The sequence below is a fragment of the Cervus elaphus genome, chromosome 15, assembly GCF_910594005.1.
Source record: "Cervus elaphus chromosome 15, mCerEla1.1, whole genome shotgun sequence".
NCBI lineage: Eukaryota > Metazoa > Chordata > Mammalia > Artiodactyla > Cervidae > Cervus > Cervus elaphus.
Window position 1 is genome coordinate 34,471,025 of NC_057829.1, and position 104,920 is coordinate 34,575,944.

General features: G+C 52.0%; 2 protein-coding genes across 2 annotated transcripts; one reads left to right on the plus strand and one right to left on the minus strand.

Moving 5' to 3' along the window:
• The first annotated feature begins 18,590 nt into the window (after positions 1 to 18,590).
• On the plus strand, positions 18,591 to 25,645 carry PPIF (peptidylprolyl isomerase F). Its single transcript, XM_043926579.1, has 6 exons — positions 18,591 to 18,909; positions 20,159 to 20,189; positions 20,621 to 20,709; positions 22,446 to 22,542; positions 23,076 to 23,151; positions 24,745 to 25,645. The coding sequence occupies exons 1-6, from the start codon at positions 18,715 to 18,717 to the stop codon at positions 24,878 to 24,880; spliced, it is 624 nt and encodes a 207-aa protein (XP_043782514.1). The 5' UTR covers positions 18,591 to 18,714; the 3' UTR covers positions 24,881 to 25,645.
• A 12,490-nt stretch (positions 25,646 to 38,135) lies between these two features.
• Positions 38,136 to 102,031, minus strand: ZCCHC24 (zinc finger CCHC-type containing 24). Its single transcript, XM_043925289.1, has 4 exons — positions 101,592 to 102,031; positions 89,144 to 89,344; positions 50,198 to 50,362; positions 38,136 to 42,274 (listed from the first exon to the last, which is right to left on the minus strand). The coding sequence occupies exons 1-4, from the start codon at positions 101,835 to 101,837 to the stop codon at positions 42,161 to 42,163; spliced, it is 726 nt and encodes a 241-aa protein (XP_043781224.1). The 5' UTR covers positions 101,838 to 102,031; the 3' UTR covers positions 38,136 to 42,160.
• Positions 102,032 to 104,920: the final 2,889 nt, after the last annotated feature.

Sequence of the window (104,920 nt, forward strand, 5' to 3'; positions counted from 1 at the left end):
TTATTCTCTGCAGCTGGGGACCAGACAGAGTGAGATGAGGCAAGGACTTCATCGTTAGAGCAGCAGAACCTCAGAAAGGCCATCTAGGCCATTCTCCTACACCAAAGTCAGGTCCCTGATAGGGAAGAAGTGAGACCCCTCAAGACACGAAATGAGGATGGTGCTCCAATGCTTCCCCCTTGGCAGTTATTTATTGCTACCTGGAGGGTGCTCTATAACCAGCTGGCGACAAGGAAGATTCCTAAGCACGGTTCACAGATGAGGCCACTTGATATGTGGGTGCAAATCCCATGTGGGCAGAGCCTGCACTGTAGACCCTCTTAAAGGGCCGAGAGATTACAGTGAGAGAGCATTCTTCTAATGAGCAGAGGTTCAGGCAGTGCTCCTGGTCGTCTATTCTGCATGGAGAGAGGTCACTAAGGAAAAGATGTACAAGTGCTCATAGGCAGGGGCAAATGGCTTAGCTCACTGGCCTGGAGACTGGACCTCACGGCTACCTTTGATAATTGCTGCTTCTGCTTTGAAACTCGCTTGTCTTGGATTGCATGATAATCCCCTCTTCTGGGTCTTCAGTGCTCCTGATGTGTCCTGGCCATGCACTGGAAAGAGTAATCATGGACTGGGAAGAGCAAGAATGGCCTATCTGAGATGGGAGAACTGGTAAAGAGGTGTGTGGTTAGACCTATGAGACTGGGGGACATGTGAGGATCCACAGAGCACATTTTATCAGATGCCAGGGAGTGTCCAGTACAGAAGAGCCACCAAAAAACCAAGGAGGTAGGGTGACTCAGCCAGCTGATCAGCCAGAATCTGTCCCCATCCCTTGATCTCCATCTAGTGTTTTGCATAATATGGGCTTGCAGCAAGTGTCATGGAGAACAGAGTGTCAGGGAGATAGAGATCAAGTTATGTATGAGCCCAACAGCAGAGGCTCCTTGTCATCAGGGCTGATCTAGCTACTGCCACTGCTGAAAATCCAACCTGTCAGCCATGAAGACCAAAGCTGAGCCCCTGATGCAATAACATTCCACAAGGAGATCAACGAGCCACTTGGTGCAAGTTTACTACATAGGACCCCTTCTATCAGGGAGAGGGGTTGACTTGACTCAAACTGATACATCTTCTGGATAAGGGGTTGCCTCTCTTTCCTGTAGAGCCTGAGGCCAGCACCCTTATCTGAGGACTCGTGCTTAGTCGCTAAGCCGTGTCCGACTCTTTGTGACCACATGGACTGTAGCCTGCCAGGCTCCTCTGTCCATTGGATTCTCCAGGCAAGAATACTGGAGTGGGTTGCCATTCCCTTCTCTAGGGGATCTTCCCAATCCAGGGATCGAATCCAGGTCTCCTGCATTGCAGGCAGATTCTTTAATGTCTGAACCACCAGGAAAGCCCTATCTGAGAGCCTACAGAGTGTCTAATTCACTGATGTGGGTTCTCATACAAGATCATTGCAGACTAGAGGTCTGAGTTACAGAAAAGATGGTGTGGCCATGGCTCCATGATCCTAGGTTCTACACCACACAGAGGCTGCGAACCTGAGAGATGGTAGAATGACCTCATCAAGATGCAGCTGAGGTATCAGACTGGAGATGACACCCTGTGAGGGTGGATGCTATCCTTTGGTTACATCCCAAACCAATGATGACTCTGGTCTGTCAATAGGCAGACAAGATCAGCTTAATGTGAGAAGCAGGTGGGTCTGAGCAGTGCAAGGACTATAGGAAACACTGCTGTTTTCTGCCCACATCCCTCTGCAGGGCCAAAGCCCAAAGCTACCATGAGTGTGGGCTCTCAGCCACAGCTCCCTTTTCTCTAGAGAATGGCCCAGAGGGGTCAAGAACTGTTTTATCTGGGAACTTATAGCCCATAGGGGCAGCCCGCAAGCAATGGCTGGTACAGAGTCTAAAACGCTGGCCCTCTGCCTTAAGGAAGATGTCATGTAGTATAGTTTATGCTCCAAAGCCCTTGCTCTGTGACAGGCCAACACCAGCCTCTCCCTGCTCCACCCTCCCAGTCTTACAGGTTGTTCTGAATAGCACTCCCTCAATAAATCAGTATCACACGTATCTCGATCTCAGGCTCTGCTTCTGGAGAACTCCACCTAACGCAGCATGTCTCAGTTCTCTGGATGTTGCTCTTGTGCCCTTTGGCCTGGTCTGCAATTTTCCATCCCTCTCATGATCTTAACAAGCAGGTTTTCATGACTTGACTTCCTAAATCTCTCTCTCTGTGTCTAAAAATTTTGGCTGCACTGTCTTTGTTGCTGAGTGTGGGCTTTCTCTAGGTGCAGCGAGAAGGGGCTGCTCTCTAGTTGCCATGAAGGACTTCTCATTTCGGTAGTTTCTCTTGTTGCGGAGCATGGGCTCTAGGACACTCGAGCTTCAGTAGTTGTGGCACACAGGTAATCACAGTGCACAAGTAATCGTGGCATGTGGCATCCCTGTTCCCTGACCAGGGCTCGAACCCATGTCCTCTGCACTGGCAGGCAGATTCCCAACCACTGGACCACCAGGGAATCCCCCTAAATAGCTCTTTAATCTGATGTCTTCTTTGCATCCTTGATGCTTTACCATAATTCAAGACATATATAAGTACCTATATCATAGTCTCAATTTTGCCTCTTGTCCCACAAAACATAAAGAATATATTATCTGTCCCTTTAGGAAAAAGTTTGCGGACTTCTGGTTTACGCTGTAGGGCTCGGGCACCTGGATACATTGATTTATAAACTCAGAAGACATAGAGGGAGAAAGATTTCCTCCAAAGGATGTCAGAGCGTTGTTAAGAAGGGGAAAACTGTGGGAGGCCTGACATGACAAAGGGGTGTGTGTGTATGTCTGCCTTCAAATGGAGATGTCTCCCCATCAGATCTGTGATCTAGGAGGAAACCCAGGAATTAAAGTGGAAGTGATTTGGCCTGGATGCCCTTCATTGTCATTGTCAAGTTAACGGAAGACTTGTTGCCATGCAGTTCAGGAGGAAGGAGTGGGAACTCTAAATATTTAAGAGCATTAAGGTTACTGTCAGGAAAAAGGTCAAGTTATATAAAATGGAGAAACATGGATATTTCTTATAGATCTGGGGGTCTTCAGCCACCTTGAAGAAGTCCATCTCTCTGAAGCCACAGTCTGGAAAGACCACAGGGAGGGACCACACAGAAAGTGAGGGATGCCCCTGGAGCCCCGGCTGTCTCCAGTCCTGCCTGCCTGTTTCAGCCTGAGCACCAGACATAAGAGTGAGGAAGGCTTCAAGATAACCCCAGCCTAGCCAGTATCTGGCTGCAGAACACCCCAAGGGAGGACTGTCAGCACTGGCTGGGTCCAGTCAGCTCCCGGGTCCGTGAGCCAAATCGGCGATTGTTATTGATTGAAGCTGCTGCTTCAGGCTAGTTTGTCATGCAACCATAGGTCACCAAACCATCAGCGTGAAGCAAATTCACATGTGCCATGCAGGATGCGCTGGAATGGTAGTTATATTAGAAGAGCCCAAGCTCAAGGCATGGAGGGATGGAGAGAAACCCTCGTCATCCTCCCCTTGTATCACTCCCAGAGCCAGTCCTCACAGGACCGCTGGGCTCCATCACATCATGAGGACTAGGGCCTAGGTGTTGTCATGGCTTTGAAGAGAAAGGGGAAGAGAGAGAGAGAAAGGATATGGAGAAAGAGGCAGAGGGTGTATGTGGGCAGCTTTTCAGAGGCCTGGGGGGTTACCCCTCTGGTACATGAGGACACCACTAATGCCAGGAAGGACACAGAGCCTGATCGCTACCCTCAACATCCTGAGACTTTGAAACGATCACTCGCCCCCCCCTTTAGCACCTTCACAGCTGCTCCACCCTAGGGGAAAGGTGAGGGGCTGCAGCTAGGGGCCAAGGGTGCAGAGGAGGCAGCTTCACCCTCATTGTGGCCTCTGAGCTGCCCCCTAGTGGTGTGCGGCGGAGAAACAGGAGTATGTCCTGTGAGCCTCTTTCCTCCGGTGCCAGAGGCCACTGGACAGAGACCTCCAGTCCCACAGCTTGCTGCCCAAAGAGGGAAGAGTCCCAGGAAGCACTGGATGATGGATGCAATGGGAGCTCACTCTCCTCGTGGTGCAGCAGGAGAAAGAGGATCAGGGACACGACCCCAGGCAGGTGATCCCCCAGCCCTGGGGGCCCTGACCCCAGCAAGCAAGGAGAAATGAGCTAAAAAGACCCAAGGGTGAGGATTCCGGGGAGGCCTCAGATACCCTGAACTGCCTGCTGAAGACCCAGCTCCGCCCTGCTGCTGCCAGAGCAGACCTGAATGAACAAGTGCAAGGAGGAATCACATGTCTCCGAGGCCTTGGAAGCAATGTCATCATGAAAAGGACACCTGAGTATTAACCAGTCATTGAGGAGGTGTGCTCGAAGCCCTGCTCCTGTGGCTGCTCTTGTAAACTGTACTCCCTGGGAAGAGGATGCCCAGAGGACAACTGTGCGCTCAGGTGTTTGTGACTCACCTGAGCCAGGCCGAGGGCAAAGAAGGAGGCTCAGCAGACACACGGCTGCCTTAGGGTAGTCCTGCCACGTGCTGCTCCAGCCTGAGACATGCCCACCACACCAGCCTTGGGGGCAATGGTCCTGGCTGGGCCTGGAATCACTTCCTGGTTTGGGGCACATCCATCCTCAGCCTTCAGAGCTGGCCAGGACACAAGGAATCTGACCAGGGCAGAGAGAGAGAGAGAGACAACCCGGCTTCCTGTCAGTCCCACAGCTGTGTGACCTCAAACATGCACACATTCTCCTCTCAGGGCCTCAGTGACCCATCTGGGCAGTGGGCATCCTACCTTCTCATCTCATCACAACTCCTGCCTTGCTTGAGAAGGGTAGTGACCAGGTAGATGGGAGCAGGGCTAAGCAAGGACTCTATAAGATGTGGAGGGTGGCAGCCATGGAGGAAGCAGTGGCCTTGCTCTGATGCCCAGGAGAGCCAGTCCTGTGTCTTGACCCCACAGAGTCCTCAATTTTGTGGGGGTGGCCGTCCTACCATCAACTTGTGAAAGTCCAGAGGGGTTGGTGTCAAAATAGAAAGCAGCAGAGGCTGGCAGGGCAGGGGCTAGGGTATGAGGCTTCACATTTACTAAGTGATACTGTCCATGAGACAGTCACGCAATCTGTGAGGGATGTTGTCTGCTTTGTTTGCTGGTGTATCCACAGTGCCTAGACTACAGCCTGGTATACAGTGGGAGCCTAATAATTACTTGATGAATAAATGAATGAATGAACAAACAAATGAGCAATCAGAAGAAAGGTGAGAGAAGTCTATCAGGTGAGCTGGACCATAAGGAATGAGTCAGAATGAGGTGGAACAAGAATTAGGAAGAAGCCAAATATGTCCACAGGCTCAGAGGCATGACGGGAGACAGGGCATCTGGAAATGGCAGAATTTCCACTGCACCTGGGGAAGAGCAAGAGGATGTGGGTGAATCTGGGTCTGAGAATCTGGGTCTTTACCTTGAGGACACTGGGGCGCTGCAGGGGGTAGCTAGCTAATTAAATGTGGTGGGTTTTGTAAACAGCTTTATGGAGATACAATTCACAGACCACACAATTCACCCTTTAAAGTGTGCAGTGCAATGGCTTTTAGTGTATCCACAGAGTTGTGAATCACCATAATCGATTTTAGAACATTTTCATTACCCCCAAAAGATAACCCATGCCCATTAGTTATCATCCCTCAGCCCTCCCATCTCCTCAACCCTAGGTAAGCTTTAATTCACTTTCTGTCTCCATAGATCTGCCAGTTCTGGACATTTCATATAACTGGAATACAATCTGTGGTCATTTGTGACTGGCTTCTTTCAGTTAATATAATGTTTTCAAGATTCACTTGTGTTGCAGCATGTATTGCTGCTTGATTGTTGTTGTTGTTGACAAATAACATTCCATTGTATGGATTTATCACTTTTTTATCCATTTGTTAGTTGATGTATATTCAGGTTGTTAAGATGTGGCTTTTAAAAAGATCTTCTGATGGCTAAAATTAACAAGACTAACCACCTCAAATGCTGGAATGGTTATGACTTGACCAGAACACTCATATATTACTGGTGGGAGCTTGTAATGATAAAACCACTTTGGAAAAACAATTTCTCACAAAGATATATATATATATATATGTATGTATGTGTATATATATATATGTATGTGTATATATATATATGTATGTGTATATATATATATGTATGTGTATATATATATATATGTATGTGTATATATATATATATATATATATATATATACACATACACTCTGTATATCCCAACAATTCAACTTGTAGGCTAAGCTATTTCCAGGTTTTTTTTTTTTCACTATTATGAAGAATTCTACAAGTTTTTATATGGAAAAAACTGGAAACAGCCTAGCTGTTCATCAACAGGAGAATGGATAAGCAAATTTAGTTATGTTCAAATATGGAAACTTCTCCAACTAGTCCAAAAGATGGACGAGGGTAGGGACTCCACTGGTGGTCCAGTGGTCAAGAATCTGCCTTCCAATGCAGGGGATGCAAGTTCAGTCCCTGGTCAGGGCACTGAGATACCCCAAGACACAGGGCAACTAAGCCACATGCAGTGCAATGAAGGATCCACACACCACAACGAAGACCCCACATGCTGCAGCTAAGACCCGATGCAGTCAAATAAATAAATGAATAAGATGGATGAGGGTAAAGCGTTAAGTTGTATAAAAGAAGCCAGACGTAAAGGAATATGTTGGGTATAATTACTACGAAATTCCATTGTATATGAAACTCAAGAACTTGCAAAACTCATCAGAACACAGATTGTTTTGGGTGCGGGGTGGCTGATTGAAAGGAGTACAAGGGACTGTCCCAGGATGATGGAAACGTTATATACCTTGGTTGGGGTGTTGGTTGCATAAAGATAAACATTTGTCAAAACTCTTCAAACTCTACTCATCAGATCTGTACATCTTATTGAAGGTAAATTACACGCGAATAAAGTTGGAGGTGGGGTGGGAAGCACCTCCTGGAAGCACTGAGGAAGTCTGACCGAGGGGCTTAGCCTGGAGCACAGGGAGAGGCATCCTCCTGTCTCTAAGCTGGGCAGGTGGGCACGGGGGATGCTAAGCAGGTGGAGATGGCACTCCTGATTGACAGGAGGCGGGCAGTGGGGAGCAGGAGGCGAGTGTGACTCATGGGTCCCTTTCTCTGCACCTCTGGTGCTTTAGTCATCAGCCTGTTCCCACTTCATCCCTTGGACTTCCAGCTGTCACCTGTGTCACCATCTTGTGATGCTCCATGATTTGCGGGAGAAGAAGCCCAGATAACTCGGGCCCTGTGAAATCAGCAGAGTGGGGCCCTGAGGCTTTCCAGAAGTGCTTGTTATGCTGTAGGGAGGAGACTACAGGCTGCATGGGCCACCTTGACTCATGGGTGGTTGGGGGCACCTAGGGAACCATTAGAACTTCCAGTAAAAGCCACCTGGGTGGGGTAGCCCAACCTCCCCGTGTAACCAAGGAGAGAACCAAGGTCTGGGAAGGCAGAGGAGGAGCTCAAGGCCTGCTTTTTTCCCACTTCCTCCCACGCGACTCTGACCTCAGCTGGGTGAGCAGTTGCTGGTACAGTGGCCAACACAGACCCTTCCCTCCCAGAGAAGTGGATGGGAGGCTGGTGAGGGGTCACCCTTCCCCTCAGAACATGGCACAGAAGGGCAGGGAAGCATAAAAGCTCAGCCAGCCCCCTCTGTAGGCCTCAGCAGATGAAGCCTGGGGTGGAGCTGGCAGGAAAGTCCCTGTCATCTGTCAGTCTGTCATCATATACCCCACCCTTGAACTCCCCTTAAGCGTATTCTCTCCCTGTCATCAGCCTCAGCAAGGACTCAATCACTTGTCAAAAAGTTCCTCTGAGATGCTTTACACTGAGTCCCAAGAACTGAGCATCTCAGAAGGGCCATAATGGGGTTCCCTCTTGGTTTCTTCCTTTCCCCACGTCCACTGAATTATTGGTGCACTGAGTTATTCCTGAACAAAGGAAACTTGGATATATTTTTTAAACTTGGATACATGTTTTATTGAGATATAGAAAGTGTGTTAGTTGTTCAGTCATGTCCAACTCTTTGCAACCCCATGAACTGTAGCCTGCCAGACTCCTCTGTCCATGGAATTCTCCAGGAAAGAATACTGGGTATCTTCCCAACCCGAGGACTGAAGCCAGATCTCCTGCATTGCAGGCAGGTTCTTTACCATCTGAGTTACCAGGGAAGCCCATTATTGAGGTATACCATAATAATATAATGACTGCATATGTTATCAGTTCGATGAATTGCACACATATAGCCACCACCCAGATCAAGATACAGAACATTTCCAGAATTCCAGAAGGCTCCTTGTACCACCTTCCCACTCACCTGACCCCAAAAGCAACTGCTGATTTCTCTGACTTTAGACGAGTTTAATCTTCTCTTGTGCTTCCTAAAGATAGAATCATCCAGTAGACACTCTGGCTTTTTTTTTCTCTTTTTTGCTCAATATGTCTGTGAGATTCACCCATGAAGCAGTATGTATCAGTGGTTGGCTCTTTTTTATTGCTGGGTGGTACTCCATTGTTATGGATGTACCACAATGTGGGTATCTATTTCACTGTTAATGGGCGTTGGGGTTGTTCCGAGTTTGGGGCTCTTATGAATGTTCAAATAAAGTATTTGTACAGATGGACATTCTCATTTCTCTTGAATATATGCCTAGAAGTGGAATTTCTCTTGAGCCATAGGTTAGCATATTTTTAACTTTAGTAGATAACTGTCAAACAGTTTCCTGAAATGATTGTACCCATTTATATTCCCACTAACAATGCATGAAAGTTCCAGCTACGCCACATCCCCACCATTTTAATTCTAGCCATCCAAATGGTTATATAATGCTATCTCACTAGGGCTTTAAAACATTTCAGTTCAGTTCAGTTTAGTTGCTCAGTCGTGTCTGACTCTCTGCAACCCGGTGGACTGCATGCAGCATGCCAGGTTTCCCTGTCCATCACCAACTCCCAGAGCTTGCTCAAACTCATGTCCATTGAGTCAGTGATGCCATCCAACCATCTCATCCTCTGTTGTCCCCTTCTCCTCCTGCCTTCAATCATTCCCAGCATCAGGATCTTTTCAAATGAGCCAGTTCTTCACATCAGGTGGCCAGAGTATTGGAGTTTCAGCTTCAGCATCAGTCCTTCCAATGAATATTCAGGACTGATTTCCTTTATGATGGACTGGTTAAAACATTTGCTTTCCCTTAATGACTTATGATAATAACTTATGATAAGCTTTTCATATGCTTATGGGTTATGTGGAAACGCTTTTTTTGTGTGAAATACCTATTCAAGTCTTTTGACCACTGTTTATTGGCCTGTTTGCCTTTTTGCATTGATTTATAGGAGTTCCTAATGTTACTGGATATGAACTTCTGTGAGATGTATGCATTGTGAATATCTTCTCCCAGTTCATGGCTTCACTTCTTTACCTCTTTTTGAATTCCGTTTTTTGTTTTTTTCTTCCAGTTTTATTGAGGTGTAAGAGACATAGAGCACTGTGTAAGTTCAAGTGTATGGCATAATGATGTGACTTACCTACATCATGAGATGATGACCATAGTAAGTTTAGTGAATGTCCATCATCTCGTATAGATATGGCTTCACTTCTTTATTGCATTTTCTTAATGATGTCTTTTGTTGAACAGAAGTTACTAATATTAGTGAAGTCTAAGCTATCTATCTTCTCTCTTATGTTTAGTGCTTTTTACATCCTCTAAGAAATCACTGAGAAGCCCAGGCTTTGTGCTGGCAAGGGTCACGCAACTTCCATTCTGGCCTCCTCCCAGGGCAGGATTCAGACAGTTATTACTCACCCAACCCTGTCTGTGAAGTCAACTGTTTATAAGTTTGTCCACCCACCTATCCATCCACCCACCCACTCACTCCCCTATCCATCCATCTATCCACCCATTGATCTTGCCCATATTTATTGCCATCACCATGAGCTGAGTGATTACACATAGTTACAGGATGGGATGGTGAGGGAGTTAGAGATGAACAGGACCCCCAAGGAGCTTATGATCTGGTAGGAAAAATACAACCTACATGAAGTCCTTGACAGGTTTCTATTTATCCTCCTACTGTCCTCAAATCTGTAGCTTTCATTCATTCCTCTCTGAAACTCCCATTTATTTGTCTTTGTTCTGTGACTTCTTCTAATATCTAACCTCTTCTAATATCTGTACATAGTCCTGTTCCTACAAATATGAGCTACAAATAGCAAAGGTGATTCTCACCTCTCACATTTTAGGTACTTGGCCTTTATCGATAAGGCCTGAGATGGTCAACAGCCCTGGCCCACCGTGGGCTTAAATCCTGCTTGTGACCAGCTTGTACTCAGAGACGTGTCCCCCTGTTGGGGGGTGGGGGTGGTCAGAAGGAGACACCTTCACCAGGGCTGACTAGCCAGCATGAATATTTGAAGGCTGGCCCTGTGGGACCAGCAGGTGGCCCAACCTGGCAGCAGAGAGGTAGGCAGTGGACAAGCGGGAGTTCAACCATCTGATGGAACTGACCAAGAAGGAAACGGGGACTGGGACTGGGGGTACAATCTGACATGTAGAAGGGTGGTCTCCTTCCTGGCTGAAAGGAGTGGATTCCAGCTCTCTGCTGCTGGTCTCAAGTTGCGCTGGGGCCTTGGGCCAGTAGTGAGGAGGGTGGAGAAACTGCACCCCTCCTGGGGGGCCTTCATCTAACCTCTAGCTACTAACGTGGCAACTATATCTCATCTCCCCCGGCCAAACATCTGACTGCCCCCCCTCCCCGACCTCTTTCTGGGGAAGTGGCTCAAAACCAACAAAAACAAAGAAGAGCCTGTTGGCCTTGGCCCCAACCAGCCCGGCCTTGGTCACTCCTCTGTGATCTGACCGCCCAGAACCCTTGCAGGCCTGGCTGCCATCCTGACTGCATAGCACCTGCCCTCCCAATGACACTGGCCCTTTGTCGAAGGAGATGGCTTGTGGGGACAGCCCTGGGGAGAGGAACAGCTGAGCAGACCAGGCTGGCGCCACGCGGGACAGGGGGGCCTCAACAAACAAGGCATCCTAGAGAGTGGCCTGTGGGGCTAGGGAAGGACCGGGCAGTAAGTAACAGTCCAGCCACAGTGCCTGATGAAACTGAAACAGGAATTGAGGATGGGAGGGTGAGCAACCGCCGAGCCTTGGCCACAGGACCCTCCCCAGACACACACCTCTCTCCCCCTCCCCACCTCTCTGCTGAGCCCAACCCTCATGGTGACTCTGCCAGGTCTGGCTCAGGGGTGACTGGACCAGCCTCTCTGATCCCTCAATAGGCAGAGAGAGCCCAAGGGTGGCCCTTCTGTTCATTGTTTGCTCAGAGCTTAGGGGTGACAGATACCCCCTGACAGACAGCCCCTTGTGGGCTCTATGGCTGGGATGATTGACAGGTAGATCCGGGCTGAAAAGAAAGTCATTTCCACCCTCTCTTTGTGCCAGGCACAGTGCCAAGGGCTTGACCTGCAGCATCTCATCAGACCTCACAACAACCTTCAGAGGGTCAGACTCAGCTTGTAATAAGGCTACATCCCCATAAACACATCTTAAATTGAAAATCATAAGTCAAAAATGCATTTAATACACATAACCCACCAAGCATCATAGCTTAACCTAGCCTACCTTAAACATAAGCAGATCACTTACATTGGACTACAGTTGAGGAAAATCATCTAACAGTAAACCTGTTTTATAATAAAGTGTTGAATTGCTCTTGTACTTTTTTTTTTTTTGACCATGCCACATGACTTGTGGGATCTTAGTTCCCCAACCAGGGATTGAACCTAGGCCAGGGACAGCCCTGTGATATTGACATGCAGTCTTAGGAACACAGCCTAAGAGTCAATCAATTTTCCAAGCTCATCTAATATCTGAAATCTTTGTTATATAAGTTGAGGCCTCTTCCAGTCTGACTGGTATCTGCTGACCTTTTATACTAAAATTCAGGGACAATGGAGAGTAATTCTGGGATTAGGCCAAGTCAGGTCAAATACAGGCTTAGCCACTTAATGCAAGGAAGACCCTGTAATGTCGGACAGCTTATATAACCTCTGTTAGTTTTGGAGACCTCCAAAGAGGAGCCCTTTATAACTGTTTTATAAAGATCAGTTAACACTAGTACCTGTTCTTAAGGGCCGTGGAGGATTAAGAAGTAATATAGGGCATTCTTTGGCAGTCCAGTCGTTAGGACTCCATGCTCACCCTGTCAAAGGCCCAGGTTCAATCCCTGGTCAAGGAACTAAGATCCCACAAGCCACGTGGTGCAGCCAAAATAGGAAGAAAGAATGTAAATTCTTAGCATGTGCAATTATACTGAGCATGCAGTAAATGATAACTATTCTTACTGTTATCAAGCATCTAAGACTATAGTGCTTATTTTAACTGGAAGGAAAAACAACACTTGCCATCAGTGGTGGGCAATCTTGATTATGTAGAGGGTAGGAAATATTGATTTGGAGGGAATTTATTCAACTGGAAGAGGAAGAGATATAAATGTTAGTAAGTAGAGACTGAAGGTGAAGCCAATAGATTCAATAATCATATGGGTCAACAGGAGAAACAAACAAACCAAAAGAGGGAATGGGGATGCAGAACTTCAGGCTCTTTGCCTCCTGGCAGCCACAGGGCAGAGCCCAGAGCTCAGATGAGGTCGGCCCAAGCAGCCCCTTAGTCTTGGCAGAGGCTCAAGTCCCACTTTCAGGAAATGTGACAATGAGGCCCTGTCCTTAGGATAACGATACCAACCAGGGCTGGTCAACACTGGTGGGAGTGGGTGTGCACGATGGCTGACCTGAGCTTGCTTGGGAAGCAGGAAGCTCTTGAGTCTTACTGAGGGCTCCTTTTCCTGTTGATTCTGTGTGAATAACTGTATATTGTGTGTTTATACATCGCTCACCTGTGCAAGTGGATGCCATCTCCAGCAGGGCTGAAAACCAACAGTAGATTCTCTAGGGCAAGAAGATCCAGCCAGAGGGGGACAATGCAAGCTTTGGAGTCAGCCAGACCTGGGCAAATCCTGCTCAGTCACCTGGTATCTGTGTGGCCTTGGGTAAGTGGCTGGGAGCTGTCCTCACCATGTGCGGACAGGAGCCTCTCCCCTGCGGAGCTATCACAAGGATAGATGGGATTGCAGATCAAAACCACCAAGCACGGTGTCAGGTTAGCCAGAAGAAAGGCTGCATGGAAGGGATGACATCTGGTATGATCCACCTAAGAGGTGCCACTTGGAACCCACCAGCTCCTGAAGGAAGACGCATAGCCAAGGGGAATGGGGAAGAATTCCAGTCTCCGCTTGACACTGGAGGGACCTTGGAGAAATCGTTTACCCTCTCTGGACACCCATTCCTTCATCTGTAAACAGAATTAATCCCCTGGTTAGCAGGTTCCTCCTGAGGATGGGGTGATGTCTAGAAAGTGCTTAGTGCAAAGCCCAGCACCCAGTTATTAAGAAGTACTGTCCTTTCCCTGAGGCCACTGGAACGCCATGGCTAACCCCTAGCTCAGGCCCTCTAGCCAAGTGCTTCCTCCCACCTTCCCCTCTCTCTCAGGCTCCACGTATTCTCCTTCAGAGGAAGGAGACAATAGCAGCCCAGCCCACATCGTCACCAAGCCCCATCAGGCCATCTTTCAGGGCCAGCTGTCGCCAGCCGGGCCCTGAGGTCTGAGGTCTCTGCCAAGAGTGGCTGAAGACATAAGCCTGCTGAGATGGCAGGTCAGCGTGGAGGTATGTGTGGAGCGACAGGATAGGAGCTGGGTTTTAAAGGGCCCTGGCTACGGGTACTATCTATCTATTAGTTATCTGTGCTGCATGATACGTGAACCAACACTGAGGGGCTTAAAGCAACAAGCATCTATTGTCTCAGTGTTCCTGTGGGTCAGATGTCCCGGCATGGTTTAGCTGGGTCTCCTGGCTCAAGGTCTCTCAGGAGGTGGTAGTCAAGGTGCCAGCTGGGCGGCAGTCACCCCAAGGATTCACTTCCAAGCTGGCTCCATGGCTGCTGGCTGCCTGCAGAAGACGCATGTCCAAGTCTCTCCTGTAGTGGCTAGCCAGTTTGGCTTCCTCATCACTGGGGCCTCCACAGGCTGCCTGAGTGTTTAACAGGGCAGCTGCTGAGGAGAGATGGAGAGAGTGAGCCCAAGGTGGAAAGCACAGTCTCCTTGTCACCTAATCTTGGAAGAGGCACCCCATCACTTTTGCCGCCTTCTCTTCACTAGGAGGAAGTTGTGATGTCCAGCCCACATCCAAGATGGGGGCAACGCCAGGCTGTGACTACTGGGGCATCACCGGGGACCATCTTAGAGACCGCCTGACTCACTGGAGGTGGGATCAGGGAAAGATGCCATCATAACTTTGTATTTGTTTATTTACTTGGCCGCACTGGTCTTACCTGCAGCATGTGAGATCTCGTTCCCTGACCAGGGATTGAACCCAGGCCTCCTGTGTTGGAAGCATGGAGTCTTAGCCACATAACTTTTATAGAGTGAAAAGAGCCCAAACTCAGTGACCCTGCCTCAAGGGCTGGCTCCTCGGTGTAGCCTTAGGCTGTCTGCCACTTTGCTACTTACAGCTCCGGTTTCCTCCTCTACCAGATGAGATAACATTCCAGCCCCGTTGACCTCACAAGTTGTGTTGTGGATCAAAAGACACACGGTCCTTTGAATATATTTAAGAAAGCCTCCAAATATTACACACCAGTTGGTGTGACGATGGCATTATTATATTATTAAAGGGAGTCTTGGGTCAGCAGTGGTAAAAATCTACCCATAAAAAAATCCATCTATCAGGGACTTCCGTGGTGGTCCAGTGGCTAAGACTCCACACTCCCAATGTAGGGGCCCGGGTTTGATCCCTGGTTGAAGAACTAGATCCCACATACTCCAACTAAGGCCCAGCAAAACCAAATAAAAATAATAAATATATATGTTTTTAAACTCCACCCATAAGAAAATCCACTCACAGGAGTGCACCTTAGGGTACATGTACATAGGGCACAATATCATTCATTTGAAGTCATCCTTCCCATCTTGACTGAGTCCTCAGCTGGCCTAGGCTAGGCAGCGTGCATTCATTCATTCATTCATTCATTCATTCATTCATTCACAGAGGCCCTCATGTTCAAGGCCCTTCACCAGCTCCCTAATATGAACAATTCTGTGACGCAGACATTAGTAACCCCACAGACCCCCTAGAAGAAACAGGAGCTATTCTGAATCTTGAGGGCAAAGCTCAGACCCCGCATTTAGTAGGAGCCCTGAAAACGTGTCTGCTGAGTGAATCTTGCTGAAAGAGCCCAGCTAAGTGTAAAGAGAGGGGTTTGACCACAGTCCCAGTACTTCGAGGCTGTGTGACCAGAGGCAAGTTCCTGTCCCTCTCTGAACTTCAGGTCTCTTACCTACACAGTAGAGGTCAGAGTTTGCAAACAACTGGGTTAGAGGTCCCAGCTAAGGTGTAAATATGTTGTTTAGGGCTTAATCAGGGTTTAATTTTATTTTAAAATGAGTTGCCAATATTTAAGAGTTGGGATATTTCCACAAAACCCAAAGTTTTCAGTTTTTATTGAAAAATGAGATCTGACTACACTGGACCCATTGTATACATACAACAATTGACCGGCTGGGGCAGGAACTGCCCTTTAACTGTGCTGTTTGGACACTGTGCCTCCTCCACTTTCTCCCTGTAGCCTTGCCCAGCATGCTTCACCCTGAGGTGTCACTGCCTGGCCCCAACAGGTATCTGAGCTTGCAACCCCAGATGTCAGCATGATCTGACTGTTCTTTAGCTCTGTGAGGCCTAAAGATGGCTTTACAGGATCCCTGAGTGATGAAAACCATTAACACCCTGGATAAAAAGCCACTTGGGCTGAGCAGAGAGAAACTGCTGTTTCTGAGGATGACACAGAGTCTATAAATAGCCTTAGAGCCAGGTGAGTGGTGACACCTGCCCCATCTCACCTGGGTGGGGACTGGGCATGTTTCAGTCCATGGCTCAGTCCAGGGACATTCCCTGCTCCTGATGCCAACTGAGGTCAGCACAGGAAGAAATGATTTCACAGCTGAGCCTGTGGAGCAGGTGGAATTTTCTCTGGCTCAGGCAAGAGGCAGTGATGACATTTGATTTTCCAAAAAAGATAGAAGGTGTAACACAGTGGGGATGAAGTATTGCACCATCCATGGTTTCCCAGTACTATTCAACAATGTGAGACCTCAGCCTGGCCTTCAGGATTCTCTGTGACCGTCATGCCTCATCCCCTGCCAGGCTTTCAACTCATGGTTAATACTGGAGCCTTTCCTGACCTCTCCCAGTTCTGGGCTGGCCTTGGCTCACTCCCCCTCTGGAATCTCCTCTCTGCATCTTTTTGTCTCTGTCCCTCAAATGCAGTTGTCTCCAGACTGACCCCCCCAGACAGAAACCATCTTCCTTGTCCCCTGAGCTCCACAGCCCCCTGGCTAACTCCTTAGTTTCTCTCTTGCTGTGTCATCTGTCCAAGGCTGGTCTCTCTTGCCCTCCCCACTCTGTCCCAACTACCAGCTCCTTGATAATCACGACAAATGAAAACGCTGATTTTGGAGTCAGACTCCTTCCAGCTCTATACTTGGGTAACTCCCCACCTAACAGTTAGGGCCTTGCTTCCCTGTCTGTGCAACGGAACTGCTTCTCAGGCTGCACTGAGGGCCAGGCAAGGGCTTTGGAAAGTAAAGCAGTTACACAAATGAAGGCAGCTCTTCCCTGGTGCTGGTCTCTCATACTCCATTGCGACAGAGTCCCTCCAGGAGCCGGCCTGAGAGACAATAGGGCACTGAGAACACACTTGGTTAGCTGAGAGTTACATGAGCCCAGGGCCTGGAACTGACATGTAAGGTGATTCTTCTCTTCTTCTTTCGAATCTGCAGTATGCACTGATAAAGGGAAGGATGTGGGAGATGTGCTGAGGGCCCACATAGGGCAGGGAGCAAGCCAGCTTCCTAAGCAAGCCTGTTCTACTTCAAAGTACAATCACAAAAAAGGAGAAGCTATTCCTCAGGACAGAGTGAGGCCCTGTCCTGGACTGGGACCTGGGGAGCATCAGGGCTCCAGGATGCAGCTGGAGTATCACTGAGTGACCAGGCTCCTCCTGGGCCAGAAATAGAGAAGAGGACTGTGGACTTCCAGAAAAGGGCCAAGCCAGCATTCCCATGCAGCTAGGACCCTCTGCTCTGCCCTCATGAATTGCCTCAGGTCAGCATTTTGCTGCCTGACCTCTTCCCAGGAGTCAATTCATGGCCTGGAGCAGGTCAGCCTAGAGTTTAAGCTCATCTGACTTCAAGGCCCAAATCCCACCCTCTTCTCTGGCCACTCAGACCCCTGAGCCCCTGCAGCTGAGGCCCACCACAGTCTGAGCAAAGACCATCTATGCTCTGTCCCTCACTGATGCTCATGGCACAGCATTTAATAGCTGACTGAAACCCGTACTCTTGTTCCTTTTATTCTTGGAACAGACCTGGAAAACAAGCAGGGGAGAGATTAGAATCACACCTAGTCTGCAGAGCGGTCTGGGAGGGCTGGCACTGGCTGGCGGGGGGCGTCAGGGTTCGCCTCCTCTCTCCAAGCCTCAGTCATACATCTGGAGAATTGCAGGTGTTGGCTCAGATGCTCTCTCAAGCCCCCTGCCAGATGCTCTCTCAAGCCACCATTCATTTCCTGTGGGCCTCCCATGCCCGTAGGCTGCTGTGAAGCCCACCTCAGCATGTGGTGTAGATTCCCCCTCACTGTGGTTCCTCGCTCTCAGTTCCCCTTCTCGTCCTGTCTTGCCTTCTTGCTTTTGCTTGGACTGGCCCCTGTGCTATGGTACCTGCAGGTGCAGTTTTGGGGTGAGTGGGGGCAGGAGGGGAGCTAGCAGCCATCTGTCCTGCTTGCTGGCATTCAGGACTATCAGTCTGTGGGGTAAGGGAGGGGGAGTCAGACCCAGTCCTGGTGGAGGGCTGGGGGTCTGGTGAGAGCATGACAGGCCCAGGCTGAGTATGGAAGAGGGACTGGTTTCTAGAAGCATCTGGAGACAAGCCCAGGCTTGGACAAGGAGGCCTGTATTCACAATGGGAGGTGTCTGCCTGTCTCCTCCTGTCACCTCTCATTCTAATCCCGCCTCTCGTCTCCAGCTTTCTTTGACTAACTCTCAGTTGCCACAGTCTCTCTTGGTCTGTCTGTCCATTTGCAGGGCCTGTGGGGCAAGGGACAGTGTATGCAAAAGCCTCCAAGGCAGACTTCTGCTATATTCAAAGAAAAACACATGGAGGCTCCTATTTTGGAGTTAACCACGTTTTAGCATTTACCCCTTCTTTTCATCTATTGGGACCCTCGCAAAATAGAACCAGCCTTCCTTGGCGAAGTTGCATCTGTCCCTCAGATCTCCAGCCATGGTTGGGGTGTGTTCAGAAGACTTCACGCCCCACCGCCCCACCAGCCGGGGTGCGCTGCCAGCTGGGACCAGCAGGGGGAGCCCGCGAACAGGTTGGAGGAGGCGGGATGGAGGCGGGGCCGCGAGGCCTACTGGGCCAATAAAGGCTGCGGTGCGCGGCAGCTGCTGACTCTGCCCACTGGGCACTAGCGACCCTCCCTTCCGTCCTCTCCGTTCGCCGGTAGATCTCTAGCTCGGACCCGCGCGCCCAAGATGCTGGCGCTCCGCTGCGGCCCCCGCCTGCTCGGCCTGCTCTCGGGCCCGCGCTCAGCGCACCTGCGCCTCCCCGCGGTCCGCGCTTGCAGCAGCAGCAGCGGCTCCCGCGGCCCGTCCTCTTCCTCCGGGAACCCGCTAGTGTACCTGGACGTGGGCGCTGACGGGCAGCCGCTCGGCCGCGTGGTGCTGGAGGTGAGACCACCGGACCGGACCGCGCTGGACTGGGCCTGGGGGACGGTCCCGGAAGAGCCTTGGACCCCAGGCCGGCGCTGTGCCTGGCTCGCTGGGTGACCTTGCTTCCTGCCCCCCGGGCTCTGGGCCTCAGTTTCCCCATCTCTTAAGAAGGGGCATCGGATTGGTCTCTCCAGCCCTCCCCTTCGGATCTTTGGACTAGTGGGAGCGGGAGGGAAGGCGCGTGTGGAGGAGAAAGCTCAAGGTCAGATCGTAGGCTAGGAGGGTCCGACCCGCTGGCCGGCCGCGGAGGGGCTCCGAGACTTCACCGGGTGGGCGCCTAGGCCCGAGCTTCGAGGTGGGTGTCAGGGGGCTCGGGGGTCGGGGCGGCGGGCCGGCGGGGAGCTCACGTGGTGGCCCTTGCAGAAGGCGGAGCCGGCCCCAGCCCCGCCCCCCGCTATCGGGCAGTCAGGACAGCTAGGTGGTTTGGGGCCGCCTCCTCTCCCAGCAGTTCGGGCCAGCCTGGCCGCAGGTTCCAGCCACCAGACAGACCTGGCATAGACCTTTTGGGGTCAGGGCACTGTGCTCAGAGCTCTTCGTCCCAACTCTAACCCCAGCCACTCTCCCAAGGAGACACTCGGTGCCTGCCCCAGCTCTTTGGGCCTTTTTGAAAAACAAAGCAAGAAACCTACATAGTCCAGAAAGTAACAGAGGGGAAGCTTGGGTGTAGCCTTCAAGTCCATTTTGAACAAAGGGGTCTCAGTTAAACCTCGTTTCCTCTTTTGGAAAACGGAGAGCACCGGTTTATTTTATAAGTTCCGCACCAGGGTGGCTCTTGCAACTGGGAGGCAAGAGGCAGGCTTGGATGGGGCTCCAGCCTTCTCTTTCCCCCACCCTCCTGCCTCTCTCTGAGCCTCAGTTTCCCACCTGCCCACTGGGGAGCTTGGACTGGCTCCCCCCAGAGGCCACCCTCTCCAGGTCCTGGGTCTCTGATGCTTTGGGCCCAGCTGAAGCAGCTCTGCCAGTTCTGCCCCCAGAAGAAGGCCAGGGTGGTGTTGTCATCTCTTCTGACAGATTGAGAAATCGAGGCTGCCCCTCCCAACCTGCAGTTCAGGAAGCAGCTGGCAGAAATGATTGCTTAGGTGGCCTCCCACGGAGGATTGTGAATGACGGGAATGGTGCTTTCCCTGGCTCCTGGGCCGTGTAGGGGGTTGGGTCCTTCCTTCACCTGCCTCTGGACTGAACCTGTCTTCCCTCTCCTTTCCCGCAGCTGAAGGCCGATGTCGTCCCAAAGACAGCAGGTGAGACGGGGACCGGGGCCTTCTGAGTCTGGGCCACATGGAAGAGAGAGGCGCCTGGTGAGGTGGGAGGGGTGTTGAGAGGAGTCAGGGCAGGAGACCTATGGCCAGATGGGAGTACACCACTACATGTGGCTCAGCTGCTGGGGACCTTGGTGCAGCCTCTGACCCTCTCTGAGCCTCCTGGTGGAGGGTGGACTTACTTGGACTCCCTGCCCCACTGACCCAGTGCTACTCCTGCCACAGTGCTCAGATGCTGAGGTCAGGGCATAGGATGACTTGTCCCAGGTCACACAGTCAGCAGAGACCCCGGGGCAGGGGTCTTTCCATGTCCTGGGGGGTGGGTGGGTAGAGAGGGCGCTGGCTGGAACCAGCTGTGGCCCCTGCACTGAGGCCTGGCCCTGCTGACCTGCTTTTTTCCTTCACCCCACCAGAGAACTTCAGAGCCCTGTGCACCGGGGAGAAGGGCTTTGGATACAAAGGGTCTACCTTCCACAGAGTGATTCCATCCTTCATGTGCCAGGTATGGTGGGTCTCTTGCTGCCTCGACTTCTTCTTCTTCTGTAAGTGGCATAGTGATGGGGCCACCTTGGAGAATGTCACGGGGATTAGCCAGTGTGGTCGTGCCTGGAAAGTACTGGATAGAGGGCAACCACAGTCATTTGCTCAGCCTGTCCTCTCCTTCTGAGAGTCTGGAGCTTGTCCTGGTGGCCATATTGCCTTCCCTGTCCCAGGAGCTAAGCAACAGGACAAGCGGCAGGACAGCCCTGCCTGGCAGGGCCAGGAGAGTGGAGCAGCGGAGGGAGAATGGCATTGGGGTGTGGATATGCTGGAGGCTTTGGAGTAACAGCGTATTCAGTCTCTGCGCACAGCCCCCAGTGTGTCCCACCGAGCACTCGGCATAAGAGATAAGGAGGAAGGGGAGGAGGAGGGAGGCCAGGCACAGACAAGAACACACAGGTCCGGACTTGGAGCCTCTCTCCAGCGTAGGGCATCTTTCTCGGTTAAATGCGTTTGCTCTTTAGTCATGTGTTCGGCCTCTTTTCAGAAGCATTAGCTTTGCTATGTTAGAAGTTTTGTGGGTAGGTGTGGCAGGCAAGAATTTCTGCCGGTGCCAGGGCCTGAGCCATGCTAAGGGTTGTCCTGTGTTAGGTCAGACCCTGCTAAGACAGGGGCTCATGTCTGAGGCCAGCAGGCCTAGAGGCAGGAGCATGGCTGTCATGACCTCTTTGAAGTCCTCTCCAGCCTGGATTTCTGCCCCCAAGCTCCCCCTATCCTGACCTGGTGGCTGTCATCACATTATGGTGAGTGGCATGGGTTGGGGCTGGGCCTGCTGACGTGTTGAACGTGAGGAATGCAGCGATTGGCGGGGGTTGTTGCTGTGGGACAGGCCTGGCCACAGCCCATGGCTCTCAGCTGCAGAGGCCCCCAGCTCTGCCTGAGGCTGTAGACTGAGCAGGAGCCGAAGCGGATGTCCGAGCCGGGCTAGGGTCTTCCTCTCACCACAGCAGGCAAGGGCAGGGACTGCAAAGCTGGCGGGCTCTTGGAAGCATGGGATGGTGGCACCGGGAGGCCCATTACCTCTCTGGGGACACCTTATTGGCATTTGTGGATGCTTCAGCAGGGCTGGTCAGGTCACCCCTCTCACCTGAGGAGGTCATCTCAGGAAAACAGCAATATGATGGTGGCTGGGGGCTGGGGCTGGCAGACCCTGGGCTCTTCTGTCTGCGGCTCCTTGTGGAAGCCTTGGGCAAACCGTGAGGAAGACCGCCAGCCCTGGGTGGACTTTGTCCTAGGCTGGGTGAAGGGGAGATGCTGGGACAGGAAAGGGGGCTCAGCGGAGGGACCTGGCTCTGCCAGCTGCTGCCGCTCCCCACAGACCACACTGGGGAGCAGGGACTCCTGGCTTCTTCCTTGTTTACCCTCCAAGAGTTGTGGGTAGAAAATTCTAGGTCACTTAAGAAGCAGCTCGAAATGGCCAAGAATTTTTAAGGATCATTTAAAATCTCACTCAGACAAAAATGAATCATTCGGGAACCAGGGTAGTTATTGGGGCAAAAAGTATTAAACCTTTATTTTGTTATTGTTTATGCTCCTTAGCATTATATTAGCCCTGCTATCATTGGGTGTTTTCTGACCCCTTTGCCTGAGGGCTCCCAGGGTGGGCCCTGGGTGGGCTGGGGGCTATGTCCCAGCATGGGAGCAGCACCCCTCTGCCAGCTCTGGTGGCGACACTCAGCCAGCGCTCCGTGTTCACAGGCCGGTGACTTCACCAACCACAACGGCACGGGGGGAAAGTCCATCTATGGAAGCCGCTTTCCTGATGAGAACTTCAAACTGAAGCATGAGGGGCCGGGTGAGTAAGGTTGCCAGTCCCTACCTGGGCAGTGTACCCTGAGCTGTGAGCCTGCCGCTGCCACCCCAGCAGGCCTGGAGACTGCAGCCTAATGGCTCCATATCTAGGGACGCACCTTCCTTCCTTAAGTGTGATGGGTGAGCTTGTTGGATTGTCCCAGAGGCTTTTTCATCCTGAGCTCTCAGTTTCAAAAACAAACCTTTCTTTGACAACCTGCGGGAGAGAGCCGTTAAGCAAAGCCCTAGCATTGTGTTACCTTTAGGACCCAAGGTGCGATGTGGGAAAAGCTAGAGTTCAGAGCTGGAGGTTCTGCCCCTGCTCTACCACTGAGAGCTTCCAGGAGGCCCTTCCCTCTTGTGTTGTCAAGGCAGACAGGCCCTGGGTGACTGTGCTCTGGGCTTGGCTCTCCTCTTCTAAACCCCAAGTATCTTCAGCCTCAAGCATCCTTCCTGTGGCTTACGTCATCCATTCTTGAACAACTCCCAGGTGAGATGCCTCCTGGGGCAGCCTGGTCATCCTGCTTGTTTTTGCAGGTGTCCTGTCCATGGCCAACGCGGGCCCCAACACCAACGGCTCCCAGTTCTTCATTTGTACCACAAAGACAGACTGGTGAGTGGCTGGCTGCTGGTCCAGGCCCTCTGGGAAGCAGGGCTGACCTTGAGCTGGAAAGGGAGGGTAGTTTGAGGCCAAATTCTCTGCTCTGGGGCAGTTGCCCTCAGCCGGCTGAGTGTGTAAGAGGAGAAAGTCCCCGAAAGGATTGAGGAAGAATTTGGGTTATTTTGCAACTCTGTCTTTTATCAGGCTTCCCATTGTTGCTGGAATTTCTCAGTGTTCTGAGCATGCACATGTACACACACACACGTACACACAGGAAAGAATTCTTTTACCAAATACATTGGGGAAGTGCTGCAGAACTTACCAGGCCTCAGGATGGCCTGTGGCAGAAGCCTGCTCACTTGATTTAACCTGCCATTTCCCAGCTTGTTTGATCTTGGGCTGCACCTTGGAAAGTGCTGCAGTAGAAAGCATTTGGATATCACACTGGATTTCTCATCAGGCATTAGTACCAGCCTGTGGCAGCCACCAGCCCCCCTGGAACCCTCTTTTCCATTGCCCTTGTATTTTAGGGATGTCTTCCTGGGTCAATTTTCCCACTATCTAATCAGTTTTCTCTGCCCAGAGTCCCCTGTGTCCTCACCCTGAGGCATCTCAGCAGGGTGAGGGGACAACAGCTGGCCTGGAGCTAAGACTTAATAAAGCCCATTTCCAAGGACTTTAGGGAGACCCAGGTGGTGGTGGATACTAGTGGTCTGTAGCCTCTGAGTCAGAAGGGACACAGATGTCGGAGTGGGCAGGTTGTTGCTGGCCCTGCCTGCCCTCCGTCTGTGAAACCCCTGGTGGATCCCAAAATGTAACCAGTCTTGGTTGGTGGCCCTGAACTGAGCTGCCTTTTAGATTCTTGGGACTCTCTCAGACTGAGAGAGCTGTTTGGGACTCTCTCATACTGAGAGAGCTGTTTGGGACTCTCTCAGACTGAGAGAGCTGTTTGGGACTTGTGTAGGTTCATCTTGGCTCTCACCTCAGAGTTCCTGACTGTTAAGACGCTTCCATAAGGGCCTTCCCTGGTGCTCCAGTGGTTGAGTCCACCTTCTGATGCAGGGGGTACAGGTTTGATCCCTAGTCAGGGAGCGCATATCCAACATGCCTCGTATCAAAAAAAAAAAAAAAACCCAAAAACCCAAAATGTAAATAAACCCCAGAAACAATATTGTAACAAATTCAATAAAGACTTAAAAAATGGCCCACATCAAAAAAAAAAAAAAAACAACTTAAAAAAAAATGATTCCATTTACACAGACTTATTTCTTCAGAGTAGTTCAATATCCCATCATCTCCCTGTGCAGGATGAGAATAATTCACTCTTTGTAGGTGAGGTTCCCAGGATTCAGGTTGAGTGGCCCGGGCTGAGGTCACACAGCAGGTGAGGCAGAACACAGCCTGGGAGGGAGCCATCCTCTGGTGTGTGCTGGGGGACTCAGCAAGGCTCCACACGGGACCTGTGAGAGGTTGGGCCTGCTTTTCGGTCTGAGTTCCTTTCAGAACTGCTGTTTTCGGTAAACAGTTCCATGACCGCTGGACCGTAACCCCGGGTGACATTGCAGCACTCTCGTTTCTGCTTACCTGGCTCACCTCTCCTCCCAGGCTGGATGGCAGACATGTTGTGTTTGGCCATGTGAAAGAGGGCATGGACGTCGTGAAGAAAATAGAATCTTTTGGCTCCAAGAGTGGGAAGACATCCAAGAAGATCGTCATCACAGACTGCGGCCAGTTGAGCTGACCCTGTATGCTTCCAGGAGGCCTCTCAGGAATGTCAGACCCCACAGGACCCACCGGGCAGCTTCCCCAGCGCCCTCCCTTCCCCAGCACCCCGTTTCTGGACTCCCATTGTAGACACAGGGTCACCGCTCCTCGTAGGCATCGCCTGTGACCGCCTGGCTCAAGTTCACCCGTGCCTCGGGCACACATGATGGGTTAGCTTTGAAGGCGGTTTCTGCCTCTTCTTTGGCCACAGGGGAAAACCAGTTGCTATAAAGGGCTGTCATATCTGTTTAATATTGTCTTTCTGATCGGAATAGTTTCACAAGACTCCCTGGAGCTGAAGCTGTGACACTAACTACTCCAGGCTGTGGTGTGACCTGAGTTGGTGGCACAGGCCACAGACCTACAGAGCTCGGCCTTTGGAGCACATCCAGGCCTTTGTGATGGTCCCACAGCCGAGGCCTTTAATCCCAGCCACTGTGAATCCCGTTGGTTTGCTGCTCTTGTATTGGAGAGAGCCCGTGGGGGTGGAAGCAGCTGAACCGGGGGACAGACCCACTGCAAGCTGTGCCTTGTCAATGTGAATTCCCAAGTTGAAAATAGAAATAACTTCTAAGTGCTATGTGCTCTGGAAGGAAGTCAAAGTGTATTTTCCTGGTGGGCTTTGATTTGTTTTTTCTGTGTGTTTAATAAACTAATCTATTGACTATGTACACAATATACTTTTGGAAAATTTCTTTATGTTCACCTTAAATGTGAAAATAAATCCTATTTTCTATAAAAACCTGGTGTCCTTGCCTTGAGCGAGCACTGTCTATAACACAAGTGTTTGGAGCCAGCGTTTATTGTTAACTGCTGTTACTCTGTGTTCTGAGGAGGGCCTTTACATGGACTTGCAGTCCACCAGCTACCTCTGAGGGTATTCTTGTCATGCTGTTCAAGAGAAGAGGAAACAGGCTCAGACAAACTCTCTCAGCATCCACAGCCCACCCGAGAGCCCTGACGTGCCTCTGGGTGACTGAGCCTCAGTTTTGCTCAGCAGAGTAATGGGATAACAGTGCCCAGCTCACAGGGTTGTGAAGGTTGGACGTGATCTGTGTCAAGTACACAACACGGGCCTTGGCATGTGGTCTGGAGGGACAAGGGTAGCATTTCTGGTGTGTCTGGGTCTTAGAAAAGAAGGAGCTGTGATTATGTCGGACTAGATACGGACTTTACTTCCCTCTGTGCCATTTAAATTTGGAGTTAAATTACAGGTATTCCTAAATTCACAGGGAGGGCAGATTGAGGGGTGGGAGGAGAGTAAGAACTTCCTTAAACAGCCAGGGGAAGACAGTCTGAATAATAGAAGAATCACAAAATGATTAGCATTGCCTCACCTTGGAGTTCCCCAAGTGTGATGGTGTGTGGTCCCAGATCCTTGTAGTCATTCTCAGCTCACCATGGCTGGACTTTCTATAGTGGCTCAGTGGCTAATCTGCCTGGCAATGCAGGAGACTTGGGTTCAATTCCTGGGCCGGGAAGATCCTCTGGAGAAGAAAACGGGCAACCTATTCCAGTATTCTTGCCAGGATAATCGCATGGACAGAGGAGCCTGGTGGGCTACAGTGCATGGGGTCACAAAAGAGCTGGACATGACTTAGCAATTAAAAGCAAAAAATAAGTAGAGGATTTGGGTCATTAGAGTCATGGAGAGTTTCTGTGAAGTCAGTTCAGCTATATGCGTTGGGAACTCAGCTCATCTAGTAGTTCTCAAACAGCTCTCAAAGAGCCTTGAAGCGTCCTCCAACATGAGCGTGGGTCCCTGAACTCCTTTCAGTTGTTCAGTTGCTAATTCGTGTCCAACTCTGCAACCCCATGGACTGCAGCACACCCTGTCCTTCACTATCTCCTGGGGTTTACTCAAACTCATGTCCATTGAGTTGATGATACCATCCAACCATTTCATCCTCTGTCACCCTCTTCTCCTCCTGCCCTCAATCTTTTCCAGCATCGGGGTCTTTTCCAATGAGTGGGCTCTTCACATCAGGTGGTCTTTCAATCATAGATACCCTCTTATGTTTTCTAAAAGGGGTTTCATTTGAAGAGTGGGATGTTGAGCCAAGTATCAATAACAGGTATTGCTCAGTCCATCCAGCGTTTTATAGATGGGTAAACTGAGGCTGCCGGAGAGGTCATGGTTGCCAAGGTGACTTCCTGAGTCAACTGGCAGGGCAGGGGCTAGAATCCTGGACCTGACAGACCAGATGGCTTTCCATGGGAGGCGTTTCCACAGACCCCCTTTGTCTTCAGATCACACACATTCAGAGCTCTTTGAATTTCTTAGGTCAAAGCCATGATTTCAGTCCCTGTGGTTTCCTCTTGACCTCTGGGGATTCTGGGAGGCAGTGGTGCTGTTGACAAGTGTGAGGGCCAGCCCCTTGAGGTGTGACCGCTGGACCCCTCGTGACTTCTGAGGGGTCGCAGGGTCACAGAGCCTGTGGGGCATGTGTTCAGTTCACAGAGCATTTCCTTTTTGACAAGGAGGAAGCATATGTGTATGTGCATGTGTGTGTGCGTGTCCCTCCCATGCAGAGGAGTATGTGTGTGTGTGTCCCTCCCATGCGGAGGAGTCTAGTGTCGGGTAGGGGACGAAAGTATTCAGAAATTTCCTAAAAACAGAATTTCCCAAAGATGGGAAGAGTTTCCTAGAACTCTTGCACAAGATCCCGAATGGTCTTACTATACAAAGCAGAGCCTACGCAACAGACAAATTAAGATACTGACTTGTTGCTGGCACACAGCGCCTAGTGCCTGAAGGAAACAGTGAGCCATACACACGCTCTCACAGATGGAATCGTATGTGGACGTCATGTAAACACGTGTTTAAATATCTGAAATAGCAGTTTTCTGAGACAACACAGGAGAGCTTTTCAAACTGACTTCACTGAACCTTTAAACCCTGACATTTTTGCACCGTGTTTTACATCCCTGGATATATTCCACTGCCTCCTGGCTTATAGTCTATGGGAACTTGAATAGAATTAGTGTTCTGCTGTTGTGTGAAAATTGTATAAATCTTAATTATGTTGAGTTGGTTCATAGTGCTTTTCAGGTCTACTATATCCTTATATTTTTCTATTTATTGTATTAATTTTTGAGAGTTTGATATTGAAACTCCAACTAAAAAAATCTTAATTTATCGACTTAAAAATATTGTAATATATAGTGGAACCATATGTAACTTTGCATTCTCCAGGCATCCTGTAAATATGTTATAATGCTTTCATAATTTAAAAACTAAAAAAATTATAAAAGCTAAAAAATGATTTCATTGAGATATAGTTTACCTGCAATAAAATTCATACATTTTAAATGTACAGATCAATGACTTGACAAATTCATACACTGAGTAACTGCCACCAAATTAAATTAAAGAACCTATCTTCATAAGGAGATGGAGAGCTTCCATCTCTCCAGAAAGCTACCTCTGTGCCTGATCCCAGGAACCCAGTGATTCTGTCTCTGTGGATACATTTTACCTGTTTTAGAACTTGGCAGAAATGGAATCCTACAAGATTTACTTTTTGTGTCTAACTTCTTTTGTGTAGCATGTATGAGGATGTGGGAGAATTTAACACATGGCTGGGCTTTATAGAATGTTGCTCCATGAAAAGGAATGTCAGTCAGTGCTTCTAAGGTCTGGTAAGGTCTAAAGCAATGCTTCTCCTAGGAATCATGCAGTGCTGAGAAAGCATGCAGATTCCCAGGCCATGGCTGAGACCTGTGGAATACCACTTTCTGAGGGTGGAATCTAAGAATCTGGATTTTCAGATAATAATTCAACTAAAGATTGAGAATTCGTAGGCGAGAAGGGGACAAGACTGAAAAGGGAGACCACCAGACCACTAGAGTCATGGTTGACTTGCGAAACATTATTCACTGTGTGCTCCGGGAATCTGGAGTAAGACCCTCCACCTGTAAAAGATGCTTCACTTGAGTTTGCAGGTGGAAACTCTTGGGTGACGTGTAGGGCAGCCTATTCAGCCAAGCTTTGTGGGGACTGGTGGCTTGGGTGGGCCCAGACAGGAGAAAATTTCTCAGTGAACAGCTCCTGGAGGCCACGAGTCAGATCTGTGTCTGAGGTCCACTGGAATAGGGTGAATAGAGAAAATCTTGGTTCCATGCTGAGTGTTCTGATGGCTCCATTTATCTGCGAATATACTGGAAAAACACTGAATTATATACTTCAGGTGGATGAATTGTATGACACATGAACAATATCACAATAAATCTGCTTAAAAATATGTGATATAAAGTCTCAGAATTCTTTGGGTGTACAAGCTGCTTCTCTGAAGTCCTGTCGCTCTGGAAAATGCTGAGATTTGAGCTGGTGATGGAAGTGGTTTGGTAGGTCTTGGGTATTACCTTTCAAAGCACCCGTCCACGGTGAAGTCCGTTCTTCCCAGACACAGAAGGGCAGGCTACTTGCACAGGTGAGGGGGGAATGGAGTGACTGAAGGGTTCAAGTTGTTAGTTTCATTTGGACCCAAACAGATGTTCTACCCATCACGAACTTCAGGATCCAATTCTTTTCCACTGACGCCCTTCACCTCAAAGCCTTAGCGAGACTGTGAATTCAAACGATACTGTAATTCAGCTGCTTACACAATTACATTTTTGTTTGATTTTAAGTGATGTCAGTCCATTTCTATAAGAAATGAAAGATGTTTTCGAGTTGTCACGGAAGCTTTCTGGTTCTCAGACCTGCACATAAGCCGAGAATTAAAGGGCGTGTTTGTCATTTTCTTTTGGTGAACAATCAAGCCTGCTCAAAATAGTTCACCGCGCAGTGTAGTCCTTACGGTCATGCTCCTGCCGTGACCATCACGTGTGCAGCCACCTGGCTTCCCGAGGCACGTGCTTCTCGTCACTTAACCGCAGGTCACAGCACCGCGGAGTCACGGCATGCCATGCATCACCATCATCCCACTTCCTCTTGTTCAGCCATGCCTTCAGGCCCAAGGGCACGGCTAAACAAATCTCTGAACACCGTTTGTGGGGTTATCGCCTGGGATCACTGCCAGTGTCAATTCTTCATCAGTCAGGGTCCAGACAGGATATAGAAACAACACAGTAAAGTTTAATATAAAAAATTGTTAACCACACGTGGGTTTACCTAACAAAGTGTCTCGCTAGCGCCCTCTACTGATTGTGTGTGTTGCTCAGGGTGTTCTCCTCTTTCCCACCCCAGGGACTGTAGCCTGCCAGGCTCCTCAGGCCCATGGGATTCTCCAGGCAAGAATACTGGAATGGGTTGCCATTTCCTCCTCCAGCGTGTCTTCCTGACCCAGGATAGAACCCGGGTCTCCTGCATTGCAGGCAGATCTTTAATGTCTGAGCCACCAGGGGAACCCCTCTACTGATAAAGGTTAATAAAATTTCAGGTGGCGAGAAACAATGGTTACAGTATCACAAACAGGGTAATGAAAGGAAGATTTAGAGCTAAAAGACAAGGAACTTGTAAGTGGTGGCATTGCTCTCTTATCCAATCTGACAAACTCTGCCTTTCAATTAAAAGTTTAGGCCACTTATATTCAACTTAATTATCAATATAGTTAGGTTTAAATTGATCTCCTTTCTATTTATTTTATCTTTGTCCCATCTGGTTTTTGTTCCCTTCTTACCTTCTTTTGGATTGAGTTTTTCCTCCCAAATGATTTCATTCTACCTCCACTATTGATGGATTAGACTTAATTCTTCATTTTGTATTTTCAGTGGTTTCTCTAGGATTTACAATATGGAGCTTAATTTATCACAGATTACCTATAAATAATATTGTACTACTTTACATATGGGTAAGAATTGCTAGCCTTAATGGCAACTTCATTTTAACATTTTGAGGAACATCAGACTGTTTTCCAGAGTGGCTAGAAAATTTTACATTCTCACAAGCAATGCATAAGCATTTTGATTTCTTCATGGCCTCACTAGCACTTTTCATTATTCATCTTTCTGAGTCTTGTCGTCAAAGTAGTATTTCATTTAGGTTTTGATTTGCGTACCCCCAGTGACTCACCACCCTTATGGCAGAAAGTGTAGAGGAACTAAAAAGCCTCTTGATGAAAGTGAAAGAGGAGAGTGAAAAAGTTGACTTAAAGCTTAACATTCAGAAAACTAAGATCATGGCATCTGGTCCCATCACTTCATGGGAAATAGATGGGGAGACAGTGGAAGCAGTGTCAGACTTTATTTTTTTGGGCTCCAAAATCACTGCAGATGGTGATTGCAGCTGTGAAATTAAAAGACGCTTACTCCTTGGAAGGAAAGTGAAGACCAACCTAGATAGCATATTAAAAAGCAGAGACATTACTTTGCCAACAAAGGTCCATCTAGTCAAGGCTATGGTTTTTCCAGTGGTCATGTATGGATGTGAGAGTTGGATTGTGAAGAAAGTTGAGCGCCGAAGAATTGATGCTTTTGAACTGTGGTGTTGGAGCAGACTCTTGAGAGTCCCTTGGACTGCAAGGAGATCCAACCAGTCCATCCTAAAGGAGATCAGTCCTGGGTGTTCATTGGATGCTGAGACTGAAATTCTAATACTTTGGCCACCTCACACGAAGAGCTGACTCATTGGAAAAGACCCTGATGCTGGGAGGGATTGGGGGCAGGAGGCGAAGGGGACGACAGAGGATGAGATGGCTGGATGGCATCACCGACTTGATGGACATGAGTTTGAGTAAACTCCGGGAGTTGGTGATGGACAGGGAGGCCTGGTGTGCTGCGATTCATGGGGTCGCAAAGAGTTGGACACGACTGAGCGACTGAACTGAACTGGAATGAATGACTAATGATGTTGAGCATCTTCTCATGTGTTTATGGACCCTTTGGACATCTTCTTTGCAGAAATGTCTATTCAGATATTTGTTGATTTTAAGTTGGATTATTTGTCTTTTTATCATTGAGTTGTAAGAGCTGTTTGTTTATTTTAGATAAAAGTCCTGACCCCAGATCTTCCTACTGTACCAAACAGAAAGATAATTAAGAAAAAAAAATTTACTTTTAAAAACAAGAATGCCCATGCTGTTCAATAGGGAATTGATAAATACATTACCTAACAAAAGAGTGCAATCAGCTGTTAGTCGAACGAAACAGACTTCTGTGCTAGCAGGAAGAGGTGATGGTGAGAACAAGGCAGGTTATGGAACAGCATGTCAAGTATAACCCGGTGTGTATGTGTACATTACAGTTACAAATATTTTTACAATCAAAAAGTCTAGGGAAGGTTAGGGCCAAACTCTACAGTGGTATCTCTGGAGGAAATTGGGCTGCTAAGAATTTTCACATCTTTATATTTTTGTGTTCTTTCCATTTCACATTGTGTATGCATTATTTTTATAATCAAGAAGGAAAACTCAGATATTACCACTTGACAGTTTTACTCAAGCAAAGTTGCATGAGGCTTGGATAGTACTGTGCTGGAGTGGTCAGGACTCATCTCGGGTTTGAGAGCAAAAAGATAAATCCCGTTTTGTCCCCTGTGCAGGCTTGCAGCCTGCAAAACTCGCAGTTCTCAGACTTAACCACCAGGGGGCATCAGGGGACCAGCCGATTCCTGCAAGAGGAAAGGGCAAATTTTGAGCTGCCAGGTTTATTGGGGGAGAGAGATCTAGGCCAAACTGTTTGAAGCAGTCTCCACTGTGGGGTCGGGATGGGTCAGGTTTCCAGAGAGAGGAAGACCAGTTATGTGCTAGGCAAAGGTCACTTGCTGCAGCGCAAGAGGGAAACTCAGGTAGAAGCGCAGTCAGAGCTGAACTAACAGGGTGTGGGTGTCTGGGGAGGGTGCGGGGAGGGTGTATAGTCCAAGGACCAGACAGACTCACGTCCTGTCCTGGGGCAAAGCCTCATCTGCCGCCTGGTTGGGATAAAATTTTCAGAAGGCCTGGCTCAAGGTGATGAGAGGTATAATAAGGAGGCAAAAGGCAGAGAGGGAATCACAAGGGGCGGGGGGAGGATGGCATTTCAAGGGCAGCACAGGCCCAGGGGACTGTCACCCCCTCCATGACTGGTGCAGTAGCTAAAAATGCTTAAGCACGTCCCAGGTGTTTAATCATGACAATGACCCTCAGCTGGGGACAGGCAGTATCATTTCCATTTTACAAGAGAGGAACCTGGGATTTGGGGTGGGGGAGGCAACTCGCTCAGCTCAGGAAGATAGCTGATGAATAGTGAAGCTGCAGTTCTGCGTCTAGTCCGTCTGACCCCAGAGTCCTTGCCAGGATGAAATGAGGGGGTGCTGAAATGGAGGACACAGCAGGTGCCACAATCCCGGACATACAAGGCAGGATTTGGATCCCAAATTGCCCCACAGGCTGCAGTAGCTGGGTGCAAAGGGGCGGTGGGGGCTGGGCCCTGACCTCTGGGGGTGACCAGAGGAGGAGCAGGGGTGTTGAGCAGGTGGGAGAGGAGGATGCTACTCAGCTCCCAGCATGGAGGGCTTGGCATGGACTTTCACTTCCAGGACGGAGAGGGAGGATGTGGGAGGGGAATGGGCATGAATACAGGGCTCCAGCGGGGGGAGGGCTGAGGAAGGGGGGCAGGGGAGCGCCAGAATGGGTGAGTGTCTGAGGAGAGAAGGCACAGGTGCTGGCCTGGCTCTCCTGGAGGTAGTGGAGGTAGCAGCAGGGCTCCCCTTGCAACTGGGAAAGAGGCCCTCAGGGAGGTTTTCAAGAGGGTGGGAAGGGAGTAGAGACCTCCTGGGGGTTTGTGTTCTGTGTTGAGTGGCTTGGCTTGAGCTCTGGCTTCTCCCCGGGCCTGCAGTAACCACCACAGCAGCTGCACTAGCTGGTTATTGGCTCCAGGCTACCACAGGAAGGCTGTCGGACTCGGCGGGGCAGGTGTGAGGGGCCCAGAGACCTGGGGGCTGAGGCAGGCCGGCCCCATGCCTGGCTGACTTGGGCAGTGGCACGGCTGCCAGAGGCAGGGACTAAGCCCTGGACCTGACATACCCCTGGGGCTGAGAGTTGGGAAGAGGGTCTGGGAAGGGACGCAGGCCGAGGCTCTGCTGTCATCAGCCATATGATCTTGGACAAGTCCGTCAACCTCTCTGGACCTTGGCTTCCTCTTCTGTGAACTGGGGCTCATCCTAGCACCCAGCTCACAGAGTCGTGAAAAAGACCAAGACTGACGATGCATGTGTAGATCATGCAGCCCAGCAGCTGGCACGTGGATGCTGAGCAGACCTCACTCATTCACTCCACACTTACCCTGTGGTGAGACAGGCCACACCAGCTCTGAAGGTGCACAGACTCTGGGGGAGGGGGGTGGTGCTGAATGAGGGCAGGGACAGGTCTGGAGGCCCTGCCCCCACTATGCCCGCCCACCTCCTTGGTCCAGCTGCTTTGAGCTCATCTCCGGCCCAGGAATGGAACTCAAAGTAGAGTGTAGGACAGTAGATCCCCAGGGTCCCGGATCCCCACTTCAGACATGGTCACCATTTTGTCAGTCTCACTTCAGCAACTCCCCCCACCCCTCCGTCTATATTCTGGATTATTTGAGAACAAAGCCAAAGCCTGGGCACTGTCTCGCTTCACCTTCAACCCACGTGTCTAACAGATGAGGTCACTTTTCACACAGCCCTCATCACAGGCCACTTTTCACATGACCCACTTTTCACAGGGCCCTCATCACACCTGACAAGATGTGAATTCGCTCCACTGTTTGCAATACGAGGACAGGCTATGATCACTGTGTTGGACGTGTGTTTGGGGCTTGACTTCTCTCACCCACTGGATGGTTCCAGGGACCCCTGGCTCATGGCAGGGAGGTACGGCCTGTGGGGAAGGTGGCAGAGTTACATGAAGTCCATGGCCCTCTGGCCGGGAGTTTTCCCCTCTCTAAAAGTGACCCTTGGCTAACAGGAGTTGGAGAGGGGCTCCCTACCCCCTCAGTACTCCCAATGGGCTGCAGCCGTGCATGTTTGTGGTGTGTGTGTGTAAATGTGTCTGAGAGTGTGTGAGTGCGCATGTGTCAGTGTGTGGATATGTGTTAGTGCAAGCAAGTGCAAAGAGGTATGTGAATGTGTGTGAATGTGTGTGTGAGAGAGATGGAGAACCACAAGCCCAAGCCTCTAACCATTCTGCAGAAATGTGGAGAGGTGTGAGGAGGGGCCTTTGTGCCCGAGCACAGGCTGTTCCTGGCTTCAGCCAGAGATCCAGGAACAACCAAACGCCTGCCTCTGGCTGCGGGAGCCCTTCCCCAGGCGTCACCGCCTCTATCTCAGCTCCTCTTGCCTGGTCTCCCCTCCCAACACCATGGGGGAGGCCAGCCAGGGAGCAGCTGGGGTGGCCTTTGGATGCCCAACCTTAGATTGTGGGGAGCTGGGGTCTGGCAGGCAGGGCCTGACTCCCCACCCAGATCATCACGGGGCCCAGCCCTGGCTTAGGGCACTGGACCTGGCCCTAAGGAGACAGCCCTAGTTGTTTGCTGAAGGCCTGAGAGGGCTGGTGGAAATGCACTTGGAGCCTCTGGCTGGAATCAGAAAAAGCACACACCATGGAGATGGAAGGACCTGTCTGCCAGTCTGAGGCATCAGGGCCTTCCCTCGGCCTCAGTTTCCCCACCTGCTATATTGTTCTCTGCCCTGGCTCCTGCCTTGACTGTTAAGAGCACATATGCGCCCAGAGGGACAGGAGAGACGTGTGCCTGTGGCCAGGACCCAGGGCAGAAGCCCCATGGCAGCGGGAGCCAGTGAGAAGAGATGCATTCGGCACAGAGCGCCCTCTGCAGCCTGCAGTGGGTCCCGCATGCCCCAGCTCATAGATAAGGACACAGGGGCTCCACGCATGTGTTTCTGGGCCCCACGAGGGTCCCCAGAGCCCCCAAGGCCTTTGGTGCTGAGGTGGTGGGGGCTGGTGGTTGAGCACATATTCTCCCCCACCAACTCCACCCTGGAGAACTGGCTGGTTTCCCTTCCCTGTGTCTGGTGCGAAAGCTTCTTACACCAAGGCCTTCACGGGCTGGAGCTGCCCGTTCCCCAAACCACCTCTGCCCTGGAGCCCTCCTCGCCCCACCCCTGCAGCTGTGGGCACAGCACGCTGCTTGGGGCTGAGCCCCAGCTCTGCCTCTGAAACACTGCACCAGGAGGTGAGATCTCAGGGTTCAAATCCTGCTCTATCCCCCAAGTGACCTCAAGTGAGCCCTTCTCTCTGGAGGCCTCAACTAGGGGTGTGAGGGTGGCAGAGGACGCCAAGGGAAGAGAGGCAGGGGTGGGTCAGAGCTGGGCCCTCCCATCTGGGTCCACTGACGCCCCTTTCTGCTGTGGACTCCGCTCTCTCCACTCTTGGCCGCCAGCTGCTTCTGGACGTGGACATTAAGTCTAACCGGAAATCCTTCCTGTCCAGGGGAATTACTGGTTTCCACGGCTCCAGGAGATGTCGAAACGCAGGCTGTGCTTGCCTTGGACTTGTTTCCTTTCCACAGAAAACAAAGCAAAACAAGCACACAGGCACGTGCACACGGACACATAAGGGCAGAAAATCGAACGTTAACCTTGACTCCTCAGGGGCTGCTCAGCGAGTGAACAAGAGAACCAGGTTCCTGGGTTGGAGGCCTGGTGTCCCCGTGGATGCCCTGTGTGACCTTTGGCCTGAGCCACAGACAGTGGGAGCAAGCGATCCACAGTGCTGGCCCCCCACCCACCACCCAGCTGCCAAGCTGTGTGCAGGGCCTTGCGTTCACTGGGCTGACTTATCCACACAACATCCCCATGGAAGCCACGGCTCAGAGAGGCCAGGGGAACTGCTCAGGGTCACCCAGCTGTGGGAGACAGGACTGATCTGGAAGCCAGCACGACAGGGCACAGGGCCACTGAGATGGACGGGTCTGAGTCCTCAGACCTGTACCGGGAACGCAGCCCTCCCTGGGCTAGGAGGAGATGCCCTCTTTTGGGGGGTTATTCTCTTCCCCGCCCACTCTGCTGGGCTGGGTCCCCTCTCCGCTCACTGCTTGGCTGCAATGACACCCACTTGCCCTGCCCGTCATTTCACAAAGCCTGAAGCCAGGCACCAGAGGTGAATTCTTTCTTTGCGCCAATAAAGGGAAAGGGCTTGATAGATTTCAGGATTCACTGTGCACCCCAAAGAAGGCAAGGGCTCCCGCTTCTGGAGTCAGGGACCTCTGTTCCTGCCTGTTCCCCACACTTCCCCATCCGTGTTCCCTGATCCCAAGGACTTACATCTTGTTTTCTCTGCTCCATCTCAGAGGCTGCAGTCTGGAGGCATGGACTGGCCCACAGACATGTCGTTTGGCTATTTAATAAACTAGTTGCCAAAATTTAAAAATTAGAAAATTGCACCTAAAAACCTGGACTTCTAGTCTCCCCCACCACCCACTTCCCACCACACCTCAGGCGGTATATTCTTAGCAGCAAGTGGATTTGGAGCTGAGGATGCAATGGCCAGCAGGGAGGTGGAGCCCCTTGCCCATGGTCTCCTCATTTCCATCCCCATCAGCCCCACGGGACCATAAGGCCCATTTCCAAGCCTGGTGCTGCTCAAGAGTGCATGTGGGACTGATCAAGGACTCTAAGAACCTCAGGGAACCCAAGTCAGTGTCTCAGCATCTCTGGGGTGGGACCAAGCCTCCCGTAGGTGATTCTGGTGAGCAGTCGGGTTGAGAACCAAAAACGCGCAGCCTGAGTGGAGGGGCTCTGTATGCAGATGGTTCCTTAAGGTTCACTCGGCTGTGGCTCCAGGCTCTGTGAGCCGTGGCCCTCGGCGAGAGCCCCACATCGAGACAGCCCAGCCTGGTCCTTGCTCAGAAGAAGGGCCCTCTGTCTCCTCTCCCGGGGACTTTCCAGGAGGTCCCGGACACTTGACTCTGCTCACTGTGGGATACTCAGCATCTGAGGCCCAAATCCCGGGCTTGGAGAGAAGGCCAAGTGGGAGCTGCAGCGGAGGCCTGGGGCTGCCGTCTCTGAGGAAGATTCACTCCTATATATGGTCACCGGGAGCCCCATTGCAGAGCGAGCCGTGACCTAATGTGCCGACAATCTCGCCCAGTCTGGGGCCCTGCCGGGGAAGGGCCCTCGCCCTGGAGAATGTCTGCTTGGGGACAGAGGGGCTGGGAGGAGGCAAATGCATGGGGTAGAGACAAGGTGAGAAAAGACATCCCAGACACCCAGAGACTAGAGGGGCGGCCCCAAGGCCCCCCACCCCTTGTGGCCTCCTGCGTCTGTGAAAACGTCCAGCTCCCCACTGATGCTCTGTGTAGACAAGGAAACCCAGGAGCCTCTCTTGCTTTTAAAAGTTCTTTTAATACAGCATGAAAAGGCTATATCTCTATAGGCAGGCCGTATACAGATTCTCCAGGAATAAGGCACACGACGGAATGCCATCCCAAGGGCGGCCCTCAGGAGAGGTTGGGAGGCTTCTCCACGCACCCTCCGAGCTGGCCCACGGGTTCTGTTTGTCTTTTTAGCTGGACACACACATATTAACAGATACAGACACCGACAGGGTCACCACACAGGAGTGGAGGAGGTTGAACGGTGAAGTTGACAACAGAGAGCGGTGAGCTCCCATAAGACGGGACGCCTCCCAGACGTCAGGGTTAGTTGTCACTCTGGGCTACGATGTAGTGATGCTGGATTTAATATTTGTTCCAAGAAGATTCAAGTCCGTTAGATGCTGGAGGGCAGGCGTCAAGGCTCTGGGTGACAAATCCAAGTTCAAAGAGCATAGGGCCCTGAGGCACGGCTCAGATGGCAAAACTCCGAAGAGGGAGGCCAGAGAAATCCTCCTCCTGCTTCCTCTCCCTTCCCTGGGCCCTGCTGAGTGGGAGCCCTGGACCAGGCCAAGGAGGCCATCTTTGGAGCTGGCCGACTTATGGAGGGGCTACATAGTCACATGTCGCCTCCTCCTAACCTGGCTCACTTCCGCCCCCCCCAAGATTAATAACCGTAATAACAAGATAATAATAAGAAGGTGCAAGAGAATGGATTCTAATGCTGTGCTATCCTCAGCTGAAGAGGCTCAAAGGGTTCACCATTCCCTTTTTCACTAAGTATCTAATAATAGCTTCCCTTACAAAAGGTAATACTTTCCCAAATACACATATGTATAAATACAGGACAGGAACACATGAATAAGTCTAAGCACTTGAATAATATGCTGGCTACCTAATACTGATATTTTCATCCAAGGAAAACAACAGAGAATAACAATAATATGGCTTAAAGAATTGCAAAGATTTTTTTTCCTCATCAGAATTATGTACCAACTTCATATAATATTCTATGTAGACAATATTTCCTTCTTAATGTAATTCAGTTGCAGACTTTTTACAGACCAAAGCATAGTAAAAAAAAAAACAAAAAAAAAACAAACAAACAAACCAAAAAAAAAAGAAAACCAAAAGAGGAAAAAGAGAAAAGTTCTCACCATAAATATTTTCTTGCAGCTCAACCAGAAGGTTTGCAAAAAATACTTCCAGAAATCTTCCTTTGATATTCTATTGCCCTCCTGAAAGTTCTGAAGTTTTGAAAATGCCTCTCTTTTTGTTTAATCTCAAAAATCAAGCAATCATATTTTTCTTTTTCTTTTTTTTTCTTAAAAAAAGCCCTCAAATATATACAGACAAAAATCACTGTGAAGTTTTCGGGAGAAGGTAACAAATTCAGTGTTGTGAGAAAAATTGGAAACCATGCAGAAATTTTAACATCCATGAATTTTCGTTTCAAAATACACACATAGTATTTTTTTCTTTAAAAAAAAAAAAAACAAAAGGAATTCTGTGTCAAGTATAACTCAAAATAAATACAAATTCACAAGTAGAACTATCGAATACTTCATATGGGGTAAACACGGTTCTCTCCCAACTGGATCGCTAGACCTACTAACTGCAAGCGATTGTCCCTTTTGAATGTACTACAACCACACACTTTCTTGTCTCCTGGGCACCCAGGCCCTCTGAGCACTTAATTCTCACAGCACCAGCCTGGACAGCAGTGGTTCTTGCTGAGGCCAGAGAGCTCCCAAATGCAGCCAAACAGTACAGGAGTGGGTGGGGCAGAAGGGCAGCCTCAGGGGGGAGGCCCAGCCCCGCTGGCCGGCTCTGTACAGATGGTGGGGTGCAGTGGCTGCTAGCTGAACAAGCCCACTGCACAGGTCAGTTTGGGGTGATAGCCTTTCCCCTCTTGACCTGTGGGAGGCCCTGGCCTCCAGGGGTCTGGAGCCTGGGTTCTTTCTAGGGTTTGAGCTTCCCCCACAACTGCAGCCCAGGCATTCTGAGACCAAGGTCCCCCCATGGAGCCAGGTCCCTGGAGGCGTTGAGCCTGGTCCACACAGCAGAGACCAGCGCAATGTCCACCACAACAAATGTTCTCGTTAGCAGGGCACTAGTATGACTGACAGTAACAGCTTCCCCTCTGGGAAGGAGAGCCCTGGGCCAGGGTGAGTCTGGCTCACCTTGACACCACGAAGCAGGCAGGGAGCAGCCGGGAGGGACTCCTCAGGGGTGGGCGGTGAGCATGTTCACAGCCAGGGACCCGCACCTCTGTCCCTGCGGCCGGAAGGAGGCGGCTATGGGACTCAGGCTGGAGCAAATACACTCTTCTTAAGTGCTCAGAGGGCATGGCCTCCCCCACAAACCTACCCTGCAGCCCTCTGGCTGCAAACACACACTCCATCTCTTCTTCTCACTCCCTGGACCCCTGATAAACACTTCGCTGTAACTCCTCAGTTGCACAAAGCATTTTCATTTGAAAACAAAAGGCGACCGGACACAGGTTGGGTGTCCTTGAGCCGTGGTAAACACTGAATTTCAGGCCCATTTCATGGTCTGACTTTTTCCCCCCTCACAGAGGCATAATGTTGGGGCAAAAATCAAGTGACTCAGCTCTGACAAGCCGGCTCCCCCCAGGAGAAAGGAAGGGTGACATAACAGTAAAAATAGGGCTTCTCACTGGGGAGAGAACCAAGAGGAAGGTGATCCCTCCCGCTAGCTGGGACAGCGTGGCCCTGGCCAGTGTGAGCGCCAAGAAGCCTCCCCGTCCCCTGGGGAGGTAGGAATCATCAACCCGGCTTTGCAAATGAGAGGTTCTGGAGCTTGTACTGGGGTTGCCTATGTAAGTGGGGGGCACTTCTTCATGTTTGTAGGTAGGGGACAACAGGCAGAGCTGGGGCTTCAGGGGCAAACAGGGAAGGACAGAGGTCCTTCCACAGGACTTATTAAGTGACTGACGACTCCGTGGCGTATAGGATAGTGGGCGTACAGGACCTGGAAACCCTCTCCAAATAAAGCTCTCTGCTCTAGGAGATGGTGTGCAGCCAGGACGAACCCCGGGACATCAGAACACCTCTCTGCTGTCATTCTCTCACGGATGAGTGGGGAAACGGGGAGATGAGAACCCTTCCCAAGACTCCGTAGGGCATCACTGGCGGGGTCAGCATTAGAACCTGGGACTTGGATCTTCCAGGCCTGTGTACTTCCTGCCAGAGTGGCTTCACTGCTGGGTTCTACAGCCTCCATCTGAGGGTTGCCCCCCAGCAAGGGTGGGAGGGGAAGAGGGACGGAAGGGGATGGGACCAACAAAATCTAAGCAATAGGGGAAGTATGTGGCAGGGGTGGGGGGGTGGGGGAGTGGAGGCGTGGCCTGACATGCACCAGGTCACATCTTGGAACACTCTCCAACTTGTCCCTGACCCCTGGGTTTGTGGGGGGTGGGGTGCAGCACTCAGGTGCCAAGCCAGTGACGTTAGAGGCGGTCAGAGGGCTCAAAGTGGCAGGGGGCAGAAGTGCCCACTCCCCAGCAGCTGCTAGAACTGGTGTCAGCTCACCATGCGTGCTGACTTGGAAAACTGGGGCTTTGCAAGAGTGGCTTTTCACACAGGGCAAACTGGAAGGTTCTGGGTGGGAGAAGGCGGCCTGGCTGGTCTCGGGGAGACAGTCCCCTGCAGGCTCTGGGATTCACAGTAAATTTAGTGCACTCATGGCCAATACAAGGCTGCTTACCCCAAAGGGAGTCTCAGAGGAGAGCCTGCGGGGGACACTAAGGACTCTGTGGGTCCTGTGTGCTGACCTCTGCTCGCCCCGACCCCTTCACACAGACCCACCCACTGTAGGGAGTCTCAGAGACTCAGCCTTCTGGGGGCGCTCAGCAACATCAGTAACACTGTCAACATACATGAGCCAGGAACCTAAGAGCCCACCCCCCTAGACCTGTCAGCCTGCGAGGACACCCCCGCACACACAGGGGACACACAGGGGGTGGCGTCTTCTCTGGCGGGCGGGAGGGTGGCGGGGCAAGGCCGGCGGCAGGTCATTGCACACGCCGGCAGTAGTAGCCCAGCACCTTGCACTTCTCGCACAGATGCTGGGGGTGCTCCTTGCTCTGGTCGGACACATCCAGGCCATCGGGTTTCTCCAGGGGTCTCTGCAGAGAGGAAGGAGGAAGCGAGCCCAAGGGTGGGGAGGAAGGGGGTGGAGAGAAAGAAACACCAAAGAAGGGGGGGGTGAGACAGATGTGGGGAGAGGACAGGCAGACAGGAGGAAGGTGACAGATACGCAGGGAGGGCGCAGAGAGAGAGGACGTGAACCTGTAGTCAGAGGTTGTTGCCCAAAGCACCCAGGACCCTTCCTGCCTCTTGCCTGCTGTAGGTAACACACGTGTCTTGTGAACCGAAGGGCTCAGGCTGAGGCCTTGAGCTGGGAGCAGGGCTGTGGGAGGGCATCTTGTACCCAGAGCCCCAGGTCTAGACACCACTTTGCCCACCACCTCCCAACACCCCACCCCCAGCCAGCACTCTCTGAGCCGCCACCACCTGAAGCTCACAAAAGGTGCACAGACGTGATTAAGCTGAAGAAACGGAGGCCCAGCTCAAGGGAGACCCAAGCTATATCCCCTGCTTCCCAGCACACACTGCTTCTTCCCAGGCCACTTGTCACCCCCACACCTGCTCCTGTGGCCTCAAGACTCAAGGGGAGTTTAGGGCATTCTCTGGTGGTCCAGGGGTTAGGACTCGACACTTTCCCTGTGGGGGCTCAGGGTCAATGTCTGGTCGGGGAATTAAGATCCTGCAAACCATGTGGTGTGGTAAAAAAAAAAGGAAAAAGACTCAAGAGTTCAGCCATGAAAAGGAATGAATCTGAGTCAGCTGAAGTGAGGTGGATGAACCTAAAGCCTGTTATACAGAGTGAAGTAAGTCAGAAAGAGAAAAACAAGTATCACATATTAACACATATATATGGAATCTAGGAAAACGCACCTATTTGCAGGGCAGGAATAGAGATGCAGATATAGAGAACGGACTTGTGAACACAGCAGGGCAGGATGAACTGAGAGTAGCACTGACATATATACACGCCCGTGTGTAAAATAGATAGCTAGCGAGAAGCTGCTGTCTAGCACATGAAGCTCAGCTCAGTGCTCTGTGATGACCTAGAGGAGTGGGACAGGAGGGGGGCTCAAGAGGGAGGGGATAGTTGTAAACACATAGCTGAGCCATGCTGTTGCACATTGTAAAGCAACTGCTGCTGCTGCTGCTAAGTCGCTCAGTCGTGTCCGACTCTGTGCGACCCCACGGACTGCAGCCCACCAGGCTCCTCCGTCCATGGGATTTTCCAGGCAAGAGTACTGGAGTGGGGTGCCATTGCCTTCTCCGTGTAAAGCAACTATCCTCCAATTAAAAGTAAATTTAAAAATAGAGTTTAACCTGGGTGGGGTCATGGCATTTCAGGCTTGAGGCAAGCAAGCCCTTAGCTCTGTGAGGTCAGCAGCCAGTGTTCTGATTCATCCCGCACCCCAGGGCCTGGCACAGTGCCTGCCTTGTTTATGGAAGACTGAGGTCCAGAGAAAGGAGGTGACTTGTCAGACCTCTGATGCTGATCACTCACAGTGTGACCCCATAGAACCTCAGTTTCCACATCTGTTAAGTGGACCATTTTTACAGCCTGTTTACAGGGAGGAGTCAGGCATCTAGATGTTTGTAAATTGAGGGGTGTTCAGCATGTACAAGCACATTTCTGTTACACAGGGGGCTTCCCTGCTCCCTCTGGTATTCTCAAAAGCTAGCTTGTTTCTCTGGAAAACATATGGAGGCTATTAAGCAGACGTTTTCTTGGCTGGCAGCAGTAGCCCCAGCCCAGAACCCCTACCTGTAGCAAGGTCCCCTGTGCAGGACTTGGAGGGGACTCAAAGGGAGCTGGTCAGAGCCAGATGGCAGCCACATGCCAAGGAGAGGAGCAGGAACTGCAGGCTGGTGTGGGCCCAGGGAGCCTTGGTGCCCGTGACCAGGACCCGGGATGGTCCTGGAGGGAAGCTGAGTGTGAGAGCTGCCCCCGGGCAGGCTGCAGACTGCTCAAAAGGAGTACACCAACTTGTCTGCGTAATTATGCAGTGCCTGGCCTGCAGCTGACACTGCAGCAGGTGGGGAGCGGACAGGTCAGAGGGCCCTGGGGGGTGACGGACTGTGGGTGGGCAGGATTCTGATGTAGGGTCATAAAGAGTCATCTCCGTGCTTCCAGGCCTACAGCCACATTGGGAAGACATAGAAACAGGGCAGGACCCTTGGCCTCACCTCAAGAAGCTTTTAGATGACCAGCTTTCCTGTCCAGGGGAGAGGAGAAAAAGTTTGCCTTCATGTCAGAATTGGGCTCACGCTACCTATGAGCTGTGTGACCTCTCACAAGTCACTTAACCTCTCTTGCCTCAACTTTTCCCCTCTATTTCTGCTGTTTAATCTCTAAGTCCTGTCTGATTCTTTTGTGACCCCATGGACTGTAGCCCACCAGGCTCTTCTGTCCACGGGATTTCCCAGGCAAGAATACTGGAGTGGGTCGCCATTTCCTTCTCCAGGGGATCGTCCTGACCCAGGGACTGAACCCACATCTCCTGCATTGGCAGACGGGTTCTTTACCACTGAGCCACCAGGAAGTCCCCTATCTCATCTATACAATAGGCTAATAAGGGTACCTACTTGATGGGATTGTTGTGAAGAGTAAATATATTAATACATGCAAGGTTACTAGAACAGTGCCTAGTACCTAAAGAGCAAACTGTCTATTAGTATTAATATCATGCACCATTGCTGTTGCTATGTAGAAGGGGCAGGCTGGGAACAGGGAACCAGCTGAACCCCTGGGGAAACGCACTTGCAACATCCTGGCCATTCCCGCTCCTTGGCTGTGACCTGTCAGTGCCCCTTCCCTCCATGGGTCCTGGCTCAGCCCTGCCCTGGCGCTGGGTGGAGGAGGTGGGGAAGCTGTCAAGGCGACTGCCCTCTGCAGAGCGAAAACAGTCAGCAGCTGGGACTGATCACCCCAGGGCCACCCCCACCCCCCGCAGGGAGGCAAAGCCCATTCTTGATTTCTTCTCCTGGAGGGCAGGGCCGGCAGGGGGAAGCCACAGCTGGAGTCTGACGGGAAACAGATGTAGTGGGGAACAGGGAGAGGGGAAGTGGAGAGTTCTCAAGAGATGGATGCCGACAGGTCAGAGCGCAGGGAGCGGGAGAAATAAAGCAGCCCCTCTCCACTGCAGGGGGCGGGGGGAGTCTGGGGGGACAGATGCGCCGAGCCCCTCCTCTCAGCTCTTCAAAGGCTCCTGACTGCTGTGGGGCCTGGCAGGGCCATCACCCCCTCTGTCCTGCCCCCAGCTTGCCACTTCCCTGAGGGAGAAGAGCCCTGTGACAGGAGATTGAGGGGTAAAGCAGGGGCAGATCGGGGTCCCAGGCCCCCTTGACTGGCTGAGTGACCTCGTTTAAGTCCCTTCTTCTCTCTGGGTCTCAGTCTCCCTGTTTCACACAGTAGGGGCTCAACTAACAAGCACAGAATGACTGGGAGAGGGAAGAGCAGAGCCACACGCGCTCAGAAGATTCTTCTGCATTTGGTCCAGAGACTCCGGGTCTGGAGGCGATGATCAGGGAGGTGATGCTTGCACTGAGCTTTCAGGATGGAGACAATGAAGCACATGAGGCTGCTGCCAGCCTGGGGGATGGCGGTACAGCTCTGGCCTCTTGGAAGGGGTGCTAAGGCGATACAGGGGCAGGGTCAAGGAGGCTGGAGCCACTGCAGGGAGTTGGGCCCCAGTGGACTTGGGTGCATGGACCGGACCCCTCTGCTTTGATCACGGGCCATGAGAGTCATCAGGACTGAGCCTCCCAGACGGCCAGCACAGACTCAAGCACCATACATCTGAGTTCTGGCAGGAACTGGCCTGTTCCCAACTCCTGCCCCAGCCAGCCAGCCTGACCTGCACTTGCTGCTCCCCCACCCCTCCCCTCCATCTGTCTCCTGCAGTGTTCTCTTTAGCCCCACCCTTCATGAGTTTCAGCTTCTCTACTGAGCTTGGGTAAGTCACTTATGCCCTTTGCCTCAGTTTCCTCCTCTGTAAGAAGGGGAGACAACAGAGCTGACCTCCTGGGATGGCTGAGAGGATAAAGGGTATAAAACACGCAGAGGAGTGCCTGGCCACTGCTCACTGAGGTCAAGATCTTCCCGAGTCTCCAGTGGCTGAGTCAGGCTGAGTCACCTGCAGCCTGGCCTCCTCCCTCCTGTGCTGGGAGCCCAGTGGTGTGCTCCAGCCCACCCAGTTCTAGAAGGGCAGTGCTAGGACACAGAGGCCTGCCTGGCCTCGGGACCAGGCTCCAAAGACAGGTGCAAACTCAATTCCAAGGCCCCACGTCTATGTGGGGACCTTGGAAAGGCCATATGACTCCTCAAGGTTGCAGGTTCACTCCCAGTGAAGCGGGATGAACAGGCACCTGGTCTGCGGGCAGAGCACACATGATGGGTGTACAGGCGCTCAGCAAATGGCTCAGAGCATGGCCACACCCGTGACTCAGGCCAGGAATTCTCTGAATGCCAGTAGGTAGCCCTGCCTGATGGAATCCCATCCCTTGGGTTGGAGAGGAAGCTCCTGGAAGGCCTGGCAGCACCCTGACCTTGGTCTTCCTTTAGAACCTACACAGACCAGTCAAGCAGTCCTCAGTGGAGTGTGTCCAGAGAGGGAAAAAAGGAATCCTTCTGATAGCACTGGCCATGGCCCAGGGCCCTGGGCACATGTGCTGATGGTCGGACATTAAGGGAGGTGCGTTTGGACTGGGGTCCCAGACCTGCTCAGGAATTGCCAGGAAGACCTCAGGAGCCTGGATGCTGAGGATTCTTTACCCTGCTCACCTTCAGCCCCATCCTTGATGTGCTCCACACACATGTGCATGCCACACGTCCTGCGCCCCAGCCACCGGGTCACCAAGCCTGTGTTGGCGCTCCAGGGCCTCGGTGTCTCCCTCGGTGTCATCAGGCTGTGGACCAGGCCCCTGCGCTAAGGAGCCCCTCATCTGCTGGGCTGTGTGGCCAGCTTCCTATCTATTTCCTGGGAGCCACAGGGTGGGTGCTGGCAACCATGGACACCCTGGGGGACAGAGCCAGCACACAGAGACCACAGAGGCCTGCCCAAGAGTCATAAAATCACAGAATAGTTCAGCCACGAGAGCTCGCCTGGACAACTCCCAGACCTCCTAGTAGGACAAAGACCAAATTCTGGGTCACAGTCTCTGAGCCAGCCCTTCCCTCCGAGCTCTGCTTCCCTCCTCGACTCCTCCGGGCTCTGCTCGGTCCTGTCCTCTCCACTTTGCACATACTCTTCCCTCACCAGAAGGGCACCCCGCTCTCTGCCACTCCCACCCCAGTCCAGTCCCCTTGGTCTGCCAACCCTCCACGGCCCCTTGAGAGCTCAAGCCTGACACCACTGCCTCAGGGGATTCTTCCCCACCCTCCGGCTTCCCTTTCCCTATGCCCTCCTCCACCGCCTGCTCCTGCCATCCTCAGGGAAGACTCGCCCTACCCCCAGCTCCTCAGTACCCGGACTCCCTCACCAACCCTAACCTTCTCTCCCACCAGCCCTTGGCCACACCCTGGACTTGGTCTTCAGAAACCCGCTCTCGTGGCAGCTCTCAGCTCCTCCCCTGAACCTAGTCTTGGCCCCACCTCTCCATCAGGGCTCCTCTGGCTTTGTTTCCTGACCAACTAGCTGATACCCCTGGACCAGGCATTTCGAACATCACACTTTTCCAAATATGCCCCAAACTCGGCCTTCTTCCCTCTGAAACACTCTCCTGGCACACCTCGGCCCTGAGCCCCTGCACTGTCTCTGGCCTGCGCCTGCATGTAGTGAACACTGCTGGGCAAGGTGCAGAACTGAGCTGACGGCTTTGGTGACACTTAAATTCTCGAAGCTCCCCTGGGCTTGGACGCTGCTGGCCAGTCTGGTTATGTTTCCCTGGTAGAACTGCTTCCTCCCTCATCCTTCAGCAAGCCCACCATACCCCTCCTCACCCTGGCTTTTAGCTGAAAACTTCGCATACCATTTCACTGAGAAGACAGAAGTCTTGGAAGTGAAGGCCCCCTTCTTTGCTCCATGTCCCTCCCCAGTCATCCCCCACCTCCCTCCCTCTTGGGCTGACCATAAGGCATGCCTCTTGTCCTGGTATCACCAGCCTTTTACTTTCTTCTGGGCCATCTTCATTTACCCATAACATGCTCCAGGCTCTCTCACCTTATAACATCCATCTCAATGGCCTGTCTCTACTCCAGCTAGGGTCCCATTTCTCTGCTTTTGTCCACAATCAATGCCCTTTGAAAAAGTGGACAGTGAAGGTATTTCCTCTGCAGCCTGGCCCAGGGAACCTCAGCCAGCAGGGCTACCACCCTGGCCAACAGATCCCCTTGTGAATTCATATCTTCACGCCACTTATGCCTGACCTGCAGGGCATTGGCTTCAGTGGTTCTCAGACCTGGGTTGCCGCTCAAAAAATCTTCCAGGTAAAAGTGATTCCACACTCAAAGCTTCGGGACCATCTCCTTGTTACCAAACCACAGGGGCCCTTCTCCGTGGTCATGCCAGCTCAGCAGCAGCCAGCACCTGAGCCCTGGAAGGGCACTCCCTCCCATCTCGGGGACTCCCTGCTTTGTGGTCTTCCTCACTGGATGCTTCTCCTTCATCTGACCTCTGAATGCTGGGACTCCGCAACACATGGTCTGGGGAATCCCTTCTCTACCTTGTCCACATTCTGCAGGAAGTCTCATCATTCCCTAAATACCTTTAGGCCAATGGTACCCAATTATGGGTAAACCACCTTGAGTTCTTACATGAACTTCAGAAAAACAAACCCAACTGCCTTCTTGACATCTTGACCTGGATTTTCAGGAACATCTCAAATGTAACATGTAACAGAGGTCTCTTGCCTTTATCTAGAACACCTATGTCCCACTCCAAACTGCCCCCAGCCCAGACTGCCCACCATGGTCATGACCAACTCTATCCACTCAGGAGCTCAAGCCAGAGTGCGACGGTTCTCCTGGATTCCTGGCCCCACCTCACCATCCACATCCAGTCCCGTGATGCTCTGTGTCAGACCCAGGTACAGACCCACAGACTTCCTATGGCTTGCCTGGCACTATTGCCATGGCTTTCCTACAGGTCTCCTCACGTCTCCCAGACCTTCTAGACCAATCTCTACACATAACCGGAGTAAGCACCTGTAAATGAAGCTGTTTCTTGGCGTTCCCCTGTGGGGCCCCCCAAATTCCTCTGGGGACTGTCCCATTAGCCCTCCTATTCCTCCCACTCCACCCTCTGCTCCTTCACTGAGCTCTGAGCCTTGAGTATCCCAAGTCCAACAGCCTCAGGGCATTTGCACCTGCTCTGCCCTCTTCCCGGGATGGCTATCCACCCTCTTGTGACAGGTTTGGCTTTCTTCCCTCCTTTAGGTCCCAGAGTAAATGCCGCCTCCTCTCTGCAGCCTGCAGTGAGTGGGGCCTCCCTGGGATGATCCCGGTCACCCCCCCGCCCTCAGCAGGGCAGGCAGGCCCTTGGCCACCAGCCCTGTTGCACAGTCCCAGGCACCCAGCAGCTGCTTTGCGTACAGGCGCCAACTGGGCAAATGAACCAATGAAGTGCGCTTCTCTACAGCATTCTGCTGCCCCCTCAAACCTCTCTGTGTCACAGTCACACCCCCAGGTCATTACTTTCAAAATTCACTGCGGTCTGTGGTCTCAAGGTCTTGGTACAGTTGCCCCTTTATCCTCCTTCCCTGACTGGGAAAATAGGACCAACCTCTCTCCAGCCCCCCCACCAGTTTCCGATGAGACAAGCAAAGGACAGGGCTCACTTGGATAGATGTGGTCTCATCCCCATCGTATGAAGGAGCAAGCTGGGGCTCAGTAAGGGAAAAGGTAACCCTCCCCTATCTGTTCCAGATGAAGGCCCTTGAGTACACCCCACTGCTCCCCTGCCCCTCCTCCTGCTCCGAACACGCCCCTGCTCCCCACTACCCCCGGCTCCCTGCACCCCGCCCCTCACCTGCTTGTGCGGGTACACGTTAATGTGGCACTTGATGCACTCCTGCCCCATGTTGGCCCAGGAGTTGCCGCTCATCCATTTTCTCTTGCACTTGGGACACTTGTACTCGCCGAAGCAGCGCTTTTTGCCCTGGTACGGGGTCAGACCCTCGCCTTTGGGGCGTGCCTAGAGGACAGGAAGCAAACACAAGGGATTGGGGTCCACCAGGCCACAATAATGCCCCCCCAGGTCCCCACGGCCTCTCCCTTCAGCCTCCATGCCCTGCGTCCCCAGGTGCGGACACGGGGACACCTTTTGCCCCAGGTCCAGAGGACACCAGTCACCCCAGTGCACACGTGGGGATCCCAAGGCTGGGAGGCTCACATGGGAAGGAAGGACGGAGCTGGTGGGGGGTTTTTAGAGTGAGGGAAGAAAGTACTTGCTGGTGGCGAGGAATTACACCTTTAACACCGCTGTCATGAAGGGGCGGCTGGCAGTCACATGACCTACCGACACGTGGCCCAGAGTGGTGTGGTTTAAATGGTTACTGAAGGGGCAACGTAGGCAAAACACAACCTCGAAAGCAGTGAAAGTGTGTCTCCCCTCAGCCCTGCTCCCAGCCACCTGCTCCCTTACTCGGCAGCTATGTTAATTTCGTTCAGACCACCCCAAAGATGGGCTCTCCATTTTCAAATGCATACAGCACATACATATGTATGCACATTCTTTCTTTTCCCTCACTCATACAGAGACAGATTATACACTTGGTTCTGCATCTTCCCTTTCTCACTTAATAATAATCCGACATATATATATATATATAAAATATTTCCCCCAGATCAATCAGTACAAACAGAGCTACTGTATTGTGTTGTCAACTCTGGGCAAGTTTTATAGTGCTTTCTTATCACTGCTACAACTGTCTAGATTGTTTCTACTCTTCTATTACAAGCAGTGCTGCAATGAATAACTTTGCATATATAAATGTGTGTGTGGAGATGGTAAAGAATCTGCCTGTAACGCAGGAGACCCAGGTTCAATCCCTGGGCTGGGAAAATCCCCTGGAGAAAGGAATGGCAACCCACTCCATTATTCCTGCCTGGAGAATTCAATTCCATGGACAGACCATGGGGTCACAAAGAGTTGGACACAACTGAGCAACTAACATTTCCATGAGTGTATATATAATTTTGCACATATGAGAGTACATTTGCCCAATAAGTTCATAAAAGTGAAATTGCTGGGTATATGGGTATGTGCACTTTTCATTTTTAAAGATGACAGTTACCATTAGCTTCCTCTCCCCACCCCCAGCTGCAGTTTTATCAACTTAACATTCCAACTCTTCATCAATAGCTTTCATCATTGCTAATCTAGGAGGTAGACTTCTCAGAGTAGCTTTGACTTATATGATATGTACTACAAAAAAGAGAGAATTTTTGCATTTAAGAATCATTTGTGTTTCCTTTGTGATTTCTTTTTCTGCTGGGGTTTGATATTTTTCTTGTTAGTTTGCAACCATACTTTATATATTAAAGAAACTAGCTCTCTCCTACATGGTTTTTTTTTTTAAAGCATTTTTACTGAGATACTATTTATATAGCTAATATTTCACCCATTTAATGTGTACAGTTCAGTGGGTTTAGGTATATTCACTGAGTTCTACAACCATCACTACAGTCTAATTTTAGAACATTATTTGTTACTCCCCCACAGAAACTCTGCATTCATTGACTCATCGTCCAGCCCCCACTTCCTCATCCCACCTAGGCCCAGAAAACCACTGATTTAACTTTCTCTCTATGGGGTTCCATTCTTGACATCTCAGGTAAGTAGATCATACAATAATCGCCCTCTGTCTGGCTTCTCTCACTCGCTGTGACGTTCATCCACATTACAGCATGTATCAGGACTTCATTCCTTTTTGGTGCCAAATAATAACCCATTAGGGCTTCTCAGGTGGCTCAGTTGTAAAGAGTCTGCCTGCCAAGCAAGAGACACAGGTTCAACACAGGGAACGCAGGTTCGATCCCTGGCTGGGGAACTGGGATCTCATGTGCCGCAGGCAGCTGGGCCTGCAGGCTGCAATGGCTGGGCCCACCCTCTGGAGCCAGCACAGCACAGCTAGAGAGCTTGTGTATGGCAGCTAGAAGGATCCACACGATGCAACGAGGATCCTGCGTGCCGCAGCTGAGACCGACGCTGCCAAACAAACAAAAGAAAGAAATATTTAAAAAAAAGAAGTACTGTGCTATGAGACAGTCTGCTTCCATAGTAATGTTTCCCTGGGTATTTGTTTGTGTCCAAAGTAGTGCAAAAAGGTCAAGAACACAGACTCTGGATCCAAACCCTGGTTGTAATCCTGGGCAAGTTACTTCACAAGATTAGTGATAGGAACTACCAGAAAAGTCTGTTCCGAGGATTAAGTGAAGCAGAACACTTAGAACAATGTCTGGCAAATAAAACAGGAGTATTCGTTACTATTATTTGCTAATGTAGAACAATAGCGGTATATAAAGTAATAACTTCTTCCTCCAGTAATCATGTCTTTTTTGCCCAGGCACCATTACCACCATTTGGTGACAGCCTACTAGAATTACAGACAAAATCCTAAAAAGGGCCATACATGCTGAATGTGTAAATCTAAACTTAGAAGGTGACAGCAACACTGCCCGGGTCTTCTGGGCCCACTGCCTTATGTCTTTTGGATCCTTACTGGCCTTCCTGGCAGCCGTGATATCCTGGGGAGAAGACTCCATCTGAGCTCCAAGGCAGGGCCTCAGCACTGATCAGGTTCAGGGGAGAGACCAGTTATGCCAGAAGGAGCGCTCCGCGTGCGGTCAAGGCCTAGGGTCCAGTCTGTGCGGTAGAAAGGACACATTATGACTCTGAAGACGCTTTGAGTTGTGCTGGTCTCAAGACAGGGACAGTGCAGTGAGCCCTCTAACCGCTTCTGGGGGTACCTTTTCTACCTGGTTCCTGGTGCCCGCAACTTCCACAGTCTCCCTTCTCCAATAATCCTGAAATCAGGGACTAGATGAACTCAGTCTTGCGGTCCTTGCTCTTAAAGTGAAACTTTCTCAGTCGTGTCTGACTCTTTGCGACCTCATGGACTATACAGTCCATGGAATTCTCCAGGCCAGATAACTGGAGTGGATATCTCTTCCCTTCTCCAGCAGATCTTCCCGACCCAGGAATCAAACCGGGGTCTCCTGCATTGCAGGTGGATTCTTCACCAACTGAGATATCAGGGAAGCCCAGAAGTGAAAGTGAAAGTCGCTCAGTTGTGTCCAATTTTTTGCAAACCCATGGACTGTAGCCTGCTCTGTTCATGGAATTCTCCAGGCAGGAATACTGGAGTGGGTAACCGTTCCCTCCTCCAGGGGATCTTCCCAACCCAGGAATTGAACCCAGGTCTCCCACATTGCAGGCGGATTCCTACCACCCGAGTCACAAGGGAAGCCCTTGAAAGACACCTACATTTCACAGGAGAACAGGGATAGGAATGGGGTGCCGCACCAGTGGTAGGATTCCAGACTCCTTGGTTGAAGTGGGAAATGTGGGGGCCATCACCAGCCAGACCCACCCTGGGATGTGGTTCTGCAGGCCTCTTGGTTCAGAGATTGATGGGACCTGGCACCTGACCTCATACAGCTGGGGCCAAGGGCAGGGGTCAAGATGTCAGAGGTGGGAGTCGAGGTATCCCGGGGCACTCAGCAGCGCAGAGGGTGAGGATCGAGGCAGGACTGACAATGCAGTCCCCCCAAAGTCTCTGCTTCAGAAATGAACAAGAAGGAAAGCTACACAAATAAAGAAGATACTGCATGTGCACCAAAGGAAGAAGCAGAAAGATGAGAGAAGAGCAAGGGGTGAGTCGGGAAGTATTGCCACACTGTGTAATTAGAAAACCAGCCATTCCAGAGCCTTCCATCAGGGACCGTGAGCGGCCAGGCAGGCCCCAGGGACAGGGGCTTCTGCCGGACCAGCACACCATTCCCACATGACTGTCCCCAGGCCAGGCACCAGGAGGGCCAGCTCTGACTCCCCACCATACAGGATGTGGCTCAGATCTCAGATTTCAGGACCAGATGCTAGCAATGGCATATTCTGTCGCTACCTGTGACTGTCTGGGGGACCTTCAGCAAATCATACAACCTCTCTGTGCCTTGGTTTCCGCAGGCAGAAACCTGGGATGATGATAATGGGCCAGCTTCCCCAGGGCTATTGGGGGAATTTGATGCATTCATACTGATGAAGGACTTAGCTCAGCAGATGAACATTGCAAGTGTTCAGTAACCATTAGTGATTTCAGTAGCATTTGCTTCTGGACCTTGTACAGGGAGAAGGAGCAGGTATATTCCAGGTGATGTGGAGACAGGGGCTGAGACTACTGAGCATAAACTGTAAGAGGGAAGTCCTAAAGATGAGAGGGAAGCCTAGGGAGAGGCTGGGCTCACCATCCCCGAGTTGTGGTTGAGCAGGGAGGGGGCAAGCAAAAGATGAACAGCATTAGGTGTCTTCACCTACTGGAATCCTCAGAGAGCGTGCCAAGAAAAGTACACAAAGGCTGTGAAAGCTCTGTGGATGCTGTGGAGAGGACAAAGAGAAGAAGGAAGAGAACGGGTTTTTACACAGCACCACGTGTGTGCTAGGCTTTGTGCTCACGGCTCCATGGCCTGTTAGGCTCCCATTTAACTCTTCCCATAATTCTATGGGGTAGGGAATATCATCGACCCTCTTAACAGATGGTGAAACTGAGCCATGTGGAAGGACTTGCCAAAGAGTTTCCAGAGTACAAGGGCAGGAGGTCAGGCTCAGCAGGCTTTTCCACAAGCCTACAGTTAACTTGCACTTTCTGTCTGTCATTCCCAAGTGCAATCATACAACCTCTCTGAGGTTGGGAAGGAGAATTTGTGCCAGGAAGCAGAGGCCTGCGCTCAGGAGGAGAAATCTCCCAGGCCTCCAGCTCAGCCTAGTCCAGTGGCTTTGCCCTCCTGTGGGTCAGAGGGGGAGAGATGACCTGTACGGCAGGGGCAGGGAGGCAGGGGATGGAGGGGAAGGCAGGCCAGCAGGCAGCTCTGGGCAGAAAGCAGCCGCTTCCCGGAAGGGCTCAGTCCTGTTGTGGCTGTGCTTACAGATGAGGGCAGGGCCAAAGGGAGTAGGAGTTTTGGATGGGACAAAGGCTTCTCTACCCCCAACACTTCCCCCCGCCTCTCCTCCCAGAAAGGTATGGCCTCTGCTCATAAACGTCAGTGTGAGCAGTGACTGCTGACAGCCTCGCAGGGGCTGCCACCCACCCCGGCTGGGAAGGAGGCCAAGACTGACTGGGCTCTCCTGACCTGGGCCCCTGCCACGTTCCGCTCTGGGAGATCACATGTGCCAGGAGCCCAGGCAAAGCTCAGTGGGGCTCAGGAGCCAGCCCTCTTAGCACAGACAGGCCCCCCTTAAGGACCAAAGAAGCCAAGGGACTTGCTCAAGGACACATAGCAAATCAGGGACTGAGCTGAGACGAGAGATCAGATCGTCTGACCTCCAGATCAGGCTAGAATCAACATGGAGGGCAGCCTGGGAAATGAGAGATGGTGGAAGTGGAGGTGGGAAGGAGAATTTGTGCCAGGGAGCAGCCAGGGCAAAGCTGGGCAGGGGGTAGGGGTGGGGAGTCATCCAGGCATGCCAGAAGCCTGGGGAGAGATGCAGATGATGCTGGCACTACCTGGGCACTTCTTGGGGATGGCTCAGTGTTTTCCTTCCAATAGCCCATGAGATTTCCTGTGTGGCTGAACAATAGGTAGTGAGCTCCCCGTCATTGGGGGGTATGCAAGCAGTGACTGTGTGAACAACTATCAGGGACACTGCCAAGGAGACTTTTGCTCTGGTCAGACAGCGGGACCGGGTCGCTCTGAGGACACTTCAACTCTGAAGTCCTCCCAACTCTTGCTGCTGGCAAAGGCCAACCAGACAGGTGTGGAAAGGGAACACACTCAGACACTGATGGGGGGTGGAGGCTGAACAGGCACATGTCCTACTGCATTTCCATACTGCAACTTGGCAGTAAGGTTTCAAACTTGAAAAGATGCCCATTCCTTCCCCCCAGCAAATCTATATCTGGGTGACCATTCTAAGGAAATAAAAGATCAGAGGTGCTGACCACAGAGGAAGTTCAAAGATGACCATCACATCACTGTTTATGACAGTGACAAGTTGGAAAAAGAAATGCCCTGGTTCCCTAAATGATGTTACACCCATTGGACAAATGACAACAAAACCATTAAAACATTTATGAGGATTTCTTAAAAAGGGTTTGGGAAAACATTTTATAAGAAAGCAGGATAAACAATCAAATATAGATTGCTCCCAGAGTAAAACTTTAAAAAGAAAAAAATGTGTGCAAGAAGAGAGCAGGAAGGAAATCAGTCAGAAATGTTCAGAGGTTGCCTCTATGAGACAGGATGCTCTGTTCTGATTAATTGTCTCAAACGAGTAGGTAGGTATAATTTTGATAGAGAAAATGATGACCCTGAATTGCAGGCCCCTCCTACCCACAAGGGGGCGCCCTGCACTTTCCCAATGTGGTGAACTGGAGATGGCAGCTCTGTCCATACTTGTCCTCTTGGGCCTGGGTGTGGGGCAACAGTCAACCTCTGGCTGCTGGGTCTGTTGGAACACGTGTGTTCACAGAGCTGCCCTGCCCTCAGCCATGGTATGGGCTTCCCACCCCCTCGATCCCATGTGCTCCCTCAATTCTGTGAACAGCTAGAAGCGTCCACACCTGTCATGTAACATGAGTCTGGCTGGTTACTCTGCCCATCAATTTCCCTGCCCCTGCTTCCTGAAGTCCCACCAGGAGTGAGTCAGGCTTCAGCGTGAAGCTTGTTTTCCTCTTGGCCTCTTTTAGACTGAGTTTTTTGCAGGGAGATGACATCATCACCTTTGGTAGCTCGAAGGAGAGCATCTCACGGAACCTGGCTCGGGAGGAGGCAGTGAGCTGGGGTGATGAGGACCTGAGGCTGTGCCCTGCACATGAAGACTCCACGCTGGCTTCTGTCCCACACAGCCTGTGCTCTCAGGATCACGGTTTCGGCTACAGACCCCAGCTGCAAGGTCTCAGCCCAGCCCTGGTCACACCACCTCTGCCTGCCCAACAGAGCATCCTGTGCCCTGGTGAGCTTTGGGACAGACTAATAGCTGTACTCACTCTTAGGAGTGAGTCTTAGGTGTCTCTTAGGAGCCAGGCACTCTTTGTACAATCACCTGTGAGTCAAGTATGCTTAGTCCCAGGTTTTGAATGAGAGCACAGGCACGAGGAGGTGAAGTAACTCACCCAAAGCTATACTGCCAGCAGGTGGTGGAGGCTGGACTTGAACCCAGATGGCTGGCTGACTCAAGCCCACTCTCTCAATTGCCCTGCACTGTGCCAGGATGGCACAAAGGTGAAGAACTCACACAGCCAGGACAGTAAGAAACAGGAAAAGGTTGCTACTGTCATGGGCCCTGGCACGCTGGGTGGCCCCTGCGGGCATCCCTTCTCCTCTCTGGGCCTCAGTTTTCCCATCTCTAGAATAAGAATTGATGCTTTCCAACTGTGGTACTGGAGAAGACTCTTGAGAGTCCCTTGGTTGGCCTGGAAATCAAACCAGTCAATCCTAAAGGAAATCAATCCTGAACATTCATTGGAAGGACTGACGCTGAAGTTGAAGCTCCAATACTTTGGCCATCAAATGTGAAGAGCCAACTCATTCGAAAAGACACTAATGCTGGGAAAGATTGAGGGCAGGAGAAGGGGGCGACAGAGGATGAGATGATTGGATGGCATTGTCAACTCAATGGACATGAGCTTGAGCAAACCCTGAGAGGTAGTGAGGGACAGGGAGGCCTGGTGTGCTGCAATCCACTGGGCAGGCTCACTTTCCTTCTTGAGACCCACAGGACAGCCCCACGCATGCTGGCCCTCTCAGCCAGGGAGCACTAGGCTGGCCCCACAGTGCATCCAGCTGAGAGGGAATGGCCGAGTCGGGAGGAGCAGGGGAAGAAATAAGGATCAGATGGGCTCCTTGCTGGCTCTCTGTCCTGTCTGTATGCTCTCTGCGGCCAGGCGGCTGCGGTGGTGCTGGCCCAGAGTCGAGAGGAAAAGAGCCCTGGGTCTGATATGCCCTTTCCATAGATGAAGACACAGAGGTGGAAGGGCCCAGGACTCTTGGTGCAGTCTTGCTGACTCTTCCTGGAAAGCCCAAGAGGGTTCTGGGAACCCTCTCTAAGGGCTGGGGGCCTTCCCTGGAGGAGGCAGCACCCCTTTCCTGGAACCTCTTCTCTTGAGCCCCTCTTCCTTAGGCCCATGGGGGCACCCCTGCCCTGGGCACTCTCCCCAAGCCTGGACACATGGGGAGGAAGCAGGGGCTATGATCAGAGGCCTGGGCTCAGCCCTGGCTCTCACAGGCCCAACTTGGAACTTCAGTTTCTTCATCTGCCAAGTGAAGGGGCTGACGTAGAGGAGCTGGGACGCCAAGATTTCATGAGCACCCACCATGTGCCAGCCACTTGCCAACTTGTCACTCCACAGCTCTTCCATTTTATGAGAGAGCAAATGGAGGCCCAGAGAGGCCAAGCAACCTGTGCAGGGCCCCACAGCCGTGAGGCCAAGACTTAAACCTGATCTGCTACACCTCCTACCTCATGCATAGCTGCTCCTGAAACGGTTGTGAGAAAACGAGAGAACAAGCCTCCTCCTAGGACCACGACCCCACCTCTGAGTGCCAAGCCTTGGCTTCCACTGCAATTATTCATTCAACTAACATTTACTGAGTACCTGCTCTGCACCAGGCGCTGTGGAACATTCCAGGAATATGGAAATAAACAGGACAGATGAGGAATGCTTGCACAGTCTGGGGCCTTCCAAAGGAGTCGACCCTGTGTGATCCTTTCACCAAGCGTGGCCTACACCAGTCACAGACACCCTTGGACAAGCACTTCCAGGCTCTGGCTCAAGTCAGACTCACACCCGCAGAAACACTCTCGGACCCGTGTCCTCGGGCAGAGGCGACTCTTCATCCAGTCCTCCCAGCTGACAGGCAACGGGGCCAATGCAGGACATCTGAAATGATCTCTAATCGATGCAACAGCCCTATAAGTCTGAGCCCTACTGACAGATGAGGAAACTGAGGCTGCAGATGGGAGCGGCAGTGCCCAGAGTCACAGAAAGAGGAAGCAGTGGGGCCAGGATCTGAGCTTAAGCCTGTGCAGTGCCGGTACCCACGCTTCTCTTTCCCCTGTGTTCTGTGACACCGCTTAAGTGACCCTCCCAAACCCCCCACGCTCACGTGTCCACACACACGGCCCAGTGAGGCTGGCAGGAGGGCTTCCTCAGCCTCTGCAGCCTGGTCGAGGCAGCTGCGGGCTCTGCGGAGGCCCCAGAGGAAGCAGGAGATCAGAGGGACAGGTGGGCTGGGCCCTGCGGCGGCAGGGAGGGAGGAAGGACACTGCAAGAGGCCCCCCTGGGTTTCCTCCGGAGCCTCAAGGGCCCCCTTGTCTGAGCACTGGCATCCTGGCCGCCTCCCCTAGGCCCCCTCCCCTTTTCTGGGTTCCTGCCGCAGCCCAGCAGGAGCCCAGAAGGCCCAGCCTCCTCGCCACCCCTCCCACCCCGTTCCCAGCCCAAAGCCGCCGCAAAAATGCCATCCCGATTCCACAACACTGGGGTTTGTCAAAGTGCAAGGGAACAATGCCGCTTTCACAGTGCCAGGAAAAGGTCTCAGGAAAACCCTGGGGAGGGGGCACCGAGGGGAGCGAGGAGACAGGGACAGGGCTGAGATGGAGCAGAGAAGACAAGGGGGCGGCTGAGAGCAGAGGCCAGAGGCAGAGCGCAGTCAGCAGTGGGGTGGGGAGGGGGTGTGGGCTGGGAGCCAGGAGATGGAGAAGACAGGGCGGCGGGTGAGGAGTGACAGGCAAGGGGAGAGAGAAAGGGGGGAAACGAACCGAAAGGGAGGGAGAAAACAGATACAGGATGGGCGCCCCGACGGAGGCCAAGAAGACCCTCCAGGACCCAGAGCGGTGCAGAGGCCCCTGACACCCCCGCCCCCACGCCTCTGGGCACTGCACCCCGAAGAGCTACCCTCCCTGCCACAGGAACCCCTCTCTCCAAATCCCACCCCAAGGCCAGGCAATTGGACTTGCTCTCAGGCAAAACTTTTTGGAAACCAGAGACTTTGTAATCACATGAACAGCCACTCCCTAAGCTATCTGTTTCCTGCTTCTGGCTTTCCTCCATTAGCAAAACCACACGGATCAGAGCCCAGGGGCGGGAGGGGAAGGGCGGCCAGTCCAGAGGGGTGGAAAACATCCGAATCAGAGCGATTGCAAAAGGCCTGGGTTTTCCTCCCCTCCTGTGACTGCAGAGACAGCCATTGCTCGTCCTGCCGCCGCCGCCGCCGGTGGGTGGATGCGATGGACAGAAGGTCTGCAACCACTGTGTGGTTGGCCGAGAGCTGGATGCAGCTCTGAAAACCATTTGTTCTCCTGAGCGGGTTCCCAGAGCCTCTTGCATCCCTGTTTGGGTGGTCCGTTTGCCCGGCAAACCCTTTCTTTGGACTGTGCCCCTCCCCTGCGGTAGCCACAACCTGGGTCCAGCCAGGCAGAGTCGCCCTCAGGTGCTTTAATGGCCATGTCGGGCTTGGGAGCCCCCAGGACCTGCAGGATGGAGGCAAAACACTCAAGACTTTCAGACTCTTCCCCATCTGGCCCAGCCGACCTCACCTTTGTCACTGCTGCTCCCTCCGACCAAACTTCTATTCCAACAACAACAACAAGATCATTTCCTGCAAATAATTTGGCCCCCTCTGCCCTCACACCTTTGCTCTTGCTATTCCCTGCCCCCCCAAACTTTCTCCACCTGGCGGATGCTCCTGTACTCAAGGCCAAACTCCAAGGCCACTCCGTCTGGCCTCCCCCCTCCCAGACAGGGTTAACTGCCCTCCTTGGGGTGTTCACGCCACTCGAGTCCCAGGCCCGGGCCCTAGCACAGAGCCCTTCTACTGCCTCCCTCAGAGAAGTCCTGGCTCCCCAAACTCCCAGGGGACTTTGTGGTCTGCACCACTCGCTTGGCTGCGGGTCATGTCCCGCCCTGACCCGGCCTCTGGCATGCCAGGGATGATCTGGCATGCCAGAGATTTCATCCTGAATTTAAAGAACTTTTTGAAAACTGCCGTTTCTTCCGTCTAGTTTCCCAGTAGTCTCTGAGTGCGCTGGGACCACGAGGGGCTCTTAAAGCACCTGGGTGGGGCTCAGGCCACATCAACAGCTGGAGGGGACAGTGGTGTGGGCAGTGCTGGTGATGGGTGAGCTGTGTGGGTCCAGGTGGGGGTCCTGCAGGCAGAAGCCTCCTCCCAGGACGCCCCTCCTGGGCTGTGCTGAGCTCTCTGGAGGGCCACCTCAGGACACCAGAACCATCTCTACAGATTGTCTGGCCCTGGTCTGCATCTGAGGCCATCCCTGGTGAGGTCTGGCCACATGCGACCTGGCTAGATGTGGCTGTAACTAGCTCAGCTCCACCTGGCTGGAGGGAGGCTCTGCACCAGTGCTGGGGCAGGAAGGTATGTGGGTAAGAGGTGATGGCCTCAACCTACAGTGATGCTTTGGGTGTGAGGGTCACAGCCCTGGGAGGGGAGGACAGGGGAACTCAGCTCAAAATAGCAATGGGGGAAGGGTGTGGAGGGTGGCCAAGCGCCAGAAAAGAAATCTGATCTGCCCTGGCCAATGAAACGCTGACGTCAGCAGTTCGGGGCCACTCTGGCAGGAGCCAGGACTGGGGCTCCCAGGCGGCCTGGTGAGAAGTTGCAGGCCTGACTTCCAGCCTCGACTCTGTGCTAACATCAATCGCTCCTCTCTCTGGGTCTCCGCCTCCTGACCTGATCACGAGGGGTAGAAAGAGAAGAGAGCTGTCTACCTCTGAGAACTTTCGTCAGGGGAGTGTTAAGCTTGAGATGCTTAGGAGATGGCGACAGCCATGGGAGGAACTGCGTGCCGGCACGGGCCATGCGCTTGGCTTGTAGGTGGCTTCGTTATGACCTTGTTTCCAGATGAGGAAACAGAGGCCCAGAGAGGTTAAGTCACCTGTCCAAGGTCACCAAGCAAGTAAGTGGCAGGCCTTCAACCCCAGCCTTTCTGGCAGTCATCCAATTCCCTCATGGCCGAGTGAGGGCCACGTGGCTGCAGACTGGTTTCAGGGTCACCTGTGACAACTGTCACTGGGCAGAGCAGGGGTTAAAGAGGTTCCTGGAAGCCAGCCCAGACATCTGCCAGTCTTTACTGTGGTTCCACGGTGATGGCTGGTATTAAAATCAGAGAACGGGTCGTGGAGGGGAGGGCGCGTGTACACGTAAATGCACGTGTGCTTGTGTGCATACAGGCCTACGTGTAGCTCTCATGCTCACTGCAGGGCAGCAGACCACGGCACGAATCTTCCCGTTGTGGGGCCTGGCAGAGGAAGAGCTGCCCTTATGTGACTTTTCTAGGTGGTCACAGGGAGGAAGCAAGTTATTTGCCACCCCCACAGTCCAGGCTGCAGCTGACATTGCTTTTTCACCCAGGGGCAGGAAAAGTTTGCAAAACTGTCCCTCCCCCACTGTCTCCAAGAGCAAGGGTGCTCAGTGCAGTGGGCTCTGTAGCAGCCAGGATGATGGAGCCATACTGTCTGGCCTCAGATGGTCCATCCTCCTCCCTGGGCCCAGCTGTAAAACCCTTACAGCTCCGCCATGTGCACTGTTACCTCCACCAGCCATTCCGTCCTCACTATAACCTTTACAGATGAGAAGTCCAAGGCACAGACAAGTTGGGAGATTTGCCTGGGATCACACAGCCAGGAAGCAGCAGAGCTGGGATCCAAACTCAGGTCTGGCTGACTCCCACGGCAGCACACAGCTATGGTCTCCAGCACCGACCTTCTGGGGCGGCCCCACATGACATAAGCCTGATCCTTATAAGAAGGCAACAGTTACTTGCCTTCTCTGTGCCTCTGTATCCTGAGCTGTAGAATGGGCATGAGGGAGCGGGGAGGTATGGAAAAGACAATATCTGATCCATGCTCCTACTCTACTCTACTCAATATCCATGCTCCTACTCTAATAGACTGTTATCAGAATCATCTAAAACAGCGGTTCCCAAAGTGGGTCCCTGGACCCGCAGCATCAGCATCACCTGGGAACTGGTAGAGATGCTGAGATGGGAGGGGAGGGATATGTACCCATTAGAGGAGGAGGCTGGCTGGTGGTGCTCATTCTCACATCATCTCTGCACACCAGTCCCACTAACTGGCATACCTTGTCTCCCAATAAAATCCCATGGGGAGTTGCACTTCCCCCTGGAAGCCTTCCTTGACTACTCCTCTTGCAGGCACCACTCTGGTCTCAACCCCTTCTGCAGCTCATCTCATGCCCTCTGTGCCCAGATCCAGGCAGCACCAGAGCCCACTGCACTCCTATGAAGGCACATGCCCCTTCACCAGGGTTCTGAACTTGCTCCTTTAAAGTGCCGATGGGGGTGTGAGCCAGGTGTGGAACCTGCCCTCGCGGAGCATCTGTCCCAGAAGAGCTCAGGTGTGTGGGAGCTGGGCTGACCCGGCTGTGTGTTATCTGTCGTTTAATGAGCACAGTAACTCCACCATGCACAGTGTAGGAATAGCCATCCACTTTCCTCACCAGGAAACCAAGGCTCATTTCCAAAACCACAGAGCTGCGAAGTCTGTGTGCCATCTTTCTGACTCCCGATGCCTCAGCTCTTATTTCTGGAGCACAGGTTGCTATTCACCTCAAGCTGCGTCAGAGCCACCTGGCTGGCCACACTGGCCACTGCCCATTCCTAGAGCTTTGGAATCCACAGGTCTGGGCTGCGCCTGAGAATCCGCATCTCTACCAGTTCCCAGGTGATGCTGACGCTGTGGGTCCAGGCACCCACTTTGGGAACCGCTGTTTTAGATGATTCTGATAACGGTCTGTTAGAGTAGGAGCATGGATCAGATACTCTCTTTTCCATACCTCCCCGTTCCCTCATGCCCATTCTACAGCCCAGAATACAGAGGCACAGAGAAGGCAAGTAACTAGCCCAAGCCATACAGGAAGTTAGGCTCAGAGCTGGGAATGGAGCCCAGGGCTCCTCACCCCAGCAGTTGGTCTGGATGTAGGACAGTGAGGCTGCTAGACAAAACAGTACAACAGCCTCGGGTGAGGAGAAGAGCCATCTCTTTAAAAGTGGGACTGGTGGTGGAGGTGGTGGCGGGGTGCTGGGGGAGGGCTGGCCTGCTCTCCTGGCCCAGCCCCAAACCTGTGACTCCTCGGCATCTGGAAACCATCACGAGGAACAATGGAGGGAGCAGGGGGCCTGGCTGCTCGGGGGCTCCGGCCCCCGACTGTTCAGGAAAGCAAAGGAACTGGGGCCCTGCAGCCATCTCCCGCCCCCACCTCCATCACCGCTGTTTGTTTTGGCATCGGCACACACAGCTCCCAAGGGGCCCAGCTGTCACGAAAAGTCAGCCCCTGAACTATAGACATGGGGGCTGGTGGCCAGGTTGGGTGCCCAGAAGCCGGGCCAGAAGTCAGGAGACTCCGCCCACTCAGGTCCTGCTCAGTGAGCAACACTCCTGTATTACTGCAGCTCTGGGGGGTGGGGGGGAAGCCTCAGTTTCCCCACAGGAGGTTCAGGTACCACCTGGGCTGGCTGCTTACCATGTACTGGCATAGATCTGACCAGCCTGGTGCCTGGGCCCACTGTTGCCCCCAGGGGCCCGCTTGTCCTCTGCAGGCCAGCGGGAGCCAAGCAGCCAGCCATGGAGTGGGAAAGGGGTGCGGACTGGGCACATTCACCCCGCCTGCCGCCAGCTCTTCCGCTCACGCCCTCAGCAACACACTGCACTGAGTGCCTGCTGTCCACGAGGCACCGCAGCGGAGTGGTTAAGAAGACAGGTGTAACCCCAGACCCCTGAACTTACAGCCAGGCAGGAAGGAAAAAAACAAGTATCTCATTCAAATAATTACTGTGATGAGAGCTATGAAGGAATGGCATGTACGACAGAGGCGACTACCACAGAGGGAAGTAACCACTGTGGGGTCTGTCCCAGCCTCTGGGGTTTTGCAACTTAAACTCAAGGTGGGTGTTTCTTTTCTAAACTTTTATACAGTTTTAGAGGTTATTTTCCATTTACAGTTATTACAAAATATGGGCTATATTCCCTGTGTCGTACAATACATCCTTGAGCCTATCTTACGTCCAATAGTTTACAGCTTCCACCCCCGCCCTGTATTGCCCCCCAACCCCACCACTGGTAAGAATTAGTTTCTTCTCTGTGTCTGTGAGTCTGCTCTGTTGTTTTATTCACTAGTTCATTGTATTTTTTAGATTCCACTTACATTTAGATAACACAAGTGATATTATACAGTACTTGTCTTTCTGTTCAACTTCGTTCACTTAGTATAATACTGTCTAAGTCCATCCATGTCACTACAAAGGGCAAATTTTCATTCTTCTGAAATGGTTGAGTGGTATTCCATTGTGTGTGGGTGTGTGTGTGGCATATATATATGTGTGTGTGTGTGTGTATACATATATATTCCATATTTTCTTTATTTATTCATCTGCTGACGGGCATTTAGGGTGCTTTCATACCTTGGTAATTGTAAATAATTTGCTATGAACATTGCGATGCATATATCTTTTGGAATTAGTGTTTTGTTTTTGTTTTTTTCAGATATACATCCAAGAGTGGGACTGCTGGGTCATATGGTAGCTCTATTTTTAGTTTTTTGAGAAACCTCCATACTGTTTTCCACAGTGGCTGAACCAGTTGATATTCTAAGATGGGTGTTTCTTAACACAGCCCACCCCTACCCCAGCCCCAACATGCTGCCACCAACATGCTCTCTGCCCTGGGACAAGGCCCTTCCTTGTCTGGGCCTCAGTTTCCCCCTCTGTCAATGAGAGCATGACAGGAAAAGCAAATACCTCATCTTGTGTGTCCAATTACTTGCTATCAGTGTACTCTGTTAAGAAAGATTCTGCAGCAGCATCCTAGCTTGACAGGCAAAAATAGTGTAACTTTGGTGACTTCTGCCTTGCCATGGCCATGGGTTGGGGGTGACAGGCACACGTGACTTGTGTTGGCATTCTAGGCCTAGGTGATCCCTAAAAATCCTTCCAGTGCAAATGTCCCACAAGAAGACAGCACACGGCTGAAGAAGGACAGGGGTTGAGTCTGGTATGGCACGAGCCTTCGCTTGCCATAATGCAGAAGCCATTGCTTCTTCCCACCTCTGGGCCTATAACAGATGCTAGTCTTGCCCTGCGTACGCCTATGGCTGTGTTGTCTTGTGACTCGGGCTGCAGACACACTTCAGAACTATGACTCCTCTTCCAGGAAGCCTTCCTGGTCGGCCTTCCTGGCAGACACTGTGCCACCCGCACCCTCAGCACTAAGGATGCTCCACATAGTCTGTGTGCCTGCTGTCTCCTCCCCAGCCCTCTCCCCAGGGACAGAGACCATGTAGATTCCTCTCTGATCCCCAGGCCCAGCATGGTTCTGGCACAGAGCAGGGAGCCTCTGGGGAGGAGGTGAAAGACAAAGTGACCATTTTGGACATGACCGTCATCCTGAAATAAGTAGCCAGAGGAGCAAGTCAGGAGGGCTGGGGAGGCGTGGGGAGGGGGTAGCAACGGGCTGGTGACTTCCTGCAGAAGCATGCCGGCGACGTTCCTGGTCCTCAGTGTGGCTATTGTCCCCACTGGTCCAGAGAGCAGGCTCAATGGGGCCTCTGTCCCTCCTCGGGCAGGCCGGCCGGCTCGGGGGCGTCCCACCCGGGCAGCTGGGAGGCAAGGGCCGACGCTTCCTGTCCCCGCCGCAAGTGTTCCGAGGGGCAGGGAGAGGGGAGGGGGACCCTCCAGACAAGCACCCATCTATGTCCCCCAGGGGAGGGCTGCCCAGCTGGGGGAGGAGGCGGGAGAAGCACTGGGACATGCTCAGCCCGGTGCTGCTGCCTCTGTCCTCCCGACCAGCTCTCCCTCTGAGCTGGAGCTGTCGGCAGAGCCACTCTGGCCCTCTTGCTCTGCCTCGAACAGGCCAAGCAGGTCCTCGCCTCATCTCTTACCATTCCCTCGGCCGGGAGGGCCCCTCTCCTGCATCTCCCCACCATTCGTTCCCTGCTTTATCTGTCTCTATTCAGGCTGCCGCTGCCGCAGAGAGGCTGTCCCAGACACGCCTGTCTGAACATGACCTAACGCCACAGCACATCCGTTTGCACCTAGATCTTTACCGTAGGTCATTCTGCACAGGGTGAGCTGTATTCTTTCCCTGTCTTACCTCCTCATTATGGCAGGTGAGAATTCTACCACCTTTTCTTCCTTTTCCTTTTCAAAAACCTTTTTGGCCATGCCACATGGCATGCAGGATCTTAGTTCCCGGACCAGGGCTCAAACCCACACGCCTTGCACTGGAAGTATAGAGTCCTAATCAGTGAACTGCCAGGGAAGTTCCTCCTGTTCACTATGGACTGGCCCCAGTGCCTGGGGCCGTGCTTGGCACGTAATAGGTGCTCCATAAAAACATGCTGAATGAACAGATAAAAGTAACGCACTTGAACATCAGTGTGCACACCAAGAGATGTGCTCTGCGGGAACAGAGTCCTATGTATTGGGAGTATATGACAGGGTGGCTGGGGCAGAGGCTGTGGAAAGTAAAGGCAGAGCCAGGTGAAGATAAAGTAGAGAAGGATCCATGCGCACCAGGTAGCATGTGCAAAGGGCTGGGATGGCAGGAAGCACGGAGGGCTTAGGGCTTGGAGGCCAGTCCACACCAGGCCCTGGGACAATGCTCCAGAGCCAGATTTTAGGTGGGGGTCACGCGAAGCTAGGGAAAAATTTAAAGTCAGGGGTGGGCAAGGAGAGTCTGGCATTTCAGGAAGTCTGGCTGGGTTTAGAGAATGAATTGAATTGGGGTCTGGGCAAAACATGAGCGGACACCTCGGGGGCTGTGGCCATATGGCTGGTGAGAGGCGATGTTGGTGTGGTCTGAGAGGAGTGGCAGAGAGGAGAAAGGTGAAGGGACTCCAGAGACGGACAGGAAGTACAGTCAGGATCTGGGGTAGCCCTGGGGAAGGGCAAACCAGGGATCAAGGCTCAACCATCCTGCCTGGCTGTGGGGGTCGGGCCAGGCCCCCTCCGTTGACTGGTGACAACGCTAACTCTGGCTGGGGCTGGACAGGGCGGGGGGGATGACGGCAGTGCCTTGCGACTGACAGTGACAGATGGAAGAAGGACTGGCCGTCACAGGGCAGCCGGTGGCAGTGGTGGCTGGGACAGCCTTGTGATAATTATCTGCTGGGCTCCTGCCCAGGGGCCTGCCCTCAAGAGTCAGGAGCTGCCCATAAACCTGTCACCTGAGCCTGTGCAAGCTGTCCTTGGGGGGAGGGTGTGCCCCAGAGCTGATGTGGAGAGGGAGTCAGATACCCTAGTGTGATGCTGCAGTTATACACACACACACACACACACACTCTCTCTCTCTCTCTCTCCTGCAGGTGAGCAAAAAGCTCTCATTCCAAGAAGGGCCACGCTAGAAACAGCCAGGCCATGAGCACCACAGGCACTTGGTCCCAAGGCTTGTCTACAGTTCTGAGTTGCCTGCGAGGCCCCGGAGCAATTCTTCAGAGCCCAGAAGGAAGAGTTGATGGAAGAGGTGCTGAGTCTTAAAAGGGGAGAAAACTCAGGAGGAAGGGGAAGAAGGTGGATTCAGAGGGATAGATGCCCCGGGCCCTCCATGGTCCAGCCACGCAGTGTGCACAGCAGGGGATTTAGCAGGGTATCTGGGGCAGGGAGGGGACTTCCAGCATCACACAGCCCGTAACGGGCAGGGCAGGGCTCAGACCTCCCCGATCCAAATCCAGTGCTGGGGGAAAGCCTGAGGCTAAGGCGGAGTATGAGGAGTAGGGGGCACTTCCAGAAGCTCTTCCAGCACCTCCTCAGCCCTGGGACCTGGCCATGCTCCCTGAGAGGGTCTCTCAGCCCCAGAAAAGCACCTGACACCAGCCACATACCCACAAGGACAAATCTCCTCCCCAGGGGTGGCAGCAGGGCAGCACTCAGTACAGGGACCCAAGGCAAGCTCCCCAGAAGCCCAATGTCCTGGTCCCTGAAGCCCACCCACACATGCTCCTTACGGGTCCCAGACCATCTCTCCCGTCCCTGCCTCACTCCCAGCATCCCCAAAGATCAGAATCACGGGAGTGGAAGGAACAGCGTGGGAAAGACTGGCATGTGGAAGCCGTGGAGAAAAGCCTCCTTATTCTGCCCACAAAAGGGTGCTCAGCTTGGGGCCTGAACTGGGCCTGGACGGGCATGTGTCTGCAGGCATGCAGGTGCACACGAGGTGCCCAAAGGAACGACACACAGGTGCTTCTCTGGGGGACACGCCTGGGGGGCTGCCAGCTCCATTTTAAGTCCACTGACAGGGAAGCATGTGGTCAAGATGGCAGTAGAGGCTCCTGACACCAGCCTGGGGCCCAGGGGAGGCAGTTCACAGCACCTCCTGTCGACCTAGCAGCTCCCGGGGGCTCGGCAGCAGCAGAGCCTCTGTGGGCTCATGTGAACCGGGTACTGCAGAGGGGAATGCGTGCAGCACGCACACTTGGAGCTCCGGGTATTTGTGCCATGCACGTGACTGCACAGAACCCTCCCTCTGGACCCATCCCCACAAGCTACTGTGGACTGTGGGGAGGCCCAGGGCTGGGCAGCATAGGCAGCTCAAAAGTTTCTCAAAACCATCAACAGAAATGCATGGAAAACTGGGAGAATTATCCTGAAGGAAGAAAAACTGCAACCACTCATCTCTCCTGGAAGACGTCTTTCTGGTCCCTGGCCACCGTCTATCCCACGACCCCACGTCTTCTCAGCCAGCTGAGCTCAAAGTCAAAGAGCCCTGGCTGTGCAGCTCTGAGACCTGGGTTTGAATCTATGCTCTGTCATTCCTGGCAGCAGGAGCTTTGGGAGGTTTCTAAAGCTCCCTGAACCTCAGTTTCCCATTGCTCAAGTGGGAATCATAATATCTATCCACTGGGGAGCTGAGAGAATTTCCTGAACTCATGAGTGCAGAGTGCTTGGCATGCATGCATGGGTGCTAAGTTACTTCAGTCGTGTCTGACTCTTTGCAACCCCATGGATTGTACCCCACCAGGATCCTCTGTCCATGGGGATTCTCCAGGCAAGAATACTAGAGTGGGTAGCCATTCCCTCCTCCAGGGGACCTTCCCAACCCAAGGATTGAAGCTGTGTCTCTTATATCTCCCGTGTGGGCATGCAGGTTCTTTACCACTAGCACCACCTGGGAAGACAGAGTGCTTGGCACATAGTTGGAACTCAGTAATTGGTAGACTTCATCATCCTCCTCATCGTTATTTGGACACATAAAACTTCACATGTCCAAAATTTTACATTTATATTTTTTCCCCCTCTATCTTGCCAACTTTCTGAAAACGCAGAAAAGTCTCTGGAATCCCAAATTTCATCCTTTCAGCGAATGTAAATAAACTCACTCAGTCTCCCTCAACAAACACAAGCTGTTGGTCAGACCTGGGCTCTTTGCTGAGGGTAAGGAGCCAGGAGTGTGTGAGGCCGGCCTCTGTTCCCCGCTATGTGTCAAGTTTTCCCACCTAGGATCTCACATCGTCCTCACAGTAATTGGGAGCTGTGATCCATGGGCCCCGGCATGGAAAGGCCCAGAAGGGAGAAGGGACGTTCTCAAGGTCACAGAGTGGTAAGTGGCAGGACTGCCACCCCAGGGCCCCAGCTGTCCCTCTGCCTCCTTGCCTCTGAGCCAGCCCTGTGCTGGTGGGGGTGGTACCACTCCTAGGTCAGTGAGACGGAAGATGGTGTGGTCGGGCCAGCAGAAAACAGCCAGGGCTGGGGGGTTATGGGGGACAGAAGAGCCACTCTTGGGCCTGGCAGAATCCACCAGGCTACAGGCTGTGAATATGATATCCTGAATCTCAAGACTAGACCCTGTCACCTCTGGGTGCTGTGACAGAAAGCAAGGCCTGGGAAGGACTAGCTGGAAGATACATGCAGTAGCTGAACACTTAGTGAGGAGGAATGGGTTTGGACACAAGCTCTACCAGGCAAGTCGCTTCCTCTTCCTGGGCCTCAGTTGTCCCATCTGGAATCAGGGTGCATGTGTCTAGAGATGCTTTAGATGCAATAGACTCTAGTGTCTGAGCCACAGCTGACCCTCCAGGGACTGACCACTCTGCTGTGGGATGCGGTTAATGCACTGAGTGAACAGGAGATGCTGCTACATGTCTAACCTGCAGCCCTTCCCGCTGCATGGTCAAACACACCCCTCATCCCTGCTCTACCTTCCACTCCTCTATTGATAGCGATGGAGCAAGAGCCAGAGCAGAGAGAGAGCTCTGTGGGGTCTTGTCTCTCCCCACCCCCACTCTTCCCCTAGAGAGGCCGTCCAGGCTGAGCAGGGGAGGGGGCACTTGTCCAAGCTTACACAATCAGCACCCTGTCTGGGGGAGACAAAGGCCAGGCTCTGGGCCTTGGCGGCCAACTGCCCAGATGGAATGACAGATCACAGAGCTGCTGAATTTAGAATTTTTTTTTTAATGTTAGCTTAGATTCTGAATCTCTGAAATTCAGAAGAATAATGTGTTAGAATCACAGACGTGGAGAATCTTCATCTCGAAGAACAAGAATAACAGCATGGTGAAACAGAAACAGCGGGAGAGTTCAGAATCCCACAACTTAGACATGAAATGATTGTAGGAATCTCAGACTCTTAACAAACTCAGAACAACCAAGTGTCAGAATCATCCCATGTGGGAAGCCTCGTTTCCCAGGATAATAAAATGTGGGAATCACAGGGTCTCAGAAACCCAGGACTGAACGTCGCACAGAGTGGCAAGTAGGAACTCCTGGAATGTTCATTTTCATCTCATGGAACCATCTAATCTTGCCTCCCCAAGACCTCAGAAGGACAAATATGGTTTTTCTCACCTGAAGGGCCTTCCTACAGAACCTGCCTGAGCTCCACTTTGGACCTGGGCAAAAGTGTATCAGAATCACCTGGAGAGCTGAAAACATGCCCATGGCCAGGCTGATCCTGGGTCTACTGAGTCAGAATGTCCAGCATCAAACAAACAAACAAAAAAATCCCCAGGTGACTCTACTGTGAAGCCCCAGTTGAGAAGCACTGATCTGGTAAGCCTCACTGCCTTATTCCAGACAGGGTAACAGAGAGTGCAAGTAGCTGGCTCCAGAACACACAGCACTGGTCCCTAGTCTCTACAACAAGGTCATGCCCCTCAGGTTGTGTTCCACCTCCGCCTGGACATTGTTGGCTCCAGGGGCCCTGTTCCCAGCTCTCTGTGTCTGCCTCAGAGTACCCCTGCTCCAAGGGCGTCCCCAGTGGTCTTGGGGGACAAGCAGGTCGGGACAGAAGCTGCTAGGCTCACAAAGCCAGCCCCTCCCTCCCTGCTCCCTAAACCCTTATACTTAAAGTCCTCCAGGTGGTTTCCACCTGTGTCAGAGTATTGTGAAGGTCATCCAGGTCAATCCCCAGCCTCCAGGAGGCCTGTAATGAAGGGATATCCCAGGCGTGGGGAGTCATAGGACAGGGGTCCCCACTGCATTAGCTTGCTGAGTGGCCTTAGATAAGTCACTTGACCTCTCTAAGCGAAAATGGTCTCAAGGACAGGAAACTTCTGGGAATCCTTTCTTCCTCTGCCTTTTGACCTCACCCAAAATGGCCACACATTTGATCGAATGGATGCCCTCAGCAGCCTTTGCCATTGTCCTCAAACCATTAGGAAGTTCTTTCTTATGTCTAACCTGAAACACTCCTGCTGCAGTGTTAGCCCTTTGCCCCCCTGCATGAAGATGGAGCCTATCTGGCCACAAATGCCCTCTACTTGCTCAGAGCAAATCCTCAGCCATCCCACAGCCCACCAAGGGTGCCCCTGTTGCAGGTCTGGCTGGCCTTGCTGACTCTGGTGGGAGCTAACCTCCCAAACAAATGATGAGGGGGTGGCACTCCTCAGGGGCCACCAGAGCATCAGAGGCCGACAGAGCTGTCTGATTGCAGCTTCAATCGGACGTGCTCACAGCTCCTAAGCTGTCTAGCAGGGCAGGGGTCCTACTGGGCCAGAGTTTCCTCCAGTGAGATGGAGATTTCCCGCCAGGCCATGGAAAGAAAACCCGAAAGACAGTCTCCAGGAATGGCGAAGTAGGAGCCCAGATAGTCCTGAGACCAGTGTTTCCCAAATATTAACATGCCCACCAGCCACCTGGGAGCTTGTGAAAATGCCCACGCTGATTCAGTAGGTCTGGGTGGGGCCCAAGTCTCTGCATTTCTGATAAGCTCCTGCTGCTGCTGGGGCTGGTGGTCCATGGGCCCCTCGTTGAGAAGCAAGCCTCTAGATGTTCATACATAAAAAGCTTTCTATTCCTAAGAGTTCTTTACTTTTGTCAGGCATGGTTTGCAACTCATTTCCAGCTCTGTCAGCTCATGAGAGCCACAAAGCATCCCTGAGAGGCAGAAAGGATGCAGACTGTTGGGTTCACTGCACAGAAGGGAAAACCGAGGTGAAGCAAGGGCGTGGGGCTTGTTCAAGGTCACCCACCTGGTTACCATTGTTGTTTAGTCACTAAGTCATGTCCAGCTCTTTGCAACCCTATCGACTGTAGCCCACAAGACTCCTCTCCATGGGATTCTCCAAGCAAGAATACTGGAGTGGGTTGCCATTTCCTTTGCCAGGGGATCTTCCCGACCCAGGGGTTGAACCTGTGTCTTTTGCAGTGCCTCCTCTAAACTCCTTCTCCATGGCTGTTCAGAACCACACACACCTTGGCAATGAGTGCCCTGAACCAGTGACTCCCTGTCTTGCCTTCTACTCAGCTGTGCCGGCCTGGAGGCAGAGGCCAGCTCCTGTGCTCCGAAGTTTCCTGGGGATCTCCAGGGTCCCTCACTGAACTGTGTTGGCTGTTGATCTGGCTCCCAGTGGTCTCAGCTGATGGACCAGAGGGTGAGGAATCAGTCAGGCTCACTGAGCTTACACCCACACCCTGCCCTTGGCTTCTGGGTGACTCTGGGAGAATTCCTTGACATCTCTGAGGACATGGATGATGTGCCAGGACTCAGCACTCGCCCTGGTACGTGGAGGATGCTCAGCCAACATTCGCTGCCTGCCTTCTTTTTCTTCCCCACCTCCCAGCTGAGTCTTGTTCATTTCTCCCTTCCTGCCTCACACATTTATGATAGCACAGCCTTTGAAGCAAGACTGCTGACTGGATTGGAGCTGAGCCGTGTGACCCTGAGCAAGTCACTTACTGTCTCTGTGACTCCGTTTCCTCCTCTGGGCAGTGGGGATGATACAAGCCCACAGAGGGCTGGTGTGAGGATTAAATGGGTCAACACATGTGAAGGGCTTAGAGCAGAGCCTAGGACACAGAGAACGCTCCCTGCACCTGTCAGCTACCGTGCTGTTCACGGCATCTCCACACGATGGCCTGGCTCTGCAGCAGGTGCCACGGCCGATGCTGGGGGCACAGTGAGAAGCAGCACTTGCCAGTAGTGATTTCACGCACTTCTGCCCATCCCCGCCCCCGCCCCAGATCACAGTCAGAAGAGAAGTCAAAGATACTATGCTGGTTGTGCAAGGGTCCTTTGGGAACACAGAGGAAGGAAGGACTGGTGGATGGGAGGGACTGTGGAGGGGAGGGCTTAGAAGGCCTGGGAGGGGAGGAGATAACAGCCTTGCTTACGCGTCACACTTAATACCAAAGAGTGAGGGGAGTTTGGCCTTCTGTCTGCTTTTACCCTGTGTCATTGAGCTTACCACCTTGGGAACACGCCCCTCCTCACCACCTCCTCATACACTCAACTCCTGCACACAGCCTCCCTCTCTGGCCAAAGTCAGGGAAGTGCGGGGATGCCAGGCAGAGAGAAAGCCGAGGGGCAGGGGGGTGGGGGACGCTCTCTCCAGCAGCCTGATTATTGCCTGGGCCAGAGCACAGCAGGCGTACAGAGTGTCCTGGAGGATGGGTCCATTCTCATGGGCAGAGAGGGCCAGTGGGAAAGGTGGGCTCCTGGGGTCAGAGAGACTTGGCCTGACCCTAATCACCTTTGGGATGAAGGGCAAGTTGCCTAACCTCTCTGTGCTACTTTGTTACAAAATAAAAGAAGGAAGGGAGAGAAGAGGGAAAGATGAAGTGGGAGAAGAAGGTGGCCAGATGGACTGCAGACACGGTGCAGGCTAGAATGAGCATCCTAGGAGATCGTGAGATGGTGGCACTTTGCAGGCCAGGTATGAGGGTGGGCACATTTCTCTAGGCTTTCCACCCCACTCCATGGGTGTTCCTTCCCTGCATTTGTTGCCTGATTTCTCTGTAGCCCAAATCTTATATGTGGGAGGGGCTGGTGAGAGAAAGGAAGCCCAGATCTTAAAAGCAAGCCAAGTCAATGGTATCAAGTCCTAGAAACCAGACACAGAGCCACCTCCTACCCCAGACAAAGCCATGGGGTCCAGACTCCGTCCTGAGGGGCCACCCAGATGCAATGGGAAGGGAAACTGCCACTATCAAAACGCGCCTCCGAGAACCCCCAGCAGATGAAAGCAGAGTCCATGGCAACCTCCGGGCTCACACTTACCCTAGGAACCCATGCACTCTTACTCATTCACCCCTAATTATTTCAACACACGCTTTGTGAGCGCCTGCTGTATGCAGGGCCTGTGCTCAGCTGCTCACTGGGCAGTGGGGCAAATGGTACGACTTTATAGTTTTCTAAATGGGTTTGCCTGCCCCTACCTCATTGTTTCTGGAGCTCACAGAAGCCCTGATTGATGGGCTTCATGGCTTGACCCCGCTTTAAGTACTCAGGGGTCGTGAAGGCTCACGGGCAGGGTGGACTTGGCCAAAGCGGACCAGCTACTGAGGCTTGGGATAAGAACTCAAGGCTTTTGACCCCAAAGCCCAGGCCCTCTTGCCGGCCAAGCAGACATAGACCTTACCCGCGGTGGGCCCCCCAGGAAGCAGGAGAGACGATCGTGTGAGGATGGGCTCCTGGCTAGGCAAAGCTCAGCAAGAGAGTTGGAGCAAGGTGGGAGGGTGAGGGACACAGGGGCTCCTCCACAGGAAAGGGTACATTTGTGCTGGGCTTGGAGGAAAGGATGGAGCAAACGAGAGCGAACTATCAGCTGAGGGCACAGCACAGGCAAAGCCTTGGGATGGGAGGGGCTTAGCAGAATTCAAACAGCAAACAGCCAGAACCACCTCCTGGGGGGCCCAGGTTGGGGCCACGCTCCAGGGCAGGGCACTGAGCCTATAATGAGGGGGCATCATCTGTCCTCCGAAGATAAGGTGGGGAGGCAGACAGGTGAGAAGCCATGGGAGGCCTTAGAACCAGGCTCTTGATGGGGTTGTAGATCATGAAAAGTGGGATTCTAGAGAAGAGCTGGTGGGCCTGGGTTGCTGGGGAAGAAGTCTTCATGGAGGTGAGTTTGAGCTGAGCCCTGAAAGGGGGCGGGAAGGAGATGTTAGGGAAAGGACTGCAGGCCGGGGGTCTCTATGGGCACCATTCACCTGCGTGTGTGGTTGAGCAGCCTGGCTGGGGTAGGGCAGGGAAAAGAGGAGGTTTCAGGGACCACGGCATCCTAGACTGCCTCTCACCCCCTACATATCAACTCTACAAAGCCAGGCTCGTGGGGCCTCCCTTTACAAATAAGAGCAGATAAGGCTCAGGGAGGCCCAGCAACCTAGCAAGTAATACTAACAAGAGCTGCCACTGAGCGCTCATGGGATGCCAAGCACTGGAACAGCTAGCCCCTTTCCCACAAATATCTTGCAAGTGGGTAAGCCCATCTCACAGATGGTTGGGTGATGCTGTGTAACACAAAGACAGAGCTGGGGAAGGGCGGAAATGAGCTCTGAGCCCAGCTCAGTGAGACTCAGAGGGTGGTCCCTTTGAGCTTAGAGGAAAGGGGAAATCAGAGAGGGCTGCCTGGAGGAGGTGACATCAGTGAGCTAGTCAGCCCAAGAATACAGTCACTCTGCTCCAGCCCTCCATTCCCTGGGCTTTGAAGCTGGTTAAAGGACCAGGGACAGGTTCTGGCTCCCAGACTCTGCCATCACCCCTGTCCCTCAGGGACCAGAGATAGAGAACTGAGGTGAGGCCAGCTGACACGGCGAGATTACTGGGGGCCTTGAGTCACTCTCTGTGATCCATTTAAAAGCAGAACTGGCAGCAGAGGATGTGAAACCGGCCCTCTCAGACTCTCTCTTGCCAGGCTTGGGGCAGCAGGAAGGATGTCAAAGTGGTTGTCCCGTGAACCCCCACACCCTGTCTGTCCACCCCTCCCACTTGTCTTTGCCAGGGTAAGCACTTGGCGGCCATCCCTCTGCCTGGCCAGAGGGCAGCTGACAACCCACAGGTGCACTTGACACCTTCTAGCCATGGTTCATCACCCCTCCTCCCAGCGCCCCCACCCTGGACAGAGTGGAGCCTCCGGGACCCAGTACCTAACCTTTCATCCCTGAAGCCAACCTGCAAGACCCAAAGTCATCAGAGCCTGCCCCAGTCACCCTCCCAAGCCTCCTGAGAAAGCCTAGGCTCATCACATGGCCTTACTGCAGCCCACCCTGAAGGCAGCCTGTCCTGTGCGGTAACAATGGGATAAGAGAACCAGCGACCCCTCTGATGACTCCATAGCTTTAAAACACTTTTTTAGACCTCTGGGACTTCACAACCACTTGGAACAGCTGAACTGAGGCATAGCAATCATGATGGTCGTTAACACAGCCACAACAGCTAACACGATGCATATGAAGTGTTCTCCATGAAGCACTTCAGATAAAATAACTCATTCATTCTCACAACATCTTGTGAGATAGGTTTCTATCATCTTCACTTTACTGAGGAGGAAACTGAGGCCTAGAGATCTTTCACTGATTTTCCCAAAGGCACACAGCTAGTCCGAGGCACTGTTGGAGGTTGAACCCAGATGAGCTGGCTTAAAGGCTCTGCTTGGAATCACGACACCAGAAAGTGAGGGCCTTGGAAGGGGAGGAAGGAAAGACTCGAGGCCACAATACAGGGTTTGGGGAGGACCACCCCAAAATTAGCAGGCACTATACCATCCCTATGAACACCCGTCCCAGCTAACATTCTCCAAGCACTCACGACATCCCAGGTTCTGTGTGGAGCTCTGGAGTATCAAGCCCAGGCACCAAGATTAAAAGGAAGCCTGTGCAATGACACCTGCTACGTGCAATGCAAGCCACCTCCCTGAGCCCAGTCCTTCCTCACTGGAGTCACAAAATGACCTTGTGTGTCCACTCTCTTTCCTTCTCTCTCCCTTCCTGCCCTTCCTTTCTTCCTTTTCCCTCTCTCCTTCCTTTCCTCTCTCCATTGATCTTTTGTAACTTGTAGTCCTTATAGTCCCTAGCCCAGCGCCATGAGAAAACGTCGGTTTCCACATCCATATATTGATAGCTCTGAACTAATCAGTGGTCCCTGCCCTGAGCTTCTGTCTGTCCGTTTCTGCCTGTTCCCTCCCCAGGCTCAGCTACTCTGGCCTCAGAGGAAACTCAGGCCTGCAGAGAAGTCAGGGCCACAATGAGGGGTTGGAAAACCCAAGAAGAAGTCAGATATGGGCTGGGGGCCACAGCCCTCCCGGTCTCCTTGGGACACCACACAGGGACCAGCCTACTCTAGCCTGGGGTCCAGGAACTGCAGAGACCGGGTGGGGAGGAGGGGATCTGTGCCAACCTTCACTTTCCCCTTATCTCCTGCCCTGCCCCGAGCAAGACCCTGAGACTATTCACATCCCACCTCTAAGGTTTCAGCTGTTCTAGGATTCAATTCTCTCCCTGCTCTATTTTTCTTCTTCTTTTGCAATCTCCAAGAAACCCGAGCTGCCAGATGGGTGGGGGAGATGATTGTTTTCTGTCTGACATCTGGATTTCATTAGCAGCCCTGGGCATGCTGACTCAGGAATGGCAGCTCCCCTGGGCTCAGACCTTCCCCAGACCCCTCACGGCGCCTGGTCCTTGCTGGACGCAGGAGGCACAGGTGCCAACATCCTTAAGACCTCCCTCAAAGGAGTAACTAGCCCCCCAAGAACATCGTGGGCGTGGTGGAGGCTGAGGACTTAGAGAATTTCTGCTCCCAGCTCAGCGCCCGCCTGATGGGTGGCTGCCAGCTGGGCGTGGCTGGGCATGACCACCATGAAGGGTGACAGATGGCTGCAGGAGAGGACACTAGGTCCTGGACGGACTGCCCCCATCTGTACCCCAGTCTCCATTCCTACAGAGGCTCCGGTGGGCCATCGAGGCAAAGAGCCCTGTACTGATCTGCAGTAGCAGATACAATTTGGAGATGAGGAAAGGTGGCCCAGAGAGCAAGTGACTCATCCAAGGTTGCACAGCTGGTAAAAAGTAGAGCTGGAACTTGAACTCTGGCTTTGAGGTTATACGTTTGAAGCTGTTTCCTCTGACCTCAACAAGATGTCCCTTCACTAACATCAGGGTCCTTCCTGTTGGCCTAGGGACACTCAACCCCGTCTGAGTTTCAGAGGAAAGGTAGTATCTGGAGTTTTCACATCATATCATCCATCAGAGAGGCCTGCAGTGGCCATCCAACCTAAAGCAGCCTCAGACACTCTTCAGGGAGGACACCTGTGGGTCCCCTCCTCCATAGTGAAAGTGAAAGTATCTGTTGCTTAGTTGTGCCCGGCTCTTTGCAACCCCATGGACTGTAGCCTGCCAGGCTCTTCTGTCCGTGGAATTCTCCAGGCAAGAATACTGGAGAATACTGAAGAATATCCCTTCTCCAGGGGATATTCCTGACCCAGGGATTGAACCTGGGTCTCCTGCATTGCAGGCATATTCTTTACCATCTGAGCCACTATTTTATGACCTTATTGGCATAAAGATAAATATCACTCAGACTGGATTCATTATTATACACTTACTATTATTCATTTTTTCCTTCTGGTTTTAAGATAAATGAAAATTACTATATTTTTGTGAGCCCCTGAAAGAGCAGTGCCTTGGCATGCCTGCTGTTTCTCCCAGAGAAGCTGGCCTGGCAGTCTTGGTCAAAGCACTCATATTCTGCACAGCAGTTCTTGTCATCTCGTATCTCCTTCTTCTCTTATTGATTTGTGCTTATTGTCTGACTTCACCCAATACTACATGAACTCCAAGAGAGTGGGACTCTTTCCTAGTTTGTCCACTATGGCATCCTCAAATGCCTGCTACGTGCTTGGCACATGGTAGGTGTTCAATAAATGTCGCTAAATGAATAAAGGAAGAGAAACCTATCTTCTCAGGCAAGTGTATTTGAATCCCAGGTAGTGGCACCCCATTGGCGACTTCAGCGATCTAGCAGCACCTCCTTAACTGCTTACCCCTGTTCCCCCTATTCACCTGGTCACCAGGCGACATGAACGCTACCTTCTCATCATGTCTAAAATTTGTCCCCTCACCTCCAACTTTCCTTGCCCTTGCCTTGTATCCAGTCTTATCATCTCTCCCTGTGCCTGGACTGGTTTGGTCTGCAGTCTTGCCTCCTCCAGCCTGGCCTCCCAACTGCCACCAGCGTGATCTTTCAAAATGCCAATCTGAGTGTGTCACCTAAAACCCCTGGATGGCTTCTCCTGCCTCTCCAGATAAAGTCCAGACTGTGTAGCCTGGCACACAAATCCTCCACCACCTGCTGCAGCCATACCTCCCGCTCCTCCCCTCAGACACCCAGAGTGCTAGCTGTCGCCAAGGGCTCGTGGTTCCCGGAAAGCAAATTCCTACTATTAACACACTTTCCTGGAAGCCTTCCCCGCTCCGCACTCAGACTCCTCCTCTCTGAGGCCTCCCATGAAGCCCCAGGCAAAGCTGGTCCCTCACTGCAAATGTTATAGCCCTGACCACCCTGAACGGTCAACAGCATTTCTGTCGTCCACACTGGGCCACTGTGGGCAAAGGTCAAGCACTTGTCCAGCACAGGCCTGACATAGAGTAGGAGCTCAGGAAGCGCTGGGAGATTGTACTGAGGGCTGGGCTTGGCTCTGTCCTGGACAGATTATGTGTCCTGAACACGGATGTGGCACTTAGTCAAGGCCCCACCATATACACACATACCATACAGGCAAATGTGGATGATGCAGAGCAGGTCCTGCCACATTCGTGTGCAGAAGCCAACGTGAGACACACGGGTGACCCTGTGGGCAGGCCCAACAGAGAGCACCCATGACTCCCCTACAGCCACCTGGAATTTCTGTGGTCACCACCGCTGGCACCCCAACCAGCCCTGGCCTCCTTGACTGCACTGGGGCAGCAAACACCCCGAGGCTGGACCAGTGGAGGAATCTGCCAGATACAATGACTTGGCCAGACCAGGCCTGATATGGTTTTTGTCCACATTGTCCTCGTCCCTCTTTATTTCTAGCAACCCATCTTTTTAAAAAACGCTGACTTTCTGAGAATGATGGTGGAGATCAAAACCTGGATGTTGACGCTGGTGGTAGGATCTAATTTAAAAAGCATGGGCTCTGGAATCAGGAAGGCCTGAGTTTCAATTCCAACTTTGCTGTTCATTAGCTGTGTGACCTTAGGCGAGCCACCCAACTTCTGTGGGCCTTGGTTTTATCATCTGGCAATTGACCTGCTGGAGTTTTTGAGATCATTAAAGGAACGGTACATATTACACACTAAGCTCAGAGGTAAACTCAATGCTTAGAGAATACTATTATTGCTGTTCATATTATTATTATTACCCTTGAATAGAAACCTGGCACATGTATACAGATAGCTACAGGGACAGGTTTTTTAAAGAGGTCAATGATAAACATTCTTGAATCCTAGCTTTCTTAGGCCAGTGCGGACGCTGGCTGGAGAGAAATCCTGGCCAGGCACAGCCTCACCCCACAAAGAGGGGTTGCCTTTCACCAACACTGGAAATTTATCTCCAGCACTTTCTGCCGCTGCTTTTGGGGTTCCTCTTCATACAGTGCCCAATCCCCTTGTACTGCACCTGGTAGCTATGAGAAGCCTCACCAGTCTAAGGAGCTGAACTCTGGACACCTCACTCTACCCTTAAGGTTGGAAAATAATCAATTAACAGGTTACCATCCTCTGGTGCCTGTATCCCACTACCCAGGCTGTTGGCAGTGAATGCTTTAACCAGGTTTTCACTGCTACCTTTCTCTGAGCCTGGGGCTCCATGGCAGCTTCAGGACCCAGGGAGGGCTGGCCTAGGGTTCTGCATGTTCCACCCCTAGTCAGACCATTTGAGATTTTAAAAGCATTTAAACCATTTAAAAGTCATTCCACAAGAAGGGAGGAGAGAAAGAAGTAGAAAAGTCATTCAAAGAAATGATGGCTGAAAACTTCCCGAATCTGATTTAAAACTTTAACCAACACATCCAAGTAGCTCAACAGACCCAAAGCAGTATAAAGCTGAAGAGATTCACAAATGGACACATCACAGTAAAACTGCTGAAAGCTAAAGAGAAAAATCTTGAAAGCAATGAGAGAAAAATGGCATGTCATTTACAATTGATTTCTAATAATAATAACTGACTCCTCATCAGAAACAATGGAGACCAGAGAGCAGTGGGATAACATATTCAATGTGCTCAAATTAAAAAAATCTGTCAGCCAAGAATTTTATACCCAACAAAGCAATCTTTAAAAAAATGAATGTGAGATAAAGACATTTCCAGATAATTCCCCACTGCTAGCACACCAATCTTTCAAGAAATACTAAAGGAAGTTCTTCAGGCTAAAAGCAAGTGACCCCAAAGACCAATGAACATACACATTAAAAAGCAAGGAGCACTGATAAGGTAATTATGTAATTATAAAAGACAGTATAAGTGTGTACTTCTTTTCTTCTCTTAGCTAATTCAAAATATTTGTCTTATAACATATAGAAATATAGTACCTTTTCCAATAATAGCACAAAGAAGGTGGGTGGGAGAAAATGTGTCTTGAGCTAAGGAAATGACACCAAGTGGTAATTTGAATCAACAAGAACAAATGATGAGAATTCAAAATGTGAAATAAGAAGGCTAACATGAAAAAAGCAATAAATATATAATTGGTCTCATTTCTTCTCTCAGCTTCTCTAAAACACAGAAAGTTAAATAAAGTAATAATTCTAACAAGCATTGTTGAGTCTGTAATATACATAGGTATAACAATAATGCCACAAGAACAAGGAACAAAGAATAGAACCATAAGGGAGCAACATTTTTATTTTGGAGTTAAGTAACATTTCTCACTGGAGTTAAGTTAGTATAAATCTGAAGCATATTTTGATGCGTTAAGGGGTATAAGACCTGGAGCAACCACTAAGGAAATAACTTTAAAAAATGGTAAAAAAAATACTTAAAGAAATTAGAATGTTACATTAGAAAATTAACACTTAATGAAAAAGGAAGCAGTGAAGGAGGAACAAAGGAACAAAATGAACATGAGCAATTTCAAAAACAAAGTAAAATGGCAGATCTAAATCCAACTATATCAATAATAGCATATATAAAAAGAGCATTAACAATAGCATTATCAATAATGTAAATGGATTAAGCAACCCAAACAAAAAGCAAGGATTGTCAGGTTGGATAAAAAGTAAACCGAGATCTAACTATATGCTGTCTACAGGAGACACACTCTAGATTGAAAGATATGAACTGATAGAAACTAAAAGGATGGGAAAAGATATATCAGGTAAACAACAACCATAAGAAGGCAGGCTACACTAATATCAGGCTAAATAGACCTTAAAACAAAACATATTGCTAGATAAAGAGGGATGTTTTCTAATGACAAAAGGACTACTCCATCAGGAAAATACAGCAATTACAAACAAGCATGTGTGCGTCCTCAGTCACTTCAGTTGTGTCTGACTCTTTGCAACCCTATGGAGTGGAGCCCACCAGGCTCCTCTATCCATGGGATTCTTCAAGCAAGAATACTGGAGTAGGTTGCATGCCCTCCTCCAGGGGATCTTTCTGACCCAGGGATCAAACCCGTGTCTCTTGCTCCTCCTGCATTGCCAAGCAGATTCTTTACCACCAGCACAACATGGAAAGCCCATCGTAAACACAGATGTACCTAATGGCAGAGCATCAAATACATCCATCAAAAAGCAACAGAACTGAAGAAAAATTGTCAATTCAATAATAATAGAGATTTCAATACCCCTATTTACAATAATTTACAACATAACTAGGTTGAATGTCGACAAGGAGTCAGAAGACATGAACAACACGATAAATCAACTAGACCTAATAGACATCTGCAGAATACTCCACCCATCTGTATACTTCTCAAGCGCACATAAACTATTCTCCAGGACAGACCAAATTTTAGGCCATGAAACAAACCACAATAAATTTAAAAGCACTGAAATAATATAAAATGTGTTTTCCAACCACAATTGGATAAAATTAGAAATCATTAAAAAAGGATACTTGAGAAACTCACAAATATGTGGATATTAAATAACATACTCCTAAATAACTGGTGGGTCCAAGAAGAAATCACAAAGGAAATTAGAAAATATGCTGTGATAAATGAAAATACAACATACTGAAACTTATGGGATGCAGCTCAGAAGAAAATTTATACCTAAAAACACCTCCATTTGATTCAAAAAAATGTACAATCAGTATTCTAACCTTCAACTTCAAGAAACTAGAGAAAGAAGAGCAAACTAAACATAAAGCAAGTTGAAGAAAGGAAATTATAAAGATTAGAGTGAAGAATTGAAAGCAGGACTCAAAGATATTTGTGCATCCATGTTTAAAGCAGCATTATTCACAACAGCCAAAGGTAGAAACAATCCAGTTGTTCACTGATGAATAAATGAACAAATAAAATGTGGTAGACACTCAGACACACAGATACACACACACACACACACAATGGAATATTATTTAGCCTTTAAAAGAGAAGGAAGTTTTTAATAAAAATATATCACAAGGCAAAAAAAAGGAAGGAAATTTTGACACATGCTATAATATGAATGACCCTCTAGGACATTATACTAAGTGAAATAAGCCAATCACAAAAGGATAAATACTGTATGATTCCATTGATATGCGGTACTTAGAGGAGTGAAATTCTTAGAGACAGAAAGTATAATAATAGTTTCCAGGGGTTGGGTGAGGGGAGGGAAGAGAATTATTGCTTAATGGGTACAGAGTTTCAATTATTCAAGATAAAAAGAGTTCTGGGGATGGTTGATGGGGATGGTTGCACAACAATGTGAATGTACTTGATGCCACTGAACTGTGTACACTGAAAAATGGTTAAAATAGTACACTTTATGTTATATGTATTTTACCACAATTTTTAAAAGAGTAGCATTTGAAAGTAATGAAATGAGAGTAGGAAAAAAATAGAAGAAATCAACCAAACCAAAAGTTGGTACTTTGAAAAGCTCAACAGAGTTAAAAAACCTTCAGCTAGAATGACCAAGAAAAACAGAGAGAAGACTCAAATTATAAAAATCAGACATGATAGAGGGAAACATAAAATAAAAAGGATTATAAGAGAATATTACGAACAAACTTCATGCCAATAAATTAGATAATTTAGATGAAATGGAAAAATTCTAGAAATACAGAAACTATAGAAATTGATTCAAGAAGAAACAGAAAAGCTGAATAGACCTGTAACAAATAAAGAGATCCAATTGGTAATTTAAAAGAACCTACCCACAAAAGAAGACCCACACTTGGAAGGCTTCATAGGTGAATTCCACCAATCATTTAAAGAAGAATTAATATTAATTCTCCACAAACTCTTCCAGAAAGTAAAAGCAGATGGAACCCTTCCCGAATCATGGAGTTAATAAACACTATTACATGGACGAAACTTGAAAACAATATGCTAAGTAAAAGCATATGCCAGGGACAAAAGGCCACATATTATATGAATCTATTTATATGAAATGTCCAGAATAGGGAAATCTACAGACATAGAAGGTAGATTAGTGGTTGTTAGGAGATGGGGGACCAGAGGGTGATAGCTAAAGAGTATGAGGTTTCTTCTTAAGGTGACAAGAAAGTACTTTAATTGACTGTGGTGATGGCTGCACAACTCCGTGAATATACTAAAAATCATCGACTTGTCTATTATAAATAGTTGAATTATATCTCATTAAAGCCGAAATAAGCATTCCACTTTTAAATATTGAAAGTGCTGAGCTCTTACACAATAGTTCATTTGGAACAAGGGTTTCCACCTGTTCCTTCATTCAGGCACATACTGAGCACCTGTTGCACTGTGTGGTACCTGGGCAGGCAGAGGGGTACAGAGATGAATTCAGTTCAGCACCTGGGGCTTGTGGTCAGCAGAGAGGTGGGGAGCATGCAATCCTATTCCAGCCTGCTAAAATCCTTAGCCAGGCATGTGCACTCCACATATGTGACATAAGGGAGACAAAAACAATGCTAGCCAAGTTACTGAGCACTTACTGGGTGCCAGGCACTGTGCTAAGCACTTTTCATGCATTACTTCACTGAGTCCCCACAGCAACCCACGATGTGAGTGTTCTTGACAGCCTCATTTTACAAATGGTGACCCTTGTGAAGAGTAAAGGGCGGTCCTCGGGCCTGCAGGCATCCTAGACAGAATCAGGTTTGATATGGGGCTAGAAAAGGACCTCTAGGGAGAAAGTGAGGCTCCACAGGCTATGGCTTCTCAGCTTGGAGCAGCACGGATGCTCAAGGAAGCAGAGAGCACCGAGGTCCCAAGAGCAGGGTTCAGCCTTCTCTGCAGCTGTCCTCTCCTGAGACTCTGTTTCTTCAGCTGTAAAATCGGGCTATTATTCCTACTTCGGCCACAGAGTTGAGAGCCCTGCACAAGATTCGTGAACACACTGTGTAACATATAGCACCATGCTAGGAAGCAAGAGACCCTGAGGAGAGGCACCCTCTATCCTGCACGTTGGCAAGACTCTGGCCCCATCTGGGAAAGAGCAGCGCATACACAAAACTCACACACACACCTCGTCGCTGTCCCTCTGCCTCTGCTTCATCATCCATTGCCTTTGGATACCGGTCACCCCTTACTCATCAACCTGTCAGCCCCACTCAAGCCCCTCTCCTAGAAGCTTTCCTGGGCTGCCCACCCAGTAGACACTCTCGGGGAGCTCTGAGGAGGTGCGCTCATGCACCCATAACAGAAGGTTCTCAGCACACTGGGCAGATGTGAGTGTTAAAGGAAATGCTTGGAGAGCACTTAGCACAGTGTCCATCTCCTCCTTAAACAGGGCGGAGTCCTGCTCCGCCCTGGAGGCAGGGTGACTGAGAGCTGACAGGCCCTGTGTGTAGGGTGGCGTGGGGGGCTCAGTCAGGGAAGGCACGGGAGGCTGCTCCCTGGGTGGGCCTAGGCACATCCTTGAGCACCAGCCAGATCCTCAGCCACCTGCTGGCTTCTCGTCCCATCCCTAGAACCCTGGGGGCTAGGGGCCTGACCCTCTGCCAGGGTGCCCTCATGCCAAGGGTCCCTTGCTCACTGCACACATCTGCCCAGGGGGTGCGGATCTGGAGGGCAGCCAGCAGTGGGTTCAGGTTGGGTGGGCCTCTCTTGGCCAGGGGCGGGGGGAGGCTGAGATCACCAGCTGAATCACCAGGAATCACAGTTCTGGCTTGGGTTTGAGGTTCTGCATTTCTAACAAGCTCTGGGGCGACAATGATGTGGCGATGGCTGACTGTACTTGAAGGAGCAGGGACCTAAAGCATGGCGTAGCCATTCCTGAGAAGAGTGGTGATTGGCACCTCGGCACCCCCACTGGTCTTGGAGGGACCCAGCCCTGCCTGGCCACACCCTCAGCTGCCAACATCTGGAGGGCAAGGCTACATGGATTTTCTGAGTTTCCAGGATTCCATTTCCATTACACGTATAAAATAAAAGTAGTACCACACCATAAAAACAGTGAAAAGTATGAAAAAATAATAGGAAAAAAAAAATCGCTGATAATCTCATACTGTATGTAAGCCAACTGTTAACCTTTCTCCCCAGGATTCCAAAGCCACATCTGGCAGAGTTAGGGGTCGCCCAGTGAGTGGGGTCTGCTGCCGGAGCCCCACCTTGTTGCAGAGAAACACTGGGGGAGAGATGGGGGCTGCTCCTGACCCCTTTCCCACCCCAGGGAGCAATGCCCAGCCCTCCGTGCCCGAGGCCTTCGTGTGTGCGTGCTCAGCTGCTTCCGACTCTTTGTGACCCCACGGACTGTAGCCCGTGGGGTTTTGTCCATCTGTCCCATGGGATTCTCTGTCCATGGGATTTTCCTGGCAAGAATACTGGAGTGGGTTGCCATTTCCTCCTCCAGAGGATCTTCCTGACCGAGGGATCGAACCAGTGTCCCCTGTGTCTCCTGCAATGCGGGCAGATTCTATACCACTGAGCCACCTGGGAAGCCCCTGCCTGAGGCCTTCACCCAGACCTATCCTGGGGGCACCCCTCCCCCTCACAGGCTGCAGGCTGAAGAGCAGGCAGAGGTGGGGTCTGGGGGAGGGGGCGCACATCTGGGTTCCTGGCCCGGAGCCCACATTCCTTCCCTGTGAGTGGGAGGTGATGGGCTCTCAGGAGAGCCCTGAGGAAGCCACTGGCCCCTCCTGCCCAATGGTAACAGGACCCACCTTGGCAGGAAGACTGGGGTGGGGTGAGGGGAGACTGGAAGGCCCAGAATCTCACTCTGGGGTGCCTCTCCCAGACTGCTGACCAGCCAGTGCAGGCCCAAGCTGGGGCTCTGTCCCATCCACACCAGCTAGCCTGACCCAGGAAAACCAGAGGGGACAAAGAAGTGGTGGCCAGCGATCACGGGGCGAGGTGCTGGAGGAAGGGACCCCGGCGAGCTGTTTTGCCTCCTCTACCCACGGAGGCTGGTCCACAGGCCAGCCAGGGCCCCGAGCCCCCACCGGGGCCGGGCTGCCTTACCTGGGGGCAGTCCTTGATGTAGTGTCCTTTGTTGAAGCACAGGTGGCACAGGTAGTTGGGTGGGGGCCGCTTGCTGGGCTTGCGGGTCTCGGAGGTGAGGGTCAGGTCGGAGAAATGCTCGGTGAGGGAGCTGAGGCCGTCGGCGATGTTATTGAGGGAGCCGTAGGGTGAGGCACTCTTGTACACGCTGCTGCTCAATGCCTGAAGGGGACAGAGGCCGTGAGCCCTCTGGAGGCCTGGCCACTGGTGCAGCCACAGCCTTGTGGACACTTCCACAGGCTCGTACACACACACACACACAAATTCATACCGATTCTTTTTTTTTTTTTTTGTCTTCCCTGATCTTTTCTTTTTAATTTATTTTTTATTGAAGAATAATTGCTTTACAAAATTTTGTTGCTTTTTGTCAAACCTCAACATGACTCAGCCATAGGTATACATGTATCTCCTCCCTTTTGAAGCTCCCTCCCATCTCCCTCCCCACCCCACCCCTGGAGGTTGATGCAGAGCCCCTGTTTGAGTTTCCTTAGCCATACGGACAGTTCCCGTTGGCTATCTATTTTATATACGGTAATGTAAGTTTCCATGTTACTCTTTCCATACATCTCACCCTCTCCTCCCCTGTCCCCACATCCATAAGTCTATTCTCTATGTCTATTTCTCCAGTGCTGCCCTGTAAATAAATTCTTCAGTATCATTTTTCTAGATTCCATATATATGTGTTAGAATATGATATTTATCTTTCTCTTTCTGACTTACTTCACTCTGTATAATAGGTTCTAGGTTCATCCACCTCATTAGAATCGACTCAAATGTGTTCCTTTTTATGGCTGATAATATTCCATTGCGTATATGTACCACAATTTTTTATTCATTCATCTGTCGATGGACATCTAGGTTGCTTCCATGTTCTAGCTATTGCAAATAGTGCTGCAATGAACAATGGGATAACGTTTGTCTTTTTCGATTTTCGTTTCCTCAGGGTATATGCCGAGGAGTGGGATTGCCGGGTCATATGATGGTTTTATTCCTAGTTTCATACCAACTCTTTAGTCACCTGCAGGCTCTGGCTTCCTGGAGCCCGTGTTCAAATCCCAGCTTGAGTTGTGCATCCATGGATAAGCCAGTGAACCACTCAGGACCCCAGTGACCCCATCCAGTAAACAGGATTAATGACAGCTACCTCCAAGGGTTTCTAGGAGGCTAACATAACCCTTTATTTCTTGCCTGGCACTGGGGAAGTACTCAGTATATGATGATGGTGATGATGGTAATCATTAGTTCTTTACACACTGCCGGGAGTAAGACAAGCAGCAGAAAGCCACCTGCTAGAGCCAGAACTCTGCCATGTGCTGGTGGGCTGACCAGCTCACAGCCTTGTTTCCACTGTACCGAAAAGGAGACTGAAGTTCGGCACTTTGCCTGGCCTCCTGCAGCCCGACGCCCGTGCACCGTGTGTCCGGGGAGCCCTCAGCCCAGCCTGGGCCAGCTCTCTGGAAGCCCGGGGAGGAAACGGCCCACCTCTCTCACCTCTCCCACCTCCAGTTGACAGGAACCAGATGTCTTGCCTGGCTTCAAAGCAGACGCGGCCCAGGCCCCCTCCTGGTGTATACAGCCTCTATTTATAGGAGTCACGGGCTCTGGGCGGCCAGGCACACTGGAATTCAGCAAAGGTGGGGCCTGCAGTGAGGCTGGCAGGGAATGGCCATGAGACCCTTCTCCTGGGGCCAGGCCAAGGCTAGAAAGAGGTAGCTTCCCCAGGGGCTGATGACAAACCTGGGCACAGGGCTCATGCTTACTAGGCTCCAGTTCTTGGGCATACCAGTGGGGACAGTTCTTTTTCTGTGTCCCTTCAGTGTTGGAAGGGAGGGGAGTAAGCTGAGAGCTGGTCCCAGGGAATCAAGACACCCCTCCTCCAACCAGGACAGAGCCCATACCTTACACATGTATGCCTCTGGAGGTCCATCACTCCTCCCTGGAGGACATAGCCCTTACTCTTCTTGGCTCCCTGGACACCCTGCTCTGTGACCCTGGCCCAGCCCTTTCCCTCTCTGGGCCTCTTTTCTCTCTCATGTAGGCTTGGACCAAAGCCTGGGATCTGGAAGGAAAGACAGACACGACAACCAGGGCAGCTCAGGCCCAACACACAGTCAGTCCTCAGGGACTGTGCATTGAACCTAAAGGCTCCTGATGACATCTTGGGCTTCCCTGGTGGCTCAGCTGGTAAAGGATCTGCCTGCAATGCAGGACACCTGGGTTCGATCCCTGCATTGGGAAGAGCCCCTGGAGAAGGGAAAGGCTACCCACTCCAGCATTCTGGCCTGGAGAATTCCATGGACTGTATAATCCATGGTGTCACAAATCTCTGCTCTACCACTGCAAGGGCCACTGTGGAAGATCCCACACGAACCTGCATCCAGTCTGAGGACAACTTTCCAGCTCCCAGGTGGCCCCAGATGGTCCATCCTGAAAGGGAGAGGGTCCCCCATCCTTGGGGTAGTGGTATGCGAGCCAAGACAGGACAACCTTAAGGGATGTGGGGAGAGTCCCAACGAAAGCGGGATTAGATGATACTAGTAACATGAACTTTAATGTCCCTGGCGCTGGAAGCTTTACATGTATTAAGATAACTAATGCTCACCACAACTCTGAGTCACTGTCCCCATTTTACAGATTAGATCAGTGTGTCCACACTTGTATTGAATGACCTGGGAAACTTTTAACAAATACAGTTTTCCTGGGTCCCACCTGAGACCTACCAAAGCAGCCACCAGGGACTGAGGGCCCAGAATCTGCTTTGCTTCACTGTGGTAGAATATACGTTACCTAAAAACCTATCCTTTTAACGATGTTTAAGCGTGCAGCTCAGCAGCATGAAGCACATTCACATTATTTACAGTGCATACATCACTACCATTCATCTCCAGAAATTTTTCATCATTCCAAATTGAAACTCTGTCCCCACTAAACACTAACTCCCCACACCCCGTTCACCCCTAAGCCCAAGTCAGCATTTTCAATCTCCCTTGGAAGGTACAACCTTCCCATCCCTACCTGGCCTTGGGAGCACCTGGACTTTCCAGCCATTAAGGTTTCTCCTTAGCTTGTCTCTAGGCCTCTCCTCATCCAAACTGGTCTGGGGGAGGGCAGTGTTGCCCCAGTCTCCCAGAGAAAAGTTCATCCAAACAAGAAACTTGAAGTTCCAAATGGTGTGACTCATTCTCATGACTGGGAAATGCAATTTCACAAATAACAACCCTCTTATTTTTTTTTCTTTCTTTCCTTTTTTCTTTTTCTTTTTTTTTCTGGATAAGATTTAAGCAAGTCCACAGGAATCAGGGCTGTTTTGGCAGCAAATTGTCAAGAGGAAGGGGAAGTTTGGTGGGTGCCAGAAACTGCACTAATTATACCCTGAAAAACCTCTCCCCCATCTTGTGGCCACACACCCCTGCCCACGGGCAGCCCCGCGGGTATCCCTGGGCAGCCAGAGGCCTCTGAGCAGGCTGTCTACACCCCCCCCCCCCGACCCCCGGCAGCCTGACACCCCTCCCACCGCCTCAAGAAGGTCACGGCTTTGTCCCTCAGGAGGGTCACACAGGCAGCTGTGGGTCAGAGGAGCGGGGCCAGGGCTCCCCTCCCCGCCGCCTCTTCCCACCCAGCGTACACTGGCCTAGCCCTCACAGCTCCTCCAACTGCCTTCCCCAGCCCCAGTTCAAGACCACACCAGGAAAAGACTAAAGGAAGGAGCAGTCAGCCGACCCATCCTCACTCTGAAGTTACGATAGAGAAAGTGAGGCCAGGGGCACAGACCAGGGCGCGCAGCCAGGCCTAAGGGCCAGGAGTTCTGCTTGCCGGCTGGCTGGATGGGCGGGTGGGGCGGCAAGCTGTTTCCTCTCTGAAGCCCTGAGGAGCTTGGCCCATGGAGGTAAAAGGCGAGCCGGTCTCTCAGCCATTTCCACGGCCTGTGGAAGGCCAGGACACACAGAACTCCCTCCCCTCTGCCCATGGAGCTGGGCCCCAGGATTTTGGATTCCCCACATCTAACAGGGAGCAGGGAAGGAGGGCAAACTTCATGATCTCTGCAGGCCTGCTTTATTAAAGTCCAGACACTCAGGTACTGAAAGATGCCCCCAGAGCATGGTACACAAGAGGGCACTTCATTCACAAGGGCTCAACCTCTCCCAAGTCCTGCCGCCGGTGGCTGGAGGGCAAGGCTGGGCAGGGCTTCCCTTCATCAGTCAGCCCCTAATTCTACAACAGCAAGGCTGCTCCCCTCGGTGTCTCACTGGCCACTGTTTTTCTCCCTCCAGGCCTGCACTTTCTATCCACTCCTGGGATGCCCACCCTGGATCCAAACCCTCTAGGATCTGGTTCTTGACCTGGTTCTGACTCCAGTGATGTAGCCATGAAACCAACCCTTCTTCTTGCTCAGGCCTGGGTGGCAAGGGACAGTGTGAAAAGCACAGATCCAGGTGGTCCTGAGGTCCCACTGGCCACAGAGGCCTTCCAGAGGTCTTCCAGACCTCCTGGCCATAGCCCTGTGCTGCGGGCTGGGATGGGGACTCCCCTGCCCTGGCCTGAAGGAGCTCTGAAGTCTGTCTCTCATCTCTTTATACAGAGATAACTCTTCATCTCTTCATAGGGCTGAACATTCCCAAAGGCAAAGATTCTGCCATCCTCCACTGCCCCAGAGACCAGACTCCAGTGCTCCTGAAGCCCGTGATAGTCCTGCATATAGGCAATCACAGGCAGGAAGGGGGCTCCATTTGACAGATGGGGGTATGGATGCCCTAATACCTTGAATGATTTAGCTCAGGGTCTCTGAGTTCCCACAGACTAAGTCAGAGGGTGCTCTCACCCCAGATTTTGTTGCTCTGGCTGGGGGGTGAGGGCAGCCCCACTAGCGTATGGCTCTGGGTCATCTAGGCCCAAAAGAACAGCCTTGGGGAGGAGACCACCCCTCCTTCCTCCCTGGGTCAGTGACCCCAGCAGCGAGCAGGAAGCGTGGGATCCTTATGCCACATGCAGGGAACAAAGCAGCAGATTCCTGTCCATGGCTGGAACTTCTCCAAGGTTCTGGCTCGACAGTTGGGGAAAGTTAGATGGGAAGAACTATAGTTTATTCTGAGCCTACTTGTGTCACATACTCAACTGGATCCTTTCCCTTTCTTAGACTCATACCTGCCAAGAACACTGTTAGATGGGCCTTGCCAGGCCGGTTTTATAGAACTGGAAACTGAGGCTCAGAGAGGCTGAGTAACTTGCCCAAGGAAACACAACCAGTACGTGTCTGAGAGGAGATTCACAGCCCGATCTGCTGGCCTGTTATGGTTCAGCTCCCAAACAGCCTCCAAGGCTTGTCTTCCCCTACAGGAAGGGGAGCCACCTGGCAAGGACCATCCTCCATGGCACAGAGGCCCTGTGACTCCACCCTGCCAAGCCCCTCAGGCCTGATGAGACAGGGTACCAGTTTCTCTGGGTTGTGTGAGGGGCTCGGGCCCCGGGAATGGCGGTTCTGCTGAGGGTACACAAGGAGAGATTTTCAAGGACAAGTCAACCTGACAAACTGTGCTTCCTTTTGGCCACCATCCCCAGGATGGAAAGAGGGCACAGTGGGAGAGGCAGGCAGGAATCAAGGCAGGTGGGCAGGAGCTTCTGAGGGCAGCCAAGAAGAAGAGATGGGTACAAGAAGAAAAGAAGGGACAGCAGGCAGAGGTGGGCGCAGCACCGCAGGAAAGGTCTGTGCAGAGCAAATGTGGAGTCTGCTGCCCCTGGGGCCTGAGAAGGCCTTAGAGGAGGAATCCTCTTGTCCTAGTTCCCAGCTCTGTGGGGGTTCTTCCATTCTTCCATCAGCTGAACAACCGCTTCCTTATCCCCCAAAGCCATCCCTGTCCACACTGCTATACACACACAGACATGCACGCACACACATGCACCCCCACATGCTTCTCTTTGGGACAAGAAACCATTCATCGCACAAATGACTCCACCCCTTCTCCAAGGATATCTGCACTTCTTCACCCCTAGGGTCTATCTGGGGCTCCAGCCCCTGGGGTCAGACACATACACATGCTCACAAACTCACACACATTCTATAGAAAAAGCAGGGGTGGAAGTGGGCTGGGCTCAGGGATGGGAGACAACCATGGCCAAGGATGGAGCGGGCCAATGGGAAAATGAAGCCAGACCAAGGGTTTCCCCAGCTATGGTTAGACTCCAGTTCTGCTCCTGTTTCCTAGGTCCAAAGATGACCTGTGGGCCAAGAATGCAGCAGTGTTGACCATGACAGACGCAGCAACCCTCCACTCAGGACCCCTAAAGGCACCATTGCCTCCTGGAAGATTCAGATTTCAATAAGCAGGCTGTGTTCTTCTTGGTAAGGGGAGTTGGGGAAGAGAAATGGGAAAAGAAAGGACCAAGGGATGGAGGAGCACAGTGACAGCAAGATGGAGTGGAATAGACCCAGAGGAGACTCCCCCTCCCCACTTAGTCTCTCCTGCTCCCCACTCACCTGGCAGGGATTCACATTTCATAGCCACGTGCCTGCTGCCCAGTTCCCCAGCTCGAGCACAGGCGCTAGGGAGTGGGCTGCCTCTCGCATCTAGACCAAATACATTGAATGAAAGCAGAAAGCATGGATCTGAGAATCCGAGGACTAGACGGTCTCTAATATTTAGACAGTCTGGGGCACCACCAAGGCTTGTAGCCTCTACAGCAAAGGGCTTGGATTTGAGGTCGACTGTCCACACGATCCCCCTGAAATCATGTGCAAATGCGAGTTCTGCGTGTGCGTGGACAGGCGTGCTGTGTGCATTGCACTGAGGACAGGAACTTGAGCTGCTTTCAGATTCTCAAAGAGGCCCACAGCCAAAGAAGGTCAAGAACCCTTCGCACACCTAAACTTCTGCTGGGACACCTCTAGGCATAGGGTTTCATGACTCCCACGTCAGCTCTTTAAAATTTATCAAGCAATTCATAAACACTTCTTCCGTGACATAAAACAAAAGGCTAAGAGGCTGCGGAAAGTGTTCCCTAGTCACAAGTCTGGGGAAGGAAGAGGAGGAGAGAGTCCAAGTCATCCATCCACCCATCCACCTAGCGAATGTCCACTGAGCACCTAGTCTGTCCCAGACAGTGACCAAGCATCAGATGCTGGGATTGCCAAGTGAAATATGACAGGATTCCTATTCTCAGAGTGCTGACACATAGGGTAATATTTCACAGCAATGCCGACTGTTCAGACATGCTTTACCAGAAGCATGTACCATTTCTCTGTCACGGGACATGGAAGGAGGGAGGTGTGTTCCCTGTGGCAGCCAGGTAAAGCCTTCAGAGAAGAGACATCCACTGGGGCCATCAAGAAGTAAGTTGGAATCTGTCAGTCACACAAGCACAGTCCGCAGCAGTAGAAGCAACAGCAAGTGCAAAAGCTTAGAGTGAAAGCTTGGTGCTTAGTGTTTTCAGAAACCTCAAGTGAATCTATATAGCCAGAGGAGGGCAGAATAAAGATTATACATCACAGCCACCACCACCCACACACACACCCACACACATACACACAAGAGGCCAAGCACCCTGAGACACACCCTGAAGCCCTGATCCTCAACTGATTCCCTGACTTTATCTTCCTCCTCTTGAAGAGCCTTAGTTTCCCCATCTGCATAATGGGGACACCGCACCCAGTGGGTGCTATGAGACAGGAGTGCTAGGAAGTGCTCGGTGTCCATCTCCTCTGCCTCCCCCAAGCCAGGCCACCCTTGGACTCATGCCCCACAGAGCCCCAGGCTGGAGCAAGGACATGACAGAAAACCCAGGACCCATGAGCAATGCCTACCACTCCTCAGAAGGTTTGGGATCGGGGACAAATCAAGAGAGGCACTGAAGCCTGGGAGAGCACCCTGGTTAATGCATGCCCCATACTGGCACCCAGGGCATGATCCAAGTGAATGCCACCCGCATCAGCAGGGTGAGCCAATGGGACGGCTATAGTCGGGATGGAGAAGACTTCTAGGTCAAGTTCTGCCACTGGCTTGCTGAGTTACCAGCCAGGCCCCTGTTTTCTCTTCTGTAAAATGGGGGCCATGAAGAAAAGATGCCTAGAATAAAGCACCACCACCCAGAGTAAGGGACGCTTCTCCGCAGGGTCTTTCTCTTAGTGCTGACAGTGCCTGACTTTCTGCCACTGCGAATTCCCTATTACTAATGCTGCCTGCTTTCCTCCTTTCCACCTGACTCAGAAGGTCCATGAGGTGTGGTCTCCCTCCAAGTCTAGGCCAGCCCAGTCAACTGAATTTGACGGAGGGAGGGTCAGGCCACCTCGGCCAACAGGCCCTCGAACAACGGTCTCCCTTGCCTGAGTCAGAGCTCAGCTTTCCAGGGCTGGCCAGAGGGAGCCGGGCATCTTCCCAAGCTCCCAGCTGGGCTGGAACGGCTGTTCCTCCCAGGCCTTGGGGCTGCCCCCCACCACTTCACACAGACCACAAAGGCTGCTGGGAACAAACCTCAGCTCCTGAAGCCCACTCAACCCCAGTGAGGCAAACTCCCACCCTCTGCAGACAGGTGGCTTTGTTCTACACATCCATGCCAGTCAGGCAGCCCCTCGGCTCAGTCGCACCAACAGAGAGCAAAAGTGATAGATCCAAGCCTTCAGAAGACTGTCAATACCTAGGACCTTTTAAATCAGGAACCCCCTTGAAGGGTTCTAACAGCCTCATGTGTGTAGGAGCCTGAAGCCCTGTCTGGTAAGCCTCATGAGACCCTTACTGCTGTTCTCAAATCTCCAGTGAGACCAGAAAAGGCAAAGAGGAGGGTGTCCTCGGTGCTGTGAAGATAGCACTAGGACCCAGGAGGGCATCTGGGTTAACAGCTGCAGGAAGAGCCTCCTACGGGTTGAAAATATCCAACAAGGAAGAGGTCTGCTTTGATGGAGCATGCCCTGAACTTGGAGGTATTCAGAAGAACACTGGCAGGTGTTCTATGCCAAAAATGTACTCCAGTCAAATAGTTATAGAGAATGTCGGGCTGAAGAAAGATTAGCAGGTTCTGCCCTGCAGGACTTCTCAGAGCCTTTACTGTGTTAGTGGGCAGTGTGTGTCTCCAAGGGAAGGATACTAAAGCTGTTTCCCAAATGGATTTGACTCCAAAGCCCTTCCCCCCAACCTCCACAAAGCATCACTTGACAGTAGAGCCACATCTTCAAGCCACATCTGGCCCTGGAGGAAGAGGAAAAGAAAACAGCTGCCCTAAACATCTGACCTGGAATGGGACAGCTCCGTCTCCCTAAGGGGGTGCTGGACCTACCCAGGAGGGGCTCTTGGCATCACTCGGAGGTGCTTGAGCACTAATGCTCAACATGAGGGTACTCTACTTTTCTGGAGGTGGAGTCCCATAGCCTCCGCACTGCTGTGAATTTAAATTCCAAACAAAACCTGGCAGGGAAGACCCCCACCCTCATGCCACCAACCCCAACTGCCTCTAAGACCTGCCTTCCTCGGGTACCCGGAGAAAGAGAAGAAGGGCATAGATGAGGACCTCACAAATTTCCCTCCAAAGACATATATTAATAGTTGTTTCCACAGATCAGGGGTTGAAACAGGGGTTCGTTCACAGGGTCTAGTTTCTATACCCAGAGGCCTTTTTAAAAACTGCACCAAGTCCCCGTGTGTGCTTTGGCCTGGCAGGCTTACCACACACTAAGAAGCCGAGAAAACCCCCACAAGCAACCAGTCACCCCCAGTGCCAGTTTCTGCACTTGCCCATGAACTCCACCATCTCCCTCTCTGCTCCCAGGGCCAGTGTTCCACTCAGAACCCTTGGCTTATCTTCAGCTTCCAGAGCTGAGGTTCTAGGGGCACAATGGGCTTCTGTGCCCCCATGTCCTCAGCCCCCACCCCCACCCAAACCCCAGCTGCATTCATGGTGCTCTGCTATTGTGGTGGGAGCAGCCTGGGGGTGGTGCAGAAGGGGGTGGGCTCTTGGCACGGGGACCGGCGCAGACAGGCCATGGTCAGTGGTCAGCATGCAAGTCACATCCACAGACACTGCCACTGGGCCTGCCAGGCTCTGCACGGAATGGCGATGCTCCTGGGGCCCTGGGGCCCTTCGCAGAGTCCCTGCAGGCCCACACACAACTTGCTTCCTGTCGGACAAGCCCCTCGGTGGCATTCAGGTGGGGGGTATTTTTCCTTGCCTTCTCAACCAGTTGCTATTTTGGAGCCATATTAGGTCACCAGCTAAGCCCTAGATGCAGGAAAGGCCTGTCCCTAGGAGCACAGCTGGGGCTTCAAGAGGGTTTAGTAGGCGAAACGGGTGAGGGGGAGGTGGTGAGAGCGGGTGAGTCTGAAGCCAAGAGAGTCTTCCGGAAGTCAGCAGGCACGGCCTTCCAGCCCCTGCATGGAAGTCACTGGCCCATGAGCATAGGAGAAGCCCCTCCTTACTCTCCCAACTCAGCCTGTCTGTAGGCACATCCTCTCTTGTACAGCTCTCAAATCCTACACACATCACCCTGGGGGAGAGCAGAGACTACATGTTACAGATAGGTAAACTGAGGCCCAGATAGAAATGAGGGTTCTTCCAAAGTCATGAGAGAGTTTTTTCCACCATTGCTCTAGATAACCTTTACCAGCTCCTTCTACACTGGCCCTAGCAAAGGAATGTGCCCCTTCAGTGGGTTCACCGAGGTAAGCAGCTAGCTGAGGCTGCTTAGGGACCCCCACTTGATCTGTGAACCATGGTCTCCCTTCTACTTTGGGCTCCTACAGGATCCCCATGAAATCACCCACCATTCACACAGTATCATCTTATCTGTCTTCTAATCGGGGGCCGCCATGGGACTCTGGTGGAATTCCCAGGGGGCCAGGCAGAGCTCAAAAATGTTCTGTAAGAGAACAAACAACTGACAAGACCCAGGCACTGTCCTCCAAAGTCCCTGGTCTCAGAAGCCAGTTCCCCGAAGAGGAGGCAAAGTCCCTTGTAAGAAAGAAAGATTTCCAGCCAAGAACAATTCCTCACGTGGAGAGAGTGCTATACAGTTTACAAAGAGTTCTGGAATACGAATGCTGTCGCCTGGCACCAAAGGGTGCTTTCCAGATTCATCTCCCCCAGCTATGCCTGACAGTCCAATACAGATCAACCATCCCTTCTTTCTGCTGGCCTGCCGTTGGCCCATCTCTAGGCCTCTGGCCAGCAATTCATATAGCCGTGTCTTCCCTAGTCAATAATGGCAGAGGCAAACACATTATGGGGTCACAAAGGGTGACCCTCTGTCTTTCCCACCTCATCACCAGCACACTGGTGTATACACAGGTCTCCCGCAAACTGGTAAGGGACTCTGACTGTCCTGAAACTAACTGGTATGCCCTGGTCTAGAAGGCAAGTGCCCCTCCCGTGGGTCCTCTTCCCGGGCCCCTCCCTCTGCACTTTTGCAGAGAGAGCTGCCAGAGGCAGAGTGAGGGAAGGCCACAGAGGGTGTCTGCGGTTCTCACATGAGGCAGGAGTAAGTGGGAGTGGGGCCCAGGAGGAGTCCAGCTGAAGGGAGAGAGGATGGTATCCAGGAAGGCTCTGAAGGGCTCTCCAAGGGGCTGGGAGATCCTGGCAATCTGGGTATTTATCTAGCTGGGGAAAGATGCAATCTGGGTATTTATCTAGCTGCCCCTCTGACTTTGTAACTGAATCCATCCAACAGGCAGACTTTGCAACGGCAGCCGGCCCAGGTTTCTAGAGAAGGCACTGGGCAGCTGGAACCTCTCCCCCTATCGAGCCCCCTCCCAGGAGCTCAAGAGATTTCCCTTTCATTTCCTTCCAGGCTGGAAGGGCGGGGGACAGTACAGTCTGTGGGGTCAAGCCCTCAAAAACCACTTCCTATGTGGCTGGGGGAGGGCGAGCGGCTGAAGAGTGTTATCTGGGGGTCCCTGCGTGAGAAGAGCAGAAAAATTCTGCGGGTGAGTCACTGCTCTCCAGAGTGCCCGTCGGGTCGGGAACCACCGAAGTCGGAGGAGAAAAGATTTCAGGGCCCTCCGGAGGAACTCGGAGCAAATCCACACTCTCTGTCCCAGCGAGCGGTGGCCAAGAGGGGGATGGGATTGGGCGTGGGAAGGACACTTGGAAGGGGCTCCCCGCACAAGCCGCGCCCCGGCTGTCTGGAGACAATCCGGAACCCACCCACCCGGTCGGGCCCCTCAGGCTCCTTGGAGCAGGGCGCCCCAGGCTGGGAGAGAGGGAAGGAGGGCTCCACCCTCCCCAGAGCTACTCCGGGCCGGGCTCAGCGGGGAGGTGACGCGCTCCCGGCGCCCCGGGGACTTCAGGAGGCGAGTTTGGCAGAGCTGAGCGAAGTCAAGCCAAGCAGGGCCGGGCAATACGGAGCCCGGCCGGGCCAAGCCAGGAAGAGCTGGGCAGATAGGAAAAGGCCCTGCGCGGTCGCCGGAGGGCGGGGGCGCGCGGGGGCACCCACCTCTCCGCGCTGCAGCTGGAAGAAGCTGTTGAGATAGCTGGAGTGCAGGGGCGAGCCCAGCTGCTCTGGGCGGCCCTTGCCGAAGGCCAGCTCTGGGGGCGCGGCGCCGGCGGGCGGCTCTGGCCGGAAGGCATCGAAGGCGCTCGCCTGGTGCGTGTCCTGCAGCGACAGGTAGACCCAGTTGAGCAGCTGGGTCGGCTGGTACACCGAGGCGGCGCTCGTGTCGATGGCCGACAGCAGGCTCATTTTGCGGCGGCGGTGCCGGCTCCCCGCCCCCCACCCCGGCCGCCCGCTCGCGCCCCCCCCCTCCAGCGGAGGGGCGGGCACCGGGGAGCCTGCGCCCACTGCCGCCGCCTGAGCCCGGACGGCGATCGCCTGCACCCCGCGCTCAGCCCGCAGCCGCCGCCGCCGCCTCCCCCCAACTGCAGCCGCTTCGCGCGCGGGCGGAGGAAGGAGGCAGCGAAAGTTGGGCAGGAAACTTTTGGGCCCGCCCCCTCCGAGCCGCCCGCCCCGCCCCGCCCCGCGATCCGCTATCTGCCTCTGTGCTGACCCCTTCAGCGGCCGCTGCTGGGGTGGGGTTCTATGAGGCCCCGCCCCTTGTGGCACTATCCTCGCCTTCCATTGGCTGTCTCATTGAATATAGAGTAGCGGGGGCGGGGTGAGAGGGGGGAAGGGGAGCTCATCTACATAGGTAGCACGGTGCGGGCCCGCCCATGGGCGGTCCTCTTGCAGTCCCCGCCCTCTGTGTGCGGCCGGCCCACCTCTCCAGCTCTGCAGGAGCTCTCTGCTCCCCGGGCCTGATCTGTCCAGGCTCTCTCTGCTTTCGGCTCACTGCTGTCTCTCTTTCCAACTCCTTTACAGTTACTTCATTTTCACTTGTTTTTCCCCCCTATTTTCCTAGCTTCCACATACTCTCCTTTCTCTCAGACTAACATCTCCTGTGTCCATCGTCTCTGTCGTCTTTCTCGGCGGATCTGTTTCAGTCTCTAGTCTTTCCTACATTCGTCTAGTCGGATGTGTCTCTGCCTCTCCCCTTCCCCTCTCAGACCCAGACACACGCGCGCGCACATACTCACACACACTCACACACACATCTCCCTCCCTCCTCTCGCTATCACCAAAGGACCCTCCCCCTCCCACTTAATTCCTTCCATCTGCAGAATCGTTTTTCGGGTCGGCTTAGCCAAGGGGGGCCTGGGTTCCTTCCCCAGGAAGGACTCCCCGCCCCCTTTCCTAGCCTTCCTCCCTCCCCCTCTCTCTTCTCCTATTTCTGCTCCGCGGCCACTTCACTTCTGGCACTTTTCCTTCGCCCGGACCCCGGGTCCCAGCCCACCCCAATGCCTCAGCGGGTCGCCAGGACTCTAGATGAGTTTGGGGAACTGAGGAAGACGTCTGTCACTCTGCTCCCCAGGGCAGCGCAGCTAGTTGAAGTATGCCGCAGGGTCGGGGGGGGGGCCTCCACAACCATCCTTCGCCCCGCCCCGCCCGATACACTCCGAAGCCCCGAGGCCTTCACCTTCTCAGACTTAGGTAATCTTCGGGCGCCTGCGCTGCGCCAGCGCCAGGGACCTAGCGACAAGGCGCCTAGAGGGGGACGCGAGTCACCTCTCCAACCTCCAATGGTTCTGGAGCCATTCAGCCTGGCATTCAAGTGCCAGCTTGGCCTCCTTCCAGATGAGTGGCCTTGCCGTTGCGCCTAACCTCTGCTGATGAACCTTTCTCTTCTGTAAGATGGGGAGGGTCACTGTCCCACCTCTAGGGATATCTGTGAGCTTACCAGTTTGAGCTTGAAAATCAGAAGATATTTCTTGAAGGTCACCCCCCTGCTATCCCCTCGAAGAGGTTTTCTCCCACCAGCTGCGTGGGCACACATCTGTGGATGCTGGGAAGTAAAAGGACTTCAGTGGTGATCAAATGCCACCCTTTCCAACCATGTCACCAACCAAGAACCCCTTGGATTTTTTTTTTTTTTGTCTCATTTGATTATGTTTTCAAAGATTTTGTCTATCAAACAGTTTGGGATTATTAAAACAAATGATAGCACACATACCAATCTTAATATTTTTCATCATCAGAGACACATGTATATAGTACCCTTTATATTTTAAACCTATTAGCTGAAAGAGAAAGTACACATTTGTTGGGAATAAATGTTACAACAGTTTACTTTTGGAAACATTTGGGATCATCTCTGGAACTCTGATACTATCTTTAAGGTTCCAAGGGGAGGGGCTGGATAGGATTTGGAACTACTGACCTAAACTTTCCCTAAGTTTTACAGAGAAAACTGCTAGTCAGAGAGGAGACATCTTCCAATTGCACACCTTCCAATTCCAAAAGCAGGAAGTTGGGGAGCCTAAAGGAGACCCCAAGTTTCATAGCACTACCCCAGAACTCTGTCTCTACCCATCACTCTTCTGGGCAAGGATAGTCCTGTTATCTTGAAGTGCATATTTTTTCCTTAGTATGGGTTGCAAATTCAAATTGCTTTAGAGACCAGGCAGGTACCAGGCAATAAACAGGTAATGATGGGGCATGTGGAGAACCACAGTGCTAGCCACACAAAACCCTACTGCTGCGGTTCTCAGCCTCAGAGAGCCTATGCATCTCAGGCACCTGGTCTGGGATCCCCTGTCTGTAAGGACGATGTGATGCTGCAAGGGTACTGGTCCTACCTGGTGACCACACTGATGGCCTCTGCCCTCTTCACCACCACCCCCACTCCACAGTTCCTACACAGGGCCTGTACATAGGAGATGATCCAAAAATGTTTGCTAGGTCAATGGTTGGATGGAGGGATTATGGGAGCCAGATAATTCTCCCCTTTGAAGCCTGAATGGCTTCTTTGCTTTGTACTTTTCTCCCTCCCCTTGCCCACAACACACCTGCTCAACATGTGAGCTCTGTACCCAGTCAGTGATCAATAAACTTGAGCAACTGACAGGCAGTTTGCCTGGATAGCAGCTGACTGGGTCCCTCATATCCCCGAGGCAACCCTTCCCATGGGATGGAGGGTGATGGGTAAGAGTGACAAGATAGGTATCAGAGGCCTGGGTCCCAGGATAAGAAGATGGGTCCAGGCCCAAACTCTGTGCCTCCCCATGCCTCATCATGTACACATTAAGAAACCTTGCATTCAAAATGTCAAAGGGGCCTTCCCTGGTGGTGCAGTCGATAAGAATCTGCCTGCCAGTGCAGGGGACACAGGTTCAACCCCTGGTTTGGGAAGATCCCACATGCTGAGGAGCAACTAAGCCCATGAGCCACAACTACTGAAGTCCATGCACCTAGAGCCTATGCTCTGCAGTGAGAGGCCACCACAGTGTGAA

Excerpts from the sequence above, each read along its gene's own strand:
- PPIF (XM_043926579.1), top strand. The coding sequence starts at position 18,715 with ATGCTGGCGCTCCGCTGCGGCCCCCGCCTGCTCGGCCTGCTCTCGGGC. Across the intron at positions 20,710-22,445 it reads TTCCATCCTTCATGTGCCAG|GCCGGTGACTTCACCAACCA; the intron begins GTATGGTGGGTC and ends CCGTGTTCACAG. Across the intron at positions 23,152-24,744 it reads TGTACCACAAAGACAGACTG|GCTGGATGGCAGACATGTTG; the intron begins GTGAGTGGCTGG and ends CTCTCCTCCCAG.
- ZCCHC24 (XM_043925289.1), bottom strand. The coding sequence starts at position 101,837 with ATGAGCCTGCTGTCGGCCATCGACACGAGCGCCGCCTCGGTGTACCAG. Across the intron at positions 50,363-89,143 it reads ACATCAAGGACTGCCCCCAG|GCACGCCCCAAAGGCGAGGG; the intron begins GTAAGGCAGCCC and ends CCTGTCCTCTAG. Across the intron at positions 42,275-50,197 it reads ACGTGTACCCGCACAAGCAG|AGACCCCTGGAGAAACCCGA; the intron begins GTGAGGGGCGGG and ends TCCTCTCTGCAG.